General features: G+C 36.0%; 1 protein-coding gene across 4 annotated transcripts; it reads right to left on the bottom strand.

Annotated features, from left to right (window-relative positions):
• Positions 1–13,902: 13,902 nt before the first annotated feature.
• Arf6 (ADP-ribosylation factor 6) lies at positions 13,903–111,366 on the bottom strand. 4 transcript variants are annotated; one of them, XM_081742376.1, is made up of 7 exons: positions 111,210–111,366; positions 91,834–91,944; positions 50,356–50,420; positions 35,985–36,091; positions 32,531–32,634; positions 23,201–23,399; positions 13,903–17,977 (listed from the first exon to the last, which is right to left on the bottom strand). In XM_081742376.1, exons 4-7 carry the CDS (start codon positions 36,064–36,066, stop codon positions 17,835–17,837), a joined length of 528 nt encoding a protein of 175 aa, XP_081598502.1. In that variant the 5' UTR covers positions 36,067–36,091; positions 50,356–50,420; positions 91,834–91,944; positions 111,210–111,366; the 3' UTR covers positions 13,903–17,834. The 4 variants fall into 4 exon arrangements, with proteins under 4 accessions (XP_081598502.1, XP_081598501.1, XP_081598503.1 ...); XM_081742375.1 differs by lacking the exon at positions 50,356–50,420; XM_081742377.1 differs by lacking the exon at positions 91,834–91,944 and having other exon boundaries at positions 111,210–111,284.
• Between the last annotated feature and the right edge of the window lie 23,212 nt (positions 111,367–134,578).

Below are 134,578 nucleotides of genomic sequence, written 5' to 3'. Positions count from 1 at the left end.
AGATAGATTAGGAAGAAGAAAGGAGAGCACAGTGTTATTTAGCTTGGATGTTAAGAGTATGTTCCCGAGCCTTAAGAGAAAAGAAATATTGAGAATAATAGAAGAGGAAATGGGTGAAAAGAGAATAGTAAACTGGAACAGTAAGAAGGTAAGACAAGGATTAGAGGCAGTGTGGGAGAATGGATACTTTATAATCAGTAGACATCGGATCTTAGGTGAAAACCTATTGTTTTCCTTAGCTAAGACTTGGAAAATAATGCCATATATGAAGGTTTTATGATAAATTAAAGCAATAGCACTAAGTTTTATTTTGCCTAAAATGCCTAATTGAACGTTAGATCCTATTTTTGCCTATTTTGCGCAGAATACAGCAACAACAACCAGTTTTATGCTGACTTGTGTCACGCAATTGTAGCAGCCTACATTCCATTCCATACTACGGAAAATCCAACTTTACGAGATTCCTGGAACAATACTGCAATCATTCGGTCCCCTCTGAGTCGACGTCACACAAGAACTATGTGGTCAACCCATATAACGTAGCAATATCCAGAATAGGAAATGACCTAGGAGATTCTTATATTTGGTTATCGGTTGATGAAAGCTCTTGACCTAGGACGACCCATTTGTAACTTAGTTATCGGGAAACTAAACTCTGAAGCACCATCCAGAGCTTACCTTATTTGCGCCAAACAACTTTCAACATCCAATCAGGAAACAATAGTACACTTTGTGAACAATGGAATAAATGTGTTGTACCCCAACAATCTTGATGAGAAGAAAGTGCTTCTTGCCTATACAGATGCTGCAACCAAGTTGCTGAAGGTGTTCTATCCCTCCCTTGTGCATGTGACATACCTCCTCCATGGTTTAAATTGTGTTGCCGAGCAGATAAAGAGTAGAATTTCGAAAAATCAAATTCTCTACTGTAAAGAAAGTTTTTCTTAAGGCCCCATCAAGAGTATGGTCCTTTAACGAAAAGCTTCCAGACACCTCTCTGCCACCTCAACCAGTTCTTACACGATGGAGTACCTGGTTCAAAGCAGTTGAGTACTATAGTGACCATTTACGTGCAGTAAAGGAAATCGTTGAAAATTTAGTGGAGGATGCTTATAGCGTTACTGCTGCCAAAGAGTTGACGAATGATTCTTCTATCCCTACTGATTAGCCATACATCCGATCGCACTACACATTTTTGTTCGTGTTATTGCAGAATTAGAGCGCTTGGGAATACCACTTTCTAAGAACATTGAGGTTATTCAGGAAGTGAAACAAAAAATCGTGAAAGTGCCCGGTGAAGTTGAAAAGAAATTAAAGATAAAACTGGGAAGTGTATTGGGAAAGAAATTGGGACTCAAGAGTTTGTGTGCAGATGCAGACATTTTGGCTGGAAAACAAAGTGTATTCAAATGCAAAATATCAATCGAACATTTCCCCATCACGTCAGTTAATGTAGTACGTTATCGTCGGGAAGCCAACGACGTTATACCATCCGTACTATAATTCTCTGCGTACAAGCTCATCCTCACCAACAAATGCCACCGTTTCAGCATAGAAAACCTGGAAAAAGTGCTTGTTATTTACTGTTAGGCCAATTACGGCTTATGTGGCGCAGAAATGTGAAGGTGTTGTCTTTTGTACTGAAGCGTCATTTACAAACATATAGTTTTCTTAAGAATTCTTAATTTCAGCAATATTTCAATATTGATCAGGTTAAAATGTAAGGTAACAAGACGTGTGTATGTCCATTTCTTTATCTTACAGTTTGTATTCAGATCGTAATGTATCATTCCATTCAAAAATGAGTATCTTTTATAAGACCCTATTTTCCATTTTTAATGCCTAACTTAGTATTTTTGGTACCTATTTTAGGCACCTAAAACATACTTTTTCAGAACCTAAAAATCCGATGTCTAATAATCAGAGACAGAGACAGACTGCTTCTTTTCTGCCGTTATGTAGATGACTGTTTAGGAATATGGAAGGAAACGAAAAGGCAGCTGGAGAAATTCATGAGATGTAGAAAATGAAAAGAAAGGGATTAAACTAGAGAATGAAATAGAAGTAGACAAGGTGATAAACTATTTAGATATGAAAATAAAGAAGTCAGAAGGAGGAGAGTTTATTAGATCCTGGTACCCAAAAGTGTGTGCAGCGGGAGTGTATTGCCACAAACGAAGTGATGTGGATGAGGGTACGAAGAAGAATTTCATTAAAAGCATGGAAGAAAGAATAGGAGACCTAAACGCAAAGGAAGAACAAAGGAAAAGAAATTTAAAGAAGTTCTGGACACAACTAAGGAAAAATGGATACAACGAAGAGAACAGGATCACAAGAAACATAGCAAGAGAGGAAGAACACAAGAACAAAAAATGGTTTGGAACAGAAGAGATAAAGAGAATGCTTCGGGAAGCAGGAAAAGGACGTACAGGAAAGGAGGAAGCAGGATAATTGAACTGGTCAGGAAAAGCAAGAGCAGACAAAAACGAAAAGGGGGTAATATATAGAGTAGAATTCACGGAGTATAACAAAATTTACATAGGAGAAACAAAAAAGATGATGGAAGAAAGGATAAAGCAGCACAAAGATGATGTAAGATTGAAAAGGGATAACAATGCGATATATAAACATCAGAAAGAGAGAAACCACAAAATAGGGTGGGAAGGAGCAGAGGTCATAGAAGTAGAAAAGAGAACTTTGGAGAAAATGAAAGAAGCCAGAGAGATTATGAAGGCAAGAGACATGGTGATGAATTGGAATGCTGGATTCTCGATAAATAAAGAGTGGGAGAAGATTCTGCTTAAAGGACAAGAAATGGAAAGAAGAAGAAAGAAAGAACAAACTAATAAGAAAAATAAGGATAATTAAAAGGACAGAATGTATCCAGCGAAAAAAGTAAACTTTTAAGTGGACACGTGTGCAGCTAAAAAGTGAAAGTGAAAACTACACAAGTGTTACTTTTTGATGAAGGGGCGGAGCCTAATCAAAAATTGATCTACAGAGAGTATATAAGAAGTGACCAATTTCTAAGCAGCCAGGAGGAGTGGAAGTCTTGAGTTACTGTCTCGAAAATGTTAAGTGATCTTTTTTCTTCATATTATCACATAGCCTTGCTCAGTGTGTGTTGTGTTTTACTACAAAATGGAAACAACGCCTGATAGAATAGTTATACGTATTTCTCTGTATGGTAGATATTTTTAATCTACACGTACAAGAAACAAAATTACATTATTTGTTCAGTAATATTGTCGTTCAATTTCCACCCCTGTCTGCGACAGAAATGCTGGGAAAATGAGCCAGAGATAAAGGGAGTTCGTAAAGATCTAGGTTCATATTTTGGACGTTTTTAAAGGGCTGTCTGATTCTATGACCAGTACTGTACCTACTATCAAAATTTAAATATTTCTTCAAAGTGAAACATCACCAAAGTCTCCAGAGCTAGAGGATGATTTTTACGAAGAGATGGAGGGAAGTTTCATTTTATTTGTCAATACGATTTCCTTATTGTAGAATTCTAGAGCCGCCCGGTTAGTAATGGTGTTCACCAAATCCACTGAAGTCTCCAATTTCACTGGAATGGCTTTCTATTGCTGGATTCGGACCAACGACAATGACCTTCATTTTCTGAATCATCTTTGGGATACAGCTAGGGGTAAGCTGTAGTCTTTATTGTTTGTTGCTCCCTACTAAAAGTCCCAGTCTACTTTTACATTTTCACAAAAGGTGCCTTTCTTGGATATTCTGAAACCGCGTCTCTTTTATACTGCTCTATTATCTGGAAATAGAAGTACTTTGCATCGGAAAATAATAATACAGCCTTTCCTAACCTTTTCCACATTGCGACCCCCTTTAAAGTCTAAAATACATGTGAAGGACCCCCTTGACATACATACAGTTTTATATATATATGGGTGTTTTTGTTTTTCTCTGCAGTGGTATAATCATGTTAAAGCGGTATGATGTCTACTCCGTAGTCGGGTGGTTCTGGGTTTCAAACCTGGGGTCGCAGGACACCTTGACTAGATGTTGCAAATATATAAATAAATCCAGTACGTAAACAAAACTAAACCATAATAGCCTACCCATCATGTATAGAAAAATATATATATATTTCTGGACAAAAATACAATGCATTAACTTCAACAAGTTAAGCATGGTTGTTGTCTTTCACTCACTAATTTGGAAATGTTAGGATTAAACGAAGATCAGCATCAAGTCTACACCTGTACTTATTCTTCAGATAAGAAAAAGCAGAAAACGTGAATTCACAAAGGTATGTCGTAGCAAACGGCAATAAACATTATAGTCCTTTTGGAGATTTCAGAATACACTGATCGCGCATGCAGCCAGAAATCAGTCAGTGTGGAGGATGAATATTTCATTTTCATAACGGAGTCACACGAAAGATCCAAAAACTGATTTTCTTCGTTGTTTGGGACTCATTTTCCTTCTCTGGGAAATGATTTTTATCCACTCCAGTTTTTCTTTAACACTTTGGGCGCGGAAGTCGTAAGCACTGACTTTTTCCCGCTCGCGTCAGGATTTTGGCGGTTTTCAAATTAACATACAATATCAACAAATGAAATAATGCATAACATTTTGTTAAAATAATAAAGATTGTTTCTTCGTTGAATAATTAGCGTAGTTTTGTTTCGATATGTTTGATATCGGCACATTTGCGATATTTTTGAAACTATTTTTTGTTTGAAAAAGATTTATACATCTAAATATAAATGTTATAAAATTAAAAACTAAGTACAATAGCATTATTTGTACAGTCCGCAGTAAAAAAAAAAAAAAAAAAAAAAAAAAAAAAAAAAAAAAAAAAACTTTAACATGAGCATGTAAGTTTATTGTAAAACGACGAAGTCTTTTGCTCCAAAATAAGTGTGCAGGGGAGGACACCAAGGATTCTCCTGACGTGATTCGTGCCACTTAGACGTTATGTTGATTCCCTGCGCTGTTAGGCGTAGTTTCACAATAAACTTACATGCTCATGTTGCAGGTTTTTTTCGCTGTGGACTGTACATGAAAAATGTTGTGTTAAGAACAGTAGAGTATTGTGTGTTTCACACGAGGATTGTATACGCTACTTTACAACAAAAACAAAGTACAGGGTGCACCAAAAATACCTATCCGGACGTCGTACATCTCTGCAGGTGCAAATCATATCTGCTTTTTGTGTGAAATAAACTGAAACATTCAGGAACGCAAAGACTAATATTGCAATCTGGGCAATAAAACCTGCTGTCCTTTTTTACTGTCTTTTTTTCTTTTCCTTTTGCAGTGCATACTACGCATCTTCATTGTATTAGCCCTCTTGGTCTGCTGTGCAAAGCCTACGTCTGTTATGTCTTCTTTGCATCTTTTCTGCAAAGTGCCTTTCAACCAGCAGACCAATTTCGCGCTGCCAGTATTTTGCGTTGCTATGGCACTTGTTGGCTCCACTAATTGTTGAGTATAACGTACGAATAAAACGTGAAACAGACTTTTTTTGTGTGTGTGTGCGTGTGTGTGTGTTGTGCACAAGTACCGATTTGATCATTGCCATCAAAATCATGTGTGTACCAAGCCGTCTACACCATTTCATGCGTCTGTGTTTGAGGAGAGTAGATGATAATTTTTGATCAGAGGTCAACTCCTTTTTTGTTCGAATTATAATCCCATACCGATACTGGTTTCTCTGTCTCTATTCCCCTTTTATTCGTTACAATCCCCATATCTGCTGTGTGCCTGGAAGATAACATCAATACGTCAATACAGATTCCGAAGAAAAACGAAGAATGATTCATCGAAATACTCACCTGCATCTGTCATCTATATCACTTTCTTAAAATGGTAAATATTGCTACAGGAAGACAATTCATCAATCTACGCTTGAATTTCGTCGTCTGGAACAACTTCTCTACAACGTTCTGCCATACTGCACGAATAAAAACAACACAAAATGACAGCGTAACAACTTATTTCCCGCCACGTTTCGTGTAATCACATTACTATCTTATGGCAGAAACTTGAAAAACAAACCCCAAAGACCATATCCGTACAAAGAAATCAGTTTCCATACGGATTTAAGCGCAATACATAACACAATGCTTTGGTACGTATAAACACGGACGTCATGACTAGAAGGAACACGCAGTTCGTAATATATACGCACTTCGCGCCCTAAGTGTTAATGGAAAATACTTTCTGAATTTCTAAATGATGTTTTTTCATGTTCATAACATCAGAAAGATCTTCAGTTGTTGACAGGAAATCGCTAAGGAAAGAGGAAGAATCGGACTTTTTTTTTTCCTAAGCGGCGGGACCAAACGCTTAGTTTCTTGATTGTCACTTCAATCTTGAACCATAAATATGGTAACATTTCTGCCTTGAAGGCTTGTATTCAGGGAGTTCAAGCAACTGAAAATATCTGACATGTATGCTAGAATTGAAAGCCAAGTCAAATCGTCCAGACAGCAACTAAATTCAAATTTGAAGTCTAAAAGAAATAACCTCACTTCATCTCGGAGGTCGAAAAGACGGGTCGAGACTTCCACGAGATAACCATCGAATTTCGGAATGTAGCAAGAGGTGTTGTTGGTCACTTCCCATTTCATTGCACAGTGCATTGAATAACACTAGTTAACAAAGGTTTTGTTACATAAAAGGAAATACCTGTTCTTAAAGGAACTTTTTGCGCTGAATTCGAATATGCACTCGGTTTTTCGCCATCACGTACGATTTTCCCGTAACAGAGGGATTTTCGGGAAAATCCCTCAAAAATTTCCCTTTTCGTTTATTTTACACCCCAAGATCTTGTCCCCTTGCATATACTAACATAGAAATTATACCTAGTATACTTTGATTCATATTTTAAAAACTCTGCAAGTTTCGTAATAATCGCTTTATTATTTCTAGAGAAATAAATATGTTTGTATGTATACTGTGTGTACTGTTTATTGCACCTTATAGTAATGCTTTCAGATCTCTTAAGTTGAGGTAAAACGTTTTGCTTTATTATCACAAACACATATATAAAATATAATACAATATAATTTACAAGTGTGACAATTTACAATAAACAATAATACAAATGTACCAAAAGGTCATGAAAAGACAATCAAAACTATCACAATATATGAAACTTCCATTGGGTTACAAAAACGTACACTACTTCCTTCTTTTGTAAGAAATGTTACATTCTCTAACAAGACCCCAACAATAGTCCCCATCATTGAAGGATCCCATCGTCCCTGGTACCTTTTATCCATTGCCATTATATCTTGGTGGAATCTTTCCCCCTGTTCGTCGCTGAGAGCACCTAGGTTAGCAGGAAAGAAGCTGAGGTGGGAGTGCAAAAAGTGGATTTTTAAAGACATCCTACAACCCAACTCTTTGTATTTCTGTACCATGTCCTGTACGATTTCTGTGTAACTCTCAGCTTTGTTATTGCCCAGAAAGTTGCGCACAACACACTTAAATGCTGTCCAGGCAGCTAGCTCAGCACCGTTTAACTTGCTGTCAAAGCTATCATCAAGCATTAATTTCCTAATTTGGGGACCAATAAACACTCCCGCTGAAATCTTAGCATCACTCAGGTTAGGGAACTTATCTCGCAAATACTTGAAACTTTCACCAGATGTGTCCATGGCTTTGACAAAGTTTTTCATAAGTCCTAACTTGATATGAAGTGGCGGTAGTAATATCTTATTAGGATCTACCAAAGGAGCGTATTTGACGTTGCATTCTCCAGGTACGTAATTCACTCTAGGTTCCCATTCCTTCACTTCATAATGTTTGTCATCAGCTCGGCTATCCCATAAACATAAAAAACATTGGTACTTCGTGTAACCGCACTGCAGTCCTAATAAAATACCAACTACCTTGAGATCACAACATATTTGCCAACAATGGTCCTTGTAATTTATAAGATTTAGCAAAGTTGACATGGTGTCATAGGATTCCTTAATCTTCACTGAGTGCGCAAGTGGTATAGAAGGTTTTTTATTTCCATTATGTAAAAGGACAGCTTTAAGGCTGACCTTTGACGCGTCGATAAATAACCTCCATTCTTCTGGAACGTAAGGAATTCCTAGCTCCGCCATCAACCCATTTATATCCGTACATACGCACACATTATCTTGCATTGAGAAATAGCCTGAAAATTGAACATGCCTTTTCCTGTACACTGATATGATCGTTTCTGCATCCAATAAGTTCCACGGCTGGAGCCTTGATCCCAGAAGTTCCGACTCTTGTTTTGTCAGGTGCAAATCACGGACTAGGTCAGGACAAAACGAAAAAACTTGGAGAATTGTATATATATGTATTAAGATATACATATACTGTACGTTTAAAAAAAATATACGTTGGAAGTACATTCTATTTTTATACACGTTTCTAATTCACAGAGAGCAATACAAGTGTGTTGTTGACTATTGTAAATATTCATTTTTATGTCTGTGTTTGTAGTAATAAAGCAAATCGTTTTTACCCCAACTCAGGAGATCTGAAAGCATTACTATCAGGTGCAATAAACAGTGCACACAGTATACATACAAATATATTTATTTCTCTAGAAAGAACAAAGCGATTTTTACGAAACTTTTAGGGTTTATTAAATATCGTCGGCGGCAATTCAAAACCTGCTATGTGCATTTTGCAGGAGAAGCGAAAAACAGTATCCTGGTTAGCTTGAGAAGGTACCAGTTACGTGCAGCATCAAATATTACTTATAACATCACTTTTATAAAGCCAAAAAGCTAACCAGGATACTGTTTTTCGTTTCTCCTGCAAAATGCACATAGCAGGTTTTGAATTGCCGCCGACGATATAAATCAAGGTATACTTAGGTATAATTTCTATGTTACTATATGTAAGGGGACAGGAGCTAGGGGAATAAAATATCTGAAAAAGGGAAATTTTTGAGGGAATTTCCCGAAAATCCCTCTGTTACAGGAAAACTGTACGTGATGGAGAGAAACCGAGTGCATATTCGAATTCAGCTCAAAAAGTTCCTTTAAGATCAGGTGATTTTTCTCATGTAACAAACAAAAAGTTTAAATTTGTTAACTAGTGTAATCGAGAGTTAAGAGGACGAGACTTGATATAATTCACAATTTTCATTGCATCGTCCAGAACACTTTCATTTTGTATGGCATATCACGTGAGGCTAACGTTTTTCTCTGGATACTACAGTGGGTCCATTTCGCTAACAAAGCAACCGACTAGAGCGTACTATCAGTCCTTTATATTTCTTCGAGCAGCGTCTGTGCTAATGATAAACAACATGACCATTCTATGTCATTCACTACCACAAAAGAATTAAAGAGTTTCGAACATAGCTTCTTTCGTTGTTAGCGGAAGCTGTTTACAGAAGAGAAGGTCTTCTTGTATGGTACTGTCAAAAACTGTCGTGTTTTCATGTCAAAAATTAATTAATATATTTCATCAGATATGTTTGTGCTTTCGTCCCGTTGCAAATTGAAGTATCCACTGGCCTTTACATTGAGCTATTAACATGTTCTGTATATTTACAGCCATTTCTTCGATTCTTTCTTTGATAGTATTGTTAGATAATGAAATTGAAGGTAACTCGTTTGATAATTTTTCCCTAAACATTAGGCGTGTCATCACTTTGGCCAACTGTGTGAGATAGTCCTTTTTTCGCAATTAATAAAACCACTTCATAAGAAGCCAACATTGCCATTTCGTCCAGAGGAAATGTCCTTAACTATCTTCTTCGAAGCACTAAGTTCTGTCAGTCTATATAAACGGTTTGAAATACTCATTAGGTAACACTTCACCACAAAAAACACACTGCGGTTTCTGAACACCATTTGCCTGAACTACAGTAAATCCAACCTCTAAATATTTATCACAATATTTGCGTAATTTGTCGCACAGTTTCATTTCTTCTTCAATAGTGTCACTTGTTTCGGTGTTTCCGCATTTTAGCGAACCTGATATTAGCCACTGATCCATTATGTGGAATTCACACACACACAAACGACCGATAAATATTTGCCCTAACTTCAAAAGTACACTACTGTTCACTAACACGAACTATCAAATGTAGCTGTATTCTGGAACATGATTCAGAATATTTCTTTTCAATCCCTTCAAGACCTGCATTCGGCACTAGATAAAAAAAATAGTCAGGTGCAAGTTTCTCCGCCCAAATGCTCAAGAACCACAGCATAAGTTCAACGCACCCGGTTTGTTACAAATATGGGCGGGATTGTACCAGCCGCTTCTCACTCGCCAGATTTTCTTTTACCACCTACCTCACGCGACAGTTCAGTAAAATCATTTGTAAATAAATAATCTGAAGGAGACAGCACTTTTCGCACTTGTAACAACAAAAGCTACGGGAAGGGCGTATAACCGCTACCAGGTTATAGAAGGATTTTTGTGGACACTCTGTATATTTCGTGAAGACAGTGATTATTATTTTCGATTTATACTTTATTCTGCAACGCACATAAGTTCTTTCTTTGGTGGGAATTGCTTCTTTCCCACACAACTGGACAAAGAAGTATTTCATCGTTTTTTCATATATATATTTAAAACGTTGCTTTTGGTGAGAACATTTCAGTTAGTGACGAACCATTTCAGTGTTTTTACCTGACTCATTATATGCACAGTATATGTTCTATAGTTATTGGGAACTGAATTAAGTGCTTTCTTTAATCGCTTATGGAAACATTCCAATAGATTAGAGAAATACGGGCTGACCAGATGTCCCAGTGGCCAAAGTGGCACCAGCCTCACAATTTTTGCAGTTCGTTATCTGTACTTTCTCACGCCAGTGTTATCGCCGTGTCTAGTGCATTATAGGCAGTTGGCTAAAATTAACATAAATTCTTTTCCGTATTCTGTTTGTATGTGCGTACAGGTGAGTTAACTGAGTGATTTTTGAAATGAACTGCCAACCTTTTTTAGTTGATCGCAACCCGTACCTTGAGCTTGGGTGCTCGAGGAGTTCGACTCCGGTGTTGTACGCAGCCACCACGCACGTTGCGTTGGGAATCAATCATTAAGTTGTGTTAAGGGGCACAAGTTATTAGCCGGTGAAGGACGTTTTCTTACGGCTAGCCCCAACTAGTGAAGTCCCAGGTTCACAAACCTAGTGCGCTAAAAAGTTATACACGCGCCTTCCAATATCAGTATTCCACTGTGGAGACCTTCTTTTTGTTTATTTGCTGAAGATTCACCTTTACGCTGCAGGACTGTTCAGCGTAACAACTGGATTCATCGTGGGACGATCCAGACAACTTTTCCCCAATGCTAATCCCCCAAGTGTGTCAATGGTGTGAGTGAAGCATTTGTAGTGATATCTGAATTATAATCATATATATATATAAAGGGCTATATTGCCCGAAAAGGGCAAAGCAAGAATTTCTCATTCCCACCCCCACCCCCTTTTTTTTCGAAAAATGAAATGAAATTTTTGAGTTTTACGTCCCACGGTTATGCCGGTTAGGCTAAAGGAGACGGTGATGATGAGTGATGAATGAAATGGTGGAATGAAGAAAGTTGGAGGAAACGGGAGAACCCCGAGAAAACCCACGCACACGGTGTTTGTCCACCCCAAAGTTCACTTGGCGGGGGCTGGGATCGAACCCGGGACCCCAAGCACCAGAGGTGAACGCTCTACCATTGAGCCACCGCGCCCCCCCCTTTTTTTTTTCGAGTCACCTTTTGTGTCAAAGATGATCTTCGTTTGAAGATATTTTACAAATACGTACATCAATCTCTACACGCTTTTTGGCTGTCAGAAAAAAAAATGCAGTTGGAGTATAGGCAACTTCTTGTAGGTTGAATATCACTTCTCACGCAAATTGACTTGTCACTATTAATTCGGTCATTGGTATATTTCTCATCACTGTGTGTGCCTTTCTCAGATTGGTTTGCGGAGCCCACGTTGGAAAAGGCTGTAATAATGCATCCTTCCCAGTATGGTGGTATCTGTGGCACCATTTTACATACTAGGCACATGAACACTGCTTATTTCCGAATTATCTTTCTCTGTAAGACTCGAAAAAATCATGTTAAATTCGTTACCATAGATCGGAAACAACCCCTGTATTAATAGTTACCTGCCAACTGGCGACCTGCACAAAGAGAAAAATAAAGTTTGGATCTTTCCTCATACATATATACAGTACCTTGCTGCGGGGTATCATCGTCTCCTCTTCCTGCTCCTATCCTCTTCAAATCCCGTATCAATATTGACTTTTGGTTACACAGTCTTCCATCAAATCATCATCATCTTTTCCTTCTCTACATTCTGTAGAAAAATTTTGAGATTTCACAAGGCTTCTATTTAGTAATAATTTTAACCAATTTTTTTTTTTTTAATTTCATTTTTAGTATGCACTGGGCCCCCTTTGTGTTAACTTTGATTTTGAGTTAACGTCCCTTTCAGTAGCGAGGATATAGGAGACAGGACCTACTGATTAACATGGAATCCACACAACATGAGCTCCCGGGAATCGAATCCGGGTCTACCACGCAAAGGCGCGTACGCTAACCGCTTAGTCACGAAGGAGTTCCTTGTGTTAACAGATTTATAACAATATTGCTTAATGGTTTGTAGAAACACAGTTCCAAATTTGACGTCGGATCAAGATTACTGGACATCGGTCAGCATGTGAGCTATCTGAATTAAAAAATACTGGGTTGTAGCTACTCAAACGATATTGGGAGTGTTTTTACGTGTATCACTTAAACGTTCACCATACTTTATTTGCCATATAGTATTATTGTTTAAGGGAAAAAAAAATTCAAATTTCCAACAAAGATTTAGCAGTAGTAGTTACTTACTGGTCCTACCCTGACTGAAGTATAATGTTACAAACAAATGTGTCTCTTCGATGATACTATCTGCTGTGTTTAATTACTCGTAATGTTTTCCTATCTATCTACAAAGATGGGCAGGGTTACCATTAGATCCATGGACAAGACAGTATGCGAGGAATGATTGTTTACTTTGCATAGGTGAAGGCAATTAGGAAAATATTACATAATCTCTTTCTCTTTATACAATAATCACAAATTATTGCAGTGCACTGGGGCTGAAGAACACTTGACATATATATATATATATTTATATAATGAAAATATTTCAACAATATTTTTCATGAAGGGTAAATTTTAGATTAATCCTTTCTTTCATTTCTGTCTTTTGGTATCACATTCTGAATTTAATCATCAAGCATACAAGGTATCACGTATGGCTTTTTTTCATGAGCAATGTCACTTTAAATTTACAGTATTCCGAAAAAAATCTATTTCCCCACATTTCGTTTTCTTAAAAAAATGGAGATGAACAACAATTACTTTCAACAATAAAGTAATATTCCTACAGTTATGTACTGCATTTTATATATTAAAAGCTTACTCATGCACAAAAGCCAGATGGAAGCCAAAATTCACCTATATCCGTATGTCTTGAAATAAATAAATAAAAGAAATATACACTTTTTCTTTAATGGGTTCAATGAACACAGGAATTATTTTTTGAACAGTCCTTATAATCATTTAACCTTTGTTTGTGACGCATGTAAGGCAAAGTAAAACAAATTCATTCGAAGTAAGAAGCAACTATATGGAAGTACATTATTGCTGCACATGGTTAACTGAAAGGGAGAAAATTCACGCTGTCGCATCAAAGTCTTTACCGCAATTTTCTTACTATGACCCAAAATGTGTAGATAATAAACTGAATTCGCATTATACATATATACACATAAACACTAGGCCTATTTCAGAAGTTCTGTGTATGGTAACATTCCCATGTTCGAGTTGTCCGAATGAGAGAAGTAATGATACTGTATTTTATCACCACAATTGCATCCGCTGCCTACAAATTGGTTGAGGAAAGGATTTTTTTTTTCACACAGTATTGTAAAATTTAATTCTTAAAAAAAAAAAAAAAAAAAATCTTGTTTTTAGTAGTCAACTAGGCTACTTGCGGTTTTCGCTGACACATTCGCGACGTCGGAAAGTGATAGGAATCATTTTAACCACTGACGACACACGGGTACATCCTTCTGAATTTCGTTACAAATTCAAAACATACGTCACAAATAAAATGAAATGAAATGAATTTTTTCAGCTTAACGTTCCACAATTATACCCGTTAGGCTAAGGGAGACGACGATAGAGCAAGTGAATGATGGTGGAGTATGAGTGTGGTAGGAAACTGGAGTACCCGAGAAAACATACAGACGCGATGTTGTCCACCTTGGCCGGAGATCGAACCAAACACACCCACGCAGCAGAAGTAAGCTCTGTACCACTGAGCCACCGTGCTCTTTAGGCATGTGCAAATACAATAATGCAATTACAGTAAAACCTGTCTTCAACGGACCCTTTATTAAACGAAAAACTGTCTTAAACGGAAATATTTCACGGTCCCATGAATTTTGGAGAATAAAACGTGTAAAAAGTCCCTTCATTAAGCGGAAACTGTGTTACGCGGACAACGGAAAGAAAAATAAACATGTAACGGAAAATTCTGAGTTCCGGACTACAGCGTTTAGAAGATGTTTAGACATTTTGTGAGACATATACATTACACTGTCTACGATGAAATGTTCGTTCTTTTGTTAAATATTCCTGGACAGTGTTGACCTTCCCCAACCACTACTCATATTCATCCCCACAAATTGTCCTTAATCCTTGCAACTTAATCAAGAATCATACGGAATGTCGGAAAGAAGAAAAGGAGATAGAGGAAGAAGAGGAATACGATACCGAGTTCGAAGAAGAGTGTAGAATAAATACATATCAAGATGCTCTCAGAAGTTTAAAGGAACTGCAAAAATTTGCCTTACGGAAAAATGATTCTGATTCACTTAGTATAATTTCTCAGGTTAAAGTGTATGCTGAAAGTCAAGCAGCCAAGCAGCAATGTACACAGAAAACCCTGCTTGGCTATTAGAAAAATAAAGAAATGGTGTGCATGGCAAATTTTGTATTCATTTTATTTTTTTTTTTCTGTATTTATTCGTAGAAGAAAGAAGTACTGTAATCGAACAATGTACGTACAGCAATATATTTTCTCAGTATGCCCCTTTACAAGCATGTATTTAAAAAAAGAAAGAAAGAAAGAAAGTAAAGGTCTACCTGCACTAAGCGGAAACCTGACTTTAACGGAAATTTTTGCAAGTCCCGCTCGATTCCGCTAAAGACAGGTTTCACTGTAATTGGTTTTCTGGGAATTGGTAAATGTGGATAATCCTGGTGATTGCGTTGAATTGTACGGAAATACAAAAAGTTCGATATAACTTTGATACAGTATTGCTATACTCTACTGTATAATTACAGTATCTTCATACACACAACTTCTGAAATGACCCATTATTTGGCGTCCGCTTTGAGAAACTTAAGTTTCATGTCCATAAAACACACTTGCACTGAAGAAAAACTGGAAAACGAACAAAAACGCAGATAACTTCAATTAAAATAATCCACCAGCGCTGTATTTATGAACACTGCAATCTGATTTATATTTTCTCTATTAGCTCAATTTCTTGCACCTTCGGTAACAGCAACAAACTATACAAAACACAAACTATATATACATACCCGAGTTACTTACAATCCTAACTACTCACTGAAACTCAGTTATTATGCAAAACTACATTGCCTTTATTCTTCATATAAAGCGAGTTAGGTGCCGATTTGAAAACTAGTTTTCATTGTGAGTAGGGTGTTTTTGTTTTAAAACACTACTACACAAATTACCAATAAATAAAAAAAAAGAAAAAATGGGGTATTATGTTATATAAACATTATAAATAATCCAAACAGTTTTCATTTTTACAGAAAAAAATTAACTTCTTTTTCTTGTAATCAAAATTTGTACAATCGCATATAACTTTATAAGCTATTATTTAATATAACATGTTCAAATTACTATAGGCTACATCCCTATGTTGCAAGATAATTGCTGACTTCACTGAAGTCAAATATGGTTACAACAATAAGGGATAAAAAATGTTGGAATGTGCTTATCAATACCTGAAGTTCGACCACTAGCATTCTTGCACGTTTCCTGTTTGTTCATTATGCATGTACGTGAAAGCAGTACTTTTTGATAATTAAAAAGGCATTGCTTATTTATCGAAATGTGCTGCTTGTGTTTTCCGCACATAAAAAAGTTAAATACTCTCCAAATCTTTCGTGATAGTATACAATGGATTTTTCTTCTTTCTCGTCGAAAATTAAGTTTTGTATATTATATGTTACTTTATACAAATTTCATTTTGAATTCATTTTGTAATCGTTAAGTCATCAACGTGTCTTTAATATAAAATATATTTAGAGTCTATGAGAACATATCATGACACGGGTAAACTTCGTAATATTTCACACCCAATCACTTTACGCTTCATCATGAGTAAAGACTAAGGCAAAAAGTTTTTCACAAAAGAAACTGGTCCTCTGCGTCACTGAAACTTGAGGAAGATTTTAAAATCTATCTTTATACTTCAGTGATGCAGACTGCCTCATCGATCATTTTTTTTTTCTTTCTTCTTTTATCCTAATCTTGGTCTTTACACTTGATAGAGAGGCAAGGGTTTGTGCGGAATATTGTGGCTTTTACCTGTTTCATGGCGTGTCCAAGTAGGCTCTTATCTTTTACATTAATTTCACTCTGATTACAAACACATTTTGTGTTAAGCCTGTGTTACAAGTCTGTCACCGTTTACATGATTTTTGATCAATTTCTCATTTGAAATGTTAATATGCACTGGGTCTTCCTAACTTTGCCCCGTGAAAATCAGTTGTGCTTAATTTAAAGCAAGTAAAAAACTACTCGCTTTACTTTGTAATCTTCTATTATTTTCTGAAGCGTGTGTCATATTGATAGAAATTTCTCTTAGTACAGGTTAACTGGTGTTTGGTAGTAATAGTAATAGCAGCTTACCTCAAGTACCTCATTTGAACACACTGCTTTTTTGTTTCTTTTTTTCTTTTCAAATATATACACACACACATGTTCTCATACATACAAGCACATACAATGATATTCATCTACACTTTCATCTTACAATATATATATATATATATAAATAACATGTCAGGGTTTCCAAACTCATTTTCTTTTTCTTTTTTTAAACAAACAATGACACTAGCTAGGTCATATGCAAAGTCACATATAAATTAAATTCTAATTACACTCGAAATAACAAGCAAGATGATAATAATACATAAAAATTTTCCTTTGAAACAATATTTGATATGAAAAATGACGATTTTTTTTTTTAAATTTCCATATACCTAGGGGAGGTATGGTGACCTAGGGAATGAAACTGTTATGTAAAGAACGTCGAAAAAAATTCAATTGTTTTTTATGGAGTATCTAAAGAGAATGTAGCACAATTTTCTTTTTAATACAGTTAACAACTTTTTTTTATTATTATTAAAAGGCAGAAGTTTCCTATCACTGACTTATCAAGCGATTATTTTTATGGAAATTCCTAAGTAATAATATAAAAAAGGAAAACTACTTCCATACTATGAAATCTCCATCTTGCAGAACTGATTGTAGTAACTATGTCTTGTATTTTGATCATTTAGATTCTCAATTATTTGTTTCATATATTTTATTTTATTCACTCACTTCACTCAGAAGATGGGACTATTCTTGAGTAAAACAGTGTCCAATTATGTTCCGGGTGTTTCAATTGTCGTCTGATTTCAAGGACTACGGTCTGTTCAGGGAACTTAGACATGGGAAGACCTTGCTTTGAGAGGCAATGTTCCATCAAGAAACACATCCCATCTGTATGCAAGTTCATACTTTGCACGAGGTACAAAAACTACATTTCAACTCATAATTTATGGTTAGAAGTGAGCCATGTTAGCCCTTCATATAAACCATCCCCTGTTGTGGCACACGAAGGCTGAACATACCAGTTCCTGTCTCGTATTCTTGTAAGTCCTAATTTTTCCTGTATTTCATGTGGTTTCATAGCTTAAAAAGAAATAAAGAAAAACAATTAACAATTGTAAAATTAAGAACAAAAATTTTAAGAACTGACTGAAAAGAGTAAATGAAAGTTGAACGGAAAAGTGCAACTTAGGCGGAAATTAGTCATAGTACGTTTCCTGACCAGTCACACTTTTTTCTTTTGTTATTTAAACAGCAATTTTCAGTCAATTCAAACCTATAGACAATGTGATGTAAGGAAAATTCCTCCCATTGCTCATATAAAATCCATAGAAATATTAGATCATAGAAGTCAATAATTATATGCAAGCCTTTTCTGTCTGTCTGACAGTAAGGCTGCAAAATTGTATCTACATGTATCTAACGTGAAGTGCAATTTAGATTCAATAGATCACTTTCTTAATTGGTCGTAAAGCTGTTGCATCTCTGCAGACAGAGATGGTATAGTTCTATACTACTTCCGACTAAATCTATGGGATTACTTTGTATTCTAGTATGTTATCTATGTTCTACACTGCCTTAGTGAAAGCAACACGGTTTCACGACTTTTCAGAATTATTCAGTGTATTACATACACATTTTTGGGGCTAAAATTGAAAAACTTCTTTATACATGCGCCAGTATAGTAAATTACGTAAAATGTAAAGCTAAAAAAGAGTACAAAGAACATAGTAATTAGAGAAGACTATCCTAAAACTGGAGCCAACGTAACACATGAGGAATCTAAATATCAAAAACTGAACTTACGGGAAGGAATCTTCCTTACAACTTCATCACCTTCTTGCACATTAGATTATAATATTCAATTACAATTTACTCAATGTTTTATTCTTGTTTTAACTAAATACAATTGTAGATGCCTAGTTTTCAACTGGAAGCTTACTCATTGTTGATAAAAAGGGTAAAACAAAAGTTTTTAAAATTATTTATTTCAGTCACCTACTTGTTTTATAGGTCATGTTACAACGAAAACTGCCTTGCACTAGAAAGAGGCAATCTTGCTCCACTGTTTGACGCCATCTCTCAACCAGTTCAACCCCATCAGTACTGGGCTCTTATATTTCGAAAGAGAGAACTCATGCACTCCAGCTTCCACCTTTCCTTAGTTGCTGAAGTATTGTGAGAGCAGGGAGTAAGACAGTGTATCAAAAAATGATACTCTGACGGTACAAAGTCCGGACTAATACGGTATGCTGAATGTGGCATCAGTTCAATTCTCACAAGTTCTTGAAGTTTATTTTGAGTCGTTAGATAGATCTGTGGTTGTCTTGCTGCAAAAGGATTCGCCTTCTGTTCAGTTTTTGGTACACCTTAGTATACATTCGTTCCGACTGTTCTAAGTATGGATATGTGCTAATTATTCCGTAGTACGAATGATCCCAGTTATTTGGCGAGCCCGAATTCCCCGACTTTTCCAGATTACAATTAACAAATTTCAAGTCTAAAAAAACAGCTATATTTTCCCCACCAGGAGGTTCCTCACCTACTACGCATATTATATATATATATCAGGGTGTTTCAAAACAACACCAACAACGTTTGGCAGGCGATTCCTGACACTAAGGTAAGACAAAAAGTATAGACCAACTCGGGTGCACAAATGCTTCCTTTCGCAGTTATAGGTTGCCGAAATCATGAAAAATTGAAACTATGGAACCTACCGTAGTCGGGTCAAGACTTCACTTAAGAAGTAGTATGTGCCCTGTTTAAATATCCAAGTTTCACAATCCTGCGGTACTTCCATCACAGTTTCTTAACCCGTGGAGCTGTGAACCCTTGAAGTTCAATTTCTCATGATTTCGGCAGCCTATAACTCCGAAAGGAAGCATTTGTGCACCCAAGTTGGTCTATACTTTTTGTCTTACCTTGGTGTGAGGAATCACCTTCCAAACGTTGTCGATGTTTTGAAACACCCTGTATACCCGATGGCAGAACTTTCTTTGTCTTTCTGCGATGAACTTTTGTAGGTCAAAAATTTTCTGCAGAAGAAACACTTGTGATTCTCAAAATTACGCTTTACGCGACGTAAAAAGCAGTTCAAAGTATATTTATGCGAGTATTCCGTCCATTTAAGACATCTACACACAGCAGGCATGTTTTCATACTTTACTGTTGGCTATTTTTTTCTCCTCTGGCAATTTTTCTGCACAGGCACGGGAAATTTTCTGCGATCACATCCCAGATCGCGGCGTGTTCTGCTATGGGGCCTAGCTACAGAAGTTCTGCACAACAAGCTAACTTTATAAAATATCCCCTGCCAAACAGCCGGGTAAGGCAAAAAGAGATATAGGTTAAGTACAAACCCTTACTTAAAATTCTTTGACTTTTCAACGCTTTTCATGAAATTCTTAGACTTTTTTACTAAGCTTAGTTCCCCTACTTTTCTAAGTTTTCCACATCACTGCAAATACTGTAATATGTACCAGGTATTAACAGTTTAATTATGAAACGAACACGTAGTGAATTATTCCCTAATTCCACCAAAAGCTTAGAATCATTTCGTGTCTGAAATGCTAGTGTTAAGTAACAGGCTCTGACACCTGACCCTTGTTTAACCAGTCCTTAGATATGTTAGAATTTTGGAAAAATTATTACACGTTATTATTCTCTTGTGGAAACACACTTGCCTAGAGCAGTGGTTCTCAAACCTTCCGATAACGCGGAACCCATGTGCATTCCTAAAGTGATCCGCGGTCCCCCTGTTCATTCGGAAAGTGATCCGCGGACCCCTTGCAATGCTATCTGAAATTTCACATGGTATTAAAAGCTATACTGATTAGAATTACCACTGACAAGAAAAATATTGCAATAAGTACTTTATTCTAAATATACATGAATGTTTCCTAGTGAAAGAAATTTCAATTGAAAATACAGTAACTTTCAAGACTGAAAATCAATGTACTTTTATTAAAAGGAAATTCACTTGATAAACAATGTTCTCAAATATGGGGTCACTAATATGAGGTATGAAATTATTTCTGTTTTTCCACAATTGCACTGAAATCCGGAATAAGTTTTGTCACCATGGATCTTAAGCCCGATTCCACATTAAAACGATTTCGCTTTCAGGTTTTAATACTGCAAACAGCAGAAAAGGTCTGTTCACTTAAGTGAATGGCAGGGAAAGACATTAAATGTTGCAATGCCTTTTTAGTCAACTCTCTATACTCATTGAGCAGAAATTAGTAAGTAGGAAAACATGTAAATTTATAAACGTAAGTATAATTTCTAATTGCTTACTTTTTAGTAACTGAAAAAAAATACTTCTTGCATAACAGCTGTGAGTTCCATTTTATTGTAACACATTTCAAATTTTACGCGTCGCGGACCCCTTGACTACATCCCACGGACCCCCAGGGGTCCGCGTACCCCACTTTGAGAACCACTGTCCTAGAGTATTTTACAAATATCCACATGTTTCTGTCAGAGCTGAGTTGAATTTCGTGAGGCACAATCTGGCAGCTCCGGATACTTTTATCATGGTCATGACAATTAAGTACACTTGATTGTAACATAGCAAGTATGCCTAGTAACCTGAAAATGCTAATCGTCGATGTGCTTCCGTATTATAGCGCACAACCACGGAATTCAGTTTTCGTCCTACACGAGCTTGACTGATCGTCAAAACCAGTGGGATCAACTGTCCTTCATCTTTCGAACAACAAATGTTTCGAGTTGCTTCTGGAACGTTAAGATTCAAACTTACGCATAAAGAATTAAGACTTTATTGCAACAAATCTTTGTGGACGTCACATACAAACATATATGTGGATTAAATCACTGCATCATCTTTTACGGCGCAAATGACCATTACCTATGTATGTGGTAGCGAGCACCTTCACGCTGTAATTGCTTTGGTCACATGACACTGATGCACTGTACCAATATTATTGAACTAATGACTAGCATTTCAACTCAAAATGGAACGTTCATCACAATCGATAGGATCATTATAGCATTACTTATCACTAATTTTTTCTTTTTCTTTTTGATTTCAATGATGCTTTTCTTATTCATCTTAGTTTTATTATCGTGACCAAAATGCATTAACTCATCACAGTTAAGATATCTATAATCATCCTTAGCAGGAATTATAACAAAGTGTAGGTAAAAGTGATTACTAAACTTTCTTAGAGCTGAGATGAATACTAAATCTCGTCCCAGTGAATGGCGTAGTTTTCTGTTAAAATGAACCGCCATCAACCATCGTTGAAAACCTTACGCCACAATAAATTATTTTAGATTCAAATAACGTGTCATAAAGGAAATAGACAGACGCACAAGGATTTTCATAGGAATATGAGTATTTTGTGCTTTGAAATTTGTAAAAGTAATTATCTCAGTGGTAGAGCTACCATCTCTAGTCCGGGAGGTCACTGGTTCGATCCTAGGGCATGACATTATGTCCATAGCGCAAAGGAAATAATCATGTGATGTTAAAAATTTTCTTTTCATTCAATTTTTTCATCTTTATATACATATATAACAATTCTTGTGATGCTGCAATCATAATCGGAGATTATGTTTAAAACCTTTCGCACGTATGAAAAGAGTAGAACATTTCTTGTAGCATTTTAGAATGTTTAGCAAAATAGACATCTGCTGCCTGTATTAGTAGAAACGTTATAAACGTAGTTTCCAAGGATCTCTGTTGCGGTCGGCAAGATCTTGAAATATCGTAACGTTCTAACGATTAATAGCTGCCACATATGACGTTAGTTCAATGTCAGTACGCTAAAGGACTCAACGATTAGCGTCAATCAGTGATTATAAAGAAATGCAAAGCCAATGGGGGGGGGGGGGGAAATCCGACCCTGAAAAGATAAACGGACATAGTACTGTTCACACGGCCTATGATTGAACTAGAGAGTGTCCTCGTACCAAAGATGATCATCCTGCACAGATTGCTGACTCGACATGGTGTAGTTCTGCTGATACAAAATATTGAAGTTTAGCGTCCCTTTTCAGCACTGAGACTATGAGAGATGGACCTATAATTTAAAGTGGAATCCAAACCATCGTAATGTGTTCAAATTTTTAATGCTCTCCTAGCAGGAATTGAATCCGTGAGCACGTGCACCAAAGGTGCGCGCTAGCCACTAGACCAGCGGAAAGGGCTCTGATAGGAATAGTTTTGTTAGTAAATGAAGATTACTTTATGGCGGCATTCCCAGTAACATCTCTTCCCCCACAATTTTCTATAATATAATACTGATTATCATTTCTAATTTCACGATCTCGGCTTACCGTCTGGCAGGTCTTGCTTATTTGCAAATATCAGGATTATTGCATCCCTCATTTCTCGATCATTAATTATCCTATGGAGCTCTTGTCTAGCTTCATCAATTCGATCTCTATCAGCACAATCCACTACAAAAATCAGTCCCTGTGTGCCCGTGTAATAGTGTCTCCACAATGGGCGGATCTTGTCTTGACCTCCAACATCCTAAGGAATAAGAAACTTTCAATTAGACAACACATTCTGGAATAAATATGAATTAGAAAATGCATGGCTTCTGTTATTTACCCTTGTAAAAAGAATGCATTCAACTGTTTACTCTGCTGAGCTTGAATCACAAGAGCTTATTATTTTCAGAAAATTGCAATTATTTTCGCAGTGTGAATCGACCGTCGACTCAATCATGCAGTTTCTTTCAATTTTTACTTTTGATTACTTTATAAATGGTCTCTCTCGCACACAAATAAATAATAAATAAATAAACATACGGTTACCACAAAAGTCATGGTAACGAATAAAAAAAAAAATCTGCAATATGCAAATAGAAGGTTAGTCCATATGTAAACGTTCCATGTTGGGAGTTGGATGAACATACATATCACCATTAGGATATAGCACGAGAAATTTTTAAAAATAATAACGTTACAATATATATTGGCAATGCGTGGTAGATTATTTGGCTCCCGAGACAATTTCGAGGGTCTCTAAGATGCCACGGGTTTTGTGTTTCTGTCACGTACTCATAAATATAACACGCGTACTTTGTAATATAATAGTGTGTAATGTTGTAATTTACAATAAAACACGTATAAACGACAATACTTTTTCCGTCATTTTTCGTCCAACTTCCTACATGTAAAGTTTACATATGGACTAACCTTCCATTTCCATATTCAGTTTTTAAAGTTCCCACGACTTTAGCAGTAACCTTTGTATATACTGCATGGGTCTTTCCCAAGAGTATCGAAACTCACACTTTTTCATTAATTACTATTTTTGTTCCTCCCACCCACTACAAAGAAAATTCTTATGTCTTAAAGTATTGAAAACACAACATTCCAGCAATTCCAACAAGGTACGACAATGCAATGTAAGTTTTAAGTGAACGTCAGAGCAACATTGCAAAATCAGGGGCCTATCTTATAACGACTCTATAGAAAAGCGTCGTCAACCTGGTTCGTCTTGTAAAATATCAGTTACGAAGCGATAATTACTTTTCTTTATGCAAAAATCAACTCAGATATTCAAAGATTATTAGTCTCACCTTTATTGCTTGATATGTCTTAAATATTCTTTTTAAGACCGTAAAATACATAAATTCACTTGACTAGGTCAACACATAACATATACATAGCCACAACTATCCCATAATAATCTCCTACATATATTAAAAACATTCTTCTTTTCTGTTGATTTAAAATAAACATTCTACTAAGTATATTACATATTTATGAACACTTTTTGCCCAAGGTACAGGTTAATATTATACAAACTAAAGTATTTCGTTATAGAAAATGTCGCCCGATAAAGGGACTGAATATAAAAGTCATGAGTAGGCTTGACTTTTATATTCAAGAACCACTGGTCTGGTTAGATTAATGTTCGTACATTACATATGTTTTTTATATTTTGATCACACCTCGTATATATCTTCATTACTTTTTGGTTAACCCTCATATATATATAAAATATTAGTTATTATCATTTACATAAATACATTTATAATAAATCTTTGATTTCATTAATATTTCTCTTTTATTACATTATTATTTATTCTTTATCATTAAAAACATCGTCGCTTAGAAATATAATTAACGAGGGTGAAACACAAATTATCAAGATTATTAATTTCGATCATTATTACAAACGATGATGTGACAAATAATATTTGTTCTTTTCGGGCGCATTGTATAACAAATAAGTTAGATGTTGCAATTGCAATGTATACATAGTAGCACTAAGATGTCCAAAATAAAAAAAAGAATTTCACTCAAGGTAGTCATTGAATAATTGATTTTATAGAATGGATCTTATTCTTAACATAATCTTTGATAATTAAACACAAATCAATCTAATATAAATAATTTTTGCCTTTAACTAATTATAAATTGAATTATGATTCTTCACATTAATAAGAAAGAATAAAAATTAAACATAACCTACGTTTGAATAATCAAATGAAAGTAAATAAATTTATTTTACAGAAACAAAAGACACCCTTTTGTTATTAAATAAACACATTTTTCATTATTATTGTTATTTTTCATTCTTATTTATTTGATCAAGAATGTTGGGTGATACTAACTCTTTAACTAGATGCATCCATTTTTCCTTTGTATACGGAGTAGGCTTCCAAACCTTTAACTCATCTATGTTGCGAAGTCCAATTGACATCCCCGTTTTAGCGTTTAACAATTCAAAGACTTTAGGATTTATCTCCTTAAAACATAAATAAGGACCTGAGAAAATGTCACAAAATTTGTAGATTTTCTTTAACAACATATTACTCTGCGGATGTTGTTTAACGAAAACTAAATCGTTGACCTTGATCCGATATTTTCCTTCTTGTAAAGACTCTACTTGCGAATTACGTTTCAAAAACTTGTTGTGTCTTCGGATCTTAACCATGTTCACTAAATTGAATGAGTCTATAATTGTCGAATCTTCTAATTTGACACCAAAATGTTGTTCCACAGGGAAAATTACATCAGAGCCATTATGCACCTTAGCAGGAGACACACCTAAAGTGTCGGATATAGAATGGTTCAAAAGGTACGTAATTTGGTTGACATGCTTAATCCATTCAGCATGTTTATCCTTACAAAAGTGCCGAAACAACATACCGAAATTGCGATGTACATTTTCTACTACGGAGCTACTTGGGTGGTACGGAGTCACAAAATGAATTTTAATGTTGGCCTTATTCATGGCTTTGAGAAACACATCACTTTTGAATTGTGAGCCGTTATCGCATAATATATGCTCGATAGGGCCACAATGTGGAATATATACATTTAGAATTTTATTCACTATAGCAGCGGAGGTTGCTTTGCGCAAGGGGTAGGCTACCACATATCGTGAAAAGATATCCATTGTTGTTAACAAATAAACTTCTCCAGTAGCTGCTCTGGGTAACGGTCCATATAAATCAATCGATAGGAATGAATGTGGTCTCTCCGGTGTTATTGAAAGCATTGGTTTTTGTATAGCCTGATAATTATGCTTAATTTGCATACACTCGATACAGTCATTGATATAATTTTTGACCTGAGCCCGCATTCCTTTCCAATAAAAAGATTTATTAATCAAGGCATATACCTTTACATACCCAAAATGTCCAAAATCGTCATGGTAGGCCTTTAAGATGCGTGCTGTTAACGTAGGTGGAATACAAATTTTGTTCCTAGATTTGAACTTAAAATCCTTAATGAGTAAAATTCCGTTATTTAATTTAAATCTGGAATTCCAGTGCTTGGGACAACTACATCCATCGCCACATGAAGATAAATGTTCCATGATTTGTTGGTATTCATGATACTTCATTTGATGTTCTCTTAAATCTTCTATTGAAATGGTAGCTATTTCATCTTGTAAGATCTTAAATTCATTAATAGACAAAATATGTTGCTCTTCTCCAGGAAACAGGCGTGATAAAGTATCTACGGGTCCATTATCCACTCCTTTAATGTGTTGCACTTCGAAATCATAAGCTTGCAGATCTAACGACCAGCGAAGTAATCTGTTATTATACCCCTGTACGCTATTAAGATATCGCAATGAATTATGGTCTGTAAGTACTATGAAATGACATCCGCTCAGATAGGGAGCGAATTTTTGTATAGCAAAACGTACAGCCAAAAGTTCAATTTCTGTTGTAGTGTATCCCTTTTCAGCTTTCTTTAAAGTACGGCTAGCACAATGTATAACAGCTGGTTCCTGCATAGTTGGGTTAGGCTGCCAGAGTACTGCAGAGATTCCAAGTTGGGAACCATCACATTGTACGTAAAAAGGAACGTCGTATCTGGGGTGATTCAAATGGATATTTCGTTTTACGCACTCCTTTAATTTATTAAAACTGTGTTCCTGGATCGGACCCCATTGCCATGGTATACCCTTCTTTATGATCATAAATAAAGGCTGGGCTATCTCAGCAAATCGCGGGATGGCTTTGCGAAACCAATTGAAGAGTCCTAATATTTGTCGTGTCTGTTTCACATTTACTGGAGCAGGCAGATCTTCTATGGCTTGAACTTTAGATTGACTGAATTGCAAACCAGAGGCATCAATTTGGTACCCAAGAAATTCTATAGAATTCTGCAAAAACTTGGATTTCTGTAAATTGATAGTAAGGCCTGAACTTTCCAATCTGTCTAAAACTATATCTAAATACTTCAAATATTCATGTGGATTTTTCCCCATGATTAAGATATCATCAGCATACGTTATCACGTTGCTACGCAGGTCTTGACCTAGAACTTTGTTCAAGCAGGATGCTAATGCTGCACTACCATTGATAAGCCCAAAGACTACACGATTGTATTCATACAAGTGACCTTCAAAACTAAATGCTGTAAATGGTTTTGAATCTTCGTGTAACTCGACCTGATTATACGCCATTACTAGATCTAAATTTCCGAATACGGTGTTCCCTTGTAAAGAAGCTAGTATTTCTTCTACTGGAGGATACCTCACTTGTTCCAGATCAATGTGACCGTTAGTTCGCCTCAAATCTAATACCACACGTAGAGAACCATTTTTCTTTGGAACAACATGTAATGGATTAAGGTGGACGCTCCTCGAAGGCCTAATGATCCCATCTCTTAACATATCTGCTATTTGTTGACGTACATTCTCTCTGTATCTATATGGAATTATATAGGGCTTGGTTACTATAGGTTTATCAGTTTTAACTTTAAAAGAATAAACAAAATCCTTACAGCATCCAGGACGTTCTGAAAAGACCTTTCTATGTTTATATAAAATGTTCTTAAAGTCTGCTATTACGGTATTATCAGCAAAATCAAGGCTGCTTTCGAGAGATTTAACATGTTCAGAAAATACTACATCATCCTTTACATCCATCAAATTTTGTGTCTTTTCCAATCGTTGATCATTTAATTTATCACCTTTTTCACTAATAGCAACATTATTCACTATAGGAGACAGATCATTATATTGGCAAGCACTATTATCTAATTTTGGAAGCAGTTTCTGAACAATTTTCTGAGGTATACCCGGTATCGTCAATGTTTGGTTTTTAAAATCAAGCATGACTCGTAATTGGGATAGTAAATCTAAGCCCATAATTAAGTTCTCGTTAAGATCTTTTATAACCAGAATAGGGATTGATATTTCGAAATCTTGAATAGATATTGACACACGGGTAATTCCTGCTACTCTCTTTTTATGTTTACCGGTAAAATCAACTATAATAAGGTTCTCAGCCTTTTGTAGCTTAGGATTCGAATAATTACTAGTGATTACTTTCCACCATGAATACGATAATAGAGAGGCGTTTGCTCCCGTATCGAGTAAAGCTTCGGTACTTAATCCATTGACTTTAATAGGTATTTTAGCAGTACTATATGATTTTAAAAATACAAAATTTTCTTCGATATTAAAACCATCATTGACAGTATCATCTTCAAACCAACAACGATTTACAACAGGTATAAATTGATATTGACACCTGTTAATTGCTATTTCCGAATAGTTATTCACAGAAACGTCATAGGAAAGATCATTTTCATAATTAGCATGAACCTGTAAATTGGAAGATAAATGTTCATAGAAATTATCGCTTAAATTTTTAGATAAATGCTCATGAGAACCTACAGCTGACATGGGTTTAACCCCTACCATATCAGCCGCAATTAGTTTAAATTCATACTCGAGTAGGGTTCCAATAGGGTACACTGTACAGCACAATCATGATTATGTCCTGTATTGTTGTTTTGTACAGAAATTACTTCAATACCTGGATCTTGATGTGAAGTGCCATCTCTTATCCTTCCATTACTTCTATCCACGTAGTTCGCTGCGTTTGTGGAATTTCTCCATATATTTCGTCTATTTTTAAACCTATTTTGACTATATGGTCTAACATAGGAATTATTACGATTAATTAGGTTAGGCGGATTCTCTACATAACCTTGTCTATTTTGTTCATTTTGATTGCTAGAGTATACTCGTCTTAGGTTCGGTTCATTATTATTCACACTTCGGATATTCAAATTCCGAACAGGGACCAAATGATCTGAATTATTCTTATTTTTACCCATTCCTGATTGTGTTAGATTCATAGCATGGTATTGAGTTTCGTAGCATTGTACAAGCATTAATAAATGACTGAAACTCATACACTGTGTGGAAAATAAGATCTGCTGTAATTTAAATGGAAGCAAATTGCGAATCGATGCAATTATTCTTGATTCCGATTGCAAGGGATTAACAACCTTTAATTCATTATAGACATTTACAACAAACTCTACAATAGATTTGTGCAATCGAGGATTGAAATGTTGATTTCTAAGAGTGGCATCTCTGTTTGCCAGCAAAAAGTCATTTTCGTAATTCGCGATCAATGCCGCTTTAAATTCCTCATATGTACTAATGTGATCACGTATTGCCTTAAACCATAAGGAACAAGGTGGGAGTAATACATGGGGTATTAATTTCATGTATTGTGATCGGTCGATAGACATTATATTACATTCGTCTTGGAACTTCTCTAAGAAAGAACTAGCATTTTCATTGCACTTACCACTAAATTTACTCATGGCTTTGATTTCGCTCATCTTGACACTTAACTTTACCTTTCTTTTCTCACTCCTTGTTCTTGTGGTGTGATTGTTCCGGTCCGTAGCGTGCTGTGTCATGATACCATTTATATTTCGTTCATCAGTGATCTTCGGACAATTTTCCTCTAATATAATATCCTCCTCAGATTCCGGCGAAGGCGTATTTATATCCGGTGATTGGGGAAACTCGAAGCGATCACTGCCCAGATTATTGCGATAAATGTTATCTCTAGCCTGTAACATTTTAATTTCTTCCTGCATAGTAGCCAACTGGATCTTTTGATGCTTAACGGAAGATTCTATTAACGTTAAATCCTTTTTTACAGCACAGATTTCATGATTTTGATGATCGTGCTTTTCTTGACATTCATCGGCTAACCTTTTTAACTTCTCTTCAAACTGCGAGGATATGTCGTTCATCACCTGGACGATTGTTTGTTTCGTATCGTCTGATTTCAGTTCTATCCGTTCTATTCGTTTACTTAATTCTTCATACTGCTTGCTAGCTTCGTTGAATTTCAATTCTATCTTCTGTTCCATGGTCTGGTTAGCTTCATAGAACTTCTGTTCCATGGTCTTGTTAGCTTCATAGAACTTCTGTTCCATGTTTGTGTTAGATTCATTGAGCTTCTGTTCCATGGTTTGTTTTATCTCAGTCGTCATTTGCATAATTTGTCGCTGCACAGCTAACAAAAGTCGATCCCCAGATGACAAACTTGGTGTTGCACTAATTTCACCTGGATTACTGGTATTAGATTCCTGTTGCACTATTTCACTATCCATTTTTCTTTTGATGACCTTACCGCTTCGTAATACGGTTAAGTTCGTATTCATAAATGGTAATATCCAAGTAAATTCAGCCCTACTTTCCTTCTTCGGGAACTGAATTTTCAAAAGTCCCGGGTTTGGTAAACCAAATTTTTATAACGACTCTATAGAAAAGCGTCGTCAACCTGGTTCGTCTTGTAAAATATCAGTTACGAAGCGATAATTACTTTTCTTTATGCAAAAATCAACTCAGATATTCAAAGATTATTAGTCTCACCTTTATTGCTTGATATGTCTTAAATATTCTTTTTAAGACCGTAAAATACATAAATTCACTTGACTAGGTCAACACATAACATATACATAGCCACAACTATCCCATAATAATCTCCTACATATATTAAAAACATTCTTCTTTTCTGTTGATTTAAAATAAACATTCTACTAAGTATATTACATATTTATGAACACTTTTTGCCCAAGGTACAGGTTAATATTATACAAACTAAAGTATTTCGTTATAATCTTTATGATGGATAGTAGAAGCTGTGTCGTATTATGTACGTAACTTAAATCAAGTGAGGACAGTTGTCGACTCGCCAAATCCCGATGATGCAGCCGCTATTTGTGTTTCACAAAAATGTTTCTCTACAAATGGCATTGTGGATAAAATTAAGTACATACACAACCACTTCTCGAGAATACCTGAAATTATCAAAGCGTCAGATAAACTTTACCAAGTATTAAGCAAAAATCCCGGGTACAAAATAATCTGTGACTTGCAAATGTATTTAATGATAAACATATGGAATTCGAAAAGGACCTAACACAGGAAGACATTTGGTGATTTTCATATGCATCAGTGTCTTCTGCTGATGTAGAAAGGAACTTTTCGATTTACAAAACATTTCTCACTGATAAACGCAGAGGGTTTACAGAAGAAAACCTAAAGAAGACGTTCATAGTTCACTGCAACAGAAGTCATCAAGGTAAGGTATTTTGTAAGAAACTGAAATTTTATTTTCTTATGTTAGTGTATATGTCAAATTTTTAGTGCATTTTTTAAATATTTTTCGTGCTTATCTCCGGGTTGGTTTGTGCAATGAAATCCGGGCTCTATATATCATCAATTATTATCCCCAAGAACCTATATGCTTGCTTCACAAGTTTTTTTTCTTTCTTTCTTTCTTTTACATGTTCACAGGGTGTAACGTTATAATAAAATTTATTTTCCATTCTTTGCGTTCGACGATATTGCACATGACTCGTAAGTCCCTAAATACAGTACTGTACACTCAAATCACGTGTCGCTTGGGGTCCTGGGTTCAAACCCTGCTCCCGCCAAGTGAACTTTGTGGTGGACAAACACCGTGTGCGTGGGTTTTCTCGGGGTTCTCCCGTTTCCTCCCACTTTCTTCATTCCACCATTTCATTCATCTCTCATCATCACCGTCTCCTTTAGCCTAACCGGCATAACCGTGGGACGTAAAACTCAAAAATTTCATTTCTTCATTTTCAAATCACGTGTCACTTCAAATTTATCCACATCAAATTTATTTTAAGAAATTTGAAATCTCCGCCTCTACTTCACGACACCATAGTATTTGACGAACAAGACAACAGTTTCTACTTTTCGAAATTTTCATCATCATTTGACTACGTCTGCCGTGAAAGCAGCCGTGCCGCTACATTTTATCTAGTCTATGCAAAACCCGTGTATTTTTCATAGAATAACACTAAATACAGAAAAAACATAAAGAATATACTTACCCACACATTAAATTTAACATTTTTATAGGTAACTGTTTCTACATTAAATCCTACTGTAGGAATCGTCGTTACAGACTGACCTAATTTAAGTTTGTACAATATTGCTAAGAAAACAAAGTTAAGGAAAACATGGGAACTGAAAATTTAACACATATTATTTTGCACATTATAACATTTAATATACATGAAAAATGCACACCAATAATACGTTATCTACATACGAGGATATTTTACGTCATGTTCTTTATGGGGCATCTTTACTATCTTGTACTAGTCCTTTAGTTGTTACTCTAAGTTTTTCTTATTTTTTCTGTGGTCCTATATATACATAAAGTTCTCCCCAACCTTAATACCCTGCTCCCTCATTAGCTTGGCTACTTATTCTTACGTCAACACATTCATTTTAACAAAAGATTAACAAGACGGGACGCTTACATTTGAGTAAAGTTTGTAGTGTAATGAGGACATTTTCTCAGTTGTCGCACATATTCTGTTCTCAAATCCTTAATCTATTTTCCAGCACCTTAATTACCTGTTTCCCATACAAGTTTTTTGAACTACGGAAAGGAACTGACCATTCTACCCTGCTATAATGGTTTTGCTTCTGTCCCTACGTAGCTGTAATACCTAAATGTAAAGTAAATTCAGATCATTAAATTCTTTTGTATTTTGTAAGGACTGATTGACAACCATTTACATGTTTCATTTTCTCATGTTCTATAATGAACTAACTGAAATGCCCCTTCTTTGCGCGGGAAATATAAAATTTATGAAAAATATTTAAAACATACTTAAATTGAACCCACTCTCCCTTAGGATCTCAATCAAAGTGAGAGGATAAAAATCCAGCTAGATCTAACAGCTATGAGCTCTATCATAGCTAAGAAATTAGCGTACGCGCCTTTGGCGTGGGAGACTCGGGAGCCCATGTGGTTCGGATCCCACGTTAAACTGTAAGTCCACGTTTCATATAGTCTCGCTGCCCGGGACGCTAAACTCCAACTCAGTTGTCTAACCGCCATGTTCGAAAATCGAAGCAAAAGCCATTAAAAAAAAAAGAAAAAACTGAAAACCAGTTTTTTGTTTGTTTTGTTTTTGTTTAAATAATTTGCCTTGGTGTTATTATCCAACAACGAGGTTATGCTGAAAGGGGTCACGTAAGTTTAAAGCGGAATCCAAACCCCTTCTCGGCTTACATCCGAGAGAAATGGTCCTCCGTTTGGACTTGGAACAACAGAATGGAAGTTCCACCTACTTCACTCAAACACCAATGGTGTATTCGCTTATTCACAAATCGGAACTGTCCCGTTTTATTATCAAGTTGGGTGGTCGGGTCAGTTAATTCCTTAAATCCAGAAACTCGTGCTTTAGTCATCGAGAAAATCATGTTATTACTTTAAATGCAAAGCAATAACGGGAAAATTCTGTTGTAGCAAGTAAAATTCTACGGTCAACGTATCATAATCAGTGCGTTAAAACTGATGTATTAAATTACTAATTTAGAATGTAGATATCACGCAATAAAATTAAAAACAAAGTCCAGTCCAAGCTAATGATAGAAGCTAAGTAGGTAGTCGATAAATTTTCCCAATTTCTATCAATATATTTAAGAAACCTTGGCTTCTTTATAAAAACAGGCATGTAGGAAAGCAGAAATATAAAATTTGGATTCGTTTCGTATGTTTTGGCTTAATATCCTTATGTAATACGGAGGTTATCAAGACTCGCGTAAAGTGACATCGACCCGCTACTTGGTTTACACTTGAAAGAAGGGTTATGGTTCGACCGAGAATTGAACATGGGACACCTTGATTAAAAGGTAAAAAGGAGATAAAACTAATGCTCACACGATTTAAAGCATTTTTTTCTTTTGTTCTTTTTTTTTCTTTTGTTCTTTTATCAACTGGTTTAAACCAAGGTTTAAAACATCGTTTAAACCAGCCAATCCTATCAAACGTCCATTTCAAAACGATTTAGCACTTTTCTAACATTGGACATCTTATGAATACAAAATCGGAAATGAAAATAAATTAAAATAATATACAAATTACCACCCCTTCCCACTACAAGCGGGATATTTTGATAACGGTGAGACAAGTCCATTTATTTATATGACAAGATTTATCTCCCTAACTTGGGCTCGTGAAATGCTCTATTTTTGAGACACATCTCCCCATAGGATACGCATTTACTCTAAATTGTATGATAAAACCTGGCTCGCGAAGACAATGCTATGCTTAAAAATTCGTTTCAGTCTACGACTATGTTCAGAAATTTGTTTTAAACGGTTCAGCTTTTTAAGTGGAGAGACAGTGGTTTCTTCATTTTTATACACAGTACAGAGAAGATTTAAACGTTGGGGATTCTACAGTGTATTTGGTTCTGTCTTTAATCTCCGGTCAGAATCCAGTTTTTCATTGGTGGGGTAAATGATTTGATTGTTAGTTTAGCGTTCCTTTCAGCAGCGAAGCTACATGAGACGTGGACGTATAGCTAGCTTAACGTGGGATCTGAACCACATGAGCTCCTTCCGAGAATTGAACCCAGCTTTCCCCACAGCAAAAGTGCATATGCTAACTGCTTAGCCACGAGCGAGCTCTTGGTGGAAACAAGAAATACAGAAAATATACATTTTATGAAAGACAAAAAAGACAACTTCACTTTCGTGATCAAATTTCCTGGTACGTAGCTAAATTAAACAAGAACATATTCAACAAAAAATATGTTGTTTAGATGCCACATAAAACTTTTACATTGATTTTTGAACAGAACAGTCACACACTTAAATACTTGAAAACAAATGTTTCAAATTTGTAATGTTCAAGTGAGCTTTTATTTGAGTCATTCTTAGAGGTTTTGTGATACAGCTCTAAACCTATCATCCATACGAAATATTCTTCCACAAAATACGTAATTATCCTCTTGTATTTCATTAAACGTATATAGTACTACACTAACTACCTATGTAAAATACTAACAAGCGTAACCCAGCTTCTGTTGCCGCTAAGCTCAGTTATACTCATTCTGGGAGATAGTAATTTTACACAATTATTAGCTGAACAAGAATTCGGCGTGGAAAAGTTTTCTATTTTCAACTCAGTGAGTAGCAGGTCTTTACTAGCAAAGATGCGAAAACATTTGTTTTTGCTTGCTACAACCCCATCTATTTATCAAGGTATAGAACTTCTAAAAAGTACTCAAACTATATGAACATGATACAGTAGTCATAATAAGTAAACATTCATAACAATCCTATACATGTTATCAGCTAAATACAGTTCTCTTTGATGTGGAAATAACGTACTTATCTAAAAGATACTGGAAACTATCCATTCGTTCAGAAGTTATCGACAGAAGATTATCGTAGTATTGACACAATTACATTTTAGATAGTGACTGTACAAACAAAGAATTAAAAAAATACGTTATTAATCAAATTAGCTTGAAAGGATACTAGTTTTCCCTGCTGCATCTAGTCCTAGCATTAATATTCTCATCTCCTTATTTCCAAAAATTTTAGACAGCAATTTGCCCATCTCGTTTTATGATATTTCTCACCACCTGGAATGAGAATAAAAAAACTCATTAAATATCACATCATTCACGTACTAGTACAATACAATAAGTAACAGAAAATGCAAGTAGAATTTTTAACTGATTTTAAGATGTACACGTACACTCATGTCCAAAATGATCGTCGCATATCTATAACTGTCTTCTTGTAAGAATATAATTTGATAATCATTTTGCAGGGTACTTTTAATACTGATACTGTGTGTGTATTCGGGAAATGTATATTTGTGGTAAATTTCATAGGAAAAGGATTATAAATACGAAAATTAGAATGAGTAATACAAAATGTTGCTCAATGGACAAGAAAATTTTATTTTCGTTTTATTGTTCTTATTTACTGCTCTTTTGACATGAAATTTGTCACATTTGTGTTTTTGCCAATTATACACATACTAACATTATAAGAAATACCGAGCGAATTCGTTATCAAATTATATTCCTACAAAAACATATTTATAGACATGCGACAATAATTTTGGACATGAGTGTACCTCATTACCGATTTGATATCAGAAACATTTTACATTTTTAAGTAGTTCTCACCCACACTTCCAGTTTCAATACAGATTTCCATCGAGGTGAGTTTTTTTTTTTCCGCAATTAATTCAGTGTACCAAGAATGTGTTTCATTTCCTCAGGATAGAGAGAGCTAAAACATAACAGGATTCTCCAGCATTAGAGAGCACAATAAGAGTTAGAGAAAACTTGTTTGGAGGTGCAGTATAAATTTAAATTCCACATGTCTCCATAGTCCTCTCTCAGCAATGACTTCTTCTCACCCTTCATTGTCCACTCAAACCACATGCTGCCATGGCAACTAATTTTTATTATATTCGAGATTTACTAATGTCGCAATATTTCCTTAATACTTTATATGGAAATTAAAAATGAAATGAAATCTGAGTTTTACGGCTAAAGGAGACTGACGATGAAAATGAATGAAATGGTAGAATGAAGGAAATAGGAGGGAACTGGAGAACCCCGAGGAAACCCACGCACACTGTGTTTGTCCACCACAAAGTTCAGTTGGCGAGAGCTGGGATCGAACCAGGGATCCCATGAAACGGAGGTGAACGCTCTATCACTGGGTCACCGCGGCCCTAGTATGAAGATTCGAGTGGAGACTGAATATATTACTGGGACGCTTAATCGATTGTAGGAAATCGCTTCTCGCTATCTAACTACCGATTTTGCTCTATAGTAATCAATGTTAAAATCTGGAATGGTTGTCGATTACCTCCATCAACGAACTCTGTAACTTTCCACTCTACATTCTAGTCAAAACTGATGATCCATCAAGCAATTCTTAAGATTTTGTGTCTGCCGGACTGACACACAGTAAATATGTAAAGAATTTTTTTAGTGTACCAAGGTCCTTAAAAATTGTACAAATCCCCCTCCCCTCCCAATTCCACATCGAATTTGAGACACTACTTGTGCGGTTGTTCAATTGTAGAGTCCCACTCCCAGTCTGTGAGAGCTTGTGATAGACAGTACCATGTCCGTGGGTTTTCATGACTGCCCCGTTTCTTCTACTCTCTTATTTCGTACTCTCTCATTCTGTCAACTGTTTCTTTATAATTTGCTTTAACTAATCATCTATTTCCTTCAGCCTAAAGGTAAAACTTTAGCGAGTTAATCTAGAAATTTTATTCCAGCATTAAAGTTATACCTAAGTCGAAGTTGGCCCCTTGTGTTTATTTTCTGTTGTCTATGATAAGCTTCTAACCTTAGAAGAATAAATTCATACGCCGTGAGCAAAATTTGCGGAGAGGGTACTCAGGTACCTAGCTGGGAACCACAGAATAATTCCAAGGGGAAGCTGAAAATTCGACTAATGATACTGGATTCCATGGATCCCCCCTCCCAAAAAAAAAAGTTTTCAAAAAGAAAAACAATATACCCGTTTATTATTATTAAACCTGTTTTCAGTCGAATCGAATAGTCCTCTCCTAAATTTCCGTTAAAAGATGGGTTTCTGGTTAACGAAGATGGGCCTATGTTTAAAAAATTAAACATATACACTGGAAATACTGAGATAAATCGCTGTATGTAACTTATTCGATTAGTATTTATTTCTGCTACGATTAATACAAAGCGTACAGTGAGCAGAAAAAATAACAGTTCTCTTAAATGTTCTGCAAATGAGTTTGTTGCATCAAGCCAAGACAAAATCTGATGCTATATCACTTCCTGCACTCAGCCCTCTACTCTTGGCTTCCTTGTACTAGAACTATTTTGCGTATTGGATTATGCTTCTTTTTTCATATCTCTAGAACATGCATTTCGTTCAAAAAGTTGCGCGTGGTAGAAGAGATTCGGTGGGCTAAAAGTTAGTCGTGTAACAACAAAAAGTTACGAAACAACTAAGACAGTTTTGCAAACAACGTAGTGCAGTGGCAGATCCAGGATATGATCAAGGGAAGGGCTAAACCATAGTTTCCCGCTTTATTCAGTATAAAGCAAGATTGAAGCTCATAGCCCCCCTTGGATCCATCACTGACGTAGTGTATATACGTAACGTTTTACAAGATATCTAAATTTTTTTGAATCCTGCATTTTGTAAATCGAAATTTTCCATTAAAAGGATTATTTTGACCTCCGCTGTCCGCGTAACACATCCCGTTAAATTAATGGGGTGAAATAGGAAATATTTCAGTTTAAGATAAATTTCTGTTTAATAAGGGGTCCGTTGAAGGAAGTGTTTACTGTATTTTTATTAAAATAACATCTATGCGCTATTTGTGTGTTATCTAAACATGACTGTAGTTTTTAGGGAATCAAACACGGTAGCTTCTTTCTCAATAAATTCGTATTAAAAATAATAAATATAGGCTTACTAAAGGTCACACATGAACGCACGCCTTTATAAATTCATATTTTATAGCATGAAAATATTGACACTGAAATCGTTACATACAGTTCACCTCTATATTGCATTATGGTAGCTTGCGGGTGCAATTTGGTAGGCAACCTATAATAGAAACCGGTATCTACTTTTTAATGTACTCTAAAATTCTGAACGTTCCGCGGAAATCAAGGGCACTAAAAGCAAATGAAAATAAATTTACATGCATTAATGCAGTCTAAGTTAAATGTAAACATAAAGACGGAAGACCAGGTTTACGCGAAATAAGGTGAGACATTGTCTTGTGTGCGCTAATAATGCTGAACTTGGCTATGCACCGTTATATGTATCAACCGTTACTCCACTGACTGGTTAGTTATCAAACTGCACCAGCTGGTTTCATTCAGACTGGGTAAACCCGGATACCCTCGGGCTGTTGTTCTACGGAAGCTTCACTGTGTTGCTTTTACTACGTACGAGAGAGAGAGGTTTGGCTTTTAAAAGCTATAACATTGTTTTGTGCGATACAATGCGGTTTTTGAATATTGTTTTCAAACGAAAATGAAACCAAAACTTATGGTAGACTTAACGATCCTCTCCAGGATGTTTTATTTTCAAGGATTAATTTGCGATAGAATACTGAACCAGTGCAAAAACATACCCTTTCCAAAAATATATATTTGCTCAATTAGTCATTACAATCTTCAATCCACTAGTTTTTAGTTTGCAATACTGAATATACCTATAGTTTGGTTATACTTAGTACTACTGTATCACTATATACAGAGGCTTCAGAAATTTGTGTTACAATTTTGGGAAATAATTCACCTCACAAAACAGATCAAAAATCTATATCGCAAACGTTAACATCTGCCTCACTTCTGCATTTCAAGTCCCACAATATGTGGGAAAAGAAAGAATGAAAACTTTTAAGTTTTACGTCCCACGATTATACCGGCTAGGCTAGAGACGGTGATGATGAAAAATGAATGAAATTGTGGAATGAAGAAAGTGGGAGGAATTGGGAGAACCCAGAGAAAACGCACGCACACGGTGATTGTTCACCACAAGACTCACTTGGCGAGACTGGGAAAAGAAAGTACGTTTACATAGAACGAGCATCTCAAAGAAATCAGTTTCAACAACGTTGAAACAAAATCAAATTACTCTTATATTAGTCAATAACTCAAAACATTAATTATGTTGAATACCTGCACCATCTTTTGCTTATTAGACCACTGATATATGGGAAAATATTCTTCTCTTTTCTCTGAAATGAACTGTAATGAAAATGCCATATTACATATCTCTTTTTAAAGTCTCTTGCTTAGTAAAAATTAATATTTTTTATACATAAATTTAATTTTCACGAAGTTAAGGACACTTAAATAGAAGAATAACTTGGTAAACACCGTTAAAATTAGTAGTTCATTTCAAAGAAAAGAACAATATTTCCCCCCCATAAATCAATGGACTAGAGACAGATATAGCACAGGTACTCAAAACTCCTAAAAATGATACACGACGAAGTTCATATTAACATTTGATATTGATATATGTAGATGATTCGAGATTACGTACGATCTATAGACCTTTTTTCATAGTATTCTCAAGACCTTAAAGTGGATACAGCTAGTTAATTCAAGTAGACTTCATCTGAAATCTTCCACATAGTTTTCCATAAAAAGTTTGAAACTTGAGGTTCCAAGTTCATATTCCGACAAGTAAAGTTCGTAGATACACGAATGTTGACCTTCTTTCAGACAATTTTATAGGTTGTTTTAATGAGTAGAATTCTCTCCCAAATACTGATGAAACACCCTTACAAATATTTTATATATATATATATATATAGTGGCGGATCTAGGATATGATCAAGGGAGGGCTAAACCATAGTTTGCCGTTTTATCCAGTGTAAAGCAGAATTGAAGCCCACTTTATTCAGTGTAAATCTGACCGTCAGGGGGGGACTATAGCCCCTTAGCCCCCCTTGGATCCGCCCTTGTGTATATATATATATATACTATGTGACCAAAAGTATCCGGACACCTGGCTGAAAATGGCTTACAAGTTCGTGGCGTCCTCCATCGGTACTGCTGGAATTCAATACGGTGTTGGCTCACCCTTGGCCTTGATGACAGCTTCCACTTTCGCAGGCATACTTTCAATCAGGTGCTGGAAGGTTTCTTGGGAAATGGCAGCCCATTCTTCACGGAGTGCTGAACTGAGGAGAGGTATCGATGTAGGTCGGTGAGGCCTAGCACGAAGTCGGCGTTCTAAAACATCCCAAAGGTGTTCTATCGTGTTTAAGCCAGGACTCTGTGCAGGCCAGTCCATTACAGGGATGTTAGGGTCGTGTAACCACTCCGCCACAGGCCGTGGAGTATGAACAGGTGCTCGATTGTGTTCAAAGATGCAATCGCCATCCCCGAATTGCTCTTCAACAGTGGGAAGCAAGAAGGTGCTTAAAACATCCATGTAGGCCTGCGCTGTGAGTGCCAAACAAAACAACAAGGGGTGCAAGCCCCCTCCAAGAAAAACACGACCATACCATTAACACCACCACCTCCGAATTTTACTGTTGGCACTACACACGCTGACAGATTACGTTCACCGGGCATTCGCCATACCCACACCCTGCCATCGGATCGCCACATTGTGTACCGTGATTCGTCACTCCACACAACGTTTTTCCACTGTTTAATCGTCCAATGTTTACGATCCTTACACCAAGCGAGGCGTCGTTTGGCATTTACCTGTGTGATGTATGGCTTATGAGCAGACGCTCGACCATGAAATCCAAGTTTTCTCACCTCACGCCTATCATAGTACTTGGAGTAGATCCTGATGCAATTTGGAATTCCTGTGTGATGGTCTGGATAGATGTCTGCCTATTACACTTGACAACCCTCTTCAACTATCGGCGGTCTCTGTCAGTCAACAGACGAGGTCGGCCTGTACACTTTTATGCTGTACGTGTCTCTTCACTATCACATCAGACACAGTGGACATAGGGATGTTTAGGAGTGTGGAAATGTCGCATACAGACTTCTGACACAAGTGACACCCAATCACCTGACCACGTTCGAAGTCCGTGAGTTCCGCGGAGCGCCCAATTCTGCTTTCTCACGATGTCTAATGACTACTGAGGTCGCTGATAATGTAGGTAGCAGCACAATGCACCTAATATGAAAAACGTACGTTTTGGGGGGTGTCCGGATACTTTTGATTACACAGTATATATATATATATATATATATATATATATATATATATATATATATATATATATATATATATATATATATATATATGATACGAAGACACATTAAAATCACATGATTATCACTGTTAATGATGAACCTCTGAAGCTGGGTATGAATATTTGAAGGAGTCTTCATTAATTAAGCATCAGTAACCTTATCATAAAGCTTGTCTACTGCAATTCTTCTAAATTAATTTGAGTGGGTGGGTATTTCTCGTTCGTTGTGTGGCTTTCCCCATAATGATTACCTACTCATTGCTATCTCCTCAATGTCATAAGCCAGAGTCTAAAGCCTGAGGAACTCCCTGGGACTATCCAAAAAAAAAAAATAAAGAAAAAAATCGTTATTATATGGTTACCTTACGCGCCTTCGGCAAGTTCGATTCCGTCGTTAGTATCCTACATTATGCTGTAGGCCCAAGTCTCGTTTTATCTTCCGTGCTGAATGCAAAGCTAAACTCACAATCAACCAAGAAAGGTGAACACAATCGAAAAAAAGGATTAGAAATCCTTTTTCTTAATCTTATCTGACAAAGCGATATTCCATAATCAAAAAAGGTAGTATATACACTAGTATTTGTAATTTATTTATTGCGAAGGGAAAACCATGTCATTGTTCTTGAGAGGAAAATCCACAAAATTCATGAAGTAGTAGTAGCCACGGAGGATTCTCGTTTTATCTGTTTCTTCTACTTAAATAAATCATCAACTGACTGTTGCAAACAGTAACACTTTTCTCACCGACGTTTCTTGTCTTTTTCGACGCATCCTTTGTGGTGAGAATTCTTTCATCAGTTGCACTTCATTTCTGGGCTTTTGATCTAAAGGGCGAAAGGTGTCTTGTGATCGTCAAGTTACCTACGCCGCCTCTGTATTGAACTTCTGTAACAGTTCTTTGAAGTGTTCTAACTCGTAGGCTTATCTGAAGCCTTGCTCACCCACTGCTTGTCCACTTAATCGGCGCAGAATTGAAATGCGGGCACCACCACATGAAAGAACAATACTACAGAACAATTTTAGGGTCGGCTAACTAATGTAATATATCTTAATTTTAAGACAAACATTCAATTATATACTAGTTAGCAAGTTATATTTTCATAGAAAAGACCAGTCCCTTGATTTTGTAATAGGATTTTGGTATGTTCTTAACTCGGCATAGTCACATTGTCTGAGTCATCAAAATAATTAAATAAATAAATAAATAAAAGTAAAGAAATATAATAATAACACGACCTGCGGACATGACATAATGCAACAATTCGTATATTTACTAAAATATAAAATTGCTATTTTTCGTGAAGGAATAAATGAAATGCACTTCACACAATACCGTTTCTCTACAATGGACAACAGCTAGCTCCGTTCTCACTAGGTACTAACAAATACTGAGACTGACTGCAGTTTCTCAGAGCGGGTTTAATATTCTAGAATAATAATTTGAAAAAATGAAATGAAATCTTTGTTTTACGTCCCACGGTTATGCCAATTAGGCTAAAGGAGACGGTGATGATAAGTAATGAATGAAATGGTGGAATGAAGAAAGTGGGAGGAAACGGGAGAACGCCGCGAAAATCCACGCACACGGTGTTTGTCCACCACAAAGTTCACTTGGCGGGAGCAGTGTTTGAACCAGGGACCCAAGCACAAGAGGTGAACGCTCTACTACTGAGCCACCGTGACCCCAGAATAATATGATTTCACTACTATATGTAAAGAAAGTCTAGAAAAACTTAAACTATGTGACTAGGTAGGTCACATAATAAAAACTGAAATGTGAAAGGAAAGTGAATACAAGGATAGTCATGGTACGTCAAACCTTCACGCTGACATTACGAAAAATCTACAATTGTAAAGTTGGTTAAGGAAAGCTAAAGTCTAGCCGTTGGACAGAGCGTAATATGCGTAAAGGCGATAATGCCACAACCTCTTCAACAGTAGACACACACACAAACTTCTGGCAAAAAACTTAAAACATTTAGTAACTTATAATTCTACAGTCCTAGTATAACAGGATGATTTGTAACGTATCTTCCAAATAAAATGTACTACTTGGAATATTTGCCAGAAGTTTAAACATTCAATTACCAGCAACGGTGTAGTCACAACTTGGTTGTCTAGAAACGTGAAAAAAAAAAAAAACTGCAGTGATTGATACTAATACTCTTTGTTTCGTTTATAGCATGAAGCTGAGTACAGCTACGTATCAGATCCCACCTTTCCTTATCTGCATAACAGAGGCCATCAAAATATAAGATGGAGAAAAATGAAGAAAATACCATAGTGTAACAAAAAAAAAATGTTGAAAACGTGAAATTAAATTTCTAGTTTACGTCCAACGATAATATCCTTAATACTAAATGAAACGGACGATTAATGACAGTGAATGATTATAGGAAGAAAAGTGAGAAACCTAAGAAATCAACAGATTATATGTTGTCCATCACAAACTCGCATGGACGGGAATCGAACCAGGTACCTCACACCACCGTTGAGTATTCGAATAGTGAGGAAGAAGAAACAAACTGCTAAGAATAACTGAATGAGTTGATGAAAATCAACTTTTTTCAAGCACAATTCAGGTTTACCATTCATTATTTTACTAATTTCTCCCTTAATACATATTATAAACGGGTACTTAAACGATAGTCTGGGAGAAATCAATTTTCTCCATTTAAAAAAATGTATATATCCTTTTTGGGAACTGTATATTTCTTGTGTATCTCCTTTGTGTATGTGTGTGTGTGTTTATATATATACAAATAATTTACAATAAATAAATTAAGAATAATGTAAATTATTGTAGTGTAAGTTTCTATAAAATTGTGGCCCTATATAGTATTGAGCATTGTCGCTGGAGGTGTTGATTTGCACAGCCTGTCTAAAAATTTGACTAACTATTAAATATTCTGGAATTTTTAAATCCTACAATTTTGCGATACACTCTACGGGACTCCATGACAAACAATGTGTTGCGACATACCGATTGGAAACCACTGGGCTGATAAATGTATTCTAAAAGAGCGTCAAAACCGATAAATTAATGAATCTTTATATCAAGATAAAGAAGTTAGCTCAACATTAGTTCATGAATGTTTGAGATTGCCTCAAATGTTTCACGAATGAGAGAATACTTGAGATGGGATCTGAAGTCAGTCCAGGTTCTCCTCAAATTCCAAACAAACTTTGTGATGCTCAAGAATCAGTGATTCCTTACATGCGTAGCGGTAATTACGTATTGCGTATATCGTATGCGTGACTTTTATCTCATTACCACCGAATTACTTCATCTTCACGGTAAGTTCTCAACTCCTTACAATTACAACCTCTTAAATTACGACTGGTAGTCTTAATTCTGTCAACTTTCGAACTTCTCTCACAATGAGTCAATACAAATATATATCGGGAATTAAAACCGAGACCAAAGGCATGCGTTAACCCCAAGAGGGCTTACTGAAGGGACTGAAAGATACCTTTCCCGAGTTAAATCTGACGATCTGGCCTACCCAAAAAGAAATATATATGATCTGCAACCTACAGAAAAGGGGTTATAAAAATGAACACTTCAACATCTCACTAATACGTCCTATAGGTTAAAGGAGCGAATGATTAATGAAGGTGAAAGATTATGAAATAACTTGTGGAATGAGAATGTGGGAGAAAAGGGAAAATTCTAGAAAAAATATGGCGCAGGATATTGTCCACAAACTCTTATGGTCTGGGATCGAAGCGGGGCCCCTAGTAACAAAGGTGACCGCTTTACCATTGAGCTACCGTGTATCTACGTATGTGAAGTACAACAATGATTTTAATTTATTGGTGAAATAATAATTCCATTCTCTTTTATTTAATCAGAATATTCAGTACCAAACTTGCCACAAAACAGACAATACTACATAAAGCTAGGTTGTCATGCTGCAAGAACGGCAACCACGGCAACCTAGCTTCATATATCCGTGCGCGAACTATGGATCCTAACTTTTCTGTGGTAAGCACCAGGAGATGATTATAAGTAACAAACGTTAAAAGAAGGAGTAACATATTAATATACATTAAGAATTGTCAACAGGCGTATGCCAGTCTTCTACAGTTGTGTGATTAAAGGTTTTTAGTAAGATATCTGAAGTTCACAGGAAGTTGGTGTACCATTCAATAGTCACTATAAGCTGTGTACGTTCTGTACATTTATATGTAATTGTAGTATGGGATAAAGGGTTGAGAGCACCAGAAAGTGGTGAGCTTATTGTAGTGGTTGTAAGCCTTTCCTTAGTGGTTAAGTGAACGGCCTTGCAACGAATTATTTCTTACGATGTAATGAATATGTAACGAAATCAAGCCAGTTTAGAAATTCGGCTTTCCCCTTTAATCATTAAAGTATAATAACATTTTAAGTATAACAAGTAGCTCCATTTTCCGAGGAGGAAAAAAAGATTTAAATTAAAATTTTCAAAAAGAATTCTTTTTACAAATTGTTTATTTTACGTATATTATGTCAAAGAATCTTGTAGCGCCTACTGCAAATTAGTATGTTCGAAAATCTAACAGAAATAATGAACTGTCTGTATCTTCTATTATTTTACGATTTATCAGTCTTTCTTAAAACTTCAGCTTTTCGAAAAATATCTATGTGTAATATCTGCTTTACACAAATCAACGAAAATCTTACAGTTTTACGTCCTACGGTATGCTGGCTAAGCTAAAGCAGATGATGATGAGAAATGAATGGAATGGTGGAATAAAGGAAGTGGGAGGAAAAGAGCAGAATCCCGAAAAAAGCCACGCACACACTGTTTGTCCACCACAAAATCCACTTGGCGCGAGCTGGGATCGAACCAAGGACTCCATGCACCAGAGGTGAACGCTCTACCACTGAGCCACCGAGACCCTCACAAATCAACGAATTCTGCATAGAGGGTTACTAATAAGATACAATATGAAACCAATACAAAATAACAAATAAACAAGAACTGAAAGGGGAAAAAAAGCTTTTCAAAATCGGAAACCTTTTTATGTTTGCCTGAACTCTAAGCATCTGACAAATTAAGAATTTTCAAAAAAAAAAAAAAAAAAAAAGGTTTGCTTCCTTTTAAGAAACAAAATATATTGTTAGTTTCATACATTCACGTCGTATGTTATTCCTTTATTTAGCTATTTAGCTCTCTCTCTCTCTCTCTCTCTCTCTCTCTCTCTCTCTCGCTTGCTTGATCAAAAACTTCCGAGTTTATTATTTACCGAAGTGACAAATTTTGAATGTTTCAAAGTCTTTATAAACAACCTGGAAAAGTTTGACAAATGTGTAACATATTTACGCCAGGTGCCCGAAGTACACAGCAAATACAATTAAAACTAAACAGCGGAAGAACATTCTTTTTCATTTTCAACACGAACAATTTAGTCTATTTCCATCTTGTTAACATCCCTCAGATTCCATGGAAACAACAAATCATTTACAATTAATTACAACGTCCGGAGTAGATGGAAAAACTCGATTAATGTAAATTTAATCTCTGATGACACCTTTGCATAGGCGTTCAGAGTAACGATTTCATACCTATTACACGGTAAAAAACCTGCACCCACATTCCAGAACGTTACTGGTAAGAGGAATTATTTACCTCGCAATCCCTGCTAAATCTATCAAATATAATGCTAATCTTCACGACCGAAGATCACGATTTCACCGGTTTTGGAATCACGTGACCCGTGTTATTGTGTCAGCTCCGCCTTGACCCTGCAAGGACATTGACCGAGAGATGCTGATGGTCTGCCACAACAACTTCTATGTAAGCATGTCGCGAAGAGTACTGTATGTGTGGTGGCTCGCTCTATTCCAGAATGCAGGGCTACGAAATGACCTCAAGAATAATACTGCTTGAGTAAATGTTTTCGGCGATATAATGCCGCTTGATATACAGCTCTTGTCGAAATCTATCAATAAGAAGAAAAATTCACAGAACAAGATCCCAAACATCGTTAAAGTAGCAGAAGTGATATAGTTCAGCTACAATATCTCGATGTTTGTAACGCTGAAATAACTTACAAGCTGGCAAACTGCACTGGCATTTATTGACAACTTTTATCCACAATAAATTCCTTTTCTGGGTACTAGTCAACAACTTGATACAGAATTTCTACTGCAAGGCAGAAGAGTCCACAAGCACGTGTATGGTGCAATGTACGTTAGTTTTTTTTTTTTTTTTTTTTCGGGGAGAGGGAGGAGTCGAGCAAAAAATTTAGCAACCCTGCAGCAAGGATCGTGTCAATTGCTGGAAACTGCTACTTCGGCCTTATAAAAGGAACAAATGGGAAATATCAATTTTCTTTCCACTTAACTAGATTTTTGGAACATTTAATTGACACATACTGATGAATTATCAATTGTTTAAAAAAACTACAGACTACAGAATATGAACTGAACATTGTCCTTATATCAATATATAGAATGCAAAGCAAGATACAAGTAGTTTTTCCTTTTTTTAAAAAATCATATTTGATCATGTTGACACCTTCTATCTGTAAACTTGGCAGTTAACGATCATAGGGATTTAACCACTATTTTTTCGAACGTTGATCTTGAAGTATACCGCAATAGAATAGAAAATGTTGTCGGAATGCTACTACTCCAATAACATTTTAAATTTAATAAGGGGATGTAAAGTAAATCCATTTGAGAGTTCTGATGATAGAAACTGGTGTGTAATACATCACTGGATTGGCGCACATACTGTTCCTGCTATTGCTTCTAGTTTTATTAACTCGAGCTCGCTTACCCTTGTACTTGTAGATGAGCGAAGCTTCACATATTTGTAACAAAACAGACCGCTAAGGAGGACAATAAATTTACCTCCTCCTGTTACGCTTAAATTACTAGGAAAACCGTTCTGCAAGGACCGGAATTTTTAACCCGAGCCCGGCCCGGCCCATGAATTTATCATGTGAGGCCCGACGCGAGTCCGAAATATGTTTTAGCCTTTAGGCCCGAGCCCGCGTGATAATCTAACGAGTACGAAATAAACCCAAATTACAAAAACTCAATAATTAACACAAAATTCTATTTTGCAGTTTAAAAGCTTAAATGATTCAGAGAGAATAACGAAGTAAATGTTATCGTCTATGCTTAATAACTACATGAATTCTCTGAAGAAAATGGTCATTTACATAAATTCCGTCTCCCTTAGCTTCGGTGCATAATGTGGGACGTAAACTAAATATTTCATTTCATTTATATAAATTCTTATGAATTTGAAACACGGATACCCCAAATATTAAAAAAAAAAAAAAAAAAAAAAAAAAAAATTGTCAATAGCCCCTATACGCAAATGAATGTGTACTCAACTAACTCTGATAATCCTCAAAGCAGTCATTGTCAATTGCTGTAAAGAAGAATGGAATACGCATTCTGGCTAATCAAACTTTCACTTACAGATAAGCTAAGTACAGTATATTTATTTCTGTTACTTTTAGTTTTTCTTTCCACTACACAATTAGCTTTACCCTCAATTGCGCAGTGATAATCGGATTTTTAGTGTGGACGTCTAAAGTTACAAATTTAGATGGGCTTTAAGTTTTTTAGAAAGAACGGTCCGATAAATATCGTTGTACAGTACATTTACAAATTTAGGCCCGAGAAATATGGTTGTATATTTAAAAAGAGCCCATGCAGACCTTTAATGCACAGACGCAATAAATACTGAACTTCTTCAGAGTAGTTAAACATTAAACGATGGATACATTTAACGAACGTACAAAATGCCTGGGAGCTATTGTAAAGTAGGTACCAAACGAAAGTGACACTTAATAATTTACCTATTTCAGAGAACATTTTATAAGACACCGAAATTATTTCCAATGTAACTGAGTCTGACTTTATTTATACACAAACATATCTAGTGAACTAGAACTCCAGTCTAAGCTCAATGGAAACTGCTTTCAGAGGTTAAGTACCACATGACATTGTATCCTTAGGAAACCTCGTTTACTAGTTAGGGCCCGGTAAGGATGTGACGGTGCATATAAAATATAAATATAGTATTGACGTGTAATTATTGCGATTTGTATCAAAGTATTTCTCTGGGCAGAAAATTAATTGTATGTTGAATGTTACAGCATAACTGACAAGAATTAAGTGAGATATACACTTACATATGCAGAAAACGCAACAAACTTCCTTGTAGCTGCAATATTTTACTAACACGCATGACAAAAGTCTGAAAAATGGACACAAAATGAACATTTATTAAATACTATTCCTTCAATATTTGAAAGTTCAGTACTTCTAAAAAAATGCATTCTTTTTCGATAAAAATGTTATTTAACGGTACAGTCATCTTAATAGATGTATGTCCAATACACATGGTCAAGGGCGCCCATCATGGGGGGCAAGGTGGGGCGCTCGCCCCCTAGAGGAAATTCTACTTCAGAATATCGAAAATCAAATAGGATTTTTATATTAGTTACAGCAAAATTTGAAACTATTTTTGAAACGTCGCTTATACTCCCCCCCCCCCATGGAAACTACAACATGGGCGTCCTTGCACATGGTAATATACATTTGTTGTTTATTAACGTAACTCTACCTTTATACGTATATTTTTCTTTTTACAAGGGTCGTTCAAGGTTGACAGGAATTTTCGTACGTAAATAATCGATGAACAGCCGGATAATGATGAAACTTGCACGTGACGTGATGTATTCCTTCTCGAGTAAATAACGTCCGGCATGACGTATTTGGCGCATGCGCAGCAGTTGCAGCAAACATGGCGGCAAGCAGTGTGTCTGTGGCTGTGGAGCAGTGGAGTGTAATCAAATTTCTTGTGAAGGAGAAAGTTAAACCAGCTAAGATTTTCAGAAGATTTCAAGCACAGTATGGTGAACAAACGATGTCACGGACAAAAGTGTACGAATGGTGTGAACAGTTTCGCGAAGGATGGAAACTGGTGACAAATGAAGAGCATGGACACATTCGCCCGACTGCAGTCACACCATTGAATATCGCACGTGTTAAGCAAATGATTCTTGAGAACCGGCGAGTAACAGTGTGGAATATTGCTGCCGAGGTAAATATCAGTGTCGAGAGTGTAGAGACAATCATTCACGACCACTTATGCTTCCTAAAATCTGTGCAAGGTGAGTTCCCCGCCAGCTGACATTTGATCACAAGTGGACACGCATGACAATCTGTGAACAGCTTCTGAATCGGTTTCAAGCCGAAGGTGATTAATTGTTGCAATCCATGATTACATGTGATGAAACAGTTGCACAATTCAACCCCAGAGACCAAAAGAAGCAGCATGGAGTGGCGGCATAAAGGTTCCCCGCCGCCCAAGAAAAGCAAAAGGCAGCCGTCCGGTGGAAAGATCATGGCAAGTGTCTTCTGGGACACGAAGGGTGTTATCCATGTGGATTTTTTGGACAAAGGAAGCACAATTAATGCCCAGTGTTACTCCACATTGTTGACTGGTGCTGTACGAAAGTCCATTTGCAAGAAAAGACCAGGGATGTTGTCTGGAAATGTCATCCTTCTCCATTACAATGCCCGCCCTCACACGGCCAGTGTGACAACAACTCTGGACGAAATGCGCTGGGAAGTTCTGTCCCATCCCCCCTACAGTCCCGATTTAGCCCCCGTGATTATTATTTGTTTGAAGTCCTTAAAGATCACCTGGGAGGGAAGAAATTCACGGCAGATGAAGCACTGGAGAACGATGTTCTCCAGTGGCTACAACAACAACCAAGTTCTATGCCAAAGGAATCAGGGAGCTGGCACAAAGATGGCAACGGTACCTCGACGCGCACGGAAAATACATTGAAAAGCTGACATAGTTTGGTGATTCTTGTACTGTTTTCTCTGAAGAAATAGAAGTCCCGGTCAACCTTGAACGATACTTGTACACTTCCCTTTCTTCTGCTCAATTATTGTTGTCACATTCAACATTATGTTCAAAAAATTGCAATAGGATTTGAATCAGACTACACACAAAACGTTTTTGTAAGCACAATTGGTAACTGAAAGTGGCTACTTATTGACATAAATGCACAATGTCATACTATTTTAACTTTTGGTGCAAGAGTAGCATATCCTTTTATACACGATGCAATTTTTTTAACTAAAAATAAAATAAATAAATGTGAAAATATATTTTACTATTATTATAGGTCACTTTTGATAATACGAGCCACGTCTCAAATTATATTAATAGCGTACTCAGAATGTCATAAAGCAAGGGGGAGGGATGCAAGTTCACATCATTTCAGATGTTTGTATACATATTTTAATATGGTAAACGTTTATTTTTGTATATCTTGTGCAACAAGAGGGATTTTAAACCTGAATGCTCCCTTGCATACACTACTAATTATTAACATTTTCAAGCATACCACATTAACGAAATACGATTGTCAAATACATATCTGGATGAAGGTAACCTTTAGAAGGATACTATTGTCTATTCACTGGCTTTCTCTTGTAGAAGTTAAAAAAAAAAAAAAAAAAACGTTGGCGTCATCTCTCGTTTCGTCTACATAAGGCGATCTTACATAATTTACCCACAATTACGTGGTTCGCCCGTCCGCCTACGCTAAAGCTCAGGAAGAAATGAATAATGAAATTAATTAAGTATACCGAGTGGTAGCCCTACATTCAGTCTGATATGATCTGAAAAATAAAAAACTCAAGAATAAATCTTTAAAAAAAATCTCGACAAGTTCTACCTAGCACTTTAAAAAAAAATGAAAGAGCAAACTGAGGTATGAAAGAAGTGATCGATAAATTTCTACATACTTTCTTCGTCACGAATACATACAAATCTATGATATTTTTGCCGATAACTGTTGTTGCAACTAGTATATGCACTTAGCGGTTTTGAAATGCAACTAATAAACTTGCTTGAGGTGAAACGTTTCTCCCCCCCCCCCCCATTCGAGAGATCAGCCGACTTTAGCTTTTAACAGTTATATAAACACCCTTAACAATGACCAGAACTAAAGGTGTTCACTTTGGAATAAACCAAGACTGGCCTTATGCCAATTTGACAAATAGCTCCCAATTGGATTCCACGCTAGATTATAATCTACTCTCGACTTATCAAGTACACAACACACTGCAGTACACATATGTACACTCATGTCCAAAATTATTGTCGCGTGTCTATAAATATGTTGTTGTAGGAATATAATTTGATAACTAATTCGTCCGGTATTTCTTATAATATTAGTGTGTATATAATCGGCAAATACATGCATGTGGCAAATTTCATGTCAAAAGAGCAGTAAATAAGAACAATAAAACGAAAATAAAACTTTCTTGTCCATTTAGCAACATTTTGTTTTACTCATTCTAATTTTCGTATTTATAATTATTTTCGTATGAAATTGACCACAAATATACAATTCCCAATTATACACATAGTATCAGTATTAAAGTTACCCTGCAAAATCAATATCAAGTTATATTCTTACAAGAAGATAGTTATAGATATGCGACAATCATTTTGGACATGAGTGTACATGTAAAATTACATTTAAGTAGTGATGAGCAAATGCAAGACCAAGACGAAGACCGGGGTGGTCTTGGTCTTGGTCTTGGTCTTGCACATCCAGTCTTGGTCTTGGTCTTGCACTGGAACCCTTGGTCTTGGTCTTGGTCTTGCACACCCAGTCTTGGTCTTGGTCTTGGTCTTGCATGCAAGAGTCTTGCAAGTCTTGCATTTAAGAAATCTCAAGCTTTTCATAGGTAAATTTTACTATGGATATAACGGATAATAAACTCTACAATGCACCAGTAGTAACGGAAATACAATTATGTTTCTAAATGTAATATCATTTAACATCTTGTAAGTATGATGATGGTGTACAACATAGGTGATGACTTTTTTTTTAATGGGTGCCCACGCTTCACTACTTATAAGATATGCCTAAATCACAACGTTTCGTAATCTGTTTATATTTTTTAACAGATCCAACATTCCACTTGTTTCCAAACTGAGGAGGCTACCCCTGAGACGCATGAAAGAAAATTAGACGGCACAGATTATTGAAATGCCATGAACTGCAAATTATTTTTACATTCTAAAGGCATCTCAGATTTTTCTTTTCACTAATCCTTGTGCTAATCCTTGTATTAAACAAACTTCCAATTAAATATTGAAACTTTGTTTTTCTGATTCCAATATGTACTCTATGGGTCAGAAACATTCATATTACGCGAAAGCGATCAAAAACTTGCAGATATTCGAAACATGGGCATGGAGAAAAAAAGGAGAGAATTGGCTGTGTTGAACGGAAAACGAATGAGAAGGTGTTAGAAATATTAGCAGTGGGAGAAAAAAGAAGAATTTTAGATATTGTTAAGAGGAGGAAGAGGAACTGGTTAGGATATTGGCTTAGGAGGAACTGTATTATGAGGGGCGTGCTAGAGAGTATTGTGGAAGGAAAGAGAGGAAAGAAGCGAAGCAGACTAGTTGAAGGAAGGTATTAAAATAGAAAATTGCTACGTCAAGACGAAGAGACTAGCTAAGGACCACCGAATGTCGAACCTTGTCTGTTGAAGCAAATAACCTACCAATAATGGCAGATGATGATATGTTTAGCAATATTGAGCAAACAAAGAGGGAGAGAAAATTAAAAAAAAAATAATTATTATAATCAAATCTCTTAATATTTTAGAATAATTTGAGTGAAAATTGAAAACGACTCAACTGTCTGTCTTTTATGTAAACTCAATTTATATAAACACTGTTAACCTGTATTAGAAATACAAAATAGCGGCACCAAACTCCAAGTTTTTTTAAGTCTCACTTGTGAATATGGATTACTAGCATCAAGTACCCACTTCGTTGGGTTAAACTAAGATAATAATACGTCTAATAATAATAATAATAATATATTTCGTTAGTCAGTCACTATTTTACAATTAGTAAAGCGCTCTCTAATATCGGTCATTTTCGATTATTTTTATGTTTCTCTCCCCTCCTCCTCCCTAAGTTGCGGGGCTGAATTCGCATTTAAACGGGATCACAAGTGTCACTGTTCGTCTCAGAGACCCCGAAAACTATGGATTCGGCACAAATATTTGGTCATTCTTGATCATCATTATGTATCTCCCTCTCTCCCAAGTTGCGAAGCTGAATTTGGTCGTGAACGGTATAGGATGTCTCAGTATTCAACTTAGCGACCTCGAAAACTATGGATTCGATACTAATATTCGTCATTTTCGATCATTTTTATACATCTCCCCTCCCCTCCGCTAAGCTACGGGGCTCAATTTTGATTTGAACAGCACCGGAAGTATCATTGTTTATCTCAGCGACCCCCAAAACTATGGATTCCATTTTAATATCGGTCATTTTCGATCATTTTTAAATATCTTTCCTATCCCTCTTCCCTAAACTGCACCGTCAAAGTGATATGACAGAAACCATCTCAGGTCCGATCCTCATCTATGTTGAAAATTTAATTGAGATCGATCGCCTGGTTCAAAAGTAATGAAGTCACAAAGACAGTCACTTATATTTTTATTTCTTTACATATATCTCCCTCCTCCCCACCCCTACGTTGCACTGTCAAAGTAAAATGATAAAAATCGCTTCAGGCCTGAACTTCATCTATGTTGAAAATTTGATCAAGATCGATCGGGTGTTTCAAAAGTTATTAAGTTTTATTTATTTTATATATATACATATATCCCCTTTCCCTCCTCCTCCCCTAGGTTCTATCATCAAAGTGAAACAAACTCTAAATAAACTTTCAAGGAAAGAACCTCATACATGTTAAAAATTTGATTGAGATCGGTTCAAGAGTTATTAAGTCACAAACTTAGTCACTTTTATTTTTATGTATATTGATGTTTGTACATCTCCTCCTCCCCTAAGTTCCTCCGTCAAAGTGAAGTGACACATAACATTCTAGGCTTGAACCTCATCTATGTTAAAAATTTGATCGAGTTTGCTCGTTTGGTTCAAGTTATTAACTTTTATTTACTATTTTATAACTCCCCCTTCTTCCCTCCCCTAAGCTTTACCGTCAAGGTGAAATGATGAAAACACTCCCAGGTCCAAACTCCATATATGTTGAAAATTTGATCGAGATCGGTTCAAGAAATCAGGAGTCACAAAAGTAGTCACTTTCAATTTTATAATATAGATTTATTGTTGTAGTATAATGTTATATCGCTCAATCCTCGATGTGTCGTATACCTAAGGATGCTAAAAGTTATATTGATAAACAATTATTCAATGTATAAGTATCCGCCCATGAAATCAAACTTGCGGTCACATGTACTAAGCTTTTGTCAATGTTATTTCGATATTAACTTTATGAGCACACATTAAAAATTCCCAACGGATGCTTGAGTCTCGGAGCCAAGGTCATATCCATGTAATCGGCACCTATGGTATACGGTATTACCAATGTTCAATACTGCATTTCTCTTTAGTTTTGGAAGAAAAACACCACTAATATGTTTTGAAACGAAACGAAATATCTAGTTTAACGTCTCACGTTATGCATCGAGGCTAAGGGAGACGGTAATAATTAGAAATGAATGAAATGGTGGAATGAAGAAAGTAGGAGGAAACAGGAAAACCCCGAGAAAACCCACGTACACGGTGTTTGCCCACCAAAAAGTTCCCATGGCGCAAGCTAGGATCCAACCAGGGACCTGTATAACCACACGTGACTGCTCTACCACCGAGCCGGTACTTGTGCAAGACTCTTGCGCAAGAGTCTTGGTCTTGGTCTTGGTCTTGCAGGTATGGTCTTGGTCTTGGTCTTGGTCTTGCACCCCTTGGTCTTGGTCTTGGTCTTGCATCGGGATTCCCGGTCTTGGTCTTGGTCTTGCATGCAAGACTCTTGCAAAAACTGCAAGACCAAGACTCTTGCGCTCATCACTACATTTAAGTTTTACATAGAACAACACTGATTATTATAATCAAACAACGCTCAGTGATTTTGTTACTATCTGATTAATATTTTGTCGCTGACCCATAAATGAGATTTTAGTAACTAAGATATTAATCCATGTATCTGAAATATGAAGTCACTGATTTTGAGATTACTGTAAAAAGCAATACAAGGAATTCATTAAACACCAGGTAAAAGATGATTGTGTGTGAGTGAAGCAACGAAGATGAAATAACTTTCTCGAGTATTTCTTCAATTACGGATGACTTTTCTTATGAAGTAATAGGCAGGTGTTCTACAGGGTGTTTCAAGAAACATTAAAGTTTGGGAGGTGACTCCTGACACCAAGATAAGAAAAAACATATAGACCAACGTGGGTGCAGAAATCAGTCATATCGGAGTTATAGGCTGCCGAAAATATGAAAAATTGAACTTTAAAGGTCCAAAGCTTAAATATTATGGGATCTGCCATAGTCGGTTTAAGACTATTTAGAAACTACAATAATACGTGCACTATCCAAAAATAAAAGTTTCAGAATCCTAAGATACTTACGCAACAATTTTTATAGGCCTAGAGGGAGCTTAGCTATGGACATATAATTTGAAGTACTCACCAACTACCTCTACAAAAATTGTCGCGGAAGTACCGCAGAATCCTGAAACGCGGATATTTGGATAGGGCACATACTAGTGCCTAAGTGAAGTCTTGACCTAACTACGGTAGGTGCCATAGTATTGGATCCATGGACCTTTCAAGTTCATATTCTCGGGAACCTGTAACGCCGAAACGACGGATTTCGGCACCCAGGTTGGTATGTACTTTTTGTGTCAAGAAATAATCATCCAAAAGTTGTTGGTGTTGCTTTGAAACACCTTGTATATTTTCTGTTTTATGTTAACACAAAGTATTATTTTAACGTCTAGCTGACGAAATACGAGATAAGATCGAGATGAAATAACCAGTTACTCTAGTTAGAATTCAAAACTTCATTTTCTTACGTTGTGCATAATACCAAATTTCTTCGCTTTTTTTTTAAAAAAAAAAAAGTTTTGGAAGAAGCTTTTAATTTTGTATGAACATACTTAAAAGAGGGAGGGGAATGGACAGTTGCACTATTTACAAAAAAAAAAAAAAAAAAAATGCTTTGAAGAGCATATCTGGAAGAAAATGCTACTTGAAAATTACCTTTTTTTGTATATTTAGAACTGCTTATTTATGTTCATTACTGTTTGCTGGCATACTTTGATGATTGGCGGTAGGGGTGAGAATAGAGAGGGAGATATGGACAAGGACTCACGAAGGGAACAAAATGCTGTTTGAGTTGTGTCAACATACTGCAATTGATTGACCGGGGCAGACCCAACATTGTTTCCAATTGGGCTCCGCACTTCTTAAGCCCAGCTTGGACTAACTTTACTCAACTTCACTCTCACGCTATCAATCTCTCATCAGATTCACTCGACTTCAAAACATCATTATTCTGACCTCACGCTCACACCATGATTTGGAACTCGCGCTCCTTCAATGTTATGTTCCATTCGTGAGGGAAAACAAAAGTTTCCGACCTTGATTAGAACAGAGGAATATTTTCTTTTGGAAAATCCCTATATATCTAGGACGACTTTTGCACTGGGATATTACTAGACATCGGATTTTTATCCAAATGCATATTTGGTTCACTTATATACATCATTGTTAAACTTGGTAGGAGTTTCTAACAACAATAATACAGCTCACATCTACGGTTTAATAGGGCATATAAAAATGTATATTTCAAAAGGTTAGAGCATATATTAATGCTTAAAAGCATATTCAGCATATTCTATAAATTAAGTTCATATGTATGCTTACAGAATGGAATAAACCCAGTTTTGGTTTGTATTTCAATGCATTTGCATAATATCTAGGCAAAACAACGTCTTTTTGCGTGGAGAATAGAAGTATGCCTAATTTATGGAGAACCGCTAATGTTAGCAACCGATCAGCAAATCAAAGATGCTTACAACTGCCAAGACGTTAAGACGTCTGATAATGATGAGAAAGACATCGTGTTGACATCAATTCAGAAAGAAAAGACGCGAGGAATGCTGCTCAGTGAAAATTTAGCTTTAGTTTATAAAGTTCTGCACCAGTTCCTGCCAGTTTCTGGTTAATTTGGGTGCTCTGTGGAAAAGAAATTGACGGTGACTATGTTATTGCCAGACACTCCGACTTCAAAACAATTTAAGCCAAGGAAAAATAAATTCAAGGGTTAAATTTCTAATTTGCTAGAAGATAGGTTCCTCTCTACAACTAGTATCCAGTAACATCTATTGATGTTAACATGTCATTTTCTAGCTAAAAATGTCAGAAACTGACACCAAAAAATGAATATAAGCATCATGTGATATACTGCAAGATTAATTACGGGAAGGAGTAAATCTTTAAAAATTAAAACTTTTTTTGTACAGTGGAAACGTGTAGAAAAGTGAGGCTCGTATTATTTCGTGTAAAGTAAATGCACTCTAAAATACAAATGTGAAGAACAACTAGAGATCGTGTCCTTATATCACTATGTTTATATTAATCTTAATTTGTGTGTGTAAGAGTATATAAACTGTCATAAAAATAAATTCTAAAAAGTCTCTGAGAGGTAAAGTACAGCTTCAATATTACATTTCACCTACAAAACTTTGATACAACTGTGCTGTGTTTAAAATTTCTCTCTTTTATCGCTGGATGTTTAAAATTGCATTATTAGTGCATATTTTAACACAGCATAGATACATGCATATTTAACGAATTTTAAGTGCATAAAAGTCCGATATCTAGATACTACTATCATTATTGTCATACCCTACAGTCAGTGGCGTATTTAGGAGGTAGCTATCGGGCTCAAGCCCCCCTCCCCCGAAATTTCAAGTACATCAATAATCCTTCTTACCATTTCTAAGGAAAAATGTAAGTGCTTATACACGTGTTGTGCATAGTCCCCCCGAAACAATCCTAAATACGCCACTGCTTACAGTAAACACTTCAAGACGAAAGTAAACTAATAACGAATAACACAAGCAATGAATCATATAAATAAAGCGACCAGCCAGAATTAACTTCTGTACTTGGCTGTATATATTTACGTATTAAATACTCAGAAATAGTGCAATCAGTGTAACAAAAATAAATAAATAAACGTGGTGTTTATATAATTCATATACAATCAACAAAACTGCATTACACAGCAGCAAAACGTAAGTAAATATAGTATGAGAAAACTTCCGTTAAGTGTAACGGGTTTGAGGTCGCAGCGATGTGCGACAAGAAAACAAGGACAGGAAATCTAAGTGAAGAAAAAACTACTACGTAGCCTTTGTTTTGGATTTCTTTTTCACTCCATTACATGATTTTTTGTTTTGCTGAAACCTATACACACTTGACATAAATAGAGAAGTCATGGACAAGAGATCTGTTTTATCATTCCACATATCTTTCCTTCAATGGACTACTACTACTACTACTACTATTACAAGCACAGAAGTACACACTCACTGAAAAGATGTAATAGTATTAATAATTTAAAATATTAGATTTTATAGCTGTTTTAAGATACAGTGTTCTCAGTAATGTAATACTGATAAGTGGATATTTGTGCATTTTTTCCGACGACCAGAAACCAGTCCTTGATGTTTTTGCTTCATTTAAGATCCCCTGGTGTGCAATGCTTATGCTATTACTCCTGGTGTTACCTCATAATCTTCCTTTTGCCTAAACATTCAGTATACAACAGACTTCAAACTGGACTGGTATCTGCACAATTCCCGAAGGAAAGAACAACTGAACTCAAGAAGTGATGCAATGACAACGCAGGAGATACTACTTCAGGAGGGTTTTTTTAAAAATAAAAGAAACAGGAACTGATTTAAACACAATGGAAAGATTAACACGTTTAGTATATCCTCACAAATCGCTTTAATTTCATTTGTTAAAAGGGAACGTAGTGGCTCAGTAGTAGAGCGTTCACTTCTGGTGCACGGGGTTCCTGGGTCGATTCCAGCTTGCGCCGTTACCTTTTTGGTGGACAAATACCGTGTGCGTGGGTTTTCTCGAGGTTCTCCCACTTTCCTCATTTCACCATTTTCATTCATTTCTCATCATCACAGTTTCCTTTAGCCTAGCCGACATAATCGTGGGGCGTAAAAATCAAAGATATTTCATTTTTTTCATTTGTTAGAAAACAAACAAGCCCTAACACATTGTAGTGAGGTTTTAGCTAGTATTTAAAACACATCAAATCATTTATTCTAATAATCGTGCTTGTATTATTTATTAACCCGTAAGTACTCGCGCCCTTTCTTGTGACAGCAGTACTCGCGCCGGGGTCCCAATAAACCCCCAAAATGATATATATTTTTTTAATAATTAATACAATGTAGCGTAATTCTAGACATTTGCTGCAATTATTTTTTTTAACTCGTTTTGAGACATTTTGTTGTATTTTTTCATCAGGACTTCTGGCTAGCAACACAAAATTTACCTGTTTCGGGGTATGTGTACATCCCGCGCGAGTACTTAAGGGTTAAAGAAATTCGAATATAGCCTACACGGAACCATTTGAGACTGGAAGAATGGGAGATGGAAAGGGATTTTTTAATCTAATGTTCCACGTTTAGGCTCCAAGCCTAAGGGAGACAATGATGATGGAATGAAGAAAGTGGAAGGAAAAACAATCCCAAGACCATCGATCAGAAACACGTCCTTATCAATCAGTCAGGCGATCAGAATTCAAATTCTACTTGCACTAAAATACTTTTTCGATTGTCCAATTACACTAAATATCAAACCGTAAGAACATCAGAGACCGTGAGACCCCTTAATTTATAGCTCATTAGCGCTTATTAAAACATCCGCAAATATTAGGTATCTTTACTATAGTAGTAATTGTGATCAAGGACTAACAACTTCCTTAACCGTTCCTTTCTATACCGGTAAGCTTGCAAGCCTTTATGCTAAAGTAGACTACCTAAGAATAATTGATCGGTTTTGTAGAGGAAGTATTCGTTCACATTAGGAAAATGAAGCTTCAGTATCTAAATTAAGCAGGTAATATTTATTTAAGAACTTATGTTTCGATGAAAGAACAACAAAACTTTCGAAATATTATCTTCGTACTTTCTACAATCACCTAACACCCATAGCTTATGTCAATACGCCTCTTGATAACGTTGGATTTCATATTATTTATCTCACATAGATGGATAAGATAATAAGTATGGCCTCGTTTCAGTTTTGACCTCTTACTTTTGAAGACGATATGTTCGGCAGTCGTTATCTCCGGCAACTACTTTATACACCAGCAATCTCCGTTCTTAAATACATCCAATGTACTAATTCAAATTATATATACACACACATAACGATTAAAAGGACTACTTAAAACAGATATGGAGCCAAATTCAGCAGGTGGCAAACAGCAGTAATCAACATTTATTGTGGTATATCTTTTAACATGTTTGCAACATTCGAAGAACAGTCCGGATCAGATTTACGGTGCAAATTATTCACTGCTTTTCCACTGTGAGAAAAAAAGGCTATTTAAGTTCTGAATTCAGTAGTCCAATTAGTACATTTGGTCGCTATTGTTAATTCCCAATTCGAAAGTAAATAAACGAAATAAAGGTCAAACGTCTCTCGTCAAAATAAAATATTTGGTTACGAATGGCAACCGTAACTTCGTGCCTCTATCTAATTCAAATGGTTCACTTGTTTTCACCTGATAATGATACAACCTCGATGGCGCTTTTATATATCGAGGAAAGAAAGAAAAAAGTAGAAACTGTTCCCTTTTCTCGTTAACAGCGGAATTTCCGAAAATGTGATATATTCGAAAGTGTTTTCAGTAAAGAGTTTACATATAGTTTCATATCCCTAATACATCCCTAATCTTCACGGATTTCGAGATATGGTCATCCTACATGACAACTGTAATCCCCACCTTTTTCCTTCCCTTCTGGGGGAAATGTCAAAAAACGGTAAACCATGTCTAATCATTTTAAATGAGAAGTCCATATACCAAATTTCATATGTTTATCCTACAAATATGTACACATTTTGCTATAATAACTCCCACCTCTATTTACCTTCCTCTCCTTGTCGAATTTTCAAAAAAAAAAAAAAAAGTAATTCCTTAGTGGTATCTTATGTCACAAATCTTACGCAATCAAAATTTCAAGACCTGGGCATTGATCAGTTTCTCAGAACCTCTTTATTTAACGCTGCTTCCATTCTATTTATCACAGAAAACCACTTAAAAATGTAATTAATACATACAGTACCATGTTTCTGAGGCTAAAACGGATTAACAGGTTGACTGCCTAGGTGATTTGAGGGTACTGGTCGTAGAAGCCATAAATTTCATCTTACCTTTGGCTCGATTATGGATAGTTATATCACATTTTTGTCGCGATATTTTGTTTCTCCGAAAATCTACCAATGGGAGCCGAGCACCTTATGTGATTCTCATTGTCTCACAGTAATATGTGACATTGAGCATCATATATGATGCTCAAGAACCTGGATAAGTTAGTAATTTGTGATATCGAGCATGAGCATCATATATGGTGCTCATGGCCCCAGAGAAAAATAAGGTGAGCACCACATATGATGCTCATGACAGTCAACCTGTTAACTGTATTTACATTAATTTCAATGGAGAAAACCTACTGAGTTCGTAACCTTTGGGTCCACGGTAAATTATAATAATAGGGACAAAAGTGAACAATGAAGACTTAGGTTGGTTTTTGTTTCAAGTCTAAGAATCATAGTCACAAACTTATTTATAAATGAAAATGTCCAAAACATATTTTATTTATGGTTTTGTAATAAAGTGTTTGGCCAGAACGAAAATTATAACCCAGTTACCCTGGATAGCTAAAAGCCTGTGATATGTCACCTGCTTAGAATGGATTGAAAATAGTCTTAATGTGTATAGAATTTAGGAAATCAGATTCCCTGGGAAATTCTGTACTTGTACTCTGTCAGACCACATATTTTGCATATCTAATGTATATCTATCTAGACAGAAGACTTAACTTAGGTTTCTCAGTGTGCTCATAATGTTAACCCGATTTGACAATTTACACAGCATCCAAATCTGACACGCCTCACCAGATCGCAATGAGATGTTAATCACGCCAAGGAGATCTGAATATATCATGTAGCACTTCTATGAATATTCAAACCATACAAGATCTTGGCCGAGTTTGTGTCAACATGCCCAAAACTGTCAGCGAGTAAACGAAGAATTCCCAATGAATGCATTTGGTCTGCGAAAAATTAAGCACTTAACGAAGATGTAGGACAAAATTCTCACGTGTTGACCCCATTTCCACGGTTTAATTACTCTTTAATTCTTATCGTTGGTACTTCATTCTCCTACAGTCAAAACACATCTGTCATAAATAATCTGAACACAAATTAATCTCGTAATATATGTATATGAGAGACAGAGACTACTTTTATTGTGCTTCAGAAAGCTAAAATAATGCGTTCAACGAACCTGTTTCAACCATTTCGCTAGCCGACTCATGCTACTGGTAGACACACTCGTAAATTATACTAGCTAATAATGGACTGACACTAAACGATTTTTAACTAATTACAGTACAAAACATCAATATTAGATGTAAACATCTCCGCTTCGGTTACTATGCTTTCCTTACTGAGGCAAATAAACTTTACTCTGCATCGGGTACACAATTTTTTGAATACTTGCAAGAGTTCCTGCTTCTACTCCACACGCAAACTTTAATAACCATAAAACTTCAGTCCGTCAGCTTCCGCTGTAGCCACTATTGCTTCTTGTATATGATGGACATCCAGACTGCTTCTTGAGCAACTGGTCGTTATGATTACTAATGGTAGCCTGCACACTAGAAGTGAGTGAAAGATATTTAGTAGTACAAAAGCCATATGTCAAAGACACTGGAAGTGTCGAGGCTTTCCGCTATAAATAACGTGTTGCGCGTAATTTAATTGCAGTCTGATTGTCGCCATCCTGTTGGACGCAAAATATAACGATTCTTGAGAGAATTACGTGGGGGGAGTGGCTGAACTATAGTAGAAAACAGTAACGAAGTCTAAACACACATTTTTTAAAGTGATATCAATTAAAATCAGTTTCGAGGGAAAATATATTTTAAAAATAATAATTACTTTCCTAATACCATCAACAGAGGCACCAAAGGTGATAACTTAATTTCCCAGATATGAAAGGGAAATTTCCCGGATATTTTGTTCTAACCCATCTCGATTACATCACAAACCTGTGTCACACTTATTCTGAGAAAATGACATATTGAATAATCTTGCTCTAACCAGAATAGGAATTATCACGCTAAATAAAACTAAACGTACGCTTCATAATACTAGAATTTACAAGTTCACAATATATCTGGTAACAAATGTGATCGAAGTACTATATATATACTGCTAACGATCAAACCTGCATAGCTGGGACTATAGCATAGTTAGATGGAGAGTTCAAACTGAATGCTACTTCTTTAGTAACGATACAAGTGGGCTGTTTTTCAGCAACCAAACCTTTGAGATTTGTGCTCAAAATAAATAAACATAAAGAAAAGTCATAATTATGTAACAAAGTAATTCACCTGTGAAAAAATTACTACTACGTGCAGGCGTTATGGTCTCATACCTTCTGAACTCACACAGCGAAACCACCAGTGGATTATGTCAACAATTTAACGGCCAGCCGGAACATTAGTTACAGCTCTGAATTCGAAGTCTTTTGTTTGTTTATTTAACTTCTACGCTAACTGGGCACTAAACTGAGTTTTTCAAATCTCAAAGATTACATTCATTAGCAATCATCATTTACATCCAACTTCGTTAAGAGGATGTACTGATCGGTTTCAATGTCATTTCGGAAATACTAGGACATGGGGATAGTGTCTTCAACGCATTGCTTATTACTGAGAAACCTATTTTACAACGTCATAGATACCTTCCACACACAGTTAATAATGAAAATGACTTCAAAATTTCTCTCTTTTACATTAGATTCAATAAAACAGTAACGAATGCCGTATTCTGGTTCTGTGAAGATTTCTTCGATAGGGCTTATAACAGTGTCTCCCATACGTTTTAGGTTCGTAACTTCCTTGGAATTCCAGAATTTTTCGACGCCGCAGAAGTCGGAAGAAAAGCATAGCCATGACATTATGTATGAATCAACAGTGTCATTTCAGATTTTGCTCGTGTGTGTGCCGAGTAAGCAGATTCACCATCAAAATAAGTTTCAAGTCATTAGTATATTAATATACAATCGACTAAAAGCTATGTACGAGATGCGGTCAGTTTTGCTGATGGCCGGGGGCAATCCTGCCTATTAAATGAATGACTGCACGGGGTGCAGGCTGCTCAGTTCCGCTGTGGCCTTTGGACGAAGTAAGTATGTTACGTCGGAAAAATGCATAGTGTTAAAATGGAACAACATATCAATGTGAAGTTTCTTTCAAACTGGGAAAATCCGTGATGAAAACTTGCGATTTCTTAAAGATAGTGTATGAAGATGTATGTTTATCACGTACACAAGTTTTCGAGTCATCTCGCCACAAGAAAGCTCGAACGAGCGAATCTGTTCAATATATTCGAGTGGGAATATATATCCGTACAACGTTAAATAAGTATCCGAGGCTAAAACTATAAATATTATTACTTTAATGTGCTTATTAAAAAAAAAAAAAAAAAAATGAGAGAGTAAGAAGAAGGCGACCCGATCTGTGGACAAACTACCATGGATTCTGCACCAAGGTAATGCTCCTGCTAACACCAGTGAAGGCATTTTTAGCCAAACATGGATTTCTGTGTTAAACATTCCGTCTTGCTCAGTGCGACATTTTTATTTGTTCCCTAAGGTTGCAACGAAAGCAACCAGATTTGAGACCGCAGTTGAGAAAAGAAAAGTGACTGATGTCATGACTATGATTTCCGAAAACGACTGACAACATTGCTTCCAGCAATGGGAAAATTCGTATGAACAATAGAGGGGTCATACAAGGAAAGTACTTTGAAGGGCATCATGATCCTATTGTACAAAATGACCAATACAAGATTCTGCAGCATCAGTGCGGTGTTTTTCTAGCCACACTTTGTATGTTCAAATCCTGGGGCTACAACTGCAGTCTGCCTTCCCTAAATGACGTATACTACTCATTTCCTGTTCCATGTCGATTTTTGACCAACTTCTATCACTAAAAGTATAGTCGGCTGGGAGCTAGGTACAATCTTGGTGAAACTTACCGAACGTGTCGCGGAACGCCTGTAGGTCCTGAGAAGCACGTTTGGGAAATCCTGTCCTATAGAGTAAACTGTCAGATAATAAACGGAAGTGACGAGTTAAAAAGAGGGAGAGGATGCATGGTGGCTGTTGAAGAGCGCTTACCACTACGCGTGGGGGTTCCTGGTTCGATCCCTGACTAAGCAAGTTTGTAGTGGATAACGTAGTGTCAGTGGGTTTTCTCGGGTACTCCCGTTTCCTCCCACACTCTCATTCCACAAATTCTTCCATTAACCGTTTCCCTTAGCCTAACGGGCATAATCGTGGAACGTTAAACTGAAAGATTTCATTTTCATTTAAAAGAGGAAGACGGTGGGAATACTCCGTGATATCCCACGTAATCTGTCTACTACACTGTTGCCAGACTCTTGATCAAAATAGTCAGAATGCCAATATTGTCTTCTTTTTTGAGTAAGTTCCTCCTATCATGTATCAATTACATCCGGCTCTTACACGGAGAAAACTGCATAATCCAGTCGGCATGTAAATGCTGTTTTTACCAGGTACGCGCGTCACCACATTAAGTAATGTTGTTTCATCCGTAGTACGATCTACACCACCGTTCAGCGAAAATTTTGTATTGTGGGACCACCATTTCAAATCTAGTATTAATATTCCGACGGTGGTAACTTACGTATATAATGTTGTTACCACCTTCCTACGACTGTCCCCTCTTGGTTCTTTCTAAATTTGTGACTCCCTACCTTACGAGAGTAATAAGACGTCATATCATTCTGAGAGAAGGAAAGAGAGGAAAGATGTTTTTAATACGAAATAAATCATGCCGAACTCCAGACTTAGCATGGTGTTCCCACCTGCTGTACTTTTATACATGAAATTACATCACTTAAGGAGCGCACCCGCGTATATACGATGTATCCACACGGAAATCCTAGTCTTTTTTTTACTCAGTGCGCCTCATTTTTCTGTGGCTCACGGTTCACCAAGAGAAAATAATAATTTAAAAATGCAAAAGAAAAAGATGTAAGTATTACAAATTTGAATAATCAGGTAAAATCGAAGTCTCGACACACTTCGCAACTGGTGCTAGGTACAAAACACGTCTATTTTGTGCAAAATGTCTGCCGAGAATCTTTAATGTTTGAAGACTGAATTAGAAAAAAGGTCTACGATGTTAGATCTATCGAAAATGAGCTCTCTCTATTTTCTGGCCTTTATCAATCAACACTGAGGAAGTGCCAGACCATATAAAGATGAAATTAATAGGAACTCAGTACAACTCAACGCTTAAACAAAAGTTCAGTGAGGTGGGTATTCTAAATTTTCCAAATAATTATCCAGTATAAAATGGCCTCTGAGCTGTATCTGGTGATTGTTAAATAAATAAATAAATAATTTCCCAGAGCTGTTCCCAAAAACCTCCAAATTTATATCGTGTGTGATTTCCAAGTTTGGTATCAGTGTGAATATTTTTTCTCACTTATCAAAAGAAACAAACCAGGTTAACAGATTTTGGCGTGGCATGTTATGAAAATCTCTAGTGTGAGCACATTTCTCCAGACAATCGAAAGCTGATTACAGGAAAAGGATGCTGCATGTTTTGTCAATAACAAGTCGATCAATTTAATTCAGCTGACAGCGAAAAATAAATAAGTATCCATTTACTACAAGGATTTTCTTTTGTTCCTCCTATATTTCTTACTTTAAAAAAAAAAAAAAACAGTATTAGGCAATATTTTCTTGCTTTCTTTCATCGCGGCCCGCTCTATTGTACAGTTAAGATTATTTGACCCACCTGAGATAATGGGTTTGACATCCTTGGACTAAATCTGTGAGAGCTTAAAGATTTTATGTATTATTAACATTATTTTCATAACATTACTTATTATTTTTAGAACTCAAAAGCATGGAAGCGTATTTTAGTCACCTCAATTCTACATTAAGAACTGTGTGGAAGATAAAGTGAAGTTTGAAATCTACTTTTCTAGATATTTATCTTAATGTCTACGGATATAGTCAATTATTTTCCATACAACTATCAGCCTCCCTCAGTGGAAGTCAACTGTTCTTGATACTGCTCTCAAGATGCCTTGTGTATTTCTCCTCAAACACCAAAACTCAAAGCAAAATTTCACACTCCCTACAGTATTACATTTAGTAAGTCTACAAGAATGATTTAGTTTTATAAAAATTCAGACTTCGCTGCAACATTTTCCTACAAGAAATTTTCACTGCTAGTAGTACTGTTGGAAATTTAACAGAAACCAGCTGGTACTACCAACAGTTCATTATAAAGCTCATTATCAGGGAACTGTACAATCCTGTGCTCTAACGCTGAGCCACACTTGCGAATTATGAATGTATAATTGACTACATCACATAGTAGGTGAAGTGCCACATTTACACACGTAGTTATCAGCAAATACGAGTATACTCTGCACGTTCTGTCAGTAACTTCATAACAAGTCGATCAATTTAATTCAGTTGATACTACTACTTGTTCTACTCAACTATACGTTGGTGGGCAACATGGAAATTTTAAAACTTTTCTCTCGCCTGGGAAAGCTGTTTTATACTTTGATAAGGCCTCTTCTTCGTAACTGCATCTAGATATTCTATCCTTGGTCTTCCTCTTCCTGGTTTTCCTTCTGTCTTTCCCTCTATCAGCACGGTGATCCAATCGGAGTGCCGAATAAGATGGCCAAGCATGCTGTTTCTTCTTTTTCCTATTATCTTCATGATCTGTCGTCCTTCATTAGCTTCCTTTAGTACGTCTTCAGTCCGTTTCCTTTCGGTCATGATATGCGCAGCATTCTGTGCCAATATCACTTTTCAAATGCTTCCAACTTCGATATTACAGCTTTTCTCAATGTCCACGTCTCTGCTCCGTAAAGCGCCACGCTCCATACCAGTGTCTTAATAAATCGTTTACGAATGTCCAGCGACACATTCCTTGATGTCAATAGTCCTCTTTTCCTATTGAATGTTTGTTTAGGACTTCTATTCTGGAACTTACATCTTTTTCACTTCTTCCGTCCAAGGATATTAGACTTTCTAAATAGGGTAACGTCTTAACGTCTGTCTTCGATTTTCCCTCCACCTAGCCATACGATTGCCTCTTCCTGTCTAACGTAAATATCTATCCTAGTGATAGGAACAAAAACGGTTTTTAAGATTTTCAAAAAAAAATGGTTACACTTTCTACCAAAAACTGGTTTCGGTTTTGAAATTAGTTCGATTTTCTATCAAAAAACTGTTTGCTTCTTATGTAACTTGTTCGGAAATGAATACTACATGAGCACGAAAAGTCACCGGCTTCGGCGAAAGTTACACTGGTCTCGGTACAAAAAAAAAAAAAAAAAAGTCTTAGTGAGAAAGGTTTCGGTTTGTAAAAAACTGTTTTACCCATTGCTAATCTACACAATACTACTACTGCATATAGTGTTTCAGTTTGCAAATTAGCAAGTTATTGACAATGTCAAAGGATACACGTGTACTTTATTATTGATGACTACATACCCTTTCGCAATACTGCCAAGTGGTGAAGCTCAAGTCTGTATTAGTGCGATTAAAATTATTAAAAAACTTGTTTACTCAAATTATTATTATAATTTTAACAGCTCTCGTCCGTGTCCTAACTCTTGCTGAATCTAGTCAAGTATCAGTATTTCGTATAAAGAATCAAGAAATGGCTACTGATTGCAGATACTTAATTAAGTTGACCAGTTATATGTGTAAAAGAGTCTTGAGAGACTAAACATCCACAGCATTAAAAAAAGAAAAAATGAAAAATTCTTCCAGCCGCAAGGTATGAGATATGGCTCAGAAACCAGAGATTTAATATAATTTCTATGACTGCTACACGTTCATCTTTTTGTTCACTCTCTCTCATCACCACTGATTTTTTTTTTCTCAAATCTCGTATAACTCAGAGCCAAGAGATTTATGAATTGGAGCATATCCGTCCAGACCGCTAGAATCTGTACGAATCAGTCATAGTTGAATACTCTTGTGGTATATATTGTCAAGAAATAACTTTACACTTAAATATAGTTTTTTTTTTCCTTCTTTCAAAAAGATGGTCACTGGAGCCAGGATGTGGTCCCGGTAATCCAGTTCGTTTGGTGGCAAAAGACTGTGGAGAGAAACGATCGACACAGTGAGAGTTGATTTTATAATTTATGTACCCGCCAACTGTACCGGATCCAAGCCCCATTATATGACACTTTTCATAACCCTGATGTTGCATAAAAACGCAAAACCCAGGAAACAGTAATATATATATATACGGAGAAATGAAGCGAAGTAATCAACGGTTTAAGACAATGGTGCTCAGTCTTCTTTCCCGCTTACCTCCAACGATACTTTTTCATTATAGTGTATGCTTCCAGATCTAAGGAATTCTTAATTCAGACTATACGCAACTATATTCAAAATAAATGATAGAATTTATTACTTATTAAACAACTCAGTTTTATTATAAACACGAGAATCTTGCTATAAATTCAACAGAACTAAGTTATTTTAAATTTTATGTATTCTCTAGAACACAGGTGGACCACAAGTTTCATTGATAGGTTCTTTCAATTCTCAGAAGCAAACTGCAATGCTCCCCGTAGCAAAATGTCCTAGTTACGTCACTAATGAGGAGTACGCATATCCCATATTGAATACCGCTGATTCAAGGCACAGAATATAATATGCAAGTTTTATACTTCAGTATTACTGTTTAATTCAGTTTATAGAAATTACAAGCTATATAAAGGATTATTATTATTATTATTATTATTATTATTATAACCGTGAACGGTGGGTTCCTGTCACCACGGTGTGGCGTGTCCTCAGTTGCGGATCGAGAAGGTCTCTAGATGTAGAGGTTAGTTTCGAATATGTCGAATAAGCGGTCGCGGACAGACAAGCGGTTGTCCTCCAGCCTGGAAGTTTGGTGTGAGGTTAACTTTAATTTGTATTTATTTGTTTATTTTTTTAAGCACTTGTTCTGACACATTCACGGAAGAATCGGATCAAGACTGATAACTTGGCACGACCTCAGGAAAGCACAACGGACAAGAGATTTGGAATATGGAATATAAGGCCTCCATAGGACAGGCGGGTTAAAATTCGTAACGAGTGGGTTGGAGAAATATAGGTTGGATCTAGTAGGAATTCAGAAGTTAGATGCGAAGGAAAGGGAGCATTGAATTCCGGAGATTTTACGTTCTTTTACGGAGAAGGAAATAAAATCTTTTTGGAATAAGGTGTACATATTTAGTGGATGGAATGAATGTAGTATCACGTACTTCTTAAAGTGAACATTTTATATCAAAATTATTTATTGTACTAATGCAAATCAAGTCTCCAATACATTTTACGAAGACTTACTTGCTCCACTAGGAAAAGAGATGCCAAGATTGTACCCACTTCCCTAATGAACATATTCCAGAAACCAAGTGCCTACAAAGAGTAAAAGAATTCGCTCGCACTTCCGATAGCACTGATGAACATTTTGGCTCGCTTCCAATAGCACGACACAAACAGGCTCTTCCTCTTGACTCCGATGAGGAGCCAATTTTTCGCCCACCTTTTCACTACCTCTGGCGTGTTCTCTGAATGAAGGTTTTTCTTCTATGTATCATCATTTCACATTCAAATGAGGTGTGCATTAAAAACAAACTCAAGAACTGTGAGCAAATGCACTTGATTACATTTATGAATTGTAAGATTGTTAGAAGAAAAGCTGAATGAATTTTTAGATCTACAATCGAAAAAGAAAGAAAGAAAAAAAAAACGAAAGAAAAGAAATCGCCAAGGACTCTGAGCCTGTGTTTTTAGTACCTTCTATACTAACGATGCAATTATTACAGAGTAAGCAAATACCGTTGAATGTCAAGACAGCTGAGGGCCGAAAATATCGTGAGGTTATTAGGTAGATTTTTTTTAAAAAGTATAAAATGAAACACCTACGCTTTTTCAAACAGTATGAGCAGTGGCACGACAGTGTTACCATCTTATAATAGAGATATCCCGAGTTTAATCACGAGGCCTCCCATACATATAAATTGAATGCCTCCAACTGCACACGTGAATGCTGAGATGATACCTTTTAATGCCGATGGCTCATCGGTAAAACACTTGCCTCCGGTGCGCGAAGTCCCTGGCTCGATCCCAAGCCATGTAAGCTTGTAGTGAACAATAGTGTTCGTGCACTCGTTACCTCCCACATTTTCACTCCACCAATTCTCAGTTTCCACATCCTACTGGTCAAATTGTGTGACGTAAGCTAAAATTTTCATTTTAATGCCGATTCTTGTCGACATTCACCTAATTGTTTTTAAAGAAAATTAGCTTTAGCTTCTGTACTTTTAATATATGTTACAAAAATGTATCAATCGCTACATGTTTACACACTTTTCTCCTTAATAAAAAAAAAAAAATACTTATATAACAATGTTGTATATTTTATGCTGTCCTCATGACACTCGTGCTACCCACTAGACGAAGCTGCAATACTAAAATGCACCATCTGCTTGCGATCTTCGCCTACCATTATAATATGTCGGTAATACAAGTATTCTAAAGAAGCCTGTTTCACCTCGAAAATTCCAGCATAAACACCAGTGTTCATCAGAGACGCTATTATATATTCAATGTGAATGAGGAATTCTTCCCTTCGTTTTGCAACCACCCGTAACCAAGGACAGAGGTGTTCGTTATGTTAATAAGAGGAAGCCTTTCTTCGGTTGACCTTCATACAATAGTCGAAAAACCACACTCCACATGATGTGGGAAGAAATATCGAATTCCCGACGCTACAGGCAGAGAAATTAGGCCTTACCCTACTTACAACTCGAGATGACTAATTCCGTTCGAGCTGACGTATGCACGTTTCCGCTCGCTTTTTCAAAGAACACACTACGAAACAATGTTAACCAATTTTGGAAAATAACATTCCAAGTTACCTTCAAATTTTCCAGTTAGCTAAGCTATTAATAGGGACGTGAAGTTTTAGTTTTATTTTATCCCTGAAATCGGTGTTATTTTTCGCGATTTAATACAAGCAAATAAGGGTTATTTACTTTATTTTGTAATGGTTTTGAAAAGCAAGTATATTGTAAACATAGAGAAAGTGGTCTATGAAAGCTAATTAAAATTAAATATAATTTTTAAATGAAACGAATAGTTTTAAATTTTGACATCTTACATTTAAAAGATTAAATTATATTTTTGGACTTACCATCTCAGAAAAAATAGCTCGATATCCCTCCTAAACTTGGATTTATTTAATGTATGATTTGAATACATATATCGACTGAAAATCACACTCCAGTATTTAACATTTCCTTCACTTCACAAAAAAAAAAAAAAAAATCAATTCACAATATACTTATCTAAAACACAATTCACATAATTATCAATATACACTTTCATTTAACGGCGAATTTATAGTTTCTTCAATGTTTCTTATTTTTCATAGAACAAAATTGTCAATATTTTCATACTTTTTTTTTTTTTTTTTTTTTTTAAAGATTTTGCCTCCTTACCGTAACTACGAAGTTGTATTCTGAAAAATATCTTTCAGGGTCAACGATGGAAGCTGGCAAAGATATTGCTTCAGGAGCACAGGGAGCAAAATTTCAGATGAACTTTCACTAACCAACCGGTCTAAAAATAACAGGACTGATGGTTTTCTGTGAATCACATTTTGTTGCAAAGGAAACTTGTAGGCCTATTATTTTATTAGTATTACCGGCCAACATGGCGATTTCGCGAATACATCGCTTTAAAGAGTGCATTTTGGTGTTATTTTGAAAAGTACCAAATTCGCGTTATTTCGCGATTTAAGAACACCAAAAACGGTCTTCTATCATATATTTAGATATATCTATATACTTTGCCCTTTTCAAGTTTTCAATATTATCGTTAAAACAAAAATTTTACGTTCCGAGCTACTAATAATCGGGTGAGAGATTTTAATCAAAAGAAAATCTGACGATATATACATATATCTTCTGTCAATAAGAGAAGTGGTTTCTTCCAAATTATAGCTTTCAGAAAATCAATGTATCTCAACACAGGATTTTTTTTTCACGTATATTTCTAGTCAAATCATAACATACACACACACACACTAACTTTATTTAAAAATTGTAATGAATTTAGAAGGACTTATGCGGAGTAGTGTACTTTAAGGGGCAGAAATATGGACATTAACCAAAATGATAAAAATGTGAGTGTGGAAAAGAAGCGAATGAAACAGTACGGAAAAAAGATCAATTTTAGATGTAATTCAAATGAGAGAATAACCAGAACATCAGCTGAGAAGGAACTATGTCATAAGGAATGTACTAGACGGTGGCAGGGAAAAGAAAAGAAATGAAATCTTTTAAGTTTTACGTCCCACACTTATGCCGGTTAGGCTAAAGGAGACGGTGATGAGAAATGAATGAAATGGTGGAATTAACAAAGTGGGAGGAAACGGGAGAACCCCGAGAAAGCCCACGAGCACGATGTTTGTCCACCACAAAGTCTATACGGCGCGAGCTGGGATCGAACCAGGGACCCCAACACCGGAGGTGAATGCTCTACCACTGATCCACCGCGGCCCCCGGCAGGGAAAAGAAGTAAGTCGGACAAAGGCTATACTGATAGACTATAACTACAACACAAAATTCCGCTTGAAGACTAGTTCAAGGAAGTTTTTAGCACGTGACCTGCTAATTATGCCAGATTACACATGATGTTAATGATGATGCAGGCGGAACTGGGCAGAAGGCCATACAAAAGAATCCCCGATCGAAACAAACTATAGCAACGTAAAACTGAATCCCCTCCTCTAGAGAAACAGTAATCTCAATTATAATAATTTTAATATATTTTTATTAACAACTTAATAGCCCTTGATTTTATATATTAAAAAACTTACTAAGTAACCTCTACAACTTACCATATATATATATAAATTTACAAGAATGCATGAAACATACATTATGCTTTCTTCGAAACGCACATCAAAAATTGCATAAATATTCACTAGATATATCCTTCTGTTCACTTTAACAACACATTTTTCAATCACATAAGACGGGAAAATTATTAAGTTGATTATTGAAGAAGCAATCTTAGTTCGTAGTTATGTTCCAAATTATGATAGTACTGTTCTAAAAAGGAAGTATGAGTAATGAGATAACCACACCCAGCGTTATCATTAAGTACAATAATCTTATTCATAATCAGAAATAATGCTACTAAGTAATTTATATCCTGTGGAGCGTTACGGACGCACTTCCTTCATTTGTGATTGAAGGATGAACATAGTTTTGTACCAACGTTGCCGTTTTACGTTTATTTATAAATTTCATCATAACGAAATAATGTCTCACGTCAGTGTGTTCTGCCTGAAGGCGGGTTCTAGCTTATATACCTTAACGTGATTATAGGATTAGGATTAGAAATTAGATTTCTGGGCTGTCGGCATCTATGGCCATTTAGCCCGTCACGTTTTATTAGGGATGACGTCCCTCGGCGAGCACAGTTTGATGAAAGGAAGCGGCCTGGGATCATTATGTTAGGTTCCATCCCAGCATTTGCCTGATGTGAATGAGGAAAACTCAGGAGAACCTCACTCAAACAGCTGTTACACTTTTCCGACCGAGTGTCCCCATCGGGAATCAAACCCTGTTAGCGACTACGTTACGGGGGGCCACATTAACATGGTTATATAAGGCCACTAAGCCAGTGGAGCTTAGGTGGCAATATATGAGGCACTGCAAAAGTCATGGCAACAATTTTTTTCTCGAAAATGGACGGTAATGAATAAAAAAAATATTCTGAAATATGCAAATGGAATGTTAGTTCATATGTAATCATTACATATAGGGAGATGGGTGAACATACATACAACCATAAAGATATAGGACTAGAAAAAAGACGGAAAAAAACTGTTGTTTCAAACGTGTTTTACTGTCAATTGCAACAGTACACAAGAGTACAGGGCAGGAACACGTACCTGTGACATCTTAAGAGTCCCTGTCATCTTGTGTATTCTTGGGGAGACTCCTCATGCCATGGAATGCACGTAGTTTGTAATGTACTATTATATACAGTTGCAACTGACAAACACTTTTGGAAAGATAATTTTTTTCTCGTGCTATATCTTTATGGTGGTGTGTGTGTATGTGTGTTCACCCATCGCCCTACATGTAATGTTTACATATGAACTAACCTTCCATTTGCATATTTTAGATTTTTTTTTTAATTCTTTACCATTTTCGAGAAAAAACTAGTTGACAACTTTTGCAATGGCCCTCGTGTATCTATCTATCTATCTATATATATATATATATATATATATATATATATATATATATATATATATATATATATATATATATATATACAGGGTGTCCGTTGAGGAAAATCAAAAGATTTTGGGAGGTGATAGGGGAGGTCACTGTAAGCAAAAATGCTTATGTGAATATAAGATCTATTCCCCTTCGTTTCGGAGATAGGGGTAACTTTTTTGCCTCTTAAACGTGACAATTTGTTTACTATCTGCAAGCCTGGTTTCATTAACTTTCAAAAGAGGTATAAAATGTAACATAACCCCAACTACAGGGTGTGCTAGAATGTTTCAAACGAAAATCTTCAAGTTTAAGAGGCAAAAGGTTACAACGAGGGGGAATAGACCTTATGTTTACATAAGCATTTTTGCTTAGAATGACCTCCTTTATCACCTCCCAAAATCTTTTGACTTTCCTCACCGCATACCCTATATATATATATATATATATATATATATATATATATATATATATATATATATATGGCACATTCGTAATTAATACTGGGAGTAAAATATATTTAAAGAATTACGATTAAGATCATTACGTATATAAGGAATAAATCACTTATATGATAATTATAATATTCCTTCGTTATAAGGCACTCCTAACCTTCTTTAGTGTTAATAGGCCACGTCGTTCATAAAGGATGCAAGTAAGGTATAATATTGCCAGTCCAGTAAAAATAACGGAGACGAACAATAAGTTATAATTTTATTATGTTCAAGAAGATATTTAGCACGCGAAAATCTAGTTTTTTAAAAAGTAAACAATATTGTACCAACCTTTAGAAAATTGTGAAATTAAAAGTTTTGAATAAATACGCCTTCAACTTGTGAAGTACTCATTGTTAGTAAAGTAGTACAATTTGTAAAACACACATGTGAAAAGCCCTGACTTCCTAAACAATTGAATAAAACATTTTTACAGAGGTCTTTTGCAATTAAACTCATTAACTATGCCAAAAATTTGTTCTGGATATTTGAAATCTCAATTAATTAACACATTACTTAAAATCTCTAACGGAGCTTCAGTGGTAGAGCCTAATCTCTTGTGCGACGGAGCCTAGTTTGATCCCACACCATTAGACATTGTGATTGAGAACACGGCATCAGTGAGTATTCTCCAGATTCTTAATTTCCTCCTACATTCTCATTCAAGGAATTCTTTTGTAACCATTTGTTTTCATTGCTCATCTGTCTCTTTCCGCCTAAAGAGAATGAGCGTGGGACATTAATTTAAAAATGTAATTTCATTCCTTCCCATTTTCTGATTAGTTTTACTTTTAGGATTCACTTCTTTGAAATTATCACCATAACCTCTGTATAAAATTAACTGAGAAAACAAATCTCCTATTAAATGTCTACTTGTATATGTTATTGTGTGCTCTGTTCGAAGGTAGGTTCTAGCCTACTTACCCTAACATAGCTAAATGAAGTTACTACGCAAAGCAGGGAAAGGGTGGACAGTTCCTTTCTCCTGTGGTTCTAAAAGCACCACTAACTTGAGCTGAAGTAGCGAAATAGGTTGAGAATTACCAATTAGGTATACCATAGTTACACGAACGATGTAATTATGGCTCTCTATTAGACCGGGAATCACTTGCACACGTCAACGAATATTCCACCGTTACCAAACACAATGACTTCGTGTTGTGTCAAGAAGTCAGAACCTTCAGAAAAGAGATGGTACAAAAGATCTAAAGTGTTGACACATAAGTCTATAGTACATTGCTGATGTAACAAAACTTCCTTACACAATATCCGCACGAGCTTAGTCCTACAACCAGGAGATTTGAAATTTGGGCTATCCATAGTTTTTTCTCTCTCTCTCTCTCTCTCTCTTGCGCGCGCTGTTTCTTAACCGGAGTTTGCTCTTTCTTCTAGGTAGTTCAACGTTTTTAAGTACTGATGTCAACTGGCTCGGCTCGGCAGGGGTGAGCCACCAGCTCGAGCCGACTCGGTTGGGGTGAGCCATCGGCTAGGCTTAGTTCGGTTCAATTGAGCCGAGGTCTCGAGCCGGGTCGGTTAGGTAAGTTGTTGGCTCGGCTCACTTCTCGGTTCGGCTCAGTGGTGAGTGAGCCGAGCTGCTCGAGCCGTTGACAATAACACTATCTTCAAGGCGCAGCATGACGAATTCCACTACGACAGATTTAAGAACCCACCTTATAGTAACCTTATTTGGCCTTCCGGATTATCACCTAAATATAATACTGCGAGTAAACGCGTTAAGAATGATGAGTACCTGAAGAATGCTCACGGACTGGTTAGATTATCAGCCAGCAACTTGGTGCGAAAAAGGTATGCTTATTTCGAGGTATAACAAGTGCCTGAATGTCTAAGGCAACTATGTGAAGTAGATATACGAATGTGACATAATATATAGTCTGTTTTTGCATAGTTGTCAATAAATATTTTTTCTACGTTCAAATATTCTTTACCCTCCGAATGAATGACCCACGCAGATTACTATGAATTTCATTGCTATTGAACCAACAAATTAACATTTCTATTAGTATAATGGAAAATGAGGGTTTCTTATTTATTAACAACATTTCATACAGAAAGTTTTTCACGAAAATGCTTTCGAAAAACGACTAAAAAAAACTTCAAGAAAGGAATGGCATACGCGAATATAAATCACGTTCACTTATTACCGGTCGCATATAAAAATAGAATGCTCTAGCCTTGGAAAATCTTCATGCTTTTCTTTAAATGCTTACAGCGTGTAATGTACCTGAGTTGTGAAAGATTGCAAGAAATTCACAAGTTGGAAATAATGTTTATGGTTCAACTTAAAGGCTAGTTACTCCTTATGACTAATTTCGCTGAGTAACTCCTGAATGGATTACAATGACAACGTGGTATTCCTCATCTTAGAATAAATTCTCTTATATGCTCTTATGAAAATAAAAGTACGTTTTTTAACCTTATTCTGCATTTATTTACTCGTTCATCTGCTGCTACACTACTCCGGAAATCGAATTCAAGGAAAATATGGCAAACCCCCACTGCTAAGTCTATTCCAGTTGGACCCGAATGTTTTTTTCTCTAGAGTGACAGATGAAATCATCGTACGACATAAGTTTATCTTCAGCTTGGGATACTTTGCAGTGGACTCCATTTTACCTCGTCTATTACACCTAAGTTCACACAAAATTCGAAGTACACTAGGATACAGAAGCGGTAAAACAGTATGGGGTCCTTTTGGTTGATTGGTTTGGATTTCAGTGTCCCTTATAGCACTGAGGGTATAGGTGACGTGGACCTACAGCTTAACGTGGGACCTGAACCATAAGCTCCCACGGCAAATAGAACCCGGGTCTTCCACATCAAAGGCGCGTACCGTAACCATATAGCCACGGGGAACTCCATGGGTTTTTCTGTCCTCAGTTGCTGTCGCTCAGTGTAGTTCAACCCTAATATACCTCAAGGTGAACGATGGGTTTAAATTTTCCAGATGAATTATAGATATAGATTTGAAAAGCATAGAATGAATAACACAATTGGCGCCAATTTTAATTCACAGTTTCACTTAAGAAAATCATTTTCTGCTGAAGAATGTTTCCTGCAAGCTGTGAAATGAAAGGAAACAATACTTCTACTATCAATTAACCATGAGCTTCGAAAACAATATTTAGATATTGAATTTAACCATACATTGAGGTAAGACGGTCATATAATTGAATAATATTGAACACATTCACTAACATAAAATTTGAAAAACCTTGATAAACACAATTTAGAAAACTTTTGTAAGCAGTAACTAACAATACACACAATATGATGCGCTATTCCATTTTCCCCATTGTTTGAAGACTTTATAATCAACTATGTAAAGTAGGAACCGGTTTGGCCATCCCTTCAACTGAGAAGTGAGTCATGAATATTTGACGTCACAATTTTCTTCATACTAGTATTCATTCGTAATCTAAAGCTACTCACTATGCGAATACTTACACCTTCAAACCTTATTGGATGGGCAACCTTTGGTAGAAAAATTAGAACAGCTCCCACTTTTGCCAGTTCAAGTAAACTCCCAGAAATTTCATAAGTTTTTATATTAAAAAAGCATTAAAACCAAAGACAAAATTACCATGTGGAAAACCTATATTTATTTATTTATTTGTTATTTGTTGAAGTTTAGCGCAAACAAATGAGATGTGGAACTATAGTTTAAGGTGGAATCCGAAACACTGCAATATGTTCAATTTTCAAAAATGTCCTCCTGCCGGGAATCGAATCCGAAACCGCATATACCAAAGGCTCACGCAGTAGCCACTAGACCAGCAGACAGGACTAGGGTTCCTACAACACTGAAAATTAAACCCTTCAGTTGTTTAACATCCCACGATTATGTACTTAATGTTAAAGGATACAGACGATTAAGACAAGTGAATGATGAAAGAATTGGCGAAATGAGAGTGTAGGAGGAAATGGAAGTACCTCGAGAAAACCTACGGACATGGTGTTATCTACCACAAACTTACTTAGTCGGAGATCGAACTAGGGACCCCACGCACCTGCACGCTCTACCACTGAGTCACCGTGCCTTCAACATTGAATATACAGGAATACTTTGCATAACGTGGGTTTTATTCTAACGCAGTGTTTCTTCACAAATTATCAACAGTTTCAAATTTTTAAAAATCACAATATAAACGCAGTACTTTGTAAATCACGTAGAGCATAGGCTTGTGATATGGCAATATTAACTATAAGAATGGTGGCACGGTGGGTAGTAGCAGAGCGCTCCCCTCTAATGCGAGATCCCTGACTGGATTCCAGATCATGTCAGTGTGTGGCGGACAATACTGTGACAGTGAGTTTCTCGAAAGTTCTCCTCTTCATTTCACATTCTCATTCCACCAATTTTTCATAATCATCGCTTTCAGTCATCACCCATCTACTTTAGCATGTTAGTCATATCTGTCTGCGTAAAACTGAAAGGTTTTTAATTTGCAAATAACTGAATTGCTTGTTCTTCGCACGGGAAAACTTCTTTTATGGAAAATACTTTAATCTCTCCTCCTTTGTTTACACATGGGTATGAACTTTGACTTAAATGGCATTGGGGATATGACTATTCCCCGAAAACTATGGATTGGATACTAATATCGGTTGTTTTTCACTATTTTTGCATGTCATCTCATTCTCAACCCACCGCACCCCTCATCCTCCGTATCGATGGACCCTGAATGTAGACTTACACATCACTGGGAGTACCACTTTCCCCTACTCATACCTCATCTCAATGAAGTAGGAAAGTATGAATTGGACACTACTATCGATCATTTTCGACTATTTTTACATGCCATACTCCTCGCCCCGTTACTGAAAATGTACTAAAATCCTAAGTTAGGCAAAAGTTTGTTCATGTACCAATAATCATCAAAATCGGTAGAGGTCTAAGAGTTAGACGCAAACATCTCACATTCATTTTTTATTTATATAGATTGGATGTGGGAATATGCGATTTATTGAACCGAGTGAGTCAAAATTATGTTCCCGATTTCGTTAATTATTAATCGGACAGTAGTGAGCTTTTCTTGCCAATATAATATTTTTCTTGAATATAATCAAGATGATTCTTTTCTCTTTCTATTGCAGCGGCGGAGTTACGTAGACATTCACCGGAAAGGAGTTTAGTCGAAGTGAGCAATATGGCTTCTACAGGCCACAGAGCGTTCTGTGTTCTTTATTTTCATGCGACTAAGTCGGTTGTGCAAGATCAACGGCAAAGGTATTTGTGCCACCACTTGTTACAACTGGGGTTGAATTGTGTAAGCGCATCATTGCACCTGTGGCCAAAACCGACCCTGACATGCTAGGAAGTTTGACAGGAACTGAACATTTATAATATGTTAGAAAGAAAGAGGAATTTTTTTTTTTTTACTTTATTTATCAGTGTGTGTAATCTCTGTTACGTGTTATTACGAGGAGCATACTAAAAGTCATGAGCAACATGTTTTGACAACCGTAATCTTTACTTGTAAGTGAAACCAAGTATATCATTTCAATCTACAGACCTTTCCCTCCTTTTTTTTCCAGACATTGATGCTGTTTGTTACTAGAATATGATCACCGGCAGGATTTCCAAAATGGCGGACAGCGATGTTTCGTTTCGACACCGGAAAGTTTGCATTAAATTCCTTGTTAAAGAGGATCAATCTGCTTCTGAAATTCACCGCAGACTGCAGCGTGCCTACGGAGATGTGTGCATGGATGCCAGCAGTGTTAGGAGGTGGATGAAACATGGAAATGAAACAAGAATGGAAACGCGAGTATCGAAGATGAGCCTCGCAGCGGGCGCCCTCTAACTGCTTCCACGGAACGCAACAAGGTAAGGATTGATGAGCTGATTAGGGGAGATAGGCGTATCACTGTGAATGAAATCGCTGTAAAACTTGGTATTGGATACGGTACGGTGCAAGAAATGATTCACAGCTTAGGTTATCGGAAGGTTTATGCCCGTTGGATCCCATGTTTATTAACCGAGGACCACAAATGTCAGAGACTAACCACTGCTCAAACCATTCTTGAGAGATTTCGACATGAAGGTGATGACTTTTTAACGAGTATTGTGACTGGAGATGAAAGCTGGTTCCATCATTATGAACCTGAAACAAAACGACAGAGTATGGAATGGCACCACATGAATTCGCCACAGAACAAAGCGATGACAGTACTATCGATAGGAGAGTTATGGGGAGCGTCTTCTGAGATGCACAGGGTTGCATTCCGGTTGACTTTCTTCAGCCTGGACAAACCGTAAATTCTGCCCGCTACATCCAGACACTTTTGAAGCTCCGTCGTGCCTTGCACGACAAACGTCCTGGAAAGGTCAGATTTGGGTGAGAAACACTTCCACATCCTCCCTACAGCCCCAACATGGCACCCTCCGACTACTATCTTTTCGGTTTTGTGAAGGAACAGATGCGAGGCCATCGCTACGAGACACTGGAGGATATTCGGCAAACGGTGCATCAGTGTCTGCGGGCACCTGGAACGGAATTCTATCGCAAGGGTATTTTCAAACTTGCAGGACGGGGAAAATGTGTGCACTTGAAGACGGAGACTATGTAAAAATGAGAAAGAAAGGTCTGTAGATTGAGATGATATATTTGGTTTTACTTACAAATAAAGATTATGGTTGTGAAAAAATGTTGCTCACGACTTTCTGCATAGCCCTCGTAAAAACAACAACAATAATAATAATAATAATAATAATAATAATAATAATAATTATTATTATTATTATTATTATTATTATTATAGAAATCGGGAACATCATTTTGACTCTCTCTGCAAATTTAAAAGAAGGGGTATTATTTTTGTTAAGTTTTACGGTTTCTTATTATGTTAATTTTTTGTGTACAAATTCAATTTCTGTCTTGCATAGTGTAGTCGTTTCTTAAAACCAATTAACTCCTTGTTCAACCTATTCCCATACACTACCAATGTCCAAACACTAACGCTCCACTTGGCTGAACTTTGTTAAGCAGCAGATAATTACCATTTTCTAATTTTAAATTCTTTCTTTTATCTCAACCTTGCACATTTTACTTGAAATTACTTTTTAATATTAGGTCCTGTCCTTCACGGTACCTTACTGGCACAAGATCGTAAACACAACCAGCTAGCATAAAAGAACAAGTGCACGAACTTAACTTCCTGAATTTTAGAGTGAACGTTATTCTGTGTTGATCACTGTCTAAGTATCTAAATTGGTATACAGCCAGAAAAAGACTTGCACGGTGACGTCAATCAAAGATGCATGCAACCGCCGGACCAGTTTCAAAAGATCCTACCCGTATCTCGCAGTTGTTCAAATTGAAAACTTTATCTTTCACTGTGAATCTTTAAGAATAACGCTAACGACAGATCACGACGCAGCGCTGCACTCAAGATACTTTCACTCGAAAGAAGGGAGACAGGGGTATTTGTGTTTATTTGAAGAAAGAAAAAATGGAAAATTTACGTTATTAGCGTTTAAAGAAAAAAAAATCTAGAGACGAAACGTTGAATTCGACAAATCATTGAAATGAACAAAATTATATACGCCAGTATCAAAAGTTTATGCGTAGTTTGAGAAAATCAAGAAAAAACTTCTCTTTAAATCTAATGGGCCAGTCAGAATTCTTTTATATGGTGCCTGTGGTCATCAGAGATAGCGTAGGTCAATGAAAACTTGACAAATGTCGCAATGACCCGCCACCCACCATGACGCACTCTAATCTACCAACTACCAATACCCATCAACAACAACTCTGACCCATAAGTCACGTCGTCCTCTCCTCTGACGAAAGAGTTTACACTTGTAATAAAACAAGGCTGTGAAATTATCACTAATCGGAGTTTGAATTTCTACGGTCAATCGCTCAAGCATAGCTCTGTTAGAATACTGGTGGATCTTACCTTTACGATTTAAAATGGTCAAGTGTTTTTCATGGGCCATATTACGATGAATTTCAATTTAATCATCATATATAATTATTTCCTTGTTGACAAATGTTTTTTCCAGTAGTCAGCTCCTCTGAAAAAGAACAGGCTGTGTCTCGAAAGCAGGTAGTAATCCTATTGCTATTATTACAAGTATCAATATCCAAGTGAGTTCTTTTTTCACTTATGGTACGTTAGATGTAGTCATCTCAGGTAAATCATAAAAAAGTATGAACAATAGAGGCCTTGAAAATAAAACGTCAATAAATTCACCAGTGTTCAGAACATACTGTCTACAATATACTGAACAGAGTGGGTCGGCGAGTCGCAATGAGCCGGTGGATCGCAGTGGGTCACGTCCTGCTGACTCACGACCTACTCACAAATCTTGACCCACTCCATTTCTGGTGGTCGTAATGCACATGTTTTCTTCACAGGGTTGTTGTAATTGTCTTTCTCATGAACATACTAAAAGTCCCCATTGATCCAACTTGTGCTAACGCCGCTCTTGGATAAATTGCGGACGAAGAGGCACCTTTATAAAGTATTTGACTAACTTCATAAAAACGGTCAATCTTAGAAGGAAAATGAACTGGACCAATTCAAAAGAGCAAAAAATCTGCTATCAAACAGCTCGGACAAGCGCCGAAAAATGATTGCAAGCTTTTGAAGTATGGGTGTAGAGAAGAATACAGGAAAGAATTTTTGACGTAATCAGAAAGAGGAAGAAAAATTAGTTGGGACATTTGCTGAGAATGGGTATGGTGAAAGGAAAAATAGGGGAGAGTGAAAGGCACTGCAACCGATGGACGATACCAAAACTTAAAAATATCTACGTCAAGACGATGTTAGCTGAGAACCGTGGTATATGGAAACTTATGTTTGCGGCAAATTACATTTACTAATGGCAGAACACCTATGATAATGAAATTCGTGCGAAGACATTTAAAAAATATGTAATTTTTATATTGCAAAAATACCACTGAAAACATCTGTAGTACAGGTAAGGATGTCACTTTAAATAAGAAAACAGATTATGTTTATTCTAGTTGAAACTGGAAAACTTTCCAATCCCTATTAACACACCTTTGTTCTTAAGATGGAAATCAGGACATTTTTGCAACGGGGAGCGGAGGTACAATGCACGAGGAAATGAGATCAGCATACTAAAATCTTCGTGTAAAAATTGACAAAAAAACGAACCATAGAATAAGTAAGTACTGGAAAAACAACAACAAAAAGTGGTCTACGAAAGAGTTCACAAAACTAAAAAACGCTCAAATCAGTGACTTCACACACAAAATGTTAAACCTTTGTCATAGTATTAGTGGTAGAAAAAAAAACCTGATTCATCGCGAAGCTCTATTCACACAAAGGGAAAACATTCTGTTTTCCAATATCGCTGTTAGCCTAAAAATGAAGTTTCCTTGACACTGCGGCCGATCGATGAAACTGCTAATGGATGCCATACATAAATCATAGTGGGTTCACAGAATGGCTTCAATTAAGTCCTATCGATTCTTTATTCATTATTGATACGGAAAAGGACTACTGAACTTTACAAACAGTAACCAACATTTTACTTGTGAATAAAATAAGGGAACCACCAAAAGCTGTATTTTCCCATCACAATTTCTTTATTTGGACAGTGCATTTAGCAAAAAGGCAGATAAAGACCTATCATAATGCCATATTTGAACCCGATCGTATCATATATATATACAGGGTGATTCGTGAGGAAGTAGAAATACCCTGGATGCTCATAGTATGGGTGATTCTAAGCGAAAGAAGTTTCTATGAACATAGATCCGATTCTCGACGGTTTGCGAGCCACAGGTTGTTAATCATTTTGGACACCTTCCTACAGAGAAGTACTTTTACTTGGCATATAATTGCTGTTCTGAGAAGTCCTATACCGCGTTGGAAAGGTAGGGGAGTGACATTTCGAATGGTATATAGTATGACACTCTAATGTTTATGAAATGAAAATTCCCTTTTCTCTAATAATTTGTGGGAATTGGATGCGACTTGAAAATGAAATGAAATCTTTGAGTTTTACGTCCCACGGTTATGCCGGTTAGGCTAAAGGAGACGGTGATGATGAGTAATGAATGAAATGGTGGAATGAAGAAAGTGGGAGGAAACGGAAGAACCCCGAGAAAACACATGCACACGGTGTTTGTCCATCACAAAGTTCACTTGGCGGGGGCTGGGATCGAACCCGGGACCCCAAACACCAGAGGTGAACGTTCTACCATTGAGCCACCGCGGCCCCAAAGGATGGATGCGACTTTGTCGCCAAGGCAAACAAAAAAGTAACAACGTAATCCGTTGTATGCTAAACATCGACGAAAAATTTCAAGTCGTTAGCTTTCATAGAGAACGAGAGAAAAAAAATTAACACTAATAACAAGTATAAAAAATGGTTTATTAGAAATCCTGGAAACCGAAAGTGAAAAAAGAAAAAATATAATGTAATCCGAACGTAATTATAATTTGTAATCAGTTACTAACAACAACGACGACGAATGTTTATATTTATTTGGAACGACCAAAGTGTACTTTACAAACGAAGGAATATTTGTAGTTTACAGTAGGATTAAATTTTACCTAATTCAATGGGAACGACGTAGACTTTCAGATGATAATGCTGACGAGAGCAAAGTAAAATTTTTCTTAATTACTTTAAACTTTCTCTCCCTTTCCAAGGAGAATGGTTGACAGCACTGATACTGGGCAATGCAAAGAACGGAAAATGTGTAGCGATAGATGACAGCACTAATATCTTGCTCATGTAGTAATAGATTACAACAGTGACATGAAGTGAGAGAGGTTGTTGTGATTGTTGAGTTGTGTGAAGATAATTAAAAGGAAAATGCTACACACTTTTACACACGAATGTGCGGACACGGTTTTCATGTATGGCTATTGAAATGGGAGTGCAAACGCAGCTGCTCAGAAATACAGAAGACGATATCCCACGCACAACACCATACCGGAAAATCTTCACAAACGTGTTTCGTGTGTTATGTGAAAGGGGTTCATTTCCCAGTGTGATGGTGTTATCGGATGGTGGTGTGATGCAACCAGTTGAAGTACAAGAGAATACTTCTGAGAGTGAAAACGAAGCTCGACCACCAGCACAGAACAGATTACATCACGTCTCCATGTTCCAGAAAGTAGCGTCTGGCGAACATAGGTCTGGATGGGCTGTAGCCATTCCACCGTCAACAAGTTCAACATCTTTAACCGAGCGATGAAGCACAAAGATTGCAATTTTGTCATAGGTTACCCTACAACAGACAGTTGCTGCTGTGCATTTTGTTTACCAATGAGTCCACTCGAGACGGTATCAATAATACTAGGAACACGCATCATTGGCCAGTGAATAAACCGCATTCTACTGTCGAAACCAATTTCCAACAATGTTTTTCTTCTAACGTGTGGTGTGGCTTAGTAAATGACATGTTGATTGGCTCTGTCAGTTTCGCAGACGACCGCTGTCTACTTTTCTTAAAATATGACCTACCTATTATACAAATGTAAGATGTAGCCTCGGCTACAAGACGACGCATGTATATATAGCATGATGGAGCATGAACCCAGGATTGTCATAAAACATCTTAATCATGTCTACCCTAACAGGTGAATTGGGGAAAGGCAGTCATTGGCCTGCACGTTCCCCTGACCTCACCTATTGGATTTTAGTGTGAGAGTAGTTAAAGGAGAGGCCCCCGAAACCAAAGTCAATACATGGGTTGAACTTGTCACTCGGATTAACAATGACTATACCCGATTGAAGGGCAATCGCAATGCATTAAGACGTTCCACCCAAAGTAACCTGAACAGAACTGAAACTACATTGAGGTTGGTGATGGGACATTTGAACATTTGCTATGAGAGATTTGATATGTCAGGGGACACCGAAATTTTCGATATCATTCCTACTGTTTGCAAAATTAAATGATGTGTATTCTGTACTTACTACTTCATGTTTAGATGAAACATGCATTTTTTAAAAACACTTAGTTTCTCTCTTTTTCCATTAACAGCCATGAAATTGTGTGCCACGTTTTTCTGTTTTATGATTATTATCTTTCTTCCACAAAGCTTCCTTGTATTTTCGAAATTCTTTCCTCATTCATCGATGTTTAGCATACAGAGTGTTACCTTTTTTTGGCCGCTTCGGTGACGGTGTCGCCATCCAACTCCCACAATTATTAGAAAAAGGAAAATTTTTTCGAGACAATTTTGAAACTTTCCCCATCATGTACATTAGGATATCATACTATGCACCATTCGAAAGGTCATTCCCTTAACTTTCCAACGCGTTATAGCATTTCCCACAACTGCAATTACATGCGAAGTAAACAAATACTCTTTTTGTACGGAGATGTCCAAAAATTGTTAACAACCTATGGTTCGCAAACGTGTGTTCATGGAAACCGTTCTGCTTAGAATCACCCTGTAGATGATCCGATCGGGATCAAACTTGGCATAATGATAGGCCTTGACCTACCTATGTGCTGGAACACGGTTGCTAAGTTGTTAGCGGTCAATTTGCCTCAAATTTTCGAAAACAAAGACTCATAGATCGAAAACTGATCCGACCGGGATCCATCGAATCACCCTGTATACAGGCTTCTGTTTTCGGAAATATTACCCAAAATTCGATCATCCTTAACTCGTGAACCATAACCCTGTACAACATGTTTCACAAGCTTATATAGTAGGTCAAGTTCTATCACCATTAGAAGGAGGGGGGGGCGTGGGTTGTCATACTGCTACTTTTAAGGGCTCCAAACTTTGGGATGGATTTTATTTATATATATATATATATAAAATAAGAAAGTTTCCTCTTCTAGGGGGGGGGGCGATCGCCCCCCCCTGGATCTGCCCCTGCAATGGGGTGATTTTTTTTTCGTTTTTTTTTATTATTTTCGAAAATGACGCAAAATTTGACTGCTCATAACTTGGGAACCGTAAAACTACAAAAAACTATATTAATACACCCCAGTTTGGCTCTATCACCATGACAAACTTGATTCTGATCAAATGATTTAAGTAAACATTTTTTCTTAGAAAGTATTACGCAAAATTTGATCGAATTTAAAGTTAAAATGATCGAAAAATGACCGACATTAGTGCCGAATCCATAGTTTCCGGGGTTACTGAAATGAACAGTGACACCTCCGATCCCGTTTAAATCTAAATTCAGCCCTATATGTCCAAAATGAAACATATTCTCCCTGTGCGAAGAATGGGTATTTTGATATTACGCTTATATAATAGATCAAGGTCTAAACTTGATCCCGACCAGATGATTTACATGTACGTAAGTTTAGGTTTTTGAAAATCTGATGCAAACTTTGGTAGACCACTCGGGAACTGTAAGCTCGCATAATGTAATATTTCACACTCTTTTATAGTAAATGAAGTTCTCACATCATACCAATTTTGATTCCGACTGGATGAGTTCAGCTGAACTCCGACGATATATATGTTCTTGATTTTTCAGGCATAAATCAAATAAAGGCCGAAAAAAATTCACAGTATTATTCTTCTCGACATCCAGACTATCTCTAATATATTCCCATTAACAAAAATACATTCCTTACATTAAAAAAAAAAAAAAAAAAAGTTACTTACCAGTCACGTTACAACAACCAACTTCTATCTGATACTAAAGTTTTGCACCGATGCTGTCTTTTAAACATATTCGACCTACGTCTGTTGCCTCTCCAAACGTCGCACAACGATCTTAAGAATAAATAAAATATATATCAATTATTCTCACACAAACGCCACCAAATTCAATCATATTTTCATTACTAATTCTTTCTGATAATACCTCTTGTGCATACCTTCGTTACCATTCTTAAACAAACCCCGGGATATTACAAAACTGTCATACTTAATGTTATAAAAACCATGTTAATTACTACGAATGAACATAATGCAAAGAAGGGCTACTCTTACTACCCTTCTGGTCACCTCAAGCTATCAGGAACCATCATATTATTCGACTAGTTTCGGGTACTGAACCAAGAGCTTCAACCAATATTCCAACATTCATGCAGTACTCACGTTTGAGAACAAATTCATATTTAATAAGACAGACTCTCTGTGTATATATATATATATATATATATATATATATATATATATATATATATATATATATATACAGAGAGAGAGAGAGAGAGAGAGAGAGAGAGAGAGAGAGAGTCTATTTTAAGTAGAATGTAATCTTGTTGAATCTGTACCCGAAACCAGGCGAATAATGTGATTGTTTCTGATAGCTTGTATATAAACTAATGATTCTCAAGATTTCAGGAAATAGTTCTCAAAACTTTTTATGAACATCATTATTATTTCGAAACACCTTTACTTTGTTCATTACATCAGACTAAATATTAGCGTTACTGTAAGGTATCTATGTTTTTATCGTATCTAATATTGGGAGCAACTATAAAACACATCAAGCTAAAATGAAATTAAATATAATCTTTCTTTAAGCTTTACGTCCTACATTATGCCGAATAGGGTAAAGAAGACGGTGATGAGGAATGAATGAAATGGTGGGATGACGTAAGCAGCAGCAGGAGAACCTCGAGAAAATTCACGTGCATGGTATTTATCCACCACAAAGCTCACGTGGAGCGAGCTGAGATCGAACCAAGCACACTAAGCTAAGTCGGGTAATATGCAAGACAGTTTGAAGGCCAGAAACTCTTACGAATAATGTCTGTGGAGATAAATCGCTCAATTTACGTCAGTGACAAATGAAGAACCCATCTCCCCGAAATCTAACTTTACTGTGGATGGATCTACACAGAATTTAAGCTTTACAGGAGCAACGGCTCAAGGGCTGAGCCAGCAGTTTAGACCTCGGCTCCTAATTAACGCAGAGTTAACTTACGCCTCTCTCTCTTCAGGACGGATGAAACTTTCCAACGGTGTGCATCTCATGCACATTGGGGATCCCGCGCCGGAAGCATACGGGGAAAATTTGAATGATTTTAGTTCCCCCTCAGTATTTGGGGGAAGAACACTAATCCCCAAAGGAGCTACAAGCATTAAAAACTGGTACCAATAAAGATGAACGAACATACTAACTAGCGATACCCTGTGTATGGCCATTGGGTTTGAGAGGAGTATTGAATTTACCCTTCTCTTCAGTGTATATCTTTTATAAAAGAAAAACATATTACTTGAAAATTGTAGGACGCTGGCAACACTGTTACTTGTCGTACGCCGAAAAAAATGTCACATGTACGACAGACATTCGGAACATCATTTTGTATATTGTTGTCTACCCTGGCGTTGGCAGCTCTAGCGACGCCCCTAACTGTCACAAAGACATGAACAATGCCTCGTTGAAAAGCTTATGGGGCACAGATTCCAACAAGGCTACATTTGTCTCTCCCGCAGCAAGCCCGTAAAAGAAGAAATTAAAAATTCGGAAAAAATACACTTTTTTGAGATTTGGGGAGCTTTGGCAACAATGTTATTTGTCGTGCGCACGGGGGCACAAAAGTTACCTCGTTGGAATCTATGTCCCATAAGCTTTCCAACGAGGTATGACTTATATCTCTGTGACAATTAGGGGTGTCGTTAGGGCTGCCAACGTCAGGGTACACCAAAATATTTCGATAAAAATGTACAGGCTGATTCTATTAGGAAACACGTTCGGAATTTTTTCTCACTTGGTACTGAACTTTCGTCCTTCATATTGTTTACATGATTGTATCTAATGTCTGGCGTACCCGTGAAAATATTTGTTCTTGCGTACGATAAGTAACAGTGTTACCAGCTTCTCACATTTCCAAAAAAAAAAATATCATCATCTACGGGTTTGGCACGACGGGCACAAAAGTTAGTTCGTTGGAATTTGTGTTCCAGAAGCTTGACAACGAAGTATTGTTCATGTCCCTGTTACGGTTAGAAAGTGTACTAGTGCCGCCAACGTTAAACCCTACGATTTTCTTGAAATCCCTGTCGGTCCTGAAAACATTAACAGTGAAAATGTAAACTGGACCGCCGTGGAAAATGGGTATACTTTATATGATAATAGCTTACTACTGAGTAACACCGATTACTCGTGTTATTTCAACTACATCGCAACGTAAGCAACACTACAGGACTGTTCTGGAAATTGAATCGGCGTAGTTCATACATACTCGAGAAAGGAAAGAAACAAAAAGCTTTGGAAACCAGAACGACAACGCTGAGAAGTACTGGTATACGTTATACATTTTTTTAAGAGCATTGTCTCGAGCGTTTCCTCATGACAACCGTTTTTCAATTTAGATTGAAAATGAAGATTTATTAAATAGCACAATTAAATACATACAATACATTATTAAGAACTACAATATATTATCACAATTTTATATCCAGAACTCAAATTACAAATATTCACTTTTATTATTTGCTTTGCTCATAATAATAATAATAATAATAATAAAACTAAAAAACCTATGTCAACAGATGAACACAGAAGCCCGCTTTATAATTATACAGCACATAATGGTAAAATATCTCTTTAGCTTTAACAAGTGGAATGACGTCACGAATTCACCATTAATTCCGTACAGCTAACTTACATTCTCACGACCAATAATAATCCTTTACAATTCGTCGTAAGGCAGCATGGAAAATTAAACGAATACGCTCTCAAGAAATTTAACGTCATAAAATGCGATCTTGGAAAAAAAAAATGCATGCTTTAAAACAAGGCTGGTGCAATGAACAAAGTAGCACGACAAACTGCCAACTAACGAAGAATGAGTTGTTTTGTTTTCACATAACAAAACTGTTTCCACCAGTGACTGCATAAAAGTTTATTCACAATTCAGTAAAAATCTTATGGACTTTTATTAACTTTAACCTTCTTTTCTCACTAGATATTTTACACTCTTGAAGTTACATCATCATAAAAATAAATTAGCATTCTTTTAATTTTTTTTTCATTGTTTGAAATTCTTACTATGCGGTCGTAATTTATTACTCACTCAAATGGCAGCAGAGCAGGAAGCAAAGTCACACGCGATCTACACATATGAATCATATTCTGCATTTAGGAGAGGCATCCTATCTATAGAACATGTATTGTTTCCGACACATACGCATTTTTATTTCCCTCGAAAATATTTATTTAAGAGTGAAAAAGTAGCTGGCCGGGATCAAATTTGATATCCGACTGCCCGTACCAATGCGCTAACCACTATGCTGAGTCCTTCCCTAGACAAGCCAGAATGTTGACTCTTTACGCCGACATTCAGCTATCCAGACCACAAATACTGTACAGCAATTTACAACTTCTGTACTTGAATAACTCACAATTCTTTACACTAGCAGATCCAGAAAGATCATCTGTGGGAGGGGGGGGGGGTGTCACCAAGACGATGAACTTAGGCTGGAGGTGTGGCAAGCAAATTTTGTATCTGAAGCAGAACAAAGCAATAAACCAGAATAAAGTATATAGGGTTCAAAAAGCCCTGTATACATATATACAAAAATTGTCAATCCACTGCTGGATGAAGATAATCCAAGTCCTTTCTTCACGATTATCTCTTTCCGGCAATTATTTTCCACGTTACTTTGCAGTGTTTATTATTTTGTACGTACATTTCACGATGTTTCCAAAAGTCATCACGTCTTTTTTGAGATATACTTTTTTATTATGGAAAATTGATTTTCGGAAAAGACAAAAAAATCTGGAAGAAATTGTTTATGTAAGAACAGAAAAATTAAGATAATAGCAAACAATGTATTATTCCTTAATGTTTAGTATCCCCTGATTTACAGTAAGGACAATTTTACTATTATCATTGTATTTTTGCACCTACCTACCTACCTTTTTTTTTTTTTTCTTCCAAAATACTTATGGTCATTCAGATAGACCGTTCTTATACAAAAGGACATTGTCCTCAGTTTTAATTACATTTGTTACACTTTATATTTTTCTATCTCTCACATGAACGATACCAGTAATTACTAAGTCATCTTAATATTAACTAAAGCCTTATTTTGTTCAGCAGTACTTTAAAAAAATTAAAAAAAAAAAAAACTTTGATAACTGCATTTACTCATTGAGAGAGAGAAATGAAAATCTCAAAATGCAGAAGGGAAATATGATACACCTATGTATCAAAGAGAAGAAACCGATCCTTTTCAAAAATTGAAAAATGGGAAAGAACTTGTCCATGTAAGCAGGAAATAAAGTAACACCCAAGGCGTCACTTTCCAACGAGAAAATCAGTTGCCAGAAAAATATACTTTAGGATATTCAACAAAGATTAAGCTCCTACTTTCATACAACAAACGTAAAACTAATACGTATGTTTTAAGAACTTTGAAAACTAAATCACATTTACAATCTCAATTCGTCTTCAGCACTCGGATCCTGATTCCGTTTCCAGAACAACAGCAGAAATGGAAACAACACTGTGCAAAAAAGATCAAAATTAAACCTTCCAGATTTGAAGATGATTCCATAACCTTAGTAACAATTTAGCTAAAATTGTACGATAAATAAGTAAAATATTAACATATCTATTTGTGCTTTCAAGCAATTATCGTTTAACTCCCGATAATTGTACAGGTATATTCTGTAATATACGATTATTTCAGTAATCTTTTATAACGTACATATTAACCTCAATGAGTCTTTTCTTTAGCTAAGTGTGTAAAATAATTTATAATTCTGCAATCTTGCTTAGTTATTTCACTTGTGTCCAACTCAACACTGATTGAGGCTAATTTTACATAGTTTGTTGGAATTTCAACTCCACAACTTGCTTAGAGTTATATGCATGCTCTCATAATTGTTAATGATATTTACTGTATTTATACCTTTTCGGAAACTATACTACCGTAATTTTCCTTATGTAACTATTACTTCGTAATTCACTCACGTTAATTTTCAAATAATCATTTACTTGTCCGAATTGACTTAAATATTCGCACAACTCTATTACATCATAGCCAAAATTTAGTTGTAGTCTTAATTTATATGACACTTGATATCTAGTTCCAGAACTGCTTTCTTCCACCGATCATAATTCCTTCTTAAGAGTATCGCTATTTGAGGATGCGTTACCCCCCCCCCCCCGCAGTGAACGCAGCCTGGGTGGCTACTCGGTAATTTTACTTTTGCCAGTTATACATTATACTATGAGCCAGTCACGGTTTTCAAATCTTTTTTCTATGTAACCCTATTGTATTACATATCGTTCTGTGATTAGCTAATTTTTCGGAATTTCCTTGTATTTTTGTGAATTTTCTTTTGTTATACACGCACATACTTTATAATAGTAAAGTTCCAATACTCTACACAAAGCATCTTCCAAGCAGCTGTTCCTTGCCAAAAATCTCCTTACCTGGCAACACGTCTTTTTTCTTTTTTTTTTTTCTTTTTTTAATCCTTTCTTTAGACATATTTTACTGATTCCGAAATAGCAGGCGGTCTATTGTTTCGAAACGCACCAAATATACTCGAACCGACGTATTCTGCGTTTTCATTGCCTTCGTGTTTGCAGTGCATTGTGTTTAGCCATCCATCTTTAAATATATGGTCAGTGTATTCCAAGCGTATGCATATGCATGAGCCATAAAAAAGCGTTGCGAACGCATCGATTAGCCGTAGTCTTCGAGTACTGTATATCTGACCCATTACATCTAAATGCTTTTATTTTCATGATAATATCCGTTACTCCTATCAATGTCTAATCTAATGCCGGTGTCACTGGGATTTTTACTCCTGCAAACTTTTATCCCCTCGAAATTTTACCCCCTTGTCGGTTTTTGGTCATTTCAAAAAAAAAAAAAAAAAAAAAGCCAGAAGTCACCTTAAAAATTGGTACCATTGATTGTGATTTCTCAGAGTGTGATTCACTTTGGGCAAGATGGCTTTATGTCTGAAAATCTGATAGGGAGATAATATTTTCCTTGAAAATTAACACCCCCTGTCGGCGGGGTTTGCCCAAGTGGGCCCAGCTCAAAATTGGACCCACCTGAAAAAAATAAACACCATAAAACCCATCTGCGTCTTTGAGCTTTTTGTTAGTATATTATGGGTACAACAAAGATGATCATATTAAAAGTGATTTTTATCAGATTTTGGACTTTCCTTGGGTGAATTAGATGCTTTCACGTTAAGGTATACAACAACATTCAACGTAAGACTTTTATAAAGTTCTGAATGCACTGAATGAATAATCTTACCATAGCTTGAGATAATTATAGAACAAATTAATGTATAGATTATGCTTATAGCCTATTTGAAGTAAAATATGTAATTTTATATTATAGAAAATGCTATCCGTGAATAGTGTGCTCGCCAACTCGGGTTTAAGGCCATAGGTACCGATACTACCAGTAAATATGTACAGTAGTGCATTAGTAAAACTATTAGTACATTTTTTTATTACCTTGGATGGTAACACAAGTATTCTTCAGTAAAATTTGGTTTTCCAACAACAACAGTCTAGTTCAGTTATTTGTCGCTACTCTTCAAATAAGCATTCTGTAGAATCAACACCAACAGGAGCGTAAAATTCTTGTCAAATTTACGAAGCTTAATGCCTGGAGTTCCGAAGACTATGTAACGCTTACTATATCAAGTGCTGAATTTAAACTTCCGTACTAGTGGAAGTTTCAATGTACAGTAAATAAACTTGCAATTCCAAAAAAAGTCGTGAAAGTGTTCGGAAAATTCCTGCAATTGAACGCACAAAGCATCGGAAGTAAATACTAACTAACTAACTCTATGGCCTATGGAACCCGGAGGTTCAATGCCGCGATCACAAAAGCTCTCCATTGACTTTTAACCTTAGCTAACTGCATCCAATTTCTACTTTGTATTCCAATCTCTGCGAGACGCATCTTAATATTGTCCTCCCATCTGCGCCTAGGTATTCCTACTGGTCGTATTCCGATTGGTCTTCCAGTTAAGACTTTGAAAGCGGTTCTACCTTCTTCCATTCTAGCTACATGACCCGCCCACCTAAGCCTCCTAGACTTGACGACCCTAATAATGTTCAGTAAACCGTATAAATTATGTAGTTCCTCGTTATGAAGTTTCCGCCATTCCCCATTCCCGTTCCTCTTGGGTCCGAATATTCGTCTCAGGATCTTGTTCTCAAATACTTTCAGTCTATGCTCTTCCCTCAGAGTAAGTGACCATGTTTCGCAACCATACAGAACAACAGGCATGATTATCGTTGTATATATTTTAAGCTTCAAATTCCTCGACAGGATTTGCGACAACAAGAGATTTTGAACCAAATAGTAACACGAATTCCCTGCTTTTAGTCGACATTTAATTTTTTCGTGAATATGAATTTCCTCCTTTAATATTGATCCTAGATATTTAAAACTATACACTTTATCAAAAGTATTATTTACTATTTTAACGCATCCATAATTTGCTGTATTCCGGTCCCGACGCACTTCCATGTATTTAGTTTTCTCTGCATTTACTTCTAAACCCATGTCCCTGCAAGCGTTTAATAAGATCTCTGCATTTCTTTCTATTGTTCTCCTATCATCCCCTATTAAATTTACATCATCAGCATATGCCATAACCTGGTGAATACCGTTCAACTCTAGGCCCTGGTTGCTATCTTTGATTTTCCTTATAACGTATCCCAGAACAAAGTTAAATAATAATAGCGACAACGCATCTCCTTGTTTCAGGCCATTTTCGATGTGCAAGCTCGTGGACAAAAATTTTCCTACCCGGACTTTACTTTGGGATTTATTTAAACATATCTTAATTAATGTAATTCGTTTTCTCGGTATTCCAAGTTCTGTAAGAACGTTGTATAATGTTTCTCTCCTAACCGAATCGTACGCCTTCCTAAAATCAATAAATAATTGATGTACCGGGCTATTGTATTCACAATTTTTTTTTCAAGTATTTGGCGAATAGTCGATAGTTGGTTGGATAATATAGCGTTTCCTAATATTTGGTCGATAGTTGATCGATTTCGTCTAAATCTGCACTGATAATCTTCAATAATTTCATCTGCGTATGGGGTCAATCTTGCTAATAAAATATTTGAAAGGATTTTATAGGATGTTGACAGAAGAGAAATGCCTCGATAATTATTACAGTCAGTTTTGTCGCCTTTATTGTGAATTGGAACAATGATTGATTTTTTTCACTCTTGTGGCAATTCTTCCTTGTTCTAGATAAGGAGAATAAGTTTGTGTATCTTGTTCCACAATTTTTCGCCTCCAGCTAAAATTAACTCCCAGAGATTTGTGTTTCTTTAATTTCTTTATAGCGGTTTCTACTTCTATCCGGTTGGGTCCTGTGGTGTGTATCTCCTTTCCTCCACACACACACTAGTTTTTGATTGCGTATTAAGCAAATCGTCAAAGAAATCTTTCCATCTATTTAAGATGCTTTCCGTATCAGTGAGAACTATTCCGTCAGATTTCTTTAATACAGCGTTTCCTAACCTTTTTTAACTTGCGGCACACTACGGGTGTAACTAGAGTTCTCGCGGCACACTCATAGATATTATTATTAGTAGTAGTAATAGTAAATAGAAAATACCGTCTTAATTTTTTTGTGTGATTACTGACCTCCTTCTCACAGAGAAGAAGGCTCGATCACTGGTTCTCTCTCATCGCAAATCATTATATTTCATTGTAATTCAAAAATAGAAAACAATTCCAATGAAATATCGGACTCAGGCTTTTAAAAATATATTTTCTTTTTGAAGAGTGTATCCAACCTTTCACTAAGGAAGATCACTAAATAACAAACGAACACACAAATCTCTTGTACTTTTAAAACAGATGGAGGTAATTTGTACGAGTGTTTGCTTTGTCGAAAGGGTAGAATGAGATTTTAAAATTTCAAGTTATGAAATAACCTGTAACAATAAAGAAGCAATAATGGTCATAACAATGATAATAAATACTTTGTTGAACATTAAAAATGTACAGACAAGTAACACAGTGTGAAACTTAAAATATATTAACAAGGATAATATACGTCACAATTTTTAAATATTAATAAAATTCTGTTTTCGAAATACAATCTGTGTAGTAGTAATGTATGTATATACAATAATATATTACAATTACAGTATTTTTTCCATTATAGAGGTTCATAGTAATGTGAAATACAAATACACAATTTTCCTGTCTTGTAATTGGGTTCCTATATAATTAATAATTTTGTTTTCATTTCCTCGCGGCACACCGGTTGGGAAACGCTGCTTTAATATATAAGCACGTGGTTGATAGCCTTTCTTAAATTCGCTGATCCCCTTATATATATCCCGGATGTTTTTATTTTTACTATTATCTTCAAGTTCCTTAATTTTAGCTTTTCAAAAAATCGTGTTCCTTTGTTCTAAAAGTTTTCGAAGTTTCCTGCCTAATATCAGCGTAATTTTGTGTAGTTATTTCATTCGGATTTTGTAGCCAGAGCAATTTTGCCTGTTTTCTCTTCTCTGCTAATTTAATGCATTCCTGGTCGAACCATGGTTTGTTCCTACGTATTTCCGCGTGTCCCAAGTTTTCTTTTGCTTAAATTTTAATGCTATCTCTAATTTCAATCCAGGTATCCTCAACACCAGTGCACTCCGAATTTTCTAAAGCCGAGAATCTATTCGAAACTTCAATCTGGTATTCCTCTCTTACCTGGCTCTCTTCTAATTTCTTTACATTGAATGTCTCCGTTTTCGGACAATGAATATTACCTTTATTCAACGATAATCTCTCTCGTATTATCGCTGCTACCAGGTAGTGATCAGTGTCACAATCAGCCCCTCTAAACGACCGGACATCAATTATGTTAGATTGCCTTCTTCTATCTACTAAAACGTGGTCAATTTGATTATGTGTTTTTCCGTCTGGTGATGTCCAAGTGTATTTATGAACGTCGCGATGTGGAAATTTTGTGCTCTTCACGATTAGGTTTTTGGATGTTGCAAAGTTCACGGTTGTCATTACTTTCCGTATGCAGACTTTCGTTCCCTATAATTGGTTTGAAAACATCCTCTCGTCCTACCCTAGCATTGAAATCCCCTAATAGAATTTTCATATGATATCGCGGAAGTTGGTCAAATATCCATTCCACTTCTTCGTAAAAACTGTCTTTTCTATCGTCATCCTTATCTTCAGTTGGGGCATGTACATTTAAAACAGTAATATCACACCACCGTCCCTTAAGGGTAATAAAAGAAAGTCTGTCAGTAACAAATTCAAGCCGATTAACTGCTGGTAATATTGTTTGTGGACGAAAAACCCTGTCCCTAACTGGTGATTTTTATTTCCTTCCCGTAAAATTTCCGGAATTCACAGATCCATTTCCTTCCCACCTAACTTCTTGAACTCCTACTAGATCCATTCTGTATTTCTGTAACTTACTCGTTACGGATTTTAACGCGCCTGCCCTATAAAGACTTATATTCCATGTTCCAAATCTCATGTCCATTTTCTTTTGCTGAGGTCGTGCCAAGTTATCAGACCTTGTCCGAGGTTTTTGTGAATATTTCTGAACAAGAGCTTTTTCTTTTTTTCTTTTCAGGATGAAGTTGTCAGCCTTACCCAAACCTCCAAGCTGGAGGACCACTCCTAGTCGTCTGTCCGCGACTGCTTATTCAGTATATTAGCAGCTAACCTCTATATCTAGAGGCCTTCTTCTCGATCCGCAACCTGAGGACGCGCCATGCCGTGGTGACAGGAACCCACGTTAGGGAGTAAATACTTCAACAATAAAACTATTTATTTTACTCTGGAAGATGTTTAATTTTATGTAAGACATTTTGAAACATTTACTTTATAAAATATGAATTATATATTTGTTAATTGTTTTAAATTAGTTTTCTGGAAAGAACCGTCTTGCAACAAGTGCTCGGGAAATTCTCGTAATTGAACGTACAAAGTATTGGAAGTGAACTTCAACAATAAAACCATTTATCTTACGCTGGAAGATATTTATGTCATATAAGACATTTTGAAACATTTATTTTATAAAACATGAATTATGTCTGTTTTAAATCAATATATTTGGATGTTCATATTTGGCGAACGTCACTGAGGCTCCTGCGATGATTCGATCTACATTTGTTCGTTCGTCTTCCTGTACCACACATACTACAGGGCACCACTTTCGGTATTTAAAGTTTGAATTTTCAGGATACAAGCACGAGACACGCTTAAATTTCCTGTATGGATTTTGGCGGCGTATCAACGCAAAATTTTAAAACGGCGGCAATTTATTTTTCAAAATAGCGAGTACCTACAAAGCGTAATTTTCGGTCTTTTAAGTTCAAAACGCCGGCCATTTTTTTCAAAACAGCAGTGAATAGAAAATTGTTGCAAGTTGTGATAATGATAATCTTGAAATATAAATCAGATTTTAACACTTTTACCCCAAAGACATTGAAATATTTCGAAAAAATACAATTAAAGACGAAAAAATCGTATGGGCCCAGGTGGGCTGGCCTTTTTTTTAAACGGTTTTTTTTAAACCCTGTACGGCGCTCCCTGATTACTTCAAAGTCAAATGTTACATTATAAATTTATACCACTCTGTTATCTTTCAACAAATGCACTCACTTTGGGCGAGATGTCTTTATATCCGAAAATTTAAGAGTATTATTGTGCTGTTAACTTGCTTGCGAAGTTGTTTTGTTGAACATCATTTTCGTCTTTTCTCTCTTCACTTCAACCCGAATTCCGTGCTCTTCAAGCAACCTATTATATCTTGCAGATTCTGTTTGCTCGCACAGAAAGCGATGTCATCAGCGGAAGGAAACTTAGTCAGATGTTTCCCTTTATCCCCTTCGGTTTTTCACTTCAGAAATCGAAACATACCCAAGTTCGTTTGTGAAAAACCCAGGAGAAACAGTACCACCTGCAATTTTATGTAATCTTCTTTGTCACTACTTGCTTTAACAGTGTAAATAACCGCCCAGGTATTCACAGAATCGACAGATTTTTCATAGTCAATGAACGCAGCACATAAGGGTAATTCATACTCGTTAACAAATCTATCAATTTTCTCTTCACATGAACACAAGATATTGTGCTGTAACACCTCCAAATGTTTTTATTATTATTTTTTTTTGTGTGTGTGTGTGTGAGAGAGAGGGGGGGTCGATTTATCCTATAGGAGATTCAGTCAAAAAAAAAAAAAAAAAAAGAAAGAAAGAAAATAACTTCGTAAATCTCACAAACAAAATTTATAGGTTTGGAGGTATAATTCATGTCCCTTTCTATGCAGCATACACAGTAAGCACATGGCAGTTCTCCACTTCTAGAAAATGCAATCACTTGGTAATAATTTTGTGTAAAACTATGGATCTTTCCAGTTCATCAATTTACTTTGTCGAATTCAACTTCATCTAACAACATTGGGGTATCTGTCTCTCTTGTCTCTGCTTTCTTCAGTAAGGCCCATGTTGTATTCATTTTTTCCTTATAATATTGTTGCTAACTTTCTTCTATTTTCCGCAATATATTTTCATATTGCTTTGCTAAGTTCCACATATTCTATTTTAGATGTCGCGTTGTCAATGTTACCCTTCCATTCTTCTTCACATGTCATGTTCCTTTGGAGAGTATCTTCACATTTTTGGGACTTTTCCTAGAACTTTTGAAGAAAGCTGAAGTTTTCATTTTCATTAAATATTTCTAGAATCATCACAATTTTTCCATGTTTATAAGAGCACTTTATAGGCCATATACCTATACTTCTTCACATCATGAACTTTGCCCCTTAGTGATCAACGTTGAAACCGGAAATGGAATACCTCCTCAAATGCCGATTAGGGAAGGAGATGAAACATATTCCTAAGTTCTTTGGTAATCCTACAGTTTTCGTCTTGATATCTATCGACAGACAGGCAGAGGAACATAGCTGTTGCATAGGACTTCTCATATTTATGCATAGCATAATTTGCAATTCTAAAATGATGATACCATATGGTATTATGGTATGTTTACTATGGGATTATTGTTATTACGCAATCTGTCTTAAAAATGAAATCTTCCATTTGTACGTCCCACGACTATGGCGGCTACGCTAAAGGAAACGGCGATGATGATGAATGAATCCAAAGGTGGAATGAAGAAAGTGGGAGAACACTGAGAAAACCCACACACGGTGTTTGTCCACCACAAATTTCCCTCGGCGTGAGCTGGGATCGAACCCATGCTTCAGAGGAGAGCGTTCTACCACGAAGCCATCGCGGTCCCCGTCCTAGCATTTAAGTTTTTGGTCTGGGCCTCCTCTTATATTTCTGGATCCTCTTTAAACGCCCAACATTTTCTTCTATTTTTCAAATCATCGATCAGTTGTGTTCTTCGATCTCTATTCCTCCTCGCTTTCCTTCCGTAATTTTCTCTATGGCGGTATGAAGACAATTTCTTCGCAAGATGTGCCGAATTCAATTGTACTTCCTACGGAGAATATTGGCTAAAAGCGTCTTCTTCACTCCTAATAATTAGAAGCTTTCTTTGGGATAACCTGGAAAAAAGTGGTCTCTTGATTACACGACGGGACACAAAATCTTAGGTCCATATCCAGTAGCCAGATTATAGTTCGGTCGTCAAAAAACGCAAAATTCACCAGGATATACCAAATGCCAGAAAATTTACCAGTCAGAAAAAAAAAAAAAAAAAAAAAGTTGCTAGGTCTGTAACTTACTACAATTTGATAATCTCAGATATCCAAGTCCTTGCTGCCCAGCTATACTAACAAGATGTTCATAAAGTGTTACAGCATTTAGGAAAACCACATTGTGTGTCTGGAAAACTGAGGACACAGCCATCTATAGAGATTTGACAGCGACCATCCAATAAACCACACGAAAAGTATGAAACGGAAAGGACAAACGTTGCAACCTTTCTAATGCATGCTCATATCCGTGAGTGTAAGGTACAAATAATTCATGGTGCGCAAAATATTAAACTCATAAATCAGAAATCGAAGTTGGTGTAACGCCTACAAATAATTTCTGATGATACTAAACAAAGACGATCAGGCGCGTATACGTAGTATGCAGATACCTATATAGTGAATGTGAACAGCGCCTGAAATCCACTGGTATTCAATACAGAGAATATATACGAGACGGAACCAAATCAGGGTCAACGCAGCCTCGTGACTACGGAGTGAAACAACGTTAAATCCGAAATGTGACACTTGAAAGATGGGATGGCATTTAGCATTTCCCCCAAATCAATCTACGGCTTCGGAGCCGGTACTGTGACTCATAGTGAGTCGTTGCAGAAGTCCTCGCTTAAGCGTATACACACCGTCGCTGACGCGCCTGCTCCCTACGGACGCATTCTCGTAACCGCTCAAGGCCCCCTGTTGCGCTCCTGGCTTGACTTGATTACATAGCATTAGTGCTTTTTAGTGGCTAACTAGCACAAACTTGTTCGTGTTTTACGCACTGCAGTTCTTATGCCACACATCCATACTGTATATATACTAATGACTACATCACAGTTACAAATAACGAACCGCAATCACTATTAACGGAGCCAGTCACTGCAAAGTGATTTGAGAGAAATATAACCGTCTCTCACACCACACAAAATGCTAGTAAACCAGTTATAAACAATTCAAACAAACAGCCAACAAGATCTATATTCTGTTAATAGTAATACATGAAACGAAGTTATTGTATTATTAATGCAATGCTTTTACACTGACCCTTGAAAATTGTTATTTTGAAGAAAACTTCTCTAGATCTTCGACTACAAGGTATGATAAATAACGTCTGAAATGAAAATGTACGGCAAACTGAAACGCCGAACAACTACTATATACACTGTAACGATTTTAGTACGCCTACAAGATTTTTTTTTTTTTTTTTCGTGCAGACTAACAATACCATCATTTTTGGGGAGAAGGGATTACTGGCAATCACAAACTATGATTATATTTACGGAATTGAATACCCGCTGTAGAAAACAATGTGTTAAAAAGAATACTTACTGTACCAGTAGACAAAAGATAGTAAACTGTGCCCTAGCGCCACAAAATAGAAAATACATCCTAGCATATAAGAAGTGAAGCTACGTATGAAAATCTAAGGCATAAACGTATTAAAGAAATAAAATAAGTGAAACAATTTCAAGGAGGCACTCACACTGTTTTCTACAACTAAACTAACTAACTCTATGGCCTATGAAATCCGGGGGTTCAATGCCGCGTTCACAAAAGCTCTCCACTGACTTCTATCCTCAGCCAACTGAATCAAGTTTCTATTTTGTATTCATATTTCTGCAGATACATCTTAACATTGTCCTCCCATCTGCGACTAGGTCTTAATAATGGTCGTTTTCCGGCTGATCTTCCAGTTGATCTGATCTTCCAGACTTTGAAAGCGTTTCTACTTTCTTCCATCCTAGCTACATGACCTCCTATACTTGATCCCAACAATGTTTGGTAAACCGTATAAATTACGCAGTTCCTTGTTATGAAGTTTTCGCCATTCCCGGTTCACTTGGGTCCGAATATTCGTCGCAGGATCTTCTCATACCTTCAGACCATGTTTCGCAACCATACAGTACAACAGGCATGATTATCGTTTTATATATTTTAAGCTTTAAATTCCTCGACAGAATTCACGACAGCAAGTGATTTTGAACTGAATAATAAAACGAATTCCCTGCTTTTAGTCCACATTTAATTTTTTCGTGAATATCGTTTTCGTCTGTTAATATTGATCCTAGACATTTGAAAGTATCAACTTTATCAAAAGTACTATTCTACATTTTACATTGTTTTCTACAGCGATCTTACATTGTTTGTGCAAACGTCAAACATGCACATCAAAAATTAAGAGTGACAGCATTCTGAAATACACACCATTACAATGATATTACACGTACAGAAAGAACGGAAAGATCTGTTCCGTAAATATATTGTGTAGATTTCCACCCATGCAGTAACTTTGAAATGCGTCCGCCAACATGCAATTGGCTCTCTAATCCGCAGTACTTTTTGATTCGTTGTTTCCGCCCTCTGTGCCCCCCCTTCCCTCATACTCCTCGCTAGGGCACGAAACGTAATTACTTGTGCAATCACATCGACTAAAAAACATTTACCAACACAGAAATAGTTTAAACCGTACAAACTCTCACTCATACAATGCAAACGTATAACACTGCGAACAGATTATCGTTGTCTCTTCGGCGACTTAACCCCCAGTGGTAATCGACTTCTCATCTCGATTTAGCTTCCCCTTCATTTCTTGATAGCTCACAAGACATATATGGTGCGAATGTAACTATAAAAATTAACAGCACATACGAAACAATTGTTTTTACTGCAAATGTAATTAATTATTATGCAATTGTAGAGCAAAAGTTGCTTGTAGTGACAACCTAATATAGGTATGTGCATACTTCTTGTACTTATCTTACTTTATGCACATACACAACACTGTCGATAAGCCTATACACTACGGACGCAACGCAAGCACCTATTCAAGAAGTACGTGGGGACGGCAAGGTTCTAGAACACAGAAAACACAGGTTTTAAAACTGGAAGGAAAAAAAAAAAAAAAAAACAAGGAACGAAAAGGAAAAAAACAAGGTACATAAATATAATCCATTAGTTTTATAAAGGGGGGCCTAGTTCTAGAATCTTGCCATTTGGGAGCATAGATCCATAAAACTTAAAACAGAAAGTACGAAGTAAAACGGAATTACGTAATGTAATGTGTATGGATCTAATCAAACAGCATTCGATAAGGAAGTCATGCCAAGGTACAGTCTTATATAAATGCAATGAACCAAGGCACAAGTAGATTCCTTTTTACTTGAGACCATACATTTTTAAAAGGTACATAAGTACATATTGTTATTTTTTGTGCTATCTTCCTACTAACAATCCCACGCAGGCACACAAGCTTCGCCCTGCCCTTACCTGGAACAAATACGATTCTTGCTTTTAGTAAACGACTAGCTACCACATGCTGGTAGCTGTTTCATGCACTACGTTTTTGGGCACATGTTCTCACTCCATATTTTAACGATAATCGTTAATCCTTCTAAAATGGATCTGCACCCAGGAATGCAACATCTACCGTGAAAAAAGAATGTTTAAAGTTACTTGTAGTCGATTTCGTGATGGAAGAAGTAAATATCGTGTTATCTTGTAGAAGAATATTTATAATCATGAAATGCTAACTACTCTAAGCAGAATTTGCACACTTAATGCCTCAGATAGTGTTTCTTAAGGAAAGAGTTGTATTTATGGGTGCTGATTCACTTGAAGATGGTCGAGTTAAAACAGAACCCAAATTAAAAACAAATCAACTTGCACTCCTAAAAAGCAAGAATGCTATGTAACAGAGCAGAAGTGCAGCAGAAAGGAGGTACGTCAGCTTAAGGTGCAGGCATGTCAGCGATGTATACGAGCAATCCAAATATGGTAACAAAATTAACTTTCGTTCTAATGGAATTTTCAGCAATTCTTTCTTCTTTCCCCCGCACTTTTTCACTATCAACTTCATTCTCTTATTTCACGCATCACTTTACAAGCCATCAACTGATACATTTCTCTTTGTTAATGTCGTATGCTAGTCGCATTTCTGACGTAACATCACAATTGAATAATTCACTCTTGAAAATATTTAGTATACAGGTACATACGAAAAACTGAAGACTAGGGATTCCTTAAAATCCTAATGTTTTAACTTTTCCTACGTCAGGTAATTCAAATGGCAGTTTTTATTTCATTTGACAAGTTCACTGGATAAAACTGAACACTTTTTAGACATCTTTCGGAAACCGGTAAATCAGGATCGCGACTTACAACACTGCCTTTACCGCGGTGCGTTCTTATGTACTTACAAGTGCTGATTTCATATTAGATTTTCTCGCTTTATGCATGCTACACAGGGTAAAATAAACATACATTCGGACATCTTATACGTCCCTTATTCCGAATCCTAATGTGTCCTACCTAAATTTTACAAAACCATACCCCCATAAACTGGGAGAGCACTGTAAATATATCATGAAGCAACGAGTGGTTCCAGATTCTGGACCCGGACCGAAACTAATAGTACAGAAGGCATTAGAAGATAATTACTGAAAGGCATATAACTTCTGATGAAATATTTAAGGCGGTAATCCCAACTTTAATACTTATCCCTATCATAGTACTGTCATGTGCTAAGAGGAGTGTAGAAGGCTTGAGAATACATTTTACATGGAAAAAAAAAAAAAAAAATGCGACGTATACTTTCATAAACTTAACAGCACAATCAATGTTTATGCATCTATCTATATAATGTGCAACACGAATTTACGATTAAATTACATGGCAAAATACGTGTACAGAGCGAATTTTTTTTAGCATGATTCTAGGATAAGAAATCTAATTAATTACAAACACTAGTTCAGATTACTAGAAAATATCCGACTATATATTTATTAAAATATAGCTGCGGGGCAATTTCCAATTTAGTAGTTTCTAAAATGCGCCAAAACAAACTTGTCAATTTTAGCATTCATTAAGGAGGGCAACCGGAAACAGTGTCACTTTGCAAAACATTACCACACTTCGATTTCATTATATGTATTTTCTAATTAGGGCTTCTATTAAACTTTGCTTACTCCACCAATACGTACCACAGAATTCCCGCAAACAAGATTTAAAATTGTATATTAAGATCATTCATAAGTACGACCTGTATCCACACCTACCAATTATGCAGACCAGCTGTAGAAACAAACATGAAACAGTGAGTCCAGTACACATACATGAATATACTAAGCAATGCAGACGATTTCATGGCAAACAAAATAGAAGTTAATTTACAACATACACAACCAAATACTCAAAATAATCAAATCTCGGTCAAACATTATCAGTTACATTAATCATGGCGGTCTCATCGATGGCCTAACGGTAAAAAGTACCCGGAAACTTCCACCTTTTGGAAGATACTTTCTAAATACTTCATTTTAATATGAAAAACAGTAATCTATTAGTTGTAGGAATTAACATACTATTTACCTACCTTCCAACATTTACAATTTCAATATATTCATATAAAGACACACATTCACTAACCAACACACCTCACATAATAACCACCACTGCCTCCTATACGTAGACACGAGAAACAATTGAAGAGCAAATTCATCAACAGATGACGCTGCTGTGCACTACCACTGTTGCAAGAAACTCGGAAAGATATTACTAAATCTAATTTAAAGAATTCCTTCATATGTCAGTTTGTAAGTAATTAACATTTTACTATGACGTTTTTTTTTTCTTTAGCAGTCACATTCGGTTCCCTCACTCAAAGTAAAATTTTCGATAAACAGTATAGCAGCTTCAATGATTTTCTGCATTTTTTGTTGTTGTTGGGTTGCTGTAGACAGAATGGGAATTTCCACTGGTTCATGTACTTTTATGTAAAAGAACAGCGGCGAGAATAAATAAATATTTATCATTTCATATATACAATACAGTGAAACCTCCCTTAACGGACACCTCTCAATAACGGACACCTCTATAATACGGACAGATTTTTTGTCCCGGCAAAAATATATGTTCTCTTACGGAACAAAAAACTCCCTTTTACGGACACTCTCAGATACGGACGCGGACAGTCTTTTTTTTTATCAAACGTTTCAATAACCTCTTCATAACGGACAGGAATTGTTCTCGGTTCTGCGATATATTACAGTCTTTTTTCCATAAGTGTATCTCTCATGAGTGAACCATCAAACAGAACAGCTGAACTTTCATTTTTTTCCGCAATAAACTGCTTTCTGGCGCAAATCCTAGAAAATTTTGAATAAGCAAAAACAGTCATGCTGGGTTAGTCGTAAGGCCAGAAATTCTATGCTAAAGATTTTCCCTTCCCTAATAAATTTAATCCTTTTCGTCTGGACCTTGCATCTACCGACAGTTTCATAGATAACAAAACAAACATTGTTTTACAATAACATTTTCAACGAGCAATGTTTCCTCTCTTACTTTTTCGGAAAGGAAACATTTTTCTTTTACTCATGATACTGGAACAAGTGTGGGTTGGAGTTTCCCGGATTCCTTTTTCATTTTCTCTAAAAGGATATTCTTTGTGATTGGGTCTGGGTCAATAAACATATGCACCCCCAATAGCTTGCCTTTTCATCCATTCTGTCAACGAAGACGCCGCGCCAGTACACAAACACACACACACATGTTTCTTCTGGAATCGTACCGAGGATTTTTAGAGGACACTTGCTAATGAGTTTTATTACCATTGTAGAGGAAAAAGCATGCCTTTTTCGTTAAACATTGCCCAGCAATAATATGATTTAACAGAAATAAATTTCTCCTTCATCCCTCCCAGTAATACAAATGTGTACTAAATAAGAGTATTTTCATATTGAATTTTACGTATTTACGCTAATAAAAAATGTATTTACTATATATTACAGCATACAATTACCGTTATGAGAAATTAAACTTGTGTAACCCTTATATAACGGACACCTCTCAGTAACGGACAAAACTTCATGTCCCATTGGTGTCCGCTATTGAGAGGTTTCACTGTATTAGTAAAGTAAATAAACTTTGGAAAGTCATTTAAACTCCTGCTACCAGTGGCAAATCTAGAAGGTAAATACTAGTGGGTGCAGCCGGGCCCCAGACTATGATAAGCGTATCATGAGTGTACCATAATATAAACATTCAAAAATATATAAATATAATAGCATGTTTTTTATATTTTTTCCCACTCAAAAAACTGGGGGGAGCCTAGGCCCCTGGTCTCGGGCTAGCTTTGCCACAGCCTTCAACTCAAAACGACCTCTCGCCATGTTTCTACGGAAATGATGTAAATCGGCACAAGAGGCTATAGAAAGACTACAGGATTATCTAGATATATATAGCATATAGAAGGGGCTTGGATTTTATTGATTCCAGGACATACTGTAAATTTGCACCTTATAATAATATGCTATCTACTATCTACATTCAAGTGAAGTCACTCCAGCCGTAAATATTAATTAATGGGATAGGATTGATAGACTATATTTTGATGTAGTTTTACGAGCATAGTGACAAAATTATTTTTTGTTACTATATTAGTTATTGAATCATCTCACTATATGCAACATTTAATTACATTAGTCAAAAAAAAAGAACTTTTTCTTTGCACATGTGAGAAAATACCTGATACTATAAAAATTATCACTTAGAATTCAAATAGGCTACGTAATCAGTTCTTTTCTATCACCCAACATTTTCCCATGATACCAACGTGACCTTGAAAAACGGGTTCTTTTCAGAAATTTGTTATTTACGTGCAGATAATCACATGTAATTTCCACGGTAATTACAATATAAGCACAGTTTATACCACAGACTAAGGATATATCCTATGAAACACACTTCACAATGATGTGTCGCTATTTTTTTATATGAGGGGAATTTTAGAGGGATTTTATGAGAAATTCCATCCAAAAAGTAGTTTATAAGATTTTTTGTATCATGTCACTATTCATATGGTGATACAGAAAGAGGAATTACACCAAAATATAGATTTATATCGACTCAATAAATCAAGTATTTCATATGAATAGCGTTATTCTATCTAGAGATATAAATAGTTGTTTCTGTTGCTAAACTAAACTAAATATACCATATAAATACTTTACCAAAGAAGTGTTAAGTGTTAACAATAACACTTACCTTAACTAAAATATTTTAGTTGTCGACTTTCTACTGCATTTGGCTTCTGGAACATCTCTCATGAGTGTCCAACAGTAATCTACTAGAATTTGTGAACTCCACTAACCCGGGTACCTCCTGTTCTAAATGACGAAAATGTCCTGATACAAACGATCCTCACTATCGTCACTAAATGGCACTGAGACCTTCGGGAAAGAAATCCATTTGGGAATCTAGGACTTGGAATTTAAGGGTCTTATTGCAACCCATTTCTTTGAGTGATTGCAGGAAATTACTCACAATTTCACTGTAGTTTGAGGCATTATGATTTACTAAAAAAATGTTCTCTGTTAAACGTTTAATGAACACCAAGCTACCTCTTCAACCGGAGTTAAGAGATCCTTAAGTTTTTATGTAACGAATTAAACATCGTATTTGGGGACTACAAATGTTCTTTCCTTGATTTTAGTGTTACTAAGAAGAACTTTTCCTTCAGACAACGAAATCTTGCCTTACTTTTCTCCTGAGAGATGAAAAGCACTCTTCTGCCCACGAGTTAATACATGATTTGGCCATTCCTCCTTGATGTAATGTTCTGCTTTCTCTTGCTGTCCCATGCGCACAGGAAACAACAATATTTTGTATAACCAAGCTGCAAAACCATTAACAAAGAAATTAGTTTTAAAACACAGAAAATGGTCCGTTTGTATTTGTCATACTTAATTCTTTCTAGAAATATTTTGATGTTTTCATAGGTTTCTTTCATATTAGTTGTATAAGCCAAAGGCACTGAAGAAAATTCGTTGCCAATCTGCAAAAGGACTTCAAAGTAGTTTTTGAAGAATGATTTCAAAGTAGTTTTTGAAGAATGATTTCAAAGTAGTTTTTGAAGTCAATAAACAATCTCCACTCAGTACTTACATATTCATGTCCAAGTGTCCATGACAGCACAAACATAGTTACAATAAACAAAATTATTTTCTTTAGAATGGTAGTTCTCTAAAACTCTGCATGACGGTTTCGTAAAAATACACACTTCAGAGTCACGATGGAGCAGATTCCACCCTTTAGACTAGAAGCAAGAAGTTCTGCCTGTATTTTGGAGAGTTCTTAATACCGAACGAGATCTTTTAGTTCACCCTGATGGACTCAAATGTATATGTGCTTCCTACATATGTAGGATCATCTTCCTCATTATGTTGTACTTCAGTAGTTGCCTCCAGTACGTAATCTTCATCTATAGGAAAATGAACTAAAGGTTGTTGCACTGGTAATTCTGCCTTGTGTGGAACTGTCTTAATCACTGATAGCAAATTAGATTACTGCAGTGTGTGCTTAAATTTACTGATTATTCCTTTTATCTGTATCATACAAAAGTAGAAGTCAGAAGAAAGATCTGGTTCCCTCAACATCTTCTGGTTCCCGAAGTTCATGTTCTGTTCACCATTTTCCCACCCAGTCAGACGTTTCAGTCAAGTATAACAAATGTAGCGAGCTATATAGTTAGTGAGTATGTATATATTCATTTCAAAATCATGGCTCACCCAGGAGGATTTCACTAAGTAATAACGGCACTCCTGATATTATTTTCGCTTAAAATCTACTTAATGTAGAGAAACTTAATGGTCCATGTGGCAGTGATTATCTTCAATTCAAATTTAATGAAAATTAACAATCCAAATAACAATCTTATCAAACCCACATTTAAATCTAAACTTCAACATATTTCTACGAACGTTTACTGACAAGAATATTTAAAAAAAAATAGCTGAAAATGTTATTAATTCCCAAAAATAACGTAAAGAAAAATATTTACAACACAAGTATTTTTCATAAAATCAAAACTACAGTAAGGAAATTGTCGAAAGATAAAGAACCTAAAATTAAGATACTAAATTCTCCTCTGTCGTCAAAGGAAGGAAAATAAAAATTAAGACGCCAAATTGGTGCAATATCAGCTGGCAGAAAAGTATTAAAAGGTGCCAGATTGTTTTCAAGAATTTTATTAGAAACAACACGAGACAATTATAAGAATTATCACAAACTCAAAGCTAACTCCAAACTATTAATAAACAAAACGACAATACTGAGAAAACTACTGTAGTCCTTTGTCTGAAAGAACACCATCTTCCAAGATTTGGAAATTCTGTAAAATCTTCTTGCAAATACTTTGGGAAATGAAGCTATAACTAGTTCAACAGACAAACCGTGGGTAATCCAGTAATCCCTTTCCATAAAATATTTTTATTTCCCTCGACGAACAGTGACAGAAATAATATTCTAACTTATCTTTTGAGCAACAAGAATATCAACGTGAATATATCATTGACTTCCAAGAAACGCAAATTCTGTTGGTAGTATAAAAAAGATACTTCTCTTGGATTGGGTGTATTTTGATATAGACATTTTAAGAACCTTCCAGAAACTAGACCTAGAAAATTTCTTTCATATTTCAGTAAGATTTGGAATTTATATTCCAACAAGTACGTGTAAAATGTAAAATACTTATAATGAAAGCAAATGAATGTACCAGAACAGCAACATCTTAAGAGTTATTGCATTGTGGTCTAGCTCTTATAAAATATTGGTAAACCTAATTTTAAACAGGTTAAACTGGTTTATGAAAAGGGCGCAAATATTTCCTACAAATATCGCGGCCTTCAGAAAAGTACTTCAACGAATGATGTACTAAGGTCCGCTCGAATTGACCATCAACAAAGGATTTTATCTAAGAAAATGTACGAGGGGCGATCAGCAAAGAATGAGACCGATTATTGTAGCCTACCGCAGTTCCCTTTGTTGCCGAATTCCGGTACGTTTGATAGTTGGAAGAGTTGTGTTTCATGTGTACCCTCACTAGGTGGCAGCAGTGTTGTATCGGTAGGTTGGGAGTAATCCGCTGTGTTTTAGATACTGCTTCCATTTCTCCTCACAATGTGCTGTGTATACAAATACAATGGAGGTTACAAGAGAAGAACAGTATGGAGCAATAAAGTTTTGTTTCCTCTTGAACCAAACAGCTTCTGAAACATACGAAAAGCTCAAGCAAGCTTACTGTGAGAGTTCATTACCTCGAGGAACAGTGTTTCGGTGGATCAAATAATTCAAAGAAAGACGAGTTTCATGCGTTAAGCAAGGTAGACCCGGTATTTCGGCCTCTGCTGTGAAAGAGAGAAACATTAATACTGCGCTGTGATTGTCCGAGAGAATCGAAGGATAACATTACGTAAACTAAATGAAGTGTTTGGAATTTCGTATGGTAGTGTTTTTTTCAATAATGCACCTTCACCTCTATATGTCCCGTGTTTGTGCCCTTTGGGTGCCACGTTGACTCCGGAATAAGCTTGCTTGAGCTTTTCGTATGTTTCAGAAGCTGTATGGTTCAAGCGTAAACAAAACTTTATTGCTCCATAATGTTCTTCTCGTGTAACCTCCATTATATGCATATATACAGAACGTTGTGAGGCGAAATGGAAACAGTGTCTAAAACAAGGATGTTATAAAATAGAGGATCTGCCCATACAAGCCCATTCCGCGCCACTAAGATCGCAATGTTTCGAACCAACAACCATGGCGGAAGCGAGAGTAGCCAATCAGACGTGCTGGCTCAGACGATGCTCAGTTGTTTTTAAGCTTCACTGAGTTCATATGCTGGAGATACGTATGGGCAGATCCTCTATTTTATAACATCCTTGGTCTAAAACACAGCGGATTAGTACCAACCTTCCGATACCGATACAATAGTACTGACACCTAGTGAGAGTATACATGAAAAACAACCCTTTCAACTATCAAACGTGCCGGCATTCGGCAACAAAGGAACCTGCGGAAGACTCAATCTGTGTTGATCAGCCCTAGTACATTTGCAACCAGTTTGGATATCAGGAAATATTATGTCTCAGCGAACTCAGATATCCTAATTAGAAAAATATCCTCAAGATCACTGCGAAAATAATAATTATTGGTAATGTCTTAATCAAGAGCAAAATCTATGTCCTAATACACGAGCTATACAACACTTCTAGATTGTTCTCCAAAGGTTTACACAATGAACCAAAGTTAGCTCAACACTATTCAATATTCATATATTAGATTTATATCAAAATTTTAGTAAAGAAGTTCAATACTAAATTTTGCAGATGACCTGGTAGCCACGATTTGCATAAACAATGTTTATGTAGGAAACGCAAAAATAGAGATCAGAACAAAAATAGAGAAACGCGAAACAGATTTAAAGTGGGTAAATTATACTGGACTTGATATAAGCTAGGACAAGACAAAATTCATAATCTTTTCTAGGGAAAAAACTTTCACCATGGATGCACATTGAAATAGATATTTATCAAACCGATAATGGTAATGTCTTGAAATACCTTGGACTCAATATAAATACTCAAAATAACTGGAAATGTCATTAGAACTATATGGTAAAACAAACTAATATTTATTTTAAAGCCTTACAACAAAGAAATGGGGTGTATGTCCATCAAGTCTTTTATCAATTATGAATCAGAGTGTTAATTCAACATTTACATAAGAAGGAATATTTTTCTTCAGTAATCTAACTTACTTTTACACTAATCTTGAGCAGGAACAATACGAGAGTGTTAAAATTATATTATTACGACGGAGTTAATGCTCTAGCGAAATGATTTTAGAATGGAACAACCGTTGTGCCTATAACAATACAAATATAAAAACGAGCAGGATTTTTATAAACTCGTATGGAGAAAAATTATTTACTTATAATAAGTAAACTAAATTAAGTAGGAAAGTTACTGAATAAAAAGAACATACTTTACAAGAATACTATTCCTTGGAAAGTAAGGACATTCAAAAATTTAAAACATCTAACTTCTTTTATTCATAAAGTACCATCTTTCTCACTATAAGAATACACATTTAATTTTAGATATCCTTGTTTTGGAAGAAGCCAATTCATAACAAGAGACGGTTCGAGTTCAATTGGTTCCTATAAGGGAATCGCTAATTTGTAAGAGTACTAGCCTAGAATTGACATATGTCCCTTTAAGGAGACGTAAATTTATAATAGACATTCTTAGGTATAACCAATTATTAAAACTATGTATGAGAGATCGAGGATTCGATTCTTGTTACTGACCAACGGTAGATGACAACAACTGGTATAAAAAGTACTGGAAAGAAAAATAAGGAGAAGAAATGGCCTATCCAGATATTTGTCTAGACGAATCAAATTGTGGCTTAGCTTTAATTTCAAAAAGTACTGGAAAGAAAAATAAGGAGAAGAAATGGCCTATCCAGATATTTGTCTAGACGAATCAAATTGTGGCTTAGCTTTAATTTCAAAAAATTCTAAGAACGAAAGTATAAAATTGGGCTATAGTAAAAATTGTTACAATAACATTAGCATTCCAATAGAACTACTTAAAATATTCGTTACTTTAAGTTGGAAGCATTGGTAAAACGAACCATACTTAAATACATTGTAAAAAAAATATGATTTCAAAGTATACTTTTACTTCTATGATAAATACAAACACATGAATCAGTAGAACTAGAAATATACACAGCACCACTGGCGGCTAATGTTAGTGTTGCAGCGTTGCGTAAATACGGAAGTATTTCAAGAAAAAAATAGTATTAGCAGTAGTAGTAAAGAACAGGAAAAATCACTTTCTAATACCCTCATATACTTTTAATAACACATTTTTATTTCTATAACAGTGAAATCCATTAATCCGTTTTAAGAAGCGAAAAACAATCCGTCACAGAGTTTCTAACTTATATTGCGTTGCAGTGAGCATACAACGACCAAATTTCTTCAGCGCGACAATTGGAGCGAATTTTAAGTCTCCTTTGCCCTATTTCAGTAGTTAAAGCCTCTGGTCGTTGCAGTGTTTGTGCAACAACGCGGCACGGTTTCCTAGTGAACAGAAAGGTTTCTCGCGCTAAATAAGATATCTGAATTTTATTTCACTACCAATTAAATTTATTTTTACGCTTTCATATTTTTAAATTGCGGGACTATACTGAAGAAAATCAATATACAGGTAATAACAATTTTAAAAAAGCGATTGCAGAATTACAAAATAAGAAAGAAAATAGGTAATAGAGTAGAAAACAAAGAAAGTAAACACGCTAAATCTTAGCTTATATAGATAATGAAGGCCTCTTGTACAGCAATATGTGAACCAGATATTAAGAAGTCAATATACAGAATTTCACCTCTGTAGATAGTGTTTCTGAATATACATATTTCTTTTATCAAATAAGTGTATATTGTACTCTTGATAAATTTCCACATAAAACTGTATGATAGGAAATGCCACATTGAATTTGGGACTAGTTAGTAATGCTCAGGGGTGCAGGCACGAGGGGGTCCACCGGGTTCGGACCTCCCAAAAATTTCAAAATTCGACTAACATTTGTAGACTTTCTTAATGAACTATACTGTTTTTTTAACAGAGAAATGATAGATGTAGCCTAATATTTCTATTATACGCTTCACCATGTACTCTTTATTTTCTTATAAAAATAATCGTTCTATCATTTTTTTTAATTATAGGTGAAATTAATTAAATACTTACAATCTTTTCGGGTGGAGGTTCGATATTACATACACTTATTGGACCCCTTCAAATATTTGGACACCTCCCAGCAAACATTTCTGGGTGTAGAACTGGCAAAGCTGTTTGTTTTGTCGCTCTTTGACTTTTGGCTTCTGTTACATGCTGATCCTACATCTGTTAGTTTTCAAAGTATGGTTTCCAGAACGTATCACATTAATAAGCATTGTTTCACCTCGTGTGGAAGTATATTGTGTTCATCATGTATTGCTTACAACTTATACGGATGATTTGGAATGTAGTTTTTCGTTTACTCGCGTGTGTGGGTTGGTGTATATGTGACATTTGCGATTCATATACGTCTTTTGTATCAGTTGTCTTTTTTGAATCAGGTGTTTTGGATTTAAGTTTTAGATTTACTTGAGTTGTGTGTGTTCTAATTCTGCAAATAATCTACAAATTCTGAATGAATTCTATACCATATCTTCTGCAAATAACTTACAAAAAAAGCAAAAGCAATTTGCCCAGCTCTCCACTGAGGAAAAACTTGCAATTAGGACTTAGACTAAACAAGCAAAGGGCAATTCAGAAGAGTGTACGAAAAATCCGGTTTAAATTCACAGGACATCTTACGGCAGCAATGTTGTTTGCCTTATATATATTTCCACAATTTGTTTTAAATTTTCCTAGATAAACCTGGGGTAAAAGTGAGGGAGAACGAGAAGGGATGTATAACCCCGCTTCCGTCAAATATCTATGGAGTCTCCCAACTTCCTAAGAAAATATTATTGGCAAAGATAGGTAAGGGATACGGCGTGACGTCACGTGTCTCCTTACCTTTTCAGATCTACTTTTACCCCTGAGATAAACAGTGAATAAAATGTTTTCAATTTACGTTTTTTTATAACACTAATCTCTGCCACAACCTGTCTTCAGTTTAGACTGCAGAGGAATTTCCATAACTGTCAGGGACTGGGTTTGCTAGAATGAATTGTAAGAAAAATATTTCGTGAATTTACAAATCATCACTGTACTGAAATTAATATTAACTGTACCTATCACGTCAGCAAAAGGAGACAGACATTTTTCCACATCGAAAGAAAGGAATTGAATGTTCCCAGAAAGATTATCACCATTGGTTATGCTTTCCAACGAAAAAGACCTCATAATGGCAATACCAGAGTTGAATAAGCATGTGTTAAACAAATTTACTCCCATCAAAGAGAGGAGAATGGACTTACTAATTAAATAAGGTGACTAATCGGATAAAATGTTCTGCATTATCTTTTATTTTTTAATCATAATTTTATTTAATTTCACATTCAATAGCATTTGCATCTAAAGTTATGCTGATTAGTCAATGAGCGCAGTGTCTCCAATCGTTCGTACTGCAACACCCGAAACCACAATCCACCAGTCGCAACTGCACAGCACTATTTGTATTTATGCCTAGCGGTGGAAATGACTCATATCAAGAATGACCTATAAACGTTACTTCACAAATCCTCATGAATTCGACAAATTTTGAAGAATTCCGCAGTAGCCTATTTTTTAATGTTTTATGTCACTAAGGGATTACTGCACTGTCCCATTCTAAGTTCCAGCTTTATCAGAAAAAAATCATAATTAATGCACATTTAATGATTGTTCCGCTTGGGCATTATGATAAGAGAAGAACGATAAAACAGGGGCGTCATTTCAGACTTCGCTTGAGAGGGCTAAGAGCACCCCGACATAAGACTTTCACATTTTGTATTAGTATATTAGTAGACACTCGATTAAAAAATATGTGTTCCTGTAACTCTTGGGGGATAAATTGGTCCCTTCTGCCCCCTAAATGACGCCCCTACAATAAAACTATTTTGTAAATGGTGAAAATGCAAGGTTTAGACGCCTAGTTATTGCGCTTCACTTTCTCTTTACGGCATCATTATATCCTGTCTAGCTGCTTCTTGGTCATTTACTGATTTTAGCTTCTTCTATCAATTATCGAGTGAGACAAGAAAAGAGAGAGGAGAACAAGGTATCGTTCTTCGCTTTTCCCACGGGAAAAGACAACGCTATGAGAAATTCAACACTTATCACTGGGTGTTACTGCATAATTACTATTATATTTAGTAATTAAAGAGATTAACATCGAGAAATTCTCATTGTCGCGTTCTCCAAGTTTTGATGAACAACAACTGATGCTATAGTTTTATATTAATATAGCTCGTTATATGAACGATTCTATAACCAGCCATATTAAGCGAATTAAGACTTCGTTTTCTTTCTTCCTTAAACGGTACTCTTTCGACGAATATTTCAATGTTTAGTTGAGACTCCTAGTTGTTCTTACAGCTATATGTATACTGGTTTGAAGTTCCTAACTACACTTCCAATAATTTCATCAGGCAACAGTTCAGTTCTAAGAATTTTAGAATATATGAAGGCTAAAAGAAAATAGTTCTATTGACTATATAAAGTTTATATCGTTATACACTGTATTGCATGGAATATTATATAAATACTAGCTGAACCTGCGCTGTCTACTCAGCGAATCGTTTTGTTATTACAATAAATCCCTTCCCACTGTGCATTTCTCCTTAATGATCATACAGGAGTTTTTAATTCCTGTATGATCAGTGTTTCCTTTTATCTTGCATGAAGTATGTAATAATCAAATACATTACACACACAATTAATTATAATGTCAGAGATATATTGTGTTCATTGGGCAAAACACTCCAAATAAAAAGATCAACTTGTCCTACCCCACTGCCCATAATGCCGGTCACGCAAGCGCTGGTTCCGATGTTCAGGTCTGCAGCCCCGAAAACATCCTTACCGTTGACAGACGTGTGACATTACATCAGACTGGAGGTGGCAGTTGTTGCACAACGGTGATTTTCTGTTCGACGCCCTCTGTCCACAATTGTTGGAAATAGGAACATCAAACACGGCCCATAGATCGCCACCGGATTGTTCTCCGGAAAGAAGTTTATCTCTAGTCCGTCATATAGTGAACGAGTGAAGTATAAGTTAAAAAAAAACATGTACGACTCATAAAACATGTACGACTCATAAAACATGTACGACTCATCAGAATTGAATAGAATATAACGTATCAAATTGAACAGAATTCACATACAAGTTTTATTAGAACATGTCACGAATTATGAGTATTTAACATTACAGATATATGATTTTTGTAAGTTATTATTTCAAAATGTGCTATGGACATTGAAACAAAGTAAAATATCTACATGACACGGTAGTTGATACAAGTATTAGTGAACAGAAAACATGGTACATAAATAAATTTGAAACATAAATATTGTTTTGGAGACAATAATGAATAAATACAGAAATACACATAAATAGGTTATACTGCATCATGCTAATGTTAAAACAGATTTATTTAGATTCCTGTTTTCACAAGAAAACATCATTTGTATACGTATCAGCTAAAGATGTTCCCATAGACGAGTGCATTATAAGATGTAATTTCAAACAGCTTGATAAGGTACAACCAATATACATTCGGTGTGCTAAACAAGAAATAATGGAGATATAAATGACATTTTCAGCATGGGAGGCAGGCATAACATTTATAGTTCTGTTTAACTACTTCCTTAATCTTCATCTTATTTAACCATAACTGTTTTATTTAAAATTATTTCATATAATCATCTTTACTCTTTCATTAGCACAAACATTAGGAACATTCATTATTGCGTAAACAGCTTCGACGACTCATTATAATTAGTTATGTAATAATTAAATCTTCTTTATATCAAATCATGTCACATACTTAATGACGTACCCTCCATGTTGATATATTTCGGTAATTTATTTATAAGTTTATTATCTCCATATCGTTTGTAGATATTAAAAGATGTTAAATATACATATATAAAGATATATATGGCATTTCTTTACTTATCATAGCCGTGGAGAATCTTTAAGTAGGATATAAAAAAGTACGTATACTACAATTTTCCAAACTGGTGATTTGAAAGTAAATAGGCCTAAAGCTGGAAAGTATCGATGTTAATAGGACATAAATTTAGAATGTTTCCATTTGATTTTAGGGGAAATTTGTATTCAGGAGGTTTCACCTCCTGAAAAAAATTTCAATAATTAGCTAAACATGATTATTTGGTTTCTTCTCCTTCCGAAATACCAAATTAAGTACACGAACTGAAAGTAAAATATCGTTGTTAAGCTGCTTAGATTTATATTATTTTTACTTACGAAGCTCTTTGAAGAAATATTTAAAGATTAGTATTTAGTTCTGGTCCCTTTTCCTTTGTAAAACGAAAAACACTGAAATACGGATTATTCCGTATATTTAAACTTCATGAAATTATTACACTTTTCATTTCTTTAAAACATTTCGAGTATAAAAATTATATTATATATTTCTTTCTCTTCTTATTCAGGTGCAACGGTTATACACGAATCACCCAAATTGTCAAACAAGATTATTAACGAAAAAGCTAACTCCTTGGTATAAATTATAATGAAATTAAACAGTTAAAACATGAAAGTAAATGAAATAAACTAGAACACCAACATAAAATAATAAATGATACTGACAGAATATCACCATACAATACTAAATGATATTGACCTAGCAAGTGTACAGATTCACTTTAGTGGAGCAGTACAGTTTTCCCCTGCTGAAAAATGAAAAATTTTATATTTTATGTAAAATTTTTCATAATTTAAGGTGTATTTCCTTTTGTTCGATATTTCTCTAATAGAACAGCTTTCGTGTCATCAGATAAATTGTACAGCTTTAAGTTACGAAAGTTCTGTGTTCCTGCAGCTTGTTGGTCTAAAGTTTTTAGTGTGGCACAATTTCTCAGGATTTTATCGATTATATATGGTCCCACATAACAAGACATATACTTTGCTGTTTCTTTCTTAAGTGCAGATGATAGATAATGAGTTCTTCGCATTACCCAGTCTCCAGTTTTGAAGGTTACTTCTTTAGAGTTTGAAGATTGGTTGTCCTTCTCGAGTATTGGATTTTGTACTGCTAATAGGCGGTCATTTAAATCTAGCGGATACAACTCCTTTGGCCACTGATATTGTCTTTTAAATGTTTCTACAGCAGAATATGACAGGAAGAGTTCTGCTGGTATTTGTTTAGTTACTGTGTTGACAGCGTTGTTCAACAGTTCTTGGACTTGCTTTAACATTAGACTCCAGTTGGATTGATGTTGTGCACAATAGTCTCATCAATCTGTTCAATTCCCTATGCCGCCTTTCAACGATACCGTTAGCTTGAGGTGTATATGGAGATGTCTGTCGATGTTTGATATGGTGATCTTCGCAGTACTTTTTCCAAGTACGAGACAGAAATTGAGGTCCTTGATCAGTGATAATACTCTCAGGGTATGGGAAGACAAAGAAGTAATTTCTCTCCAATGTTTTTATTATTTCTGGCGTATGCGACTTCTTAATTGGGTAGAAACAAACAAAGCGTGAATAAATGTCGACAACAGATAAAATGTACTGATAACCACGACTGATAGGGAGCTTGCCTTCCAAGTCAAGACATAATCGCTGATGAGCATAATTAGCAGTCAAGTGATATTCCTTACTAGTAACCTTTCGATTGTTATATTTCGTTTTCGCACATTGCAAGCAATTTCTTATACATTTAACCATGTCAGATTTCATAGTTTTCCAGAAAAATAAGGATTTACAGAATGCTAAACATTTAGCCTGTCCAAAATGACCTTTATTATGTATTCGCGTCACTATCATTTCAGTCAAACTTTTTGGTACTACAAGCAACCAACCTCCTGTTTTGACATTTCGCACAAAAAGTACAGAATGATGTAATCTGATGTACGTATTGTTAGGAGAGTTTTCCAATTTCTTTCTCAAGGTTTGACAATAAAGATCTTTTTGTTGCGCTTCCTGAAGTTCTTTATAGTTTAATAATATAGGGTTCTCTTTAAAAATAAAATTTCCATAGTATAGGAAAATATCTTTAGATGGACGATAAAGATGTTGGGTTTCCACAGAATTATCGGTACAGGCTGCGATTTCGTGCATTCTATTGATATAATATTGCGTTACGGAATTCGATGATTCTGGCGGGAATCGACTTAAGGTGTCCGCTACGAAATTTTCTTTCCCTGCTATGTGCTCAAAAGTCAAGTCGAACCTCTGAAGTTTCAATATTATCTTCGTAGTTCTAGCATCTAAGTTCTTGAGAGAGAAAGCATATGTCGCAGCATGATTGTCACAGTGAACAATCGTTCTTCGTCCAAGAATAAAACTGGAAAATCGTTCACAAAGGAACAAGACTGCTAGCAATTCGAGCTGAAATATCGACATAGACAGTTCATGGACTTTTACACGTCGGCTAGCATAAGCTATTATGGTAGGATCAGCAGAATTGTCTTGATATTGAGCGAGATAACCTGCCAAATTTTCATTACATGCATCACTAAAAAGATGCCAATCAAGGTCAAAGTTTGGTTGTCCTAATGCTGGTGGTTCACTTGCCAGCTGTCGTAGTTTATCAAACTTTTCAAACAATTCAGGTGTAAATTTAAAAGGAACATCCTTTCTTAACAAAGCATATAAAGGTGCTGTCAATTCGGAAAATTTCTCAATATGGCGATGTCTCCAACCTAGTATTCCCAGAAAGGATTTTAAGTGTTTTCGGGTTTTTGGCACTGGAAAATTTTTAATAGTCTCGTTGGACTTTGGGTCAACTTGTATTTTATCACCGCTGACTATGTGTCCTAGAAACTTTATTTCATTAAGCACAAACTTGCACTTCCTGAAATTTAAGGAAAAGTTAGCCCGATCGAAGATATCAAATACTCTTTCCAAATGAGCGAAATGTTCGTCCAAACTAGAAGAAAAACATAACACGTCGTCCAGATAGACAGTAACAAATGACCTCGTGTTCATATTAAAGAATTTGTTCATTGTTTGTTGGAATACAGCAGGAGAAGATCGCAGACCCATAGGAAGTACTTTCATACAGTATTGACGGCCTAAATAGACGAAACTAGTGTACATATAGGATGATGGATGCAAAGCCAGACCGTAATATCCAGATGTACAATCAAAAGATGAAAATATATTTGCACCTGACAGACGTGCCAATATTTCGTAAATGGGCTCCACTTGAACTTTAGGTGCGATTACTTTCTTGTTCAATCCCCGCAAATCAAGGACTGGACGAACGCCTCCTGAAGATTTTCGCACGCAGTGCATGGGGTTTCGGTAAGGAGAAGATATCTCTTCCGCGATACCGTGTTGCACCCATTTTCCAAGCTCTTCCTCGAATTCTTTCCTCATTGCCTGAGGAACGCTGTACAATTTCCCAACTACTGGTTCTTCGTCAGTCAATTGAATCTTGTAAGGCTCCGTTCGAATCCTCCGAGGGTACTCTGTGAAAACATGCCGGTATTTTAACAACAAACATAGTAATCGAGACTTCGTATCTTCTCCTAAATCCGCTCTGTTGTTCACAAAGTTCTTCAATTCTTCTTCTGTTACATTGGGTTCCGGTGTTTGCACATGCTCATCATTTATAGATGGTTCCGAGACTATATAAGAATAACAACTATCGTATGTGGAATTCGTATTAGATAATGACAGCTGCATAAAGGTTGGTTGAGAAACATAATGGTTACGGATTGACCTACGTTATCTTCAAGAATAATCTTCTGATTTCCATTATTAATTATACATTTGAACTTTTTAAGAAAAGGACTACCAAGTAATAGATCCGGTTTCATATTTTTAACTACAAACACTGGAACTTCAAACAGATTATTTTGAATTTTAACATTAATTATTTGTAATCCTTGAACTTGGAAGTTTTCTTTACCCGCAAACGTTCCCAAACATACGTTAGAATACGGTTTAAGTTTAGCATATGGAAATTTATTTGTTACTTGTTTCCAAATTCTTTCTGACAATAAATTGAGTTCAGCTCCTGAATCGAAAAGACAAGTTAACGGAATACCTCCAATACTGCCTTTAACAGATGGAGACGGAAAACAATAATCTTCAGGGTTCATAGTTCTATTTGTATCTTCATCAATTACAAAGTATACCTGATAGTATAGTTCTGTGTCATATTTAGAGCTAATAGCACACGTATCTTGTTTAGTAAGGGGTATATGTTCATTTACGCAACCGATTTCCCCCTTTACAATTGGTTGCGCTAATTGTTTACCTGACTGGTAGTGTTGTTTAACGCAGGCGATATGGTAGAATGCTGTTCCAAATTTCCATTTCCTGAGGAAGTCTTTGGTTCGTTTACACTACATGTCTGTGTAGCGCTAGTTTTTCCGTGTGGCCTTTTCCACGGCCTAAATCCATAGCTTCCTCGGTATTGTCCTCTTCTATTACCATATCTCCAATTATCATTTCCTTGACGACTATAATCTGAAGCCAACGTGGGACTTGGCGGCTTTACATTAAACTCATTTCCAGCAATATCCGTTTGTACTGAGGAATCAATTCGAAATCTCTTAACATAATTCACTTTTGGAGATCGAAGGAAGGTCTTCTGTTGTCTCGGTTGTGACTGTACCTAATAAACGAGTTGAAAGTATTATCATCTACCTCTTCTATATCTGTTAATCTCAGCATTAAGTCATCAAAATTCTTACTTGGTGTCGCTCGTAAAATTTTCGCATCAGCTGGTGGAATGCTGTTTAAAACTAGGTCCATAAGCTCGGCATCATCAGGGGTACTCGAAATACTCTGATATCGCTCAACAAGATCCCATGCGAAATCAGAAACTGAGGCATATCTTGACTTATCATAACGCATGTGTTGAAGTTGTCTTTTATGGGCGCGCTCTAGGCGAGGTGATAAATACTGACGCCTAAATGCTTTGACAAAATCCTCGTAAGTATTAAATTCCTGGCGTAAGCTTCTGAACCATGCGCCTGCACCTTTTGTTAGGCATTTTTGTGTTATGACTAGCTTCTCTTTTTCATGTAGCTCAAACAATTCAATTGTTTCCGTTAACTCCTCTAGAAATGATTTTGCAGCTCCAGAATTCTGTCCATTAAATCGTGGAAAATCACGTAAATCTTTATATTTGATCTTAGTTAAGCAAGCAGATGAGGTATTAATTCCGGGATTATTTCGATTATTACTTGATATCAACATGTTTTCCGGCAGATGCTCTGAATTTGACGTATTAGCGACTGGCGTATCTTCGTTACTAATTGGTGGTGAAGTAGCATTACTATAATTTATCGTTTGATAGCTGGGAACGGTGTTTGTATCTGGATACAACGTTGGGCTGACAATAGGCTTAAGGGTACTCACAGTATTAGTAATTGTAGTAGTAACTATTGTGTTAGTGGTTGTAACACTGGGTTGAGCTACAATTGAAGCCTGATCATTTGTGAGTACTTTCACTTCTTTCTCAACCTTTTGCAACCTCGTCTTCATTTCATCCTCTAATTTTCTCAAATCATTTGAATTCTGGTTAACTACTTTCTTTACGTCTTCGTTTTCCTTTATAAGATTCTCCAATCTTGACTCGGAGACTTCCTGACACTCTATGATATCTTCCAGCTTCGATTCGATATTCTCAATACGATGTGTGCGTTCTTCTTCTCTTTGCTTAATATCTCGGATTTCTCCATCCAATCTTTGTACTGTCTGGTCCATATCTCCTCGAATCTCTTCCCTCAGTTTCCTAATATCATCTTTCAACTCTCTTTTCAAGTCATTGTTTATATCCACTACTTTGTTAAACTTCGAGTTAACTTCACACTTCAGTTCAGTAAACTGTTGTAATATCAACTTAAGGATGTCATCTGGATTTGAGTTCAAAGCTTCCTTTGGTTTTCCATTATTATCATTTGTATTACCACTTTCTGTCTCATCTCCTATAATTAGATTGTCATCCAATTCTTCATTTTCATTTCCAGTTTTGTGTGCAACAACAACAACATTCTGGTTCTCCATAGAATTTTCAACTTCCGTACTCGTTACATGTGTTTCTTTCTCTGTTCCTAATTTCAAACTGTCTTTTCCTGCAACATCAGTTACTCTACATTTCGGACAAAACCATCTTACACTTTCTTCACTAAAATGATCATATTGATCATCAGGAATTCCAACACACGAAAAGTGAAACCAGCCTTGGCATTCACCACATTGAATGGCTTTTCCATTTTCTGACACATTTATCTGTTCGGCTGATACACTAACGTTACAACACGTATACACTGATTCACTGTCCACATTGTCCTTACTTTTCGAACATAACGCCATTATACATTTTTTAAATCTTCTCCAGTTGGCTATTCCTCTGAATACAATCTTCCCCTTTAATTATGTAAATCTATTTTCATTAGAAATAAATTTATTTTAATTTAAACATTTGCTTACTGAACTTTCTTCAGAGCGTACTAATGTTGTCGTAACTTCTCGACGGACTTCTTCCAAATTCTTAGCTCCAAATTAAGGATACCAAACATCCTGGCTGCGGTAGCCACTCTCTGTCCTACCCCACTGCCCATAATGCCGGTCACGCAAGCGCTGGTTCCGATGTTCAGGTCTGCAGCCCCGAAAACATCCTTACCGTTGACAGACGTGTGACATTACATCAGACTGGAGGTGGCAGTTGTTGCACAACGGTGATTTTCTGTTCGACGCCCTCTGTCCACAATTGTTGGAAATAGGAACATCAAACACGGCCCATAGATCGCCACCGGATTGTTCTCCGGAAAGAAGTTTATCTCTAGTCCGTCATATAGTGAACGAGTGAAGTATAAGTTAAAAAAAAACATGTACGACTCATAAAACATGTACGACTCATAAAACATGTACGACTCATCAGAATTGAATAGAATATAACGTATCAAATTGAACAGAATTCACATACAAGTTTTATTAGAACATGTCACGAATTATGAGTATTTAACATTACAGATATATGATTTTTGTAAGTTATTATTTCAAAATGTGCTATGGACATTGAAACAAAGTAAAATATCTACATGACACGGTAGTTGATACAAGTATTAGTGAACAGAAAACATGGTACATAAATAAATTTGAAACATAAATATTGTTTTGGAGACAATAATGAATAAATACAGAAATACACATAAATAGGTTATACTGCATCATGCTAATGTTAAAACAGATTTATTTAGATTCCTGTTTTCACAAGAAAACATCATTTGTATACGTATCAGCTAAAGATGTTCCCATAGACGAGTGCATTATAAGATGTAATTTCAAACAGCTTGATAAGGTACAACCAATATACATTCGGTGTGCTAAACAAGAAATAATGGAGATATAAATGACATTTTCAGCATGGGAGGCAGGCATAACATTTATAGTTCTGTTTAACTACTTCCTTAATCTTCATCTTATTTAACCATAACTGTTTTATTTAAAATTATTTCATATAATCATCTTTACTCTTTCATTAGCACAAACATTAGGAACATTCATTATTGCGTAAACAGCTTCGACGACTCATTATAATTAGTTATGTAATAATTAAATCTTCTTTATATCAAATCATGTCACATACTTAATGACGTACCCTCCATGTTGATATATTTCGGTAATTTATTTATAAGTTTATTATCTCCATATCGTTTGTAGATATTAAAAGATGTTAAATATACATATATAAAGATATATATGGCATTTCTTTACTTATCATAGCCGTGGAGAATCTTCAAGTAGGATATAAAAAAGTACGTATACTACAATTTTCCAAACTGGTGATTTGAAAGTAAATAGGCCTAAAGCTGGAAAGTATCGATGTTAATAGGACATAAATTTAGAATGTTTCCATTTGATTTTAGGGGAAATTTGTATTCAGGAGGTTTCACCTCCTGAAAAAAATTTCAATAATTAGCTAAACATGATTATTTGGTTTCTTCTCCTTCCGAAATACCAAATTAAGTACACGAACTGAAAGTAAAATATCGTTGTTAAGCTGCTTAGATTTATATTATTTTTACTTACGAAGCTCTTTGAAGAAATATTTAAAGATTAGTATTTAGTTCTGGTCCCTTTTCCTTTGTAAAACGAAAAACACTGAAATACGGATTATTCCGTATATTTAAACTTCATGAAATTATTACACTTTTCATTTCTTTAAAACATTTCGAGTATAAAAATTATATTATATATTTCTTTCTCTTCTTATTCAGGTGCAACGGTTATACACGAATCACCCAAATTGTCAAACAAGATTATTAACGAAAAAGCTAACTCCTTGGTATAAATTATAATGAAATTAAACAGTTAAAACATGAAAGTAAATGAAATAAACTAGAACACCAACATAAAATAATAAATGATACTGACAGAATATCACCATACAATACTAAATGATATTGACCTAGCAAGTGTACAGATTCACTTTAGTGGAGCAGTACAAACTTAGAGTGGAGAAATGGTTATCCTTCGTTTTTCATTATCATTTGGCCATGAAGCAAACACCTGAGAGGTATGCAACCATTATATACAAATATGTTATATTGGAATGCATAATGTGTAGGATATTATATGCTTTAGTGTTTTTTTTAATTTTAACACTTCCAGTGTACCCGTAAAAATGTAATAAAGAAATAATGATCATGTTTCTTTAAATATTCAATTAGAACTGGACAATCTATGCAAAATTTTTAATCGATCAGTGATAACGTAATCTTTCTAGAGCCTGTAGTTTCCGAGATCTCATTGTCGAAAGGATTGGTCACAAACATATAAACGCCCACAAATGTATAGTTTAAAAGAACTCCAAAAATGGCAGCACTACGAGATAAATCCTAGCAAATATCTTAGGATTTATCTTCGGAAAAATGTTATGACATCTCGTAGGAAATCCTACCCTTTTGTGCCGTACACGTGAAGTGTTTTCCTGTGTGATCGAAAGACGCTTATGAATATTTTGAAATAGATTTTCATAAAAGTACAAAATTGAAGAATTCCTATGGTAACTACACTGCACATCCTCCCTAGGTGATACAATGTTAAATTGGATACCTCTAAAAGAAATAAGTCAGAAGGGTGCTGGCATACTGTTTTGCATGAAAAGACATATTTATAAAGAACAAATTTCTGCAAGCAACAGAATTCAATATAAAGTAATACACCTATATTTTGTGTTCACAAGAGTAGGGTTACTAGTGTAAAATCATTATAAATGTTTTACGACGTATAAAATAAGTGAGGAACAATGTTTAGCAGAAAGGGTAAAGCTAATTTTTGTCAGAAATATTACAATGTTGTTAATTTTTGTCCACATTAGGTTAGTTTAGGTTGGTTCGGGTTAGTTACGGTTAGGTTAGGTTAGGTTATCTTAGATTATATTAGTATATGGATCCAGCATAATTTTCAAAAAAATGATAGAATTTCGCTTATTTCTATTAATATTAGGTTACTTTAATTTAGTTTCATTAAGTTAGATTTGGTTAGGTTGTGTTAGGTGTAAGTACAGGCATCTTCCATTTCTCCTTTAAATTTTGTATTTTTGCTTACTTCTGGACCCCCTCTGCGAAACATTTACCTAAGTGAGTGCATATGAAAGATGGCCGGTGATACTATTTTCCACCACCGTTGTATTTTTCTGCATAGTTTACAAAAGCTATAATTTATATTTACAAGTGAAGCGCTACTACCATGATACCATGACAAGCGCTATTCAAACTCGTATCAATACCAAAACCCACTCGTTTTCACTACTTTTGCTGACGTGCGTGCTTCATTTGGACGCACTCCCTCGCTAACGGTCGGGTACCTGTTTAGCCTTGCGTTCACTCGGTTAGATAGCATTCGTTTTTCAGAGGCCACCTAGCACAGCTTGGTTTGTATTTTTGTACTATATTTCTTATATTATACATCCAGTCCCAGTATTTGTACGCCAATCGTAAAAGAATTGTAGTTTTTCGACAATAGCTTTTGATGCTCCCCTTGAATTTTAGCTATGCCATGTGAGATATTTTCCTGTCACCCAGCGCAAATTATTTAGGTAACTATAAGAAGTAGTGACATATTAAAATTTTTCTACAATTATTTCGAGTGGTGCGCCAAAAGTGAAGCACGATCAGAAGATACCTCATCAGTTGTGTTTTCATATGTTTTGTTTTCACTTTCTCTCACCTGATGTCGCTTAAAGCGAAATCTTACGAATTTTCTTTCCGAA

This window comes from Thermobia domestica, chromosome 16, assembly GCF_964235325.1.
Source record: "Thermobia domestica chromosome 16, izTheDome1.hap1.1, whole genome shotgun sequence".
In the NCBI taxonomy this organism is placed as follows: domain Eukaryota; kingdom Metazoa; phylum Arthropoda; class Insecta; order Zygentoma; family Lepismatidae; genus Thermobia; species Thermobia domestica.
This window is presented reverse-complemented; position numbering and strand designations above follow the sequence as displayed.

Bases quoted from the DNA above. Each gene is read 5' to 3' on its own strand.
- Arf6 (XM_081742376.1), bottom strand. From the start codon at position 36,066: ATGGGCAAATTGCTGTCTAAAATTTTTGGAAATAAGGAGATGAGAATA. The intron at 23,400-32,530 runs GTAAGTATATTC...CTTATTCCTTAG, and splicing joins ATGTTAAATTTAATGTGTGG to GATGTTGGAGGTCAAGACAA. The intron at 17,978-23,200 runs GTAAGCCGAGAT...TTTCTTTTTAAG, and splicing joins TAAGCAAGACCTGCCAGACG to CTATGAAACCACATGAAATA.